Source organism: Choloepus didactylus, chromosome 13, assembly GCF_015220235.1.
Source record: "Choloepus didactylus isolate mChoDid1 chromosome 13, mChoDid1.pri, whole genome shotgun sequence".
Classification (NCBI taxonomy): domain Eukaryota; kingdom Metazoa; phylum Chordata; class Mammalia; order Pilosa; family Megalonychidae; genus Choloepus; species Choloepus didactylus.
The window spans coordinates 93,875,795-94,018,121 of NC_051319.1; the positions used below are offsets into that span (position 1 = coordinate 93,875,795).

The 142,327-nt window shown below is 46.3% G+C and overlaps 4 protein-coding genes and 1 long non-coding RNA gene across 9 annotated transcripts in view; 4 read left to right on the forward strand and 1 right to left on the reverse strand.

Moving 5' to 3' along the window:
* The first annotated feature begins 6,550 nt into the window (after positions 1 to 6,550).
* AFAP1L1 (actin filament associated protein 1 like 1) lies at positions 6,551 to 79,523 on the forward strand. The gene is made up of 19 exons (XM_037801531.1): positions 6,551 to 6,675; positions 32,426 to 32,554; positions 33,516 to 33,599; positions 34,301 to 34,398; positions 35,538 to 35,646; positions 38,836 to 38,934; positions 39,585 to 39,796; positions 41,515 to 41,694; positions 43,768 to 43,860; positions 45,043 to 45,136; positions 45,355 to 45,507; positions 46,626 to 46,837; positions 48,523 to 48,668; positions 49,288 to 49,360; positions 51,510 to 51,621; positions 60,179 to 60,343; positions 62,284 to 62,456; positions 64,429 to 64,557; positions 77,925 to 79,523. Exons 1-19 carry the CDS (start codon positions 6,660 to 6,662, stop codon positions 77,946 to 77,948), a joined length of 2,301 nt encoding a protein of 766 aa, XP_037657459.1. The 5' UTR covers positions 6,551 to 6,659; the 3' UTR covers positions 77,949 to 79,523.
* Positions 79,524 to 81,869: 2,346 nt separating this feature from the next.
* Positions 81,870 to 91,770, forward strand: GRPEL2 (GrpE like 2, mitochondrial). The gene is made up of 4 exons (XM_037801533.1): positions 81,870 to 82,142; positions 86,555 to 86,708; positions 88,212 to 88,293; positions 91,323 to 91,770. Exons 1-4 carry the CDS (start codon positions 82,066 to 82,068, stop codon positions 91,685 to 91,687), a joined length of 678 nt encoding a protein of 225 aa, XP_037657461.1. The 5' UTR covers positions 81,870 to 82,065; the 3' UTR covers positions 91,688 to 91,770.
* A 6,193-nt stretch (positions 91,771 to 97,963) lies between these two features.
* Positions 97,964 to 109,461, forward strand: PCYOX1L (prenylcysteine oxidase 1 like). Of its 3 annotated transcripts, XM_037802050.1 has the most exons (7): positions 98,075 to 98,143; positions 100,738 to 100,761; positions 101,746 to 101,952; positions 103,437 to 103,611; positions 105,354 to 105,565; positions 107,934 to 108,074; positions 108,555 to 109,461. In XM_037802050.1, exons 2-7 carry the CDS (start codon positions 100,755 to 100,757, stop codon positions 109,214 to 109,216), a joined length of 1,404 nt encoding a protein of 467 aa, XP_037657978.1. In that variant the 5' UTR covers positions 98,075 to 98,143; positions 100,738 to 100,754; the 3' UTR covers positions 109,217 to 109,461. The 3 variants fall into 3 exon arrangements, with proteins under 3 accessions (XP_037657977.1, XP_037657976.1, XP_037657978.1); XM_037802049.1 differs by lacking the exon at positions 100,738 to 100,761 and having other exon boundaries at positions 97,964 to 98,143; positions 107,934 to 108,068; XM_037802048.1 differs by lacking the exon at positions 100,738 to 100,761 and having other exon boundaries at positions 97,965 to 98,143.
* Positions 109,462 to 113,842: 4,381 nt separating this feature from the next.
* IL17B (interleukin 17B) lies at positions 113,843 to 119,087 on the reverse strand. The gene is made up of 3 exons (XM_037801809.1): positions 118,822 to 119,087; positions 116,207 to 116,496; positions 113,843 to 114,484 (listed from the first exon to the last, which is right to left on the reverse strand). The coding sequence occupies exons 1-3, from the start codon at positions 118,840 to 118,842 to the stop codon at positions 114,253 to 114,255; spliced, it is 543 nt and encodes a 180-aa protein (XP_037657737.1). The 5' UTR covers positions 118,843 to 119,087; the 3' UTR covers positions 113,843 to 114,252.
* Positions 119,088 to 136,902: 17,815 nt separating this feature from the next.
* LOC119508214 overlaps positions 136,903 to 142,327 on the forward strand; it is a 17,568-nt gene continuing 12,143 nt past the window's right edge. For all 3 annotated transcript variants that reach the window (XR_005211425.1, XR_005211426.1, XR_005211427.1), the window contains exon 1: positions 136,903 to 137,085. This is a non-coding gene — a long non-coding RNA (uncharacterized LOC119508214). The remainder of the gene's footprint in view (positions 137,086 to 142,327) is intronic.

The following is a 142,327-nucleotide window of genomic DNA, read 5'->3' on the forward strand; positions in this document are numbered from 1 at the left end:
TGGATCCAGGCTTGCTTTAAAGCCAGCTTCACCCCTTCACTTCCCAGTTACCATATGAGCAAATAAATTCCCTTTTTGGTTTAAGATGGCTCAGTTGTGATTCTGTCACTTAGCACCAAAGGAACTGTGACAAATACACTGGCTCACAGAGTGTGATTAATGTTGACAGTGGAGTCTCCCGTGCAGGCCTTTGCTGTCTGTGTAAGAGTGTGATTACAATTTAAATCATGCAGGCATTCGCCCCCAAGTGAGGTGCGATAGGAATCATTAGGGAAGCCAAGAGAAGATAATATGAAGGGGTAAAAATTTGCTTCAGCCAGTCACTGAAAAGGGCTTGTAGGGGCTGGGCCCAAGAGCCTGGTCGCTTCTGAAGCCCTCTTGTGGATAAAGAACTCATTGTCATACAGAAGTGTGACTGCCCGCAAACAGGGCCTTGCCCACCTGCGTCAGGAGAGATCCTCTGTCTGGCCCAAGCAATTTGTCCTTCTGCTAAAATAAAAGCCTACTTAATTTTTTAAAAAATATACATGACCATTCAAAATGCTAGTCCTTAACGCACTCTGTGGGTAATGAACTGGAAGCCCGCTGGTCATCCCATTAAGACTGCCTCACATTCCCCTGGGGAAAGAGGAACCTAGCCCAATGGACACATTTCCATGGTCCGATTTACAAAAACCTCCCTGCAGGGGGCAGCCTGGCTGTGCGGCCGTGATTTTAGTACCCCTTAACATTCCTTCTTCAGAGGAAACCCTTGTTGATTGCAGTAATGACTAACACTTGTAACTACGGGTAAGGCACTGTGCTAAGTGCTTTATACATATGATCTCGTTTAATCCTCTGGGTACTGCATTTATCTTCATTTTACAGATCAGGACATTGAGTCCTTGATAAGTAATTCATTCAGGGTCTCACAGCTGTATGTGGGAGGACAGGACTTGAACTCAGGGACGTCTGACCCCAGAGCCCATGCACTTGGCCACTGCATAACATTACCTCCCAAAATAGAGTGCCACCTGGCATTTGGGGAACTCTATGTGCCAGGCACAGCACCAAGCATTCAACATCATATATGGTCACACCTAAGCCTCACAACTACCATGTGAGGGAGGTAGTATTAGCTCCAATTTTCAGATGAGGAATCTGAGGTGCAGAGAGATTAAAATCATGCCCTTGGCTGCACAGTAGCAGGACTGGTCTTCTGGGGTCTACCTGGTCCCAAAGTCTTGCTCTTCATCAACATGTGACACAAACTGAAGAGAGTGACAGTCATGGGGGAAGAGCGTGGTTCAGGTGACAGCAGGTCTAGAGGCCTGGGCACCACTCCTAGCTCTGGCTCAAACGGGTGCTGCGACTTCAGGCAAGATTTCTTCCCCTCTCTTGATCTCAGTTTCCCCATCTGAACAAATGAAGGGACCAGACTGACTGATCCCTAAGGCTCCTCTCAGCTCTAAAATTCTTCCCAGGTTTTTGAAACCCACCTGGCATCAGCCTGCAGCCTCGAGATGAAGGTGGAGGCGTGTGTCAGGCCTTCCAGAAGGGAGTTGTCCCCGCTGGAGCGTAAGGGTGTGGGCATCTGCATCAGGCCCTGGGTGGAGGTGCCAGCAGAACAGACCCTCCAGAAGTCTTCCTGAGGCAATAATTTCCCCCAAGGCTTCACACAGTTGACCTGCAGGCCTGATTAAGCTCACAGAGATGTTTCAGTTGACTCTTGCAATGTTTTAAAACAATTGGAATTTAGTTGCCAACATTTGTAAATCAAGATATTTTGCAGTAAAATCCGGATTTCTCAGTTCTCCTGAAAAATCTGAAGATCTGGCCACAGCAGCCCTAATTCTCCATTTGTCACAACTGGCCTAAGCTGTTGGGCTACTGGCACCCAAGAATGCTCTACTGTGCCGCAGCCCCCACAGTTCCCATGGCCTGCATCACACACACCTTGCCCGCCTGGCCCTGTAGGAGCTTCAGTTTATGAGTCTCCTTTAAGGAGTCTAAGCTTAGTGCCCTCTTCCCAGGGAAGGACCAGGAGGGAGAGGCCAGGCTTCATGCAAAAGCTCCTTTTCCTCCAGACACAAGCGCACTGAGCTCTGCTGCCCCTGGAAGCTGAGCCCTTTGGCCTGAGCATAGGTAGGAGCCCAGCGCCTTGGAGCAGAAACCTGAAAGTGCTCAGGAAGGAGGGGTTTACTCCATCCGTGAAACTCTTTCTCTTTATCACCTCAGCCACCACTCAGATCTCTATCTGCTTCCCAGGGCCCAGGGAGGACCAGCAGGCAAGTGTGTCATTTCCCTGGATAGGGGCTATAATGGCGATATTGTGCTGAGGGGAACAAGAGAGGTTTTCATCCAGTGGCCAACATCAGGCAGAGACCCGAGCAAGGGGCTCCAAGGCTCACCCTCCATAAAGAAGCATGGGAGACGGAGCCCTGAGTGGAGGGAAATGCCCAGTGGGCTGGACCACTTGTCCACAGCCACCTGCAGTGGGACTGGGAGGCACAAAGGCAGTTCCCACAGAGCACCTCAGTGCAGTCACATTGCCCTCTGCAAATAAATAAGCAAATAAAACAACCTCCAGAGGGCAGTGGGATCCCCAGAGCACATGCATAAATAGAATCCAAAAAGAGCAAGCCTCAATAAGCCTTGAGTATTTATTAGCTGATTCACTCAATGAGTATTTATTGCCACTTATTAGTTGCCAGGCATTGTACTAGGCTCTGGAGAGACAGCAGGGAGTGAGTTGGTGGGCAAGGAGGGGTAAGGAGAGAAGGAAACAGCAAATTATACATTGAAGACCAAATGGAATAACTGAGTTCTTGAATGCAATGTCAGAGTCTGCTCAAGAACCCAGATCTGAACCCCCAACTTTTGCTTTTTGCTTTTCCTACTTTTCCCAGGCTCTTCTGAGATCCCTGCTTGTCCACTCTGAGGAATGGTGAGTTGGGGCTCAGTGAAAAGGGGGACCCCAAATGCCTTAATAAGGAATTTGGACTTTACTCTGAGTGCAAAGGGGGCCATCAAATACTTTTAAGGGGGAAGTGACATGGTCTGGCTGGGATCGTGGAATGATGGCCCCAGTGACCGTGGTGGAGGCAGATCCTGGAGGCAAGGTGACAAGTTAGGACGGCAGCATAAGATTTCCTCCCTGGGACAGAAAACCTTTCACCTCCAACTTTTTCTTTCTGTTCCCAGGGTATCACAATTCTACCAGATAAGAACGAGACTAAGGAGTTTCATTTGTTTTCACAAGACTGGAGCATGAGGGAGTCAAAAAACTTCTTCCTGGTATTGTTCACTGGGACCAAATTTGTTATCTTTTTACAGAACTGGAGCTCCCTACCCAGAAGGCTTTAGGCAACACCAGGCAAACCTAGAAAACTCAAAACTGATCATAAAAGCAAGAAGGAAAGGGAAGATGTGAGGCAGGTCCCAAAGATCCTTGCCAGGGAGTTGAATGGAACAGAGAAATGGAAAGGGGGGTAGAAAACCAGGCACCAACCACTTCCATTCCCATCTTCATCCCCATGCTTTCCACCAGACACTCCATATCCCAGCCAACCAAACGGTTTTGGAGATACATCCTGCAAGTAGCTATCTCTATGTCTTTGGAGACACGTCCTGCAATTATCTATCTCTATGTCTTTGCTCTCACTGTTTTCTCTGCCTGGAATGTTCTTTCCTTATTGTATATTCAAACTCACTTGCCTCCTCATGCAAAAAGTGCCCACAATCAGCAAGAAATTCTTGCTTTGTTTCTCATGAACTCCAAGAGCACTTTGTCATGGCTTGCCACAGCTGCTATGACAAATTCCACACAATGGGTTGGCTTAAAGAACAGGAATTTATTATCTCATGCTTTTGGAGGATAGACATCCAGCATCAAGATATTGGCAGGGCTTGATTTCTCCTGGAATCTGTAGTGTTCGGGCAATCATCTATCGCATAGTAATTTCTCTCTGATTTCCAGTCTTCTGGCTGCTTCGGAGTTAACTGACTTCTGGCTTCTACTGACTGACAGTGTCCAAATTTCCTTTGCTTATAAAGACTCCAGTCATATGGATTAAAGCTCACCATGATTCCATTTGGCCTCATCTAAATAGCATCTTCAAAGATCCTATTCATAAATGAGTCCACACATTAACCATCAATAACATCTTCAAAGATCCTATTTACAAATGGGTTCACATCTGTAAGAATGCAGTTTAAGACTTAAACATATCTTTTGTGGGGTACATGACTCAATCCCCAACACACTTTATTGCTCCTCTGATACTCTCACATAATGATTTACATTAAAATTATTTTGTGCATTTCTATATTCTCTACTAGATTGTAGATTCCTTGAGGCTGGGTATCATCCCTACTGAGCATTCATTCTCTCAGTAGGACCTTGCACAGAGTGAATAAATGTTGCCCTGGTACAGAAATCTGGAGGTGGTTTTTATGGTTTTCCTTCTTGAAGGAAAATAACAGAAATTATATATATACTGATTCCTTGACCAAGGCCCACAAATAGCTCTTGATGTGCTGCCTCCTCCTTTATCACATTCAGTTGCCCAGACAGCAACTAAGCTGCACTTAGTCAGCTTAGTCAACATTGCCACCTCATGGACATTGTGGGTAATTATCTAAAACAGAATCATTATGCCTTCCCAGCAACTTCTTTTTTCAGTCCTTCGGAGAACTGTGCTCGAAATGTGTTCTCCCCCTTTTTATATCTTATCCAAGCCACATCTCAGTTAATTCCACCCATAAATTATTCCATGGAGCCATATAAATTCTCCTTAGCCCTTTTGACTTTTCTGTTCCAATTCTGTGCATAAACCTCAAAATCCTTGAAAGTTTCTGAAAGTTCTCTTTAAAAAATCTATACAAGAGCCTTCATCTGCTTTTGCAATGGTGAATATTTTATAATTTTTTTTAATTATTTCAAATGAAATATTATGTTTTAAAAAGCATTTGTGGGCTAGCCTGGGAACATAACTGCAATTTATAGCCTTGTTTCAAACTGTTTCATGGTTCAAACAATGTACTTTTTACTTAATCCACTTGTAAATTGTTGATTGTCTGTTTTAGAATTCAAACTGACCTTTTCAAATTGGAAAAGTGGGCAGGAACAAAGAGGAACTAGGAAAATAATGGCTCACATTTTTATAGCTATTTATGGTTTATACAGTGGGTTTGTATCATCATTCATTTGGTCTCCTAACAGCCTTGGGAGGTCAGTATAAGGTTTCCCAAAAAACAGATGAGCAAGCAAGCCTCATAGACTGCAAGTTACATACTTAGAAAATCACAGAGCAAGATTTTAGGCTCAAAATCCCATTGTTTTTTCCAACACACATTTCCTCTGAATGCTCACATACAATATACACACTTAACAAAAGTACTGATGCAATTTTATGAAAACAGAGTTGATTTCTACTTGTCCATAAAAATAAATGAAAAAATATTCCCTGCTCAGGAAAGTGTGGGATACTCTTTCTCAGGCCCTCTGTGCCTTTGAACAAGGTGTTCCCAATGCCGGAATGTTCTAAGTAAAGGAGTGGCTAGTCAAAACTGAAAATCAGAAAAAAAAATGAAAACCAAAACTGAAAACCATCATGGGGGGAGGGAATTAGGGCTGGACTTCACTTTATGAAGGCCCTTAAACTTGGACATTTGAATTGTCTACAGATGAGTTAGATCTATTTTCAGAAATACACTAATAGAATGAAAGCTGTTGACATTCTTTATATATCTTTAAACTTAAATCCCATAACTGTACCACCCCACACATAGCAACATATTTCCTACATCTTGCTATTGCTTGGGGAAGAATGCACTTATATTAAACAGTACCCGCTAAAAGTGTTAATTTCCACACTTTTTACCACTCTGTTTTGACATTTCTTTGTGTTTTAATACATAGGGAACCTCAAATATTGGAAGGCTCCCAGGCCATTCCCCACCTGTTAGCAATTGTCTCTCTGTTTCCCCTTTTCCCATGTGGTTTTCTTCCTGAAGATCTTAGTTTATTATTATCATCATTATTTCACTCCTGGTTCACGCTGCATCACCGTAATGCCTGGTCCACTGTCTGGCACCAGAAGTTGCTCAGGAAAGGCCTGTCGAATGGAGAAGATAAACCCAAAGCCAGGAAATGGGTGGAAGTTGCAGGCAAGAGGGTTTTGATTCCATTAAAGAAAAACACGTTCTAACAGTCTCCACTCTCCGAAGATGGAGGGTGCTGGGGGTGAGGTAGTGAGCCCCACAACACTAGCAGAGTGCAAGCAAAACTGAACCCCGCTTTGGTCTCGGCTGGGGTGGGACGCGGGGGCATTGGAACCAAAGCGCGAGAAGGAGGAAGTGGATCCCCAGCGCCCAGCGAGAGGAGCGCAGAGGGGGTGCGGCAGGCAGGGAGTGGCGCGGGCGTGTGCGGGACCTGGGATACCGGCGGGTGGCCCAGGGGGTGAGGCGTGCGCCGGCTCTATTCCGGGAGCGGCGTGGAGGGGCCGGCGCGGACGGGGCGGGGGCGCCTGGCGAGCATCCTGTCTGGGGGAGGGGACACGCGGGCTGCGCTGGCCGCAGGACCGGGGCTGGAGAGCGCAGCGCGCCGGCCGCCGCCAGCCCCGCGGGAGCCCCCCGGCCCTGCGGCTCGGCGCGTCAGAGTGATCCCGGCCGGCGCCATGGACCGAGGCCGGGGTAAGAGGAGCCGCGGCGCCCGCACTGGTCGCTGCGCGGGCAGGGGAGGGAGAACCCAGCAATCTAGAGGCCCGGGAGGCGCAGGAGAGGGAGCGAGTGGGCGGTGGGGTAGGGGCCTGCGGAGCGGTCGGAGGCGTCGGGGGTCGTGAGGAGTGGAAGACTCGGTGCTTTATACAGGTGCCTCCTGCTGCCGGGGTGGTGGTGGTGGGGGGTATGTTGAACTCTCAAGTCCCGGGGTTGAGTCGCTCGTGGTGTGTAAAGTTAGTTTTTCTGCTCTCCGATTCCTAACTTCATAAGAATTTCCCACAGGATTCCTGAGGAGCTCGTCGCACCCCATTCCCCTCGGGGCGGGTAAAGTTAGGTTTACAGGTTACACTCTCGTATCCTGCGAAGCACCCACTGTGCACCTGGCCAGGTGGGAGTCTAAAGAGAGGCCAAAGGCCCCCGAGACTAAGTTTGCAGCTTCCCATAGAAGAGTCCACCGCTACAACAATTAGATCGCTGGACTTAACCCTCGGGGTCAGAGAAGGCCGTCAGGCACCGGGCAGCCATTGGGAGAAGTAGGGGTTGGGTGAAGGTGTGTGGTGATCTGAGTGCCAGCTGTGGTGGAGACAGAATGTGCGATCTTGGCCCTGTTTCTTGTTCTCTCTGGGCTAGAGGCAGAGCTAGAGAGGGTCTCCCAGGCCTCTGCCTGCTCCAACTCTTTTTCAAGGGATGAGTGTATTTGGAAAAAGTTTCACAGCAGTGGTGGAGACTTGGCGCCTGTGGAAATTGAGATTGACATGAGCAGATAGGGGGATGGGGCAACTTCAGTAAAGGTATAGACATTGCCATGGCCATGTGCCTGCCTGTAAAGAAGTAGCTGCAAAAGAGAAAAAGAAGTAGCCAGCGTGGACAGGGTTTTAACCCCATCACCACCACCACACGCATACCCCTCTGGCATCCAAAGAGATCACAGGTGTGAAGACACTTGGTAAACTGGCGCCTATGCCCACATCAAAAGCATTATTGTTGTTGTTGTTATCATAACTAATGGAAAATTCCTCCCCCTCCTCACAATACTCTTACACCTCTTCCTCCATCTACCTGTTGGCTGGGCTAAGGCCCCCAAGAGAGGAAATGAGTGACCAAGAGCATGGAAGCAATTACAGGGGCCCTGGGGACAGGGTTGGGTGCATGAGAAGGTGTCTGGACTAACCTCCCCTTCACTCCTACCACAAGCAAAGCCTGGCTTTAAGAGCTCCAGGGGCCATAGAGGACCCCTGGTTTTCAGTTCGAAACCCAGGAGGCAACCTAGCTGCCCACCTCGTCCCCAACACAAAATACTGCAAACACCTCCTTTAGGAGCTGAGAAGGGCAAACAGGGAATGGAGGGAGCTTCCATTCGGCCCTTCCAGGACCGAGTTTGTAATTTGTGCAGCTGTTCTCACCTGTTAACTGACTCCTGGGCAAGTTTGCTGAGTGTACACACTCACCCACTGGTGAGGAAAACCAGAAAGAAGAGGCACCTCTAGTGTTCCTCCCACATCATACATCTAAAGCAAAGAGCCTCACCCCCACCCTCCAGCTCCACCACAAATTCCCCCTGTCCGGGAGTCCAGGACAGAGGTTATACCTAGGCCTACCCAGAATTGTGAAAACAAGACCATGTCCTTCTTATGCAGACCAAGGGTGACAACAATTCACTTAGCTTTAAATGTTGAATACAATGCATCCACTTCAGAAGGCCAGCTCCAGAGAATTCCAGGAATCCGTTGGTGCTCAGAACACTCTAGGGCTTCTCCCCATTGCAGGCTTTCCTGGCCTGCTGTCCTTCTCCTTCATGGCTCTTGCTACACTGTCATTTCTCTATAGAGTTAGATATTACCCAACTCTGTTTAGTGTCTACCTCTGCTGCCCAAATGTAAGCTCCAGGAAAACAGAGGTTCTGCTATGATCACTCTGCTGACACGGTGCCTGGCACATGGTAGGAGCTCAGTAACAGTGGCTTAATTAGTTCATTAATAGTGTGAAACACACTTTATAGCGCACAGATTGATTTATAGCCATATTGGGAAAAAAAAAAAAAAAAGAATACTACTAAATCCTCGCATCAGAACCATTCTGTGTGATTTGCAAAGGCCTTCTCAAAATGAGCTAAGATGCTGTGTAGTCTCAGCACACGAAACCAGGGATCACAGTGGGCTCTCTACATAGAGCCTCAATTTCCTGCCATGATAAAGAATGGCAAATGCTTTATGAATTAAGGCAAACATGAATATATTATCCAACATCTGCTTTCATTTTTGAAGACAGGACATCTGTACTCATTTGTAAGATAAAGCACCAGACTTCAAAAATCATTCTAGAGACCCTTCTTGTGCCCCTGTCCCCAGGTGGCTATGCACTCTCTTCTGTTGTCAGGGAGAGGTTTAAGAAGCACAGGTCTCATTTGAACTCCATGCCAACCATGTGGGGTTTGCAATTTCTTCATGCCCAGGATACCAGAGAGGAAAACATGCTTCAGGAGAAATAACTTGCATCATCACACACTCACTGTCTGCCAAGCATCAGGCTCAGCTTTTTGCACAGTTTCTGTCATATCATGACGCCCAGGTACAGTCATTATTTCCCACCTCATAGAAGGCGGGCTCAGGAGGGTTAGGCCATCAACCCTAGCTTGCACAGTTACTATGTGAGAGGCAGAGCTGGGGCTTTGAACTTGGCTCTGTCTGTGGCAAAATCCTGGTGTTAAGCTTTCTGCTGAACTGCCTGTATGGTAGCAGGTGACCCACCCAAGCCAGGAGCACGCCTGAGCCCCCAAGTCTTCCTGCTCCAGGCCTGGGGCACCTCCATCACGCCAGGCCTGCATTGTTCAGATATTCACTAGTGATTACAGCATAAAACTCTGCATCAAAGTCAACTGACTTAGAATGGAAACCAGCCTGGAAAGTAGGATTTCTCTTCAACAGGATACATGTTTCCTCATTAGTAAAGCAGGGTTGATATGACACAGCCGTTGACATAGAAACCACTTATAATACAATTCCTTCAAGAAGGATTTCCCAATTAATGAATGTCATACAGAGCAAATCAGCCATTGGTGAAGGTAACAGGTAAACCCAATGACCACAGACACCAGCTTCTACCAAGACGAGTGAATTAACTCTCTATCCTCACATGAGGATAAAATATGGACAATGATAATATCTATTCTGGGAAGTTGTAAATATTAAATGAGATATGCATCAAAAATACTTCAGACAATGCCCAGCACATGAGATGCACTCAGTAAATGCTGACATTTGTAATAATTATAATCTTTTTATCATACTTAATATAATAAAACTGTTTTATAGAACTTCATTTGGCCCTTCCACAAGCTGGTGCAACTCTGATGACACATTTTGAGTCCTTAGTTTGTTTTAAGCGCCGAGCTAGACGACTTTTTGTCTGACTCAAGGACAGAGACCACGTCATAATTGTTGGATCAGAGAGCTCCCTCACGGTGCTTGTCCCTTGGAAATCCATCTCTGATCTTCACTAACTAGACCACTGTTGGACCGACGTCTCTGAGTGACTGATGAAGTACTAATACCTATGCTTGTCTGTCCACTTGCCTTTATTCATGCTTTATTCATGCTGACTGACTGTGGATTTGTCATCACAGTTTTGTTTTCGTGAGCTTTTCAGACTTCGTGAACCATCTTCTCCAAACTCTTTGGTGTGAATTTTCTCTGATTTTTTTAATATGCCTTCTTCATGTCCAAAGTTATATCTCATCTTCCTGACTTATAGGAAGTGATTGATGTCCCCAACATGCCTTTCCTTTCCACTTTACAACTAGTTCTTTTTAGTCAGAATTCAACCCAAGTGGGAGATCACTGCCAGGCAAGTCGAGAAATAACCTGATGTTCTTTTTTACATTGAATGATGCAGGAACCCATTCTGTTCATGTCTTGCCTCGTTGGACCAGCTTTGAGATCCATATAGGGAAGGCTGCATCTTCCTCACAGCTTCCAGTGGCCAGACAGCCTGTGGCTAACTCGAAGGATGAACTCAGAAGGCTCCTTTTCTCCTCCTCCAATGAATCCCTACCCAACTTCCATCCCAGGGCTGCAAATTCACATGTAGACATACCTCTTCCCTGACATCCAGCTCCATTCCTTCTATCTGTTACAGTCCTTTAGAAAGGAACGCGGATCCATTGCCTTATTCTGATCATCTATTGCATCCAGACATGCCCGAGGAGGTCATCTTTGTCAGCCTGGGAACTCAGTGGAGCTGAATAGTTCAGAAAAATGGACAAACCTGAGTTGGAATTTTTACTGCAACTTTCTAGCTCTGTGAACTTAGGCAAATTATTTAATTTCTCTGAACTTCAGTTTCCTCATTTGGAGTGTCATGAAAATTTAGCAAGGTTGTACATGTAGGCTGGTACCTAGGAAACATTCAGTAGATGGTTGACATTCTATTTATCAGATTTGTTCATTGTTTTTTTCAGTCACGCTCTGCAGTGGGTGTATGCAGTCATGTGGGACCCTGGACTCGATCTTACCCTCATCCCTGTAGAGGCTTTTGCTGGTCATGGGCATTGCTTCCATTTCTCTGTCCCACTCAACTTAAAATGGTGTTTAGCTTCTGCATTTTAATCAGGGTTTTTTCTGCCTCTCCCTCAAATATCAGTTTCATACCCCCCTTTTCACATGAGTGAGCATCCTGCCAAGTAAAAGTTCCTCCCTCCCCACCCTCTGCCAAGAGCCTATCATTACTCCATTCTGATCTTTGGTCCAGAAAAACAATCCTGTTTTTGGATGCCATCAGCTTCTCATACCTTTCTTACTCTTTAAAAAACTTGCAACTGAACAAAAAGGCAAAGCCATCTGTGACACACACACACACACACACACACAGACACACACACACAACCTGCTACTCCTAAGCGTTTTCCTCCTTCCTTTCCTGGCCAGACTTCTCAAATAGATGGTCAGGACTCCCAGCCTGCTTTTCCTCCCCCACACTTCCTTCACCCCTTGCAGCCTCACACCCAATTACACCCTTGCTAAAAGCCCACTCTTAAGGGTCACAGACATCTTCCATTTTGTCCAATCTCTTGCCATCTTCCAAGTCCCCTCTCTTAGTATTGTCTGTAGCTCTGCTGACCCTCCACTCTAAAGGTATTCTGTTTTGCAGAGATGGGAAAGACATGGATTTTGAAGTCATATAAATCTAGGTTAAGGAACCATCTCACCATCCCTCATCAAATCCTGTCCTGCCTCTCCCCCTCCCCATCCCTGCTCGTAGCCGCTGGGCTTCTCCTGCCCCAAGGCAAGTTGCCCAACTAAGTCTCATTCTCTCAGTCTGGAAAACAGGAAGAACGACACCCAAAACTGGGACACTGAAATGCAGTGATATTTTCCAAACACTTGGGACAGTCCCTGGCCGGTAGTAGGTGTTTACCAGTTGTTATTTCCCGTCTTCCCCCTTTGGCTCATTTGCTCTGTTTTCTTTGATGGCCCTTGCCTCCCACTCCCCTTATCTCATCACCACCACAGCCCTCCTTCTATGCTTACTCCTGTAGAAACCAAGCCTCTACCAGCCCCTCTGTGAGGGTGAAAAGCATCTGTCCTCAGCCAAGAATCAGGCTCCATTCCTGCATTACCTCCTGCCTGTGGTACATTTCCATTCAGAGAGCAACTCAACCTCTGAGTGACCCAATTCTGAACTCATCTTATTCCCACCAAATCAGATGACCCTTCCTGTTTCTCTTTTTCTGATAACAGCACAGCCACGTGAGGAGCTGTTGAAGGAAATGGGGGTGTTTGTGAACAAGACTATATTTGAAGGGGGGACATGGTGCCAATTCTCTTAGCTGTCCTGTAGAAGAGACAATAGAAAGACTCTCCAAAAGGCTATTCAATAGGTTAAACAGAGGCAGATTTAGACTCAAGCTAGGAAAAGTGTTCAAAAAACAAACAAACAAACAGAAAACTACCCAATGATATACTAAAAGTTGCCCAGGGACATAATGGAGTAGAACTTGAGTGGGTACAGATCAGGGAAGCCACAGAATAGCTCATGTATTGACCATTTTAGTATGTAGTTTAGGGACAATTGTCACCTCTTAATATTCAAGAGGTTTCAATAGGCTTGACCCTTTTACAAGCTTTAGAGAATAGGATATCTATACACTATAGGAGTGTCTACTTCAACCTAAAGCATTCCTCTTTTATTTACATTTATACTATATCAGCTTTTTCTGAGATGTGAATTATCTATACTTGAGGATAGAATTTGGGAAGAAGGGGACTGTGGCAGTTATGGACAGTTATTTTAAAATGTGCCCTGATCATGCCTGAGACCTTCAATGGTTCCACATTGCTCTTAGATACAAACTGCAATCCTGATCTGCCCAGTCTGCTCTCTGCTTACTTCACCAGCTCATTTTGGGCCCCTGTATACCTCTTCCTCCAGCCTTCCTAGAGCCTTGATCCTTCCATCCTCAAGTCCCTTGTACCTTGGCCTTGTTAACTCCTGCCCATCCTTACCTCCCTGCTCAATACCACTCCCTCAAGGCAACTTTTCCCAACCTCCCAGGCTAGCTCCCCTCTTATAGGTGCTCACAGCACCCTCTGCTTCTGATTGAATTAGCTGTAAATGTGATCTCTGTGAGGGTAGGGTCCTTCTTACCTTGTTCACTGCTCTATCCCCAACACATAGCACATAGTAGGTGCTCAGTAAATATCTGTTGAGAGAACAAAGAAATGAAAATAAGAATACACCATTCACAGAGTGGAGGTTGGAGTTGGCCACTTTCAGCTCCAGGATTCCCCATTTCATTAATTTAAGGACAGAAATTCAGACTTTGTCATTAGCTTTCCTTTGCCTTTTTCCCTTATAACCCCAAATCCTGTCAACTACTGTTGAAAAATGCATCTTGGAGGGCTGCTTCTCCTACTTCCTGTTGCCCCTTTTGGGAGCTTCCTATTTCTACCCACCACTACCCCTTCTCCAGCCTGCCTTAAGGGCACTCCTGTTCTGTCTAAGGCAGTGGTTCTCAAATCAAAGTGGGCTCAGATTTATCCCCTGTGGATACTCAGAATATACCTCGAGATCTGATCAGTGGGTCTGAAGTGAGATTTGGAATATGCATTTTTTCCAAAGTTCCCAGGTAATATACTGCTAATATACTGCTCTCATCATAATCTTTTCCCTGCTTTTATCATGACCTTTTCCCTACTCTGGCCCTGCCTCTCACACTTTTCAAGTAAGTTGCCACTGTTGGTGGAGGCTGAGGAGGAAAAAAACTAGGACTCTAGGGTCTGGGTGTGTTACCCAAATTGACCTTCTAAAAACTTGAAATGTCTCACTTTATCATCAAAAAAGCCATGTAATATATCTGTCCATAATATATCTGTCTGCTTTGATACAGAAATAATCTCACTCAAACCACTTCCTCCAAAAAAAGTGTGCTCAAAATGGACCTCCAGGGATGCACTGTGCTCATCTCGAGGCTCCTCCTTCCCCACCCTGCCCACCATGGACTCCCAGGGGATGTGAACTCCAGTATGAAAATCACAAACCTTCAATAAATGTCCCACATCACAGTGTCAGCATGGAAATGGATCTGGCATGGAAGCAGAACTCACACTTTCTAGCCCTGGTTCAGCCACTTGCTTCTGCAATATGAGCTTTTTAACTTTCAGAAGCACCTTCACACTCACCAGTAGTGTCCCCTTCAGCTTGGAGTCAGGGACGCTGAGCATCCATGAGGCACCCTCAGGTAATCACACCTGTTCTCACTTCAGCTGTTCATTTGGGTCACTATAGGCAAAAAGGAACCCATGTAATAGGGGTCATCAGATAGGGAATTGACTACTAAAGACTTTCCTCTGGGGCTGGGGACCCTTCCCGCCCTGGGTTTCTCATCTGAGGCTTTTCCCAGCTTTGGGCACAGCCCTGTGAAATGGACAACAGAGACATATGCCCCATTAGACAGATGCAAAAACTGAGGTTCAAAAAGATCTGCTCTCCCCCTCCCTGAGAGGCACCAGCTCAGCTTAACCTCCCTGTGAACACTTCCCTGCCCCATCCTCCCTCCACCTCCACCTGACTGTGGGTCCCCACCATCCTCCTCAGTCTTGGCTTTCAGAACATTGCACTGTCCTTAGTTAAATGCCTCCTCTGTGTAGAAATGAGTCCTGAGGTCTGGGACTCTGGAACATAGCAGATGCTTAGTAGAAGTAGTCAAACTCTACTTATACTGAGCGCTTACCATGAGTCAGGCAGTTTACATACATTGAGTCATTCAGTCCTCTTAGCAGTTATGGATTGGTACTATCAATATCCCCATTTTACTGATAGGAAACTGAGGCTTAGAAAATTCAATGCATTTACCCAGCCCCGTTTGCTTCCAAACCTAAGCTCTTTACTTTTGCTCTCTACTCCTTCTCCACTGAATGTTGGAGGGTCAGCCCCAGGCCAGTTATGTGAAGGAGTTGCTAGGTAAGCTGCAAGGACTGACTAGGTAGATTCCCAGGTGAGGACAGGTTGGGTGCTGAGAAGAAAGGGAGGGAAAAGAGAGCTGAGCAATTCCAGGGGCCACCCTCAATCAGTGAGCAGGTGGAGCCAGGCAGTGGTGTGAGGTTTTATTTCTTACCCTTCACATGTCTCCCACTGCAGCACTCAAGAGTTCTAGTGTTTAGAATCCCGAAGGTCTCATCCTCCTGGAATTAACAAAGAGGCAGCCTCCAGAAGGCCCAGGAGGGTCCAGGTGGGGATTGTCCTCCTTCTAAATTTCCACTCAGGGAATCCCAACCACACCCCAAGTTGGGGTCGAGGTGCAGAGCCAGGCAGGGCCTGAGCCTTCTCCCTGGCACAGCTGTCAGGCTTGGCAGGGGCAGAATGTGGCACTGCATAGCAGTCATTCCAGCTCTGGGGAATTTACCGACAGCAGGTCCCACAGGAGGCAAGCCCGGGGGCTTTTTATAGCCCTCTAAGAATCTAGAGGAAAACTGATCTCCTGAGAGACAGAAGTGGGGCACGTGTGTTTTCTAGGCACCATTCCCTCAACCATGTAGTCCCCAGATGTCCCCAATTCAAACTAAGGGCAAAAGTCACTATTTAGGGAGCAGTGTATGGTATGGAAGAAGTATTCTCACTGTCCGGGAGTTGGGAGATGAGGATCCCAACCCCATGCCTTGAATCACCTTCTTGGGCTTCCGTTATTTCACCTGTCAGGTCGAAATAGTATAGCACAGGAATTGACAAACCTCAGCCTGTGGATTTTTTATCCAGCCTACCACCTGTTTTTGTAAATAAAGTTTTAATGGGACACAGCTATGCCCATTCATTATGTTTTATAGATGACTGCTTTCTTACTACAAGGGCAGAATTAAGCAGTTGTAACCATATGGCCTCACAAAGCCTAAAATGCTTACTACTTGGTCCTTTAGAGAAAAAGTTTGCCAACCAATGGATAGGAAGGTTGGGAGTGTCTGCCTGGAGCACTGTGGTAAGAAGGATTCTGAAGTTGTGCCCAGACTGGGGAATGAAGCACTGTCCTTAAACCATATAAGAGTAGTTTGGGCAGACCCCAGACCCCAGGGCATCATTTACCAGTGCTTTTCAAGCTACTTTTAGCCTCAGAATCCTTTTCTCAAACAAAATCTTAAGCAATAAACTGCTCTAACTGAATCGGGAAGGGAAAGGCTGAGCTACACCCAAGGCAACCCCTTAGGAAGCTACACAGACCCCAGAGGCTTCAAGAGAAAAGAATTGGCAAATGCTTTATCTCATTCTATGCCCCTCATTTGACAAATGAGGAAACTGAGGCTCAAGGGGCAGCATCTTGCTTAAGTTGACATGACAGACTCCCAGTCAGTTCCATGGAACTAATAACGTGGTCACGAGGTATTGGCAGACCAAAGGCATATCCATACCTGCCGGGGAAAACCCCTGTCCTTGACTTTGCAGGGCCTTTGGGCTGCTGTAGTCAGTGGGTGGCTGTGACACTCCCTCGCTGACCAGCGGCCCACAGGGTCAGAGCTGGGACCCGGCCAGGACACACTGCTAATACCTGCCCATGCTACACAGTGGTTTAGTCAAGGCGTGGGAGCCTTTTTTTTCTATGAGCACCAGAGCCAAAAGAAGAAAATAAAAATTGAATTGAGACCATATTTTTGTAAAAACCATTGCTACTAAGATATTTTTTCAAATCAGGACATCTTATAAATGATAAATTAATTTACTCGTTTCTTTTTTTATTTTGAAAGCTGTTATTAAATAAATAATACAACATCTTCAAATCAGTGACATCTTAGAAGGCAGAAATTATGATAATTTATACTAAATCTTTCTTTTGAAGATGGAATCAGATTGATTCATTTGTAGAGCAAATATTTACTCTTCCTGCCGGTTCTTGTTGAAGCATTCGCTGAGAGCAGGTTCTGCTGATAGATTACCAAGGAGGATTATTTTAGCTCCACTTGAGTGGAGAAGAAAACTGATCTCCTGGGAGCGTGCAGGGAAGCCAGAGAGACAGATGGCTTTTCCTTGCATCCAGCCAGCAACCGGGCACAGCTCTGAGGGATTGCAGAGCAGAGAGAGCTCAGGGCCCTTATGCCCAGGAATCTCCTGTGGAAGAGAAAGTAAGACATGGTCTCCAGTGCCTGTAACATGAGGTCCTATCTGTTCAAAGGCTTTCCAGGCCAGGAAAATGGGGGAGTGGGAAGAAGAAAGGGTTGGGGGTGTGCTCAGGACCCAAAGCACGTCCCAGAAGAGAAGGGGGAGGGTAAAGGGAGCCTCCGTGTCCTTCTAAACAGTAGGTCCTTATCCTCCAGGTCCCTAACTGGATGTGTCCCAGGCCCTTAGAGGCTGTGTTACTTGTGATTTGTAACTAATAATAGAAGCAGGATAAGCAATAGCGGCATGCATAGGCTATGGTGTCAGATTGCCCAGGCTTGAATCCTGGCTCAACCCCTTCCACTTAACCCCCTGAATCTCAGTTTCTTTGGCTAAAAATGGAGATAACAATCGTAATCTACCTCTGCAGGATAATTGGATTAATGCAAGAAAGCACTCAGTAAGTAGGAAGCATTCAATTTAAGAAAAAAAAAAAAAAAAGTTGATGCTTACGATGCAGGTTCACAAATGATTGCCTTTCTTCATACGTTAGAGAGGAATCCAAGTTTTCTAACACTTTCCCTCTCCTATTTGCCTGCCCATGCTTGGGAGGGATGGAATTACAAGGGAATTGGGCATACGCCACAGAAGTGCATGCAGCATGTGGAGCTCTGGCATCATCTGTGTCACAAAAGGAAACTGGTGTTCAGGGCCCTGGGGAGCTATTAAAGACTTAGGATCAGGAGAGGGTTGTGACAAGTGCTGCAATTTGGGGAAAGAATTCAGGCCATCAGTGAGCTTATGTCAGAGTGGAAAGGGAGCGATTGGAAAGAGGTGACCAGTTGGAAGCTACAGCAAATATTTCAGGTAAGCAGTAGCTCACCTTGATGTCGAAGTAAACAACAGGGAAATGAAGAACTAGAAACTTTGTCCATCTTCAAATAGAGTTAATTTTACAGAAGTGCTAGTCTGGTGGGGCAGCACAGGAGACAGTTGTCTGGGGATCTTCAAGGCACAAGACATTCATTCCATGGCCTTCATTTTCTTGGATCCCCAAACCCCAGCCCTGGAAGCAGGAATCACACCAGGAGTCTCCCAACACCTGCCTGGGGATGGCTGGGCCTCCTGTGTAGTGGATTCCTGGGGGTCTGACCCAAAGCAAATCCAGGGTAGCACTGGGAGGCCTTTGCAGGCAAAGGGGGAGGAAGGGAGGGAGGGATGAGGCAGGACTTCCCACCTGGACGGGCAGTCAGGGTGGCCATCCTCATCCTGCCCCTTTGGGCTCCCACTGAGAATATCTGCTCTAACCCCTGGGTGATGCGCGAGTCCCCTGTGAACAACATTAATAATGACAACAAACCTTTACAACATGGCTTTTATGTGCCTGGCACAACGCCTAGCACGCTTTCTCCTCACCACCACCCTCCTAGATAAGTGCTCTTCTTATATCTCTTTCACAGATAGGGAAACTGAGGCTCACTGGGATGACATCACCTGCCTGGGATCGCTGGCTGGGGAGGGCAAAGCACAGGTTTGATTCTGGGTGTTTCTGACCCCAGTCGCCCGGTGTCCCAACCACCCACTGTACCGACTCGTCCCCAGCCTTCCTTCCTGGGCACAACTCCTCCTGGAAGGGACATCTCCCTCCCTTCTTAGTTCAGATGGCTGGAAAGGTCTTCTCCACAGTGAATAAAATGCTGTGTCCTCAGAGCTGCCACCCATTGGCCCAGGTCTGCCCTCCAGGGTGCCAGGGAATAAATCAACTCCACCATCACCACCACCCACACAAGTCCTTCCGTTCTTGGAGACGGTTGTCATAGGCAGGATCTATGGGTCGTCTGTGTTCCTTCCTCTGAATTCGGGGTCGTGGTTAAAGCCTCCCCGATGCACCTGCTCAGTACCCAGTACTGTGCCGGGCACCAGGCAACAGTGATGACATTGAGTCAGGCTTCATCCCTTCCCTCGTGGATTCACAGGTTCGTGGAGAAGGGCACTGAATAAATTATCTGCTCTGGAGGGTAGAACAGAGTGTCCTCATTGGTCCAGGAAGGCAGGACAGCGCTTCTAGGGTAAGTGGCATCTAAACCGAGATGCAAAAGATGAGTGGACAACATCTGGGAAGTGGGGGAGACTTTAGACAGCAAGAATAGTCAGCTTGGTGTGTGTCAAGAACTGTTCCGAGCACTTTATATGATACCTCACTGGGTCCTCACAATAACCTTATGAGGTGTAGGTATTATGCACATTTTGCAGATGAGAAAACCAAGGCAAAGAGAAGTTAAGAAACTCCTAAAGTCACAGAGGTAGTAGGAGATGGCAGTTGGAGGAGAACAGGTCGTGGAGAGGAAACACGATGAGCAAACAGTACTGGGGTGGGGTCGCAGATATTGATAATAGGCCAGAAATAGTAGATAATAATGATTTTTTTTAAAACTCCATTGTAAAAAGAACAAAGCTAAATACTGTGTTCCTACAGGTGCAGTCTGAGCATCTGTTGATGATTTTCTGGTTCCTTTTTTCACACTGAGGTGTCTGTGAGCTCACTGGCAACCTAAGCCTTCTGAAAGGGGCTGCTGTTAAGTCTCATCTCCCAAATCCTACATGTGTCCTGCTGTTTTAGGGGGAGGGGGAGTTGTAGCACATATACTATTAATCATAATTCACCTATTTACAAAACTTCAGTTTACAGAGTGTTCTTGCCGCTCTCTGATGTCACAGATGCTGCTGGACTTGAGTGTGAGTTAGGCAGGGCAGTTATCAACCATCACTCCACTTTAAAGTTGAGGAAATTGAGGCTCAGAGACATGAAGCCACTTGCCCAAGATCACACAGCCAGTCAGTGTGGAGCGGGGCCTTGAGCCCTGAGCCCGGGCTTCTGGCTCTGGCACCTGTGTTCTCTCCACTACCTCAACTCACAGGAGGCAGTGGCTGAGAGACCAGGAAGAGTCAAACCCTGGCACCCGTAGCCTCTAGCAAGTTCCCTAACCTCTCCAGGCTTCTGCTTCCTGTCAGAAAAACTGGGATGAGAAGAGTTCCTACTACACAGGGTTCCTGCAGAGATTCAATGAGGTAACAGACACAGTGTGTTAGACCCAGAGAATATCCCCTCAATGAAATGTAAACTACATTCAAAACAAATGAGCACAACAATAGGCAACAACATGAATGAATGAATCTTAGCAGTAAAATATTAAAGAAAAAAGTCACAAGATATTACCTATGGCATAATGCCCTTTTAATGAAGTTAAAAATGACTAAAAAATTTTAATGTATTTTCAGGAGTACATAGAGTTGCAATAAAACTAGATATAAGGAAAGGAAGGGCATGATAAACAGCATTCAGGATGAGGGTTAGGGGTGGGAAGGAAAGGCTGGAGGGTGGGATCATATAGTTAGACATAAGGATCCTGGTATTTGCTTTCAATAGTAGATTTGTGGTTGCTTACTATGTAATCAAAAACAACTGATTACATAAATAACTAAATAAAAGTGGGGCATGCATGAACCTACTATAAGGGAATTTCATGAAGCAAGGATAGGGTAATCCAGCTTTGACCTGAGGTCCTATTTTTACAAAAGAAAAAAGTGTTAGGCACATTACCTGATATAGAAAGCAAGTGTTCAATAAATGTTGGCTGTCATTCTTAGACACCTTTATTAGTATCTGCATATCCAAACATCTCGAGCCAGAGGTCTCAATTATCTGCCCAGGGCTATTCATGCAGTGTGTCTCTTAAACTCAGGCTTGTCAGAAGCAGAAGCCCCAGCCCCAGCCCCTCGAGCCCTCAGGCTTGTGTCTGCCCTCAGAAAGGGCTACTCCCTCCTGATCAATGAATGCCAGTGGGGAAGGGCCACGGGGAGCTCACTGCTGGTTCCAGCAAGTTTTGGGATCCCTGATAGGAGGAGAAGGCCAGAAGGTATTATAATGCACCAATTGAAAGATTAGGCTTTGAAGTTAGGTCTAGGTCAAATCTTAGTTCTATTGGCTGTGTGCCTTGAGACGAATGGCTGTTCCTCTCTGAGCCTCACTTGGTTCATGTGTAAAATGGGGTAAAAACAGTACCTACCTCACAGTGTCGTTATGAGGACTAAATGAGGTAATCCATGCAAAATGCTTAGTGCAACTTCTGCAACATTGCTTAAGAGCTCAAAAAATAACTAGCTGCTTTTGTCCTTGGGTATCTCCACCCCACTCCCCTGAGCTGCTTCTCTTTCCCCAAGCCTCTGGCAGAGGAGGGGCTGCAGACTGCCACGAACGGAAGCAGCTGCCATCTTGTGTGTGGGATTAGCATGTGTGTGTGTGACAGTTTTCCACTTCCTCCTGGAACCATTTCCTTTGTGAGCTAAACAGGGAGGAATCCGCAGACAAAGGAACAATTCTGGGAGAGCCCAGTCCCACAGCCAAAAGCTGTTTCCTCGGAAGTGGGTGATGGCCTGCCCCCACCCCCCTTCTGTGAGGCAGAGCAGGTGTTGGTGGTCTGCACATGCTCCAGAGCTGGGAATCAAGGTCCCCGGAAGCCAGGGAGAGGCACCTGGGCAGAGCTGCGTCCAGAACGCCATGTAAGGGGCAGGGCTCCCCTGAGCCTGTAACCCTGGCCTGACTCGGGAAGACAATCACCCAGAAACAACCCCATGCCCTGCTACCCCACCAGCCCAAACCCCCCCCCCACATCTTGCCTCCCTGTCTTCCTGAATGACAAGTCTCTGAATTTTGTGAATTTTATCATCCCTAGAAATATTCCCTGTGGTTTACAAACCTTTTCCCAGCCAATTCCCCATTTTCTCCTCACATAATTCTATAAATGGGTTTCACATAACCCTATAAATGGGTATTCTAAACCCCATCAAACAGAAGAGGAAAATGATGCCCAGAAGGGTTAAATAACTTACTCCAAATTGCATACTACTAAGTGGGAGGGGTCAGACCCCAAACCAAGTCTTCTGAAACCCAATCCCCAATTTTTCCCACTGTGCCTTACCAGTTCCCTTCCTCATGAATGTTTCTGTGTTTTTATCTTGTGGAGTCAAACTTGTACTATTCTCTTCAGCATAAAAGGATATTCAGTTTCCTGCAATAGCTGTAATTAAAGCACACAAAAGCCTTCCAAGGTGACCTCACTACCCCTTGCTCTCCCTCACACACTCGGGCTATATTTAACTCCTGGAAAGCAGAAAACATTAAGGCATTGGCTTTGCAGCTGGGTTTTCTTTACTGCTTCATTTTAATTCTTTTCCAGCCCGCATGCACCGTGGTCTTCCCCATACGCTCTGGGACCACAGGAAGTGTTTGTTTTAGCGATAAACAATGCCAGTGCAACCAGTGCTCTCCCCGCCAACGTTCTGCCCACTGTTTGGCCTTCACTGGTCTAAAGAGAGAAGTGCTTGTAAATTCAGAGGAAGGAAGTGAGATGTCCCATGACCCCAGTTGGGTAGATACGCAGAAACTCAGAAGAGACTGTGGGCAGGAAAAAGGAGAGATTCCTAAATCCGAAAAGCGAAGGGGCAATTCCACCACCCTTGTCTGCAGAGCTGGTGGCCTCTCTGCAGGAATTACCCCAGAGGTGGATGGGCACAAGCAGATGCACGGGCAGATGGAAGCAGCATGCTGACAGGGCGCTGGGGGAGGCATCACCAGGTAGCTTACCCAGTGTACCCCCCATTCTCCAAGCCTCGGTCCCCACACGTGGGAATCAGAGCCAGCCTACCTTATTGTAAGAATTAAACCATGTATGTAATACATCTAAAATTTTTTAAAGAGAGGATGGCTTATTGTAGTAATAGAAGAATAATATAAATAGCTGACATTTACTGAGTATTTTCTATGTGCCAGACACAGTTCTAAGCACTTTCACATGCATTCGCCCCTGACTCCCTCTGGGGGGGTAGATGTGCTCATATGTTATCGATGGTGTCCACAGGGCATAGGGTGCTTATGTAAGTATCCTAAAGGCACCCGGCTAGGAGAACAGGACTTGAACTCAAGTAATTAGGGTTGCTGAATATGTTGGTTATCATTATCAGTATTTCTCAATTTATATGTTATGATTAAAATCCACCAGTTACATAGTGTGTTATCACTAAATCAGTTGGCAGCCATCTTCACGAATGGAATGCAAGTTCAACAAAACAGGGTATGTTGGGAGCTTAGCCAAGAGAGAAGTTAGAATTCTGCTTCCTTTTGTTCCCAGGGCTTTTTGTTGCTTTCCACAACCCCCCACCAATCCTTTTTTTAAGCATCTTTTTATTATACCGTGCCTCTATGAAGACAGATATAGTTTAAAATCACATGAACTAGAACATGTGTTTCATCAACTCTTTTTTTAAAATGGGCTTTAATAATTCATTCATTCAACAAATATTTATTGAGCTCTTACACTGTGTCAGGCACTATCAGAGGCTGGTGCCATTCTTGCCCTCCTAGAGCTCTGGCTCAAGTGGGGGATACTAACATTAGTCAATGAAATATATAAGTAAATATAAAATTCTGCCATGAGAAGTGCTACAACTTGATGCTATGGTAGCATTAAATAGGGGGAATGCATGTGGTAGAGCAGACAGGAAAGTTTTCCCTAAAAAAGTCATGACTTAGTTGAGGCATGACTGATCGGGCTCTGGGAACAGCATGTGCAGAGGCCCTGGGTTAAGAGGCTAAGGGCAGTCTAAAGGGAAGTTACTCTAGAAGAGCCTGCAAGGTTTGAAGGCCACATCCAAATATTAGGTCACACCAACTAGTATACCAAGTGATTCGCCTCCACGCCACTATCTTGGGTCATAGGCCATTGATGTGCTACCTTGTTAAAACACAGTATCCAGAAAATCATCTCTAAAATCATGTTCAAAAATTTAAAAAGTAAAGCACTGGTTCATTCTCCAAAAGGAGAGCCTTTATGGAATGGAAATTAGTTTATTTTGCTGTTTGGAAATAAGAATGGGAATCTGAGTAAACCAAAAGAAAAAATTTAGGCCTTTTTATAAAACCACCTTCTGACAACTCATCCTATTCTTCATTTTTAAAATTGTGATGGTTGCATTTTCTCTTTTTGAAAACAAAAGATGAGTTGTATTTGTCCTCTCTGTAAAGAGACTGGTCAGTGAGGTGAGGAGAAAAGAAATTGCATTTCCTCCTACTGCTTTGCATTTAATGAAATTGTAACTTTGCAAGCTGTTTCCAATCATTTTTCCTAAATTCCAGAGTCTAAGCGGTACACAGAAATAATTGTGTCAAAGAACTCAGCATTGGGTCTGACCCAGCAGGTACCGGTACAAGGTTCCTTATTTCTGCGCATTGCTGAAGTTTAATCATTCGCTTCTCTTTTGACATGAAAATTAGACTCAGTTTCCTGCGAGATCTCTAAATGAATCCAACTTTCCCTACACTAGAGTCCTCAGTGCCTGTGATAAATGCCTTTTGCTTAAAGGTTTCACTCAAGCTGTTTCAGGGTATTGGACATGGGATAATGTCCTGGAAGCAAATGACAATGTATTTTGCCTGTGGCTTAATTTCTGCACTGTAATAACTTATTTTTATTTCATTTACATGACAAGGTTGGAGGAGCAGAGAAGAATTGATCTTTGTCTTATTTGGGTATTCACCAGAAACAACAAGCACTTAGCAGTCTATTTTGGATATATTTTAAACAGGTTCCTAATTTTGTTTGGCAGATTCTTTTGCATCCCAGAGAATAATTATACCTCATCTTGGGTGTCTGTGCCTATCTGTCCTGCTTAGTGAAAGACAGAAGCTGTATGAGCAGTGATTAGTCCATTTCTTCCTATCATCTTCCTCCTCTTCCTCCCCCTCCTCCTCCTCTTTCCCTCCTCCCCCTCCTCCCCCTCCTTCTTCTTCTTCTCCTTTTTCTCCTTCTCCTCCTTCTGCTTCTTCTTCTTCTTCATTGGAATTCACTGTACCTCCCTAAGAAACCAAACAAGATCAGTGAAATTTATTTGTGGTTCTAAATGTAAACTTTAGGCATAAAAAGATGGTCCTGATGCCTCCATCTGCCCTCACAAAGCAGGACCAGGAGCAAAGAAGGGCTTCTGAGAAGGGGGAGGAGGAATTCATAAAGGAGACCTTTCCTGATGGAGGACGGCAGGGACAGGATTCCTGGGTCCCATTACTGCCCCTCCACCTGGAAGACGTTGGCTCCCCGGAGTCAGGCTCAGGCTCCCCTCACCTTGCAAAGAGGGTCCTCGGGCTGGGAGCACCCTGAGCAAAGGGCTCTGCCACCTCTTCCTGTCGTAAACTCTCCAGGCTCAGTGTCAGGGCCAGAGCCTTGAATGGTCCACTGGTGGTACTTGCAGGGTCCCACGATGTCGTCTTGCTCCCAGATATGCCCTGTGCCTACCACCACAGCTAAAACTCTGCCAGAGGCCACGTCAATAAAAAGCAGCTGTCAAAGGCACTGAGCTCCATCATTTCGTCTTCACACTCAGCACACGAAGCAGCTATAGTTGTTCACCACCACCACCACTGTTTGCAGATGAGAAACTGGAAGCTCAGAAAAGTTAAGAAATTCTCTAGGGGTCCTCAGCTGGAAGATTGCTGGGAGGGAAGCCCAGATTGTCCCCAGCCTGTGCTCTCAGCCACTCCTCTTGACTCATCTTCTTTAGCATCAAGCTCTGTGTAAATTTGGTGTGAATTTAACACTGGATACTTTTTTTCTTTTTTTCCCCCCAAACTGGTTGTGTGGTCTTAAATCAGTCAAATAACCACTCTGAACCTCAGCTTCTACATCTTTAAAATGAGAGGGTAGACAACATCATCAAAATATCTTGTTCATTGGCTAAATGTTTGGTTGGCATCTACTATGTACTTATTGAGACACAGTCCCTTTCCCTGCAGAGCTTATTGCAACAGCTATAGCAAATCTGCCTCTAAATATTTTCTGATTCAGTACTTGGAGTCTGACTAGTTCTGGGAGTATCAGGAAAGGGCAACAACATGGAGTAATAATATGGCTATCATGTGGTGAGTGCTTGCCCCAGGCACAGCACCATGCTGCCTCATCCTCCCAGCCTGTGAGGATGGGGTCCTGTTATTCTCATTTTATGGATGAAACAACCAGGTCCCAGAGTTTTCTAAGGTGCCCATTGTCATACAGCTATAAGTGGCAGCACAAGAATTCCAATACACACAGATCTGACTCCAAAGTCCTAAGCACTGTCCTATATGCTAAGCAAGAATCCATGCTCCAGGCTGATCACTCCTCTGCTGGTTTCATAAGTTGTGTGGAATATTTTCACAAAGTGTGTCATGTAAGTCATTTCTCCAAAGGGCCTTGCCTCTTTTTAGTGGAAGATGGTATTTAGAATCCAAATTTGGGTGCTAAGTATACTTATTGCTACTGGGGATTCATTATTTCCAGTACCTCTCAGTGGATAGAACTAGGAAATATATGAATTGTTTACACATACACATCCATGTATATATATTTCTATTTTTAAAACAAATGAACTTGAGTTCACACCAATACCTCTGCAGTGGTTTGGAGTAATATACCCAAGAAAAACATGTTCTTAAACTTAATCCATTCCTTTGAGTGTGAACCCGTTGTGAGTAGGACCTTTTGATGAGGTTACTTAGTTAAGGTGTGACCCACCTCATTCAAGATAGGTCTGAATCCTATTACTAGAGTCCTTTATAAGCAGAATGAAATTCAGGTGAAGAGAAAGCCACAAGAAGCAAGAAGCTGAAATTCAATAGAAGCAGAAGACAACTGAGAGGGCAGGTGAGACTGCCATGTACATTTTCATGGGACAGAAGAGCCAAGGACCAAGGATTGCTGGCAGCCAGCCCTAGACTGCCAGTCTTTGGGAAGAAATCATCACCTTGATGACACCTTGATTTGGACTTTCTCATAGCCTCAAAACTCAGCTAATAAATTCCCATTGTTTAAGTCAGAAAAAAAAAAAAAAAAAAAAAAGAATCCATGCCCAGCCATTTACAATCTTCTGTAGGATCTTTTATTTCCACCTTGACTCTCAGTTATGTAAGGAGGCGATGTCTAACTCTAACTTTTTAAGGCATGTGAGAGGTTTTCCCCCATTCCTTACATTCATAGATATCCTCTGTAGTGTGTTTTCTGGTGGAGTATTTTTCAGAGGTTGAGCCGTATACTGCCTGCATCAGAATCACCTTTAATACTTCTTAAAATGCAGATTCCCAGATCCCAGTACACATCTACTGAATCAAACTCTGGATTCAGGAGGTTCAGGAATCTGTATTTCTAACAAATCCTCTTGGAGAGTCTTAGTCTTACTAAAATCCGTGGCTGCTGTCCTGGCGGTTTGTATGAGCCCTGGCAGAATCATTTGTCACATGCATCATACTCACATGACTCATCTCCAGATTAAATTATCTGATGGTTTAAATCCACATGGCTTGAATTGTCTAACATTAAGTAAAAACGAAGCTGACATCGATGGCACCTCTGTGTTCACTGCACTTGAAAGCTAGCTTCTCAGGATGAGTTCTGGATTATTTGGAAGCACTGAGTGCTGGCTGAAGGGTTTCCTGTATCCATGATGTATGTAAGATCTTCTCAGGGATGAGAGCAATGCTGTTAAGCCAGGGTTTGCTCTGAGTTGTTCATTCATCTTCATTGAGATCTTCACAATTGGGTCTCTGAGATACAGATGGGTCCAGTTGGAGAGAGACCCACTGAGCAGGTGAAGGGACCCTAGGTCAGGACCCCCCAGTGAAATCAGGACTTTCAGCGCAGGTGGAGGAGGACTTTGAGGGGAGCCCAGCACCCCACAGCTGCCTGCCTCCTCCCCACCCCAGCCTGACCTCCTGGATTCAAGCACAGGGGTTCAAGCCCCAGCCCTGGAGTCAGACAGGATTCAAGGCCTGGCTTTACTGCTTACTGGTTGGGTAACTTCCCTTTCCTGCTTTGTGGCACACCCCTTGGGTTTATGGGGATTAGAGGAGATGATACACATCATCTCAGAGCTCCAGCAATTCAGAGTGCTGCCACCTGGTTCGTGCTTCCTTTGCCAACTGAACTTTAAAATCGCTTTCTGAATCTCCCCCTGCCATCTGCTCTGCCGCTTCCTTCCAGAGTGCAGAAACCAGGACTGGGAGCCCCTTACTCTCCATCTGCCTCTCCCAGATTCGCTCAGTTCCCTCCTTCTCCTTTGGTCTGTTCAGGCTTTTATGAAAACATCTGTTAGGCGAAAACCACTTAGAAGTCAAGGTCCCATGTCAGGATCCCATCAATGACCAGGGAGGAAAAAAAGGGATGTTACAAAGCTTGAGTACTGAAGCTCATGTTTTTGATACAGGAAACTCACTCAGAACCTACTTGTTCTTACTTAAGAAACAACAGTAAGAAACCTTAAATTAGAAGCAGTATGGAGTTTGGAAACAAGAATGCTGATAGAAGCAGGAAGAAATCATTGGAACTCACAGGGGGAAAAAACACGAGAGAGAAGGGGGTGATGGAGGGAGTGAGAGCAAGAGAGAGAGAGAGAAAGAAGAGAAGGCAGAAAGGAAGGAAGGGAAGAGGGAAGACTTCAGAAATCTAAAAAGCTTAGCAAGCTGGGTGCATTCATTATAGAGCAGCAGTTATCAACGTGTGGTTGGGGGACCCCTGGAGGTTCCCGAGATGCTTTCAAGGAGTCCACAAGGTCAAAGCTACTTTTATATAATACTAAGATCTTACTTGCCTTTTTCACTCTCATTCTTTCACAGGTATACAGTGAGGTTTTCCAGAGGTGATGTGTGATGATGTGGTAACTCTGAAGGCAAATGGGATGTGTGCTTATATATTCTTGTGTTTAAAAATCTCTCCATTGTAATTGTTAATACAGTAAATATTGATAGATCTAACACATAAAACAAATTTCTTGAGGGGTCCCTCAATCATTTTTAGAAGTGTAAAGGGGTCCTGAGACCAAAATGTTGCAGAACCACTGGTATATGGATAAACAGCCTGTGTGCTGACGTCCCTTCATGGGAGTAGAGCAGTGCCATGGGTTTTCCTACATCTCGTGGCTGCAGACCACAAGAAAACTGCACCATGCCACCCTTCAGTGCCTCCTTGTAGCATTTACCATGGCTTCCCTTGTGAATAATCACGTGTGTTTGTGAGAGAGAAAGAAAAAAAAAAAAAAAAACCCTCCGGGACAGTATCTCATTCCTTTTCTAATCCCCCTGATGGCCAGCCTAGCATAGCATTAATGCTCAGTAAATACTTTGGACCTGAGCTAACTGCTATTCAGTGTCTCTCTTGAGGGTACCAGGAAGGTTCATCATTCCATTTGAATTTCCTTCAAAACATCTAAAATTTGTCCTAAATGGTTTTCAATGATCCCCTACTCCAAAGAGGGAAACGTAACCATCCATAACCTTCCTTGGTGTGGAACGGCAGCAGGCAGCAGGGCCTCCAGGCACCGTGCACTTGGGCCATGCTCTTGGAGTTGTGCAATTCGGTGGCCCTGGGGACCGCACACACCTGGCACCAAACCAGGCTCCACTTCTCTCAGGCTGTGTGACTGTCCCCGGCCTCCCAAGGCCTCAGCAGCAGGGCTTCCTCCCCGGGCTGTGAGGATGAATCGAGAAACTGCATGGAAAGCTCCTGCCTCACTGCCTGGGGGAGCCTGTGCCTGAGGTGGAAGCTGTCAGTGTCAGCCTGGAGCTTATTTTCAGTGAGTTTCGGGTGATGATGGAAGGACACAGAGACTACAACATCATCTTTTACCAAAAAAGAACATGTTAGATTTCTTTTAAAATGTATATGTAAGATTTCTATTAAAATAATGCCTGAGGGTGGTCCTCTGTTTATCCCACCCCTCATCAAACACGTATAGAGTCTCCGCACTCAGCAGGCCCAGACTAGATGCTAAGGAAGTCCACACTTTCTAGGGCCTCACAGCCTGCTGAGGGAGACAGACCACCACAGATCAACAAGGCCCTGGGTGGTGAGCACAACAATGTAATAATAGCTGACTTGTGAGCATTTACCATGTGCTAGGCAAGGCATTTTTCATGTAATCCTTTAAGGCAGGTACTGCTATTATCCCCACTTGACAGATGAGGAAACTGAGTCACAGAGAAGTTGTTCCTGTTTGCTAAAGCCACCGAAATGCAAAATACCAGATATGGATTGGCTTTTATAAAGGGGATTTATTAGGTTACAAATTTACAGTTCTAAGGCCATAAAAGTGTCCAAACTAAGGCATCAACAAGAGGATACCTTCACTGAGAAAGGCCACCGGTGTCCAGAACACCTCTGTTATCTGGGAAGGCATGTGGCTGGCGTCTGCTGGTCCTCTGCTCCTGGGTTGTGTTGCTTTCAGCTTCTGACTCCAGTGGCTTTCTCTTTAAGCATCTCTGGGTTCTCACTTGGCTTCTCCAGGGCAAAATCTGGGCTTCATCTCTTAGCAACTCCAAACATCTGGTTTCAACTGCTGTCTCCAAATTGTCTCTGGGAGTTTTCTCTCCAAGTGTCTCTGAACTCTCTTCAAAGTGTTTCTGCCTTTTATCCTCTCATAGAGGACACCAGTAAACTAATTAAGACCCACCTTGAATAGGTGGGGCCACATCTCCATGGAGACAACCCTATCAAAAGGCCCCACCCACAAAAGGTTTGCACACACCAGAGTGGATCAAAAGAACATAGTCTTTCCTGGGGTATACAACAGTCTCAAACCAGCACAGAAGTTAAGTAACTTGCAAAAGGTCCCACAGCTAATGAAAAATGGAGCCTGCATTTGAACCCATGTGGTCTGAGTCCAGGGCCATTTCTCTTATGCATGATGTTGTGACCCCTCTTACGTGCCCAGTCCCTGTAGGGACATGGCAGTCTCTCCAGTTCCTCAGTAGGAATAGCCCAGGGTGGGGAGTTGGGAGACAAGAGACTGGAGCCGAAGTCCTGGCTCTTCTACTTGCTCCTTCGAGCAAGTTGCTTAACATCTCCGAGCCTTAGTTTCCTTACCTGAACAGTGGGGTGACCATGGGACCTACCTCAAAACTTGTTGATGGAATGGAATAAAATACCACGAGGCAATACAGTGCTGTGGTTAACAGAATGGATTGAGAAAAACCAGATTCAGTCCAGGCTCTGCTAGCTGAGAGACTCTGGGAAACATTATCTAATCTCCCTAAGCCTTAGTTCTATCTTCCATAAAATGGAGATAATAAAATGCTTGATAAGAGATTTAAATAAGACAGTAAGTATAAAAGGGCTTAGCACCACTCATAATAATTGTTCAACAGCTTTTTTTATTATGCACAAGTGACCAGTGAATTGCAAAGCAGGACAATACTAGTACTGTAACGAAGCTGGTCTTGGGCTCCAAGGCAGAGCTCGTCCCAAGTTACTGTTCGGGAAGGGAGACCACAATGACATCATGGTCTTGGCACGCTCCATCCAGTCCTGAAGGACTCTGTGCTGGAGGATATTGCAGCTCAGTGTGGTCACAGACCAGAGGCTGGCAGCTTGTAAGACATACAGTATCTCAGGTCCCACCCCAGACCTCCTACATCAGAATCTGCATTTTGACACAATCCCCAGGTAATTCCTACATTCCCACACACACTCAAGTTTGAGACGCAGGGATGTAGCAAGCAAACGGAGTGGCAACAACAGTTTGGGGCCTGGGATGGGAAGGGTTAATGTTTAGTTTGGCTCCAGCCAAGGCACCGGAAACAGAAGGTTCCAGAGATTGAAGCATCTAAACTGATGGGACAGGAAGACTCCCTTCCTGCCTGTGTCCTGGATGGCCGGGGGTCCCGCCTGAGCCCTGCACTGAGCCCCAGGCTGCAGTGTGGAAGGACCCCTGGGCCTGCCATGCAAAGGGCAGGCTGGGACAAAGAAAGGGAGGCCCAAGCGCCTCTTCTCGGGGCTACCTGGGCTCAGAGTTGCCAGGGTGAATCCAGGGAAGTTCAGTGCTCAAGCCAAGGCCCCGTGAGGTCTGAGACAGAGTGGGGAGGCCTGGAGCAACGCCATGGGGTTCACCGAGCAGGGCCCTCCCAGGGGAAGCTAGCTCACAGCACTGGGACAGCTGTGCAAGGGCCTCTGAGGTCTCCCTCTTGTGCCTAGTCCCACCCCCTAGGCCTTGCTGCCCTGTCCTCTGGCGGGTGGGACAGGCGCCAGGACTCCCATACTCAGAGCCATGACAGTGCTCCTTCGACCTTCTTCCCTAGTGCTGGAGCAGCTGCTCCCAGAGCTCACGGGGCTGCTCAGCCTCCTGGACCACGAGTACCTCAGTGACACCACCCTGGAGAAGAAGATGGCCGTGGCCTCCATCCTGCAGAGCCTGCAGCCCCTCCCAGGTCAGCCACCAGCACTCTGCCCAGGACATGGGGCAGCAGGGCCTCCCTAGACCCTCCTCGGGAACCTTCAGTAATTCCCGGGGGCCTGCCTGCAGGAGGAAGTCTAGGCCACATGGCATGGCAGCCACCACATTGCATGGCCTTGCCCCACCTACCTCACCCACCCAGACCCTTCTTCCCGCCCCCAACCCCACAGCCCTGAACAGGACTTGCGTGCACCTCCATTTGTAACTCTACACATTACCTGCACACTACACACATACCACATGTACTTATATACACCCAACACAGGACATACAACACACTCCCACACACCTCACATGCCTAGCAAATACACACAGTGACATGTACACCATACACACACGCTCATACTCACCACACACCACATCGGCTCACATAACACACATCACACACCCTCACACATCCCACACGAATTCCTCACGCCTTCTCTGCCCTTCACTGCCCACTCAGCAGCAAGCCCTCTTAGTTCACTTCACCATCTCTAAACCCCAAATGGGTCATGTACATGAATTCGCTCAGTAAACGCTAAAGAGCTGCCATGTGCCCTGCAGTGTTCGAGGGTCTGTGAGGTGATGGGAAGTCTTCACTGCAGGGCTGTCTGAGCCTCACTCTTCCCAGCAATGAAACGGGGTCAGTGTCACCAGCCACACTCACAGGGCAGTTGGAAGGATGAGAGGGGCAGCACTATCCCTAGGATGCCAGTTTTATTCCCTGGGCATCCTTTTATTTGAAGACATAGGAAAACTTCTAATTGAAAACTTCTAAAGTGAGAGAGAAGTTTGAACACCATTCAAATCACTGAGAATATGAACACACTTTGCAAACTGAGTGCCGTGTCCCTTATGGGCCAGGAGCCCGAGTGGGGCGGGGAGGCCGAGCCCCCCTGAGCTGACAGCAGTGGCCCGCTGCCTCACTGCTGCTGTGTTCTCCTTCCTCACAGCACAGGAAGTCTCCTACCTGTACGTGAACACAGCCAACCTCCACTCCGGACCCAGCTTCGTGGAGTCTCTCTTTGAAGAATTTGGTGAGTGACTCTTTTAGATTTCCCAGCTGCTAAAACAAATATCGTACAGTGGGTTGCCTTGAACATCGGGAATGTATTGGCTCATGGTTTAGAGGCTAGGAGAGCCACCCTCTCCCTACCTCAGAAATGAATCAAATCTCCCCAACATTTGAGGGAAGGGAGGGATGAACGTGGAGGTCATGTAAGAGTGTTGTCTCAGCCACCCTCCCATCCTTGGAGCCCTGGGTTGAGCCACGCAGGGGCTCAGCAGAAAACAAGAGGTGTGATGGGCTAGCAGTGGTGGCCGGGGATGTGGGAGCAGGCATGCCAGGAGTGTGCAGTGTGTTTGCAGTGCTTGCCCTATCCTGAGAGAAGACAGGGATCCGACACAGGGAGAAAGCCGTGGAGCAGCGTGAGAGTTTTAGGGACTGACAGATTTAGGAATGACAGTGGACCTTTATAACATCACCCTTGAAAATTTGCAGAGCAACGTAACAAATATTAGTCCATTTGATCCTCTCAATTACCCTGGGAGATAGGCAAGGCAGGGATTGTTGCAGCCAGTTGACAGAGGGGGGAAGAGTCTTAGAGCAGTCATCAAGGAGGTGGGGGGTGGCCCGACCTCACAGGCAGGCCTTCAGACCCCAAATCCAGCCCCCTTCCTGCTCTGCCATGCTCCTACTCGACTTTCTCTGCCTAATTAATGGCCTGACCCTTTGTAGACTGTGACCTGAGTGACCTTCGAGACATGCCGGAGGACGATGGGGAGCCCAGCAAAGCAGCCAGCCCTGAGCCAGCCAAGAGCCCACCTCTGAGAAATGTGAGTCTTGGCCTGGGTTCCCACAACCTCGGGCTCTATCCCTGTGGAGAGGGGGAAAGAAGGTCTCCACTCTATCCTGGGAAACCCCTTTCCCTCTTCTGAATGGGGGTTCAGAAGCAGAAAGAGCACCATGTGAACATTTCAGTGGTCCAGGATGTGAACTTTGCCAGGGCTGAGCAGGGATAATGTGGTCAACTGACCTGTTTCCTCAGGCCCAAAGGACGTCAGCACCCCAGCCTCTGACTGCACTAGTACAGGTGGGGCAGTGGAAAGCTCTGCACCAGGAGTTAGGTGACCTCTGCTCTCCCCTTAACTCTGCTGTGTGTCCTTGGGCAAATGGCTTTGCCTCTCTGGGCCTGAGGTTTTCATCTATAAAATGAAGGAGTAACCCAGATCTAGATTTCCCAAACTTAGTGCCAGGCAATTAGGCCAAGGAGCCCATAATCCCAACAAGCACTGTCTGTAGCCTGAATAGTTCACTATCATCACCACCATCACCAAGGGTACCAATTACTTGGTGCTTTACATACTCACAGCAACTGAATGAAGTTTGCACTATTGTCCCCATTTTACACATAAGGAAACTGAGGCTCAGAGGGGAATTGACATGCCCAATGTCCCACAACTATTAAGTGACAGAACTTATCTGAAAAGCTTGGGTTGCCCTGGCTCCAAAGCCTAAGCTCTTCAGCCATTAGGCAATACTGCCATATGGCCTCACTAATCATATGTCCCACCTACTGTCCTACGGTTCCTCAAATGTATTTAGTTGTTGTGATTAATAGAAAGCACGTGTGCATAAAAGTTTTGCAGAATTCCTAGTAGCTTTTGACAGCTCTGCCTGTGCCCAATAAAAAGTATCACTACTGCTGTGTGGCAGTCCGCAAAACCAAAACCAAAAACTTTAGACATTACAGAGAAGCCCTGGTGCTTGAAAAAAATGGGGTAAGAAGTACAGGGCGAAGTAAACTCTCCAGTTTTCCCAGCTCTGCCATTCTGTGACGCCAGTAGAAGCTAGGGCTTCACTTTCAGACTGCGTTCTGCTTTTAGCAGCTGCTGCCTCCCCCCTCCCCTCTCGCCCTGCTTCCCTCGGCTCTGCTGGCTGCCTGGGTCTCACCCATCTCCCTGTTCCTCTTCAGGACGCTGACCTGCCTCCACCCCTCCCCAACAAACCTCCACCCGAGGACTACTATGAGGAGGCCCTGCCCCTGGGACCCGGCAAGTCCCCGGAGTACATCAGCTCCCACAGTGAGTTCTGGTCCCCTTGGGGGCTTGTGCGGAGGGGAAGGAGGCTCTTTTCCTGAAAAGCCCGTTATCAGCTCTCCTGGGTTCCCTGGGGCTAGAGCTCCCCGCTGGCACCTGCCCAGCCAGGCCACTGCAGCCCAAGGAGGAGCTGTCCTGAGCCCCTGGCCTCTGCAGTGGTGGCCTGGATGCGCTGGTGGGTGTGGCCCTGGGAGGTCCGTGGGACCTTGGACAACCCAATTCCTTCTCTGGGCCCCTATTCCCCCACCCTTAAAATACAAAAGAGGTGCCAGGATATAGGTACACAGACAACCCCTGCAACACTGTTCCTGAAACTCAAACTGTTACTGAGTGCCTAGTTAAAAAAGTGCCTGGTTAAATAATATATGGTTCAGCAGAATCACACTCACAGGTAGATTAAGTTATATAAAGTCAGTGTGTAAGATAAAAAGCACATGGTCTAAATCAGAGGTCTTCAGAATGCGGGCACACCAGACGTTTCATAAAATGATATAGGCATAAATATTAGAAGCCTTATTTATATTTAGCTTTAACACATCTTTTAGAAATTTTATGTTTATGAATATCTTACAATATTTATATTCTAATAGCATACTTGTAAATAATTTATTGATACAAATATAACTTATATATAAATATGTATATATTCTATGTCTGCATTTTTACTGATGGGTGAGCACAATAAATTAGTTTAGGGGGCACTGGTATAAATTACCTTTGAAAACCTCTTAAATCAGCCATGAAGTACAGTCCTTGATTTTGACTCATTTTCATCGGTTTCCTCCAGCATTGCACAGGTGGCTGCTCCTTTGAGCATCAGATGAAGTCTCTGGCTTGCAGTTAGGGACCTAACATTACAGACAAGAGATATTTTTGGGTGACCAAGCATATGTGTATAAGATAATGTCTGTGTGATGCTGTCATTCAGCAGCACAGTGGGATATTCCCCAACCACCAAAAAATAAATAAAATAGGTCTATCTATGCCAATCAGAATTTAATTCCAGTATACATTCATTGAAAAAAATATGCACAGAATAATGCATACAGCATGATTCCATAGGCTGTTGTTTTTTTAAAGTAGGGTATACTCAAACTCACACACATTCATTTTAACAATTTTTCTGGGATATACAAGAAATTATTAACAGGATTTTCCTGTGGGGAATGAATGTAAATCTGGGTGAAGGGGATGTATTTTCTCTTTCATATCCTTCTGTACTGCTTAAACTGTTTACCATGGGCATATATTCTGTTTATGATTAATAAACTAGTTAAAACAAAGTAAAATGATGGGGTTGGGCTAGGTGATCCGAGGCGCCCTTCAGCCTTGATAGTCGTGGATTCTGTGTGGTTGCATGCAGCTGTTTGGATGTGCAACAAGCATGTTCACTCTATTTTGTCCATTCGAGGACAGGAAAGGAAGGAGGGGATGAAGTGCTGCTGGGCCCCAAATCCTAGTGCAAGCCGCTCATTTGAATGAGGCTCCCCCACCTGCCACAGAGCCCCCCATTCCCCACCCCATCTCTCCAGATGGGGCAGGAGGGAAGGGAGGGCTTCAGGAAGGGCCCAGGACCTTTTCCAGGGAGAGCATCAGGCCTGACAGGGAGTGTCCAACCCTGCTGGGGGTGGGAGTGCTTTGCTCCTGGAGACCCCTCCCTTGTTCCCCGTTCCATCTCCTCCTCCCCTCCCCACACCTCTGGCCTCAACACCCACAGCCCACCTTGCAGGGAATGTCACCAGCATCTAAGGCCTCAGAGTGCTGCCGGGAAAGGCAGGCTCCGAGCCTCACTTGAGGGGTAAAACCGGGTGTCCCAGTGGCTAGGACTTTAAGTGCTGCCATCCTCAGGAAACAGATGGGCAGGAGGGGCCTGGAGCCCAGAGCAGCACTCGGAAGAACAGGGCGGAGGGAGAGTGTGCTAGTCGGGAGGAGGGAAGGCTTCCCGGAGGAGGGGATGTGCACCGTATTGGAAGCTGGCCACTCAGGTCTCATCTGGGCTGTGTCACTAGCAAACTCTGTGAGGCCTCAGTTTCCTCATCTAACAAAATGGGGCTGACACCTACCGCCCAGAATTGTCGGAACCTAAGGAGACAGTACTAATAACAATGGCTGCCATTTGTCAGGCACGTCTGTGTACCAAGCACTGTGCTGAGAGCTTATACATATCAGGTCACTTAATCCGAGGTGAAGAATCTGAAAAGCAGAAAAACTGAGGTCACTCAGTAAACGGTGGAGATGGGATTTGAACTCAAAGTGGGGTCCAGGGACCATCTGCACCAGAATAACCTTTTTTGTTGTTTTGTTTTGTTTAATTCCAATTCCTTGGAGTTCAATATATTTTCTATTTTTATGTATGTTTAGAAATTCCCTGTTAAATGGTTCAGTATTTTTTTTTTAATGCAGATTCCTCAGCCCAACCCATACCAGTGAATTAGGATCTCTGGGGATGCAGCCCAGAGCTCTGCATTCTTAATCGACCCCCAGGTGGTATCGAGGCACCATAAAGCTCAAGATGTCCCACCAATGCCTATCCTATACTACCTCCCAACCGGAAATGGGAATGTATTGTGAAAATTCATTGTAGCTAGAGGTCTGCATTCACTTTTATGTGCATTGTTTTATCTCCTTGAGACCAATTCTTCCTTTGTGAAAGTGAGCAGAAGGGCTGGGGTAGAAGATGAGACAAAGACAGAGCAGGTGGGAGGGAAGGAGGAGGGTCTGAGCCCAGGCAGCTGACACACCACTCTCCACAGCATAGGGATCAGAGCCATGACAAAGACCAACACCACTATCTCTAGGGTCACTGAGGAGGGGCTGACCACTCTCAGCCTGGGAAGGTCAGAAGGATGGGTCTTGAAGGATCTGGGTCTTGAAGGATGAGTAGGAGTTCTCTGGTAGCAGATAAGAGGGTACAGGTAATAGCATGAACACAGGCCTGGGGGTTTGACAGAGCCCAATAGGGCTATTCCTGGTGATAGGAGCACAGAGGGCATCTGTGGAGCTAGAGCAGATGAGTTGCAGAGAGAGGAGGCCCTCACCCTGAGCAGGGAGCCGCACTCTGTGCTCCCCCTCTCTCTTCCCTGAGGAGAAATGTGGTTCCAGGATCCTCCCAGCCCTGGTCCTGGGAGTCTGCTGCATTTCTCCCAAGTGTGGTCTCTTTCTACCAACCCACAGATGGCTGCAGCCTAGCCCCCTCGATTGTGGACGCCTACTACGAGGATGCAGACAGCAGCTACCCCGCGATGAAGATGAACGGGGAGCTGAAGAGCTCCTGTAAGTACCAAGCATTGGAACAGGTTCTGTCCTCACAAAGAGCAGGCCCCGACCCTTGGGATGCACGTGCCACCACCCCTTACCCAAGCCAGGGGCACCACAGAGGACCAAAAGCTCTTGCTCTGGATGATCCCAGCGTTCAGTGTAAAGAGCACTGGATTGAGAGCCAGAAGCCCCAGATCCAGCCCTTCCCTGTCCCTTAATAACTGATCTTAGGTGAGTCATTTATTCTCTTTGAGCCTTCTCATCTCCTTGAGTTTCCTCTTCTATGAAATGGATATTGGCCAGGTTGCTGTGAGACAATGGATGTGAAGATAATGGGTGATAATTGCAATGTCAATAGCAGATATTCCTTGAGCAGTTCTTGGGTGCCAGGCCCTGCTAAACACTCCACATGCAGTGATCCTCCCAGTAGCCTGATGATGTCAGCACAATAATTTCTTATGACTGTTTTACTGATGAGGAAACTGAAGCTCCGGGAGGTGAAGTCCCCACGATCACAGAGCAAGTGGTAAATCTGTAAAGCACAGCCAGGGTTTACACCTCCAACCCCTTCTTCCTGGCCCCAGAGCAGAGGTGCCTGCAGGTGGCTGGAAGGTGCTTCCCTGGGCTTGTTGCAAGCGGCCTGTTCTTTCCTGTGTCTCCTCCAGACAATGACTCTGATGCAATGAGCAGCTCCTACGAGTCCTACGATGAGGAGGAGGAGGAAGGGAAGGGGCAGCAGCCCACGCACCAGTGGCCCTCGGAGGAGGCCTCCATGCACCTGGTGAAAGACTGCAGGATATGTGCCTTCCTGCTGCGCAAAAAGCGCTTCGGGCAGTGGGCCAAGCAGCTGACCGTCATCAAAGAGGACCAGCTCCTGGTGAGTGGGGAGCGGATGTGGACCTGGCAGCTTCACGCGACTTGCACACGTGTGTGTCTGCTCACGGGCGTACACAGCTGCGTGGGTATATCTGCACCTGCTTTCTGCGCAGGGGCTCAAAGCTCACTGCCTCAGAGGCCTGGGCACGCTCACGTGAGCAAAATGTCAAAGCAGACTTGAAGACCTGATGGAGGCTTTACCAAGTTTTGGTTTGCCAAAGAAGTTTTTTTTTAATCATTTTAAAACAGTTTTTATTGTTTTTCATTAGGCAAGTAAATGTTTATTTATAAAACTAGGAGAAAACAAAATGAAAGATATTAAAAATCATGCTAGCCTCATAATAAGAATTGAGAAGTGAGAAATATTACTGATAACTTCCCAATCCATAACCCCACTGACCAAGAGATAACAACTGTTAAATTTTAATGTATGTATTTCAACTCTTATTTCCATGCATCTTTTATAAAAAAAAAAAAAAAAACTGAGCCTGTACAGCAATTGTTATTATATAACGTGCTTTTGTAAAGAAGTTTTTTGTTTAATCCACCTTCCCTTATCACAATCATTTCATAAAAGAAAATGCACCTTTAATTCTAAAACAGGAGGATGGATATAATTTCAGAAAAAAAAAATCCTTCCCCAAATAAACTGTTGACAAGCCTTGCTTTTTTCATATATGAAACATGACGTTTTCTCAACCTAGAGCAGTGAAAAAGCTCATCGCAGGCCAGTACCCAGTCCAAAGATGACAGTTCACTTCTTTCTACTTCTGGTGCCTTCCGTTTCTTGACTTGTTGCCATGGCTAGCCTCTCCAGCACGATGTAGAATACAAGTGGTGAGAGCAGGCATCCATGTCTCAGCCAGATTTCAGAGGGAAAGTTTCAGTAATTCCCCACTGAGGCTGATGTTTACTGTGGGCCGTTTGTAGAACCTTTATTATCACATTGAGAATGAAACCCTCTATTCAATTGGTGTTGAATTTTATACGATACTTTTTCTGCATCTGTTGAAATGACATGATTTTTCTCCTTTCTTCTGTTAATATGGTGAATTATGTGGTTGATTTTATAATGTTAAACCACCCTTGCATTCTTGGAATAACCCTACTTGGTCATGATGTGGTATGCTTTTATATGTCTGGGCTTTATTTGCTAACATGTTGGGTAGAAGTTTCTGCATCTATGTTATAAGACAGATTGGCCTATAATTTTCCTTTTTTGCAATGCCACTGTCAGGTTTTGGTGTCAAAATCATGCTGGCCTCATAGTAAGAATTGGGAAGTGAGAAATATTCCTAATAACTTCCCAAGCCTAATCTTCCATCTCTGCCAGAATTCTGTCTCCCACATTCCTGCCATGTAGTCCTTTAACCGCAGGGAGCTCACTTCCTCCCAAACCAGCTAGTTTCTTCTCTGGTTCTTGAGGCACGAATGGTCTTCTTAGTAGGTGCTAAAATCTGCCTCTTCCTGAATAGGTGGTTATGCCCTCTGGGGCCCTGAAGACCTAAAGATGGCCCAAAGATGCTCGCCTTCCAGGCTTCCCTTCTCTGGGGTTAGCAGCGCAGCCCTTCAGCTTTTCCTCACACAGTGCCTAGGGCTGGGCTGGCTGGAGTGGGCAGACTTCCCCACCAGCCTCTGAATGAGGGTGTCTCCCTCCTCCGCCTTCCCTGGCCGCCCCCCACGCAGGAGATCCTGACCCCTTCATTCTCTCCCGCCCAGTGTTACAAAAGCTCCAAGGACCGACAGCCGTATCTGAGGCTGGCCCTGGACGTCTGCACCGTCATCTATGTGCCCAAGGACAGCAGGCACAAGAGGCACGAGCTGCGCTTCTCCCAGGGAGGCGCCGAGGCCCTGGTGCTGGCGCTGCAGAGCCGGGAGCAGGCCGAGGAGTGGCTGAAGGTACGCCGCTGCTGCCCCCTCTTGCCCTCTCTCGCTTGCTCTCTTCCCCAGGCCCAGCCCTCAATGGGGCTGCCTCCTGTCCCCGGAAGGACCAGGTCTTGCTCAAAGGAGAGAGCTCCGTGCCTGAGCGCAAGTGCCCTGCACACGGGAAAGGACCTTGGGTATCTCCAAGAAGCAGACCTCATGCTGGACGTTTATGTTCCTTGTAGTGACCTGGATCCCCTAACATCCCTACTGTGGCCTGCCCAGCCAGCACTTGCACACCTTCTGGAATGGGGATCTTGCTATCAACTAAGGAAGCTGATTCTAATATGAGATAGGCTAATCTATTTTTTTTTTAGAGACCAAATTACCAACATTTATTGTTTGAATTAAGATGCTGATATTTACAAAACATCTGACACTCAAAACTAATCCTTTAAAAAAAAGAAAAAAAAGGAAAAATCCTCCTCTGCTGTAGGTAAAATGTTCATCCTTATAACTTGCACCTTAATTGTTCTTTGCAGCTACACAGAACAATTAAGAGTCCTTGGGTGTTGAGCACTGATTTTGTGCCATGCACTGTGCTAAGAGCTTTACACACATGACCTCATTTACTCTTTGCTATGGAACTATTTTTCCCATTTTACAGATGAGGAAACCAAGGCATAGGGAACTTACAAGACTTGCCCCATGTCATACAACAGAGCATTTGGAGTCAGGATTGGAAGCCAGCAAACAAGTCTACTCCAAAAGCCAGGGACTGTACTGCCAACCTGCTGCAGAACCCTGAAGGCCAGGTGGCGTAGTGATGACAAGGGAGTACTCTGGTGGCACACTCGGCTTCAAGTCCTAGGCCTAAGAGGTCTTACAGGCTGTGTTATCTTCTGCAAATGACGTAGCCTCTCTGTGCCTCATTTCCCTCATCTGCAAAATGGCTCTTGTAAGCAGGATAGGGAGAATGTCCCATGGTGCCTGACAGGCAGTAAGTGTTCAGTAATTGTCAGTGATGACTGTAATGACAGCGGGGACCCTCCCCCCAATCCCTTTCCTGTGATCTTCCTGCTGCAACAATGAAACCACACGCCTCCTTCCCTCCCCTTCCTCCCTTCCTTCCTGTGATAACCCGCTTTCCCATCGGAGTGTTTAGTGTTTCTCATTACTGCCTTTGTCTCAGGAGGGGAAGGAAGGGAGAGAACCTGCCTGCTGGGAGAGCCTCTGCCCTCAGAGGGGGCTGGGGTGGAGGCCTCCTCTCCCCGAGCCCTGTCCAGGGGTTAAGAGACCTGTCTTGACATTCCAATCCTGGGAGACGATTCGCTCAGAGGTTAAAAGTAGGCAACCACAGGGCCTGCATATGGTTGCTGGCTCTGCTACCACCCAGCAGGTGGCTTCACCCCTCTGAGCCTCACCATCCTTATCTGTAAATTGGGGGTGACAGCTTAACAAGGCTGCTGTGGGGACAATATGGGAGAATCCATTTAAAGCCAGCTAGTCGGTGAGTAGTAAATGGTAGCTGTTGTTATCTCATGATCTGGATGCTTATTGCTGGGTGAGTGATTTACTGCCTTTACGTCTCAGTTCGCACATCGCTGAGATGGAGGTAATGACCCTGGGCTGCCGTACTTGGTTCAAGTCCAACACGGTCACAGAAGTGAGACCCTCACCCTTGCACAGGGCTTTGTGGTTCACATCACCCTTCACACCCATGACCTCACTGGTCCTCAGACAATGCAAGGTGGGCAGCAGAGGACCAGTATCGTTCCCATGTTACAGATGTGGAAACCGAGGCCCAGAGCAGGGAAGTGGTTTTCCCCGAGTCCACACAACTAATCAGCAGAGGACCCAAGTCTAGAAACCAAACCCCTTGATTCCCAGGCCTGAGTCTTTTCAATCCAATGGACAGATACAGGAGAAAACCTTTTCAAAGCATGACCTGTCCTGCACATGTGGCAGGTGGCCGTGTCAACCCTTCTCTTCTCCCCAGTGACCTCGACCCCTCCTGCCGGGTGACCCTGACCACACGGACCCCGTTCTTCCTCCTTCCCTCCACAACATCGCTGCCCACCTGCTCACAGCTGCGTGTCCTCTCCACAGGTCATCCGAGAGGTGAGCAAGCCTGTTGGAGCAGCCGAGGGGGTGGAGGTCCCCAGATCCCCAGTCCTCCTGTGCAAGCTGGACCTGGATAAGGTACGTCTCTCTCCCTAGGTTTCCTCTGGGTCAGCCACTGGGAACTCGGCACAGGCTCTGTCCCTGAGGAACTTGCCGTCTGGTGGTGAAGTCAGACACCCACCGGTGACTGTCCTATAACCTGCAAGTAGAGTAGGCACTCTACAAAATCAATGAATGCATGAATGAGTGAATGCCCAAGTCCAAGATGCAGCAGAAGCCAGAGGAGGGAGTGACTTACCTTACCAGGCCAGGAGGAGGTCATGTTTGAACTGAGCCATGAAAAATAAATTGAACTCTGTCCATCAGAAAAAAAGCAAGCTTGCTGGGAACATGAAGTGTAATCATTTAGTCAGATATGTACTAGTGCCTACACTATCAGGTGCTGTGGGTAATAAAGGACATTACAGACTCAGGGGAAGCTAAAGACCCACATAGGTGAGTCCTTCATAATACAATAAAGACGTGCACTTACAGAAGCTGAGGCACAGAGAGGTTAGGGGATTTACCCAAAGGCATGTAACTAGTAATAGACAGAGCCAGGATGCGACCATCTGGCTCCTCATCACTTTGCCATCCCACCCCTCAAGTGAACATCCTGAGCCCCGGACACAAAAAGAATTTAGTGCACCCCAGGCACTATGCCGGACACTGGGAGGCAATTCCAAGCAGAAGCAGACAGTCCCTGCCCTCACGGCATGTACACTCATGGGGACCCGAGTTTGCATTAAATGATCACACAGATATACAAATGCCGAGCTGGGTAGGTACTGGGAGGGAACACTCATGTCTCATGGGTCAGGAAAGGCTCTCCCGGGGGAGTGGCATTTCAGATGAGCTAGCAAGATAGAGGAAGGAAAAGGCATTCCAAGCACAGGGAAAAGCAGGAGGAAGTACAGAATTGAAGGAGTCCAGGGTGGCTCGGTGCAGAGAGAAGGGGGAACTTGTCAGTTCTGTGGGAGGGGTGCTAGATGGCATTAGCAAGTGGACAGGCGCTCCCACTGGCTGGAGGGCTGGGGGTGAGGGATGGGTGAGGAAGATGGGCACCAGTGCTGAACCTTAAAAAATGGACAGGATTTCCCTGGGGCAGAGGTAGGCCATGGGAAAGAAAGAGCAGAAGCAAATTGGGGGTAAACTGAGCTTATGAAGGGGTACTTCTGAGCATGCCCTCATATGCAGGGTTGTCTGTGTGTCCCTCTCCAGAGGCTGTCCCAAGAGAAGCAGACCTCAGACTCCGACAGCCCAGGCATGGGTGACAGCTGTTCCACCCTTGGCCGCCGGGAGGCCTGTGAACATGGTAGGAACCTCTAGGGGCTCAGGCCAGACAGGGCTGGAGCTGGGAGGGACCTTGCCCATGGGCACACAGAGCAGGTCCTGACCCCTCTGGACACGGGTAAGGTGACCTGGCCTGTCCATACCTGGAGCTGCAGGCCAGGCCCCATGTGGGGAGGCCCAGGTGGGTGGGAGGGTGCTTGGGGCTCCCTCCCCACTCCTGACCCATCTCCATGGCAACAGGTAAAGGAAAGAAGAGCAGCCTGGCAGAGCTGAAGGGCTCGGTGAGCAAGGCTGCTGGCCGCAAGATCACTCGCATCATCGGTTTCTCCAAGAAGAAGCCACTGGCCAATGACCTGCAGACACCCTCCGCCGAGGAGGAGGTTCCCTGCTGCGGTGGGTACAGGGCACGGGGAGGAGGGGAATTCCAGGAGACCTCCAGGCCTCATCTTCCTCACTCCCAAGGCCACTGGAGAGAATCCCAGCCTACCCAGTAGCTAAACCCACTCCATCAGCTGTCCATGCGCCCTGATGCTTCTCTTCCATGAGCCCTGACATTCAGCAGAAAGAAAAGCCAGCTGTCCCCATATTTCTCTGCCCCCTGTGAACCTAAGTTCAAATCACCACCCATCTCTGGGCCTTAGTTTCCTCCACTCTAACAAGAGGAGAGTGTCCTGTTTCCCAGCATCTAACCTGCCAGCTGTGTGTCAAGTTACAACCTAGTCTTGTAAGGAAATTTCTTGGACCAAAAATTTAAGTACTTTTCCATTATAAATGTATTTCACGTGAGTTAAAAGTGATTTAGAAAGGTAAACATCTTTGTTTTTGTAAATACAGTGATCCATATACTGGAATCCACTAGAAAATCATGTATTTTAGATGTGCAGTGATAGTCTGCCAACCCCAAAAAAATATTATAAAAGCACATGGCCAAAAAGAAATACTTTGTAAGTAGTGAATATTGCTTCAGAGCATGGTATGGAAAAAAATTAATATCGATCTAAAATATTAAGAGAGAATCTAAACCCTCCAGTCATCAGCTATGTAGCCTGGGCCTTGGCTCTTATAATTCTTTAACTTTGTGGGATGTTTTTCCTCCCACATGCCGCCACTAGGTGTCAGCGTCATCCATTATCTTCCACCTTTCAGTAATTTTGCTGGAGGCTGGGGGAGGAAAGGAGAACTGCGCCTTTCATACAGCAAATATAATAATGCCTGCCCTTTCCATCAAACTTGCTAAGGCCCAAAGGCTATGCAGCAATGGACAAAGGCGATTATCAGTCCCAGTTCACAGACAGGAAACTGAATGTGGAGAGAGAAGAGGATGCCTGGGGTCACATGGCGGACAAGAGTGATAAGGGACCCAGAAAGTTCTCTTTCCAGCTGGAGCACGAGGGTTATCCTAGGCGCCTTGTCCCCAGAGCATAGACCCATGCACCCCGACTTGCATCCCCCCACCTTAGGTTTCCCCAGGGCCGGGACATCGGGGTCACCCCGCTGGTCTCCCCTCCCAGGCTATCTGAACGTGCTGGTGAACCAGGGCTGGAAGGAACGCTGGTGCCGCCTGAAGTGCAACACTCTGTATTTCCACAAGGACCGCACGGACCTGCGGACCCACGTCAATGCCATTGCCCTCCACGGGTGTGAGGTGGCCCCGGGCTTTGGGCCCAGACACCCATTTGCCTTCAGGATCCTGCGCAACCGGCAGGAGGTCGCCATCTTGGAGGTGAGAGTTGAGACTCCAGGTGGAACCTGATGGCAGGAAGCAAAGAGGGGCTCCGACCGTGGTGTGTGTGTGTGTGTGTGTGTGTGTGTGTGTGTGTGTGTGTGTGTTTTGGGGTGGAGGTGAGGGGTTGTCTTGCTTGTGACACTACGTGGACTGAGGAGGAAAGCAAGCAAGCTCAACAGTTGTCACATGACACAATAGGTTTGCCGGATAAAACAGAGCCCAGTTAAATTTGAATTTCAGACAATGAAAAAAATTTTAATAGATGTATATCTGATGCAATATTTGGGATATAAGTATACTAAAAATTATTCATTGTTTATCTGAAATTCAGATTTAACAGAACATTCTGTATTTTTATTTGCTAAATCTGGCCACCCTAGACCCAAGGTTTGTTCACTCTATCTCACCTTAGACTCTCCAATCTGAAAGGGATCTAGTCTAATCTAATCCCCTATCTGATTCTGGAATCCCCTCTAAAACTTCCCAGCATTGGTCATCCACCTCAGATTAACCTCTGCCTTTCAAGGGAGACTGCCCACCCCATCGCGCAACTCAAATTTTTAGAGAAATTTCCCCCATATTGATTTGAAATCTTTAAGCTCCATCAAGGCAGTAACATGCCTGTTTCTGCACACTATTGTTTTTCTAAAACCCAGCATGGTGTCTGGCATATACTCAGTGCTCAATAAATATTTGTTCAACAAACAGCCGAAAGAAAATGTGATTTCCTTTTCATTCATTCATTCATTCATTGTCATTCCTACCCATTGGCACTAACTCTCCTTTCTGAGGTCGTACAGAATACACTGACTCTCTCTTCTACATGTCAATCCATCAGCTATTTGGAATTTAGAATGTTAACACTGGAGAAAACTTAAATAACCACCCCCTCGTATTACAGATAAGGAGACTGAGGCCAGGAGTAGTACAAAGAGCTTTGTCCAAATCTCACAGAGAGTCGGTGGCAGCCCTGAAACAAAACCCAGGCCTCTTGGTCTTGATCTCTTTGCCCAATACCCACTACTTCCTTCAGTTTTTCAATTCCAAGAAATATTGCCTCTGTTACTCACTTAAATTTTTAGTAGTTTGAGGTGGGTCTCTTATTTTCCTTAACTTTGCTAGCTTTCTAGCAAAAAGTGTGCTTCCTTTATTCAAGTTCAGCCTTTGTGTGCTAAGTTGATTTTATAATAATGCTCTTTAAATGAGATTTAACATTAGTATGTGTTTAGCTGAACAACTTTTTGGATATTGCCCTATACAAGCACTATAAATATTTGGTAATTATAAAACAATAAAAAAAAATAGGTATTGAATTAATAAGAGAAATAAGGTGAATTTTTTAAAAATTCAAGGAACCCAAATGTTGTTTTCACATCTAAATGGTTGGGGAGTCTCTGAGGGTGGAGAGTGAGGGCATGTGTCTTAGAGAGGTGGTCAGGGAGGGCCTCTCTGAGGAGGTGTCATTGAGCAGAGACCTGAAGAGAATGGCGGAGGGAGCCACATCCATTCCTGGATGCACATTCTAGTCTTATTTCTCCGTGTTCTCATCCTATTCCTCTTTGATCCCTAGGTATTGGGTACATCGTAGGTACATAAGAGTATTTGTGGTTTGGGCTGAAGTGAGCAGGTAACCAGAGGCCCTGTCAGTGCTGAAGTGACTCCCCTTGTGCCTCCTCTCCCAGGCAAGCTGCTCAGAGGACATGGGCCGCTGGCTGGGACTGCTGCTGGTGGAGATGGGCTCCAGAGTCACCCCTGAGGCCCTGCACTATGACTACGTGGATGTGGAGACCTTAACCAGCATCGTCAGTGCTGGCCGCAACTCCTTCCTGTAAGAGTCTACACCCCGCAGGACCTCTACCTGAGGTCTGAGTCCAGCCTTGGGCACTGGCAGGAAGGAGGGGAGTTGCTGAAGAAGACTCTGCTTCCTTGGGAAGCCAGAATGTATCTTCCTCTTCCAGCAAGGAGGAGTGAGCCAGGTAGAGGAGGTAGAGCATTGTGGATGGAATGAGCAAGAGTGGAGAGTAGTGGCCTTGCCTCTGCCCTTGAGGCACAGGTACCCCAAGTTCTCACACCCTTGAGCATCTGGGCAGGCATGTGGTTGGTACATGGAGTCCAGCATTAGAAGAGCTGGATCCGAATCCCAGCTTTAACGCTACCAGCTGTGGCAGCTTGGGCTGGTTGCTTGCCATCTTGGATCCTCTGTTTTCTTACAGAATGGTGGTGATGAGTTATCTGCCTCCCAGGTGGTTGTGAGAACCATTTGAGTCCCTGCCTCTAAGGCCCTTCACATAGTACATGGCACAGGTCTGCTGGCCACGGTTGCTACTACTAATATTCCTACCTCCATTACGAGTTTCTGCCAAAATCAAATGAAGGAGTGGACAGGAAGACACTCTAAGCTGCGAGGTGTCATCATCATCAACATCATTGTACCTTTTATTTTCTAGATATGCACGTTCCTGCCAGAATCAGTGGCCTGAGCCCCGGGTCTATGATGATGTTCCTTATGAAAAGATGCAGGTACAGTCCCTTGGAGCTGCCCAGGAATGTGGCAAAGGGCATTTGTTCCGGTTTGCTAATGCTGTCATTATGCAAAATACCAGAAATGGACTGGCTTTTATAAAGGGGGTTTATTTGGTTGCAAATTTACTGTCCAAAGGCCATGAAAATGTCCAAATTAAGGCATCAACACGAGTGTTCCTTCACTGAAGAAGGGCCGTTGGTGTCGGGAAAACCTGGCTGGCATCTGCTGATCCTGAGTTGTGTTCCAGCTCCTCTCTCAGCTCCTGTGCTGTCTTGGTTCTTTCTCCCAAGACTTTTCTCTCTAAGCACCTGGGGGTCCTGTCTTAGCATATCCCGGGGCAAACTCTGGGCTTCATCTCTCAGCTAAACATCCTTCTGTCTGCATCTCCAAGCATGTCTAAGCATCAGCAAGCGTCTGGGCCTGTGTGGCTCTTTTTAAAGGACTCCAGTAAACTAATCAAGACCCACGCTGAATAGGTGGGGCCAAACCTCCTTGGAAATAATCTAATCAAAATTATCACCTACACTATCTCCATGGAAACAACCTAATCCAAACATCCCACAAGATTGGATTAAATATCCTGGTTTTTCTTGGGAGACATAATATATCCAAACCAGCGCAGCACTTATTAGCTCTCCCTTCTCCTCTCCCTCTCTGCTCCTTTTTTCCGTTGCCTCAGAGAGATTACTTTCATTTAACCAGCAAGTAGAAGGGGCAGGGGGGGGAGCTTCTTATCACAGATCATGGCTCAGGATCCAGGAATCCCTGGCACAGGAGGAAGGAGCCCCAGATTAGGAGGAAGAAAGGGCTCTGTAAGTTGCAAAGCATTACAGAAATGTGAGGCCTCAACCCCAGTTTGATCAAGGTGCTTGGGCCCTCCATTTCCATTTACTGCTCTGTGAACTGAGGCTGCTGTTTCAGTGATGGCTTGGGGCATGCCACTGGGTGACCACCCTTCACCTGGTGACATCCACAGTCTGAGCTTCAGCTCCCAGGATAGAGTCTCTGTCTTACTCACTAAACCAAGGAGATGGCGGCTTGTTGATTTACAGTGAGGCCTCTGTGGTCATTACACAGCATGGAATACTCCTGGCAGCACGCCCTGCGCCTTCTACCCCTGTCACAATTGGAGAAGTCACATTCTGATCAGACACTGATGGGTGGTGGGTCAGGCCTCAGAACCAGGGGAGGGAATCAAGCTGCCAGGGAAACCCGATGTGTCTGTGGGCTGGGACTCAGGCGCTAGACAGTTCTGGAGAACACTCAGCTCTCACATCTAGGGCTCAGCTTTTCTAGACACTTCTTGGCCATCTTTCTTCTGTTTACATGATCTTTCTTCAGACTCAGATAAACCAATGGATGCAGTTTAAGATTTTTCTTAGTTGCAGAATTTAGTAGCAAAACAGCTTAGTGCTTAGGGACATGGACTTGGGAGTCAAATCCAGGGCTGCATCTGAGTTACCTTGGGCTTCAGCTCTCTGGACCTCACTTCCTGACTGCAAATGTACATGAAAAAAAAACTCTTACAGGACTTCTGCAGAACTAAAGGAAATGCCTTATGTAAAGAACTTAGCACAGTGAGTGGCACATTGGAAGTTCTCACAAAGAGGAGTAAATAGTTGTTATCAATATCATTGTTATATTACATTATTATATTCCATGGTTTCCTAAGCTTTGACTGGAATTTGAGCATTCTTAATACCCTTGATATGCCAATATCTACTAAGTTACATCACTTCTACCAGTGGGTAATCTCAACCATAACTTTTTTTATTTTTTAAAGGGAAAACACTATATTAGTAATTCAGAAAATTTTAAGGGTATTTCCAAATAAAGCAAGGACAGTAAACCTATGATAAACCAAGTATGGGCATTCAGTTTTGAGACTTCCTGATTTTCTTTTCGGCAGGTGCTCCAGTTTAGGGTTGCCTTCTGCTGCCCCCACAGGAAGGTGTGAACATCAAATGACATATTGCTAGTGAAAGTGGTTTATAAACTGTTGAGAGCCCAGGTTTAAAGATATGAGGCCAAGATCTCACAGGCTCTGTAGCACTCATCTACCCAGCAAGAAGCATTACACATCCTCTGCACTGATGAGTCTGAGGCTCCCTGTACTTAACCTTCTTTCTCCATCTCCTGCCCCAGGATGGGGAGCCCGAGCATCCCCCAGGGGCCCAGGTGAAGCGCCACGCCTCCTCCTGCAGTGAGATGTCCCACCGAGTGGACCCGCAGGTCAAAGTCAAGCGCCATGCCTCCAGTGAGTTCTGTGTGGGTCTTCTCTGCTGTGAGGGAGGAAGGGGAGAAAACATCAATAGCAAGGGTCTAAAAGCTAGATTCCTCCAGGGGTCAGGCAGATCAATACCTGAGTGAAGTGAGGTGTAGGAAAATACCCTCCCACAAGAAAAATAACAGCACAAGTGCAGTGATAAAGGGCAGCTAGCATGTGGCCTCAGAGGCAAAATGATAGGGAGTAGGGAGAACAAGGGAGGCTGGAATGCTCAGGCCCCAGTTCGAGGGTTGGCCGCCACTCAGCTATAGCCGATGGTGGCCAGCCAGCAGAGAAAGCCCACTGGTGCAGATTTGCCAATTATTCAAAAGAGGACAGAAATCTAGATTTCATGTGAAATCTACTTATTTTTTAACATTAGCAAGTAGTTAAAAAATTTTTTAACACCAGGTAAGGCCAAAAATATATGCAATCTCTTTTTTTCACAAATTTCTGTATCTGTGAATTTTCCCACTCGCTAAAATTTATTTGTAACCTCTAAATGAATCCTCACAGTGCTTTCACAGTCATTTGCGGCATGCACAAAGCAGTGAAAAATTTGAATCACCCAGCACACACAACTGAGGTCAAACAGAACAACGCTCTGCGTTCTTGTTTCAGCTCTCACACTGTAAACTAGTATCCTTTTGGCAGGATACTTAGCGCTGTGTTTTCCACATTTTTGTGCTTTTTGTTGGTGATTTTGCTGTTTAAAATGGCCCCCAAGTGTAGTGCTGAAGTGCTGTCTAGTGTTCCTAAGAAAAGAAAACTGTCATGTGCCTGAGGGAGAAAATACATGTGTTAGATAAGCCTCATTCAGGCATGATTTGTAGTGCTATAGGCTGTGAGTTCCATGTTAAGGAATCAACAATAGATACATTAAATAAGGTGGCTTTAAACAAAAGAACACATAAAACGAACTTATGTGTTGATTGCTTAATGAAAATTTTGTGACCAGAGGTTGCAGGAACCCAACCCTGTACTTCCCTAGGAGCAGGGGTTCAGTATTCACTAATTCAGTGTTCCTGGTGACTTTATACTACATAACTACTGTGGATAATGAAAATTTACTGTACTTAAAGTTTATCTACAAGCTGTATCCGTTTCAAAGGCTAAGAGTCTATGGTTACTGGTTGAGAGTAATAAGAAGAGAACTGAACCCCTCCAAATGTCTCCAAGGCAGTGGCCATGACAGGCATGGCTCCCTTCTGTGTCCCAGCCCTGGCTTTGCCTGGCATCACATGGGTGCAGGTGAATTTCCTGATTGCCACACTGCACAATGATGACTTAAGTGTGCCAGTAAGCCTGTCCAGAAACTCTATTGTAAGTTTTTCTGATTTACAACACAAATCTCTGCTCCTGTGTGATTTATCTTTATAAGCAAGCCAGCTTCCAGGAGGACAGCATGCTCCAAAAGTCTTTCCTACATTACTTCACATTTCTTCTGCCTGTACCTGAACAAAGTCAACTTCTTGTCTTAATTTTGTGAAGATTTATTTTCGAAAATACTTTTCTATCTTATAGCTCCATTTCAGAAGTACAGATAATCTATTCTGGGAGTCAGAAGACCTGATTTCCATTCTTTACTTGATCACTAACTTACTGTGTAACTTTGTAAAAGTCCCTTCACCTCTCTGGATCTAAGTTTCTCCTTTGAACAATTAGAGGCTTGTTGTTTAACATTCCTCACCCCCTATTCGCATATGCACTGGAAATATAGGACCTTTTGGAATGGCCATTTTAAAATGATATAAGCATGTAAGATTACCAAAATCACACACACACACAAAAAGACAACCATAAACGTACACTCTCTTCAAAACAAACTAGGGAAACCCAGTTTATAAACGAGATAAAAGTGGAACTGCTCTGGCTAGAGTGGGGAGACCCACTTGGTTCCCCCTTCCTCCATACTGCGGGCTCCTTGAAGGGCAGTTGAAAACCACAGTGTGGAACTATTGATCTAGTCCAACAATGTTGTTTTTCAGATGAAGAAACTAAAGGACATCAAAGTCCATAATCACTGTATTAGTTATCTATTGATACATAGCAAATTACTGCAGAATTTAACAGCTCATAACAATAAGCATTTATGATGTCACACAGTTTCTGTAGGTCAGGAATCCAGGAGTGGCTTAGTTAGACACTTCTGACTCAGACTCTCTTGAGGTGTTGCAGTCAAGATGTCAGCCAGTGCCACTGTCATCTGAAAGCCTGATGGGCTGGAGGCTCCACTTCCAAGGCAGCCTACTCACTTCCTGCCAAATATGTGCTGGTTATTGGAAGGATGCCTCAGTTCCTTGCCATGTGGACCCCTCCATGAGGCTGTCTGTCCTTCTTGGCATGACAGCTGGCTTTCCCCAGAGTGAGAGATCCAAGAGGGTGCATCAAGACAGAAACTGCAGTGTCTTGTGGAAGTCACGCTCTTGTCATTTCTGCAATATCCTAGTGGTTATCAGGTTATCCCTATTTAGTGTGGGAGCAGACTACAAAAGGGCATGAATACCAGGAAGCAAGAATCATGAAGACCGAGGGGATTGCTGGGAGGAATGGTGGTGTGAGGAGCTTCGTGGACTTACTCTCCAATGAAACAACCAGAACTTGTAGAAATTATTGAAACAAATAATCATTTGAAATCTCTGGAAATTGTTCTAAAGGTGTATAGCAAATAAAGAAACATTTATTCTAGGAAACTTACTAAATCTCATAATAGCAAGAGTCTGGCATTTGAGCCATGACTGCTCCCTCCCTCCACCCCTCCCCCCAGCTCAGTGTGACAGATTCTCCACTCCAGGCAAGTGTGGCCAAGAAGACAGGGCTCCCTTTCTCCCCAGCTCCAGACAAGGACTGTGGTCTTCCCCTGGGAGAAGCAGGCTGCCAGCATTTTTCATCAAACCCAGCTCCATGTTGCAGAAGCTAAATTCCCAGTGAGTGGGGCCCAGAGGATAGGAACTCCCTTCCTCAACCCAGATCCAACCTGTAGGGCAGAGGCTTCCCCCACAAGTGTGGCAGGCCAAGAATACTTGGGCCCCAATCACTCATAGGGCAAAGGTTCTATGCTGGGAAAGGTAAGCCAAGAAGTCCAGAAGTTACTGCCCCCAACCAGCACTCTGCTCATAAAATGGAGATGTCACTCCATTAGAATCAGGTCACTGTTCCTGTCCGCAGATGCAGAAAAGTGGCTCAGAGATTTTGCTCACAGGGGAGGCAAGCTACAAGAACAGAGAAATACAGAGCTTTCCCCAAAGGAACTGGCCCCAGTTGGAATAGAGTGTGAGGAAGTTCAAGCCAAACAGTGCTCTCAAAAACAATGAAGATTTAGTGGTAAACAAGTAAGAGGAGGCTGATAGCTCCATGAGAAACCTTAGGCCAGCTACTTTATCAGAGAGAATCAGGGAAAGAGACAGCTCGGAAGAGCCATCCTGGGATTAGAAGAAACCTCAAGGAGAAGCCTCGAAAACTAACCTGAAAAAGGACAGAATTTAATTGGATGAGAATGTGGAGCAATTTATACCCAGGGCATTATTGAAAACAACAGAACCATCAGCCAACAATTATTAGAGCCTCATAGCCAGGTGTGATACCAACAGAGGCAGATAACTTAACAGAGAAAACAGGGAGAGAATCAAAGTTAACACTGGAAAAAAAAAATCATCATCTCAGGGTAACCGTGCACATATGGCCAAGGCTGCAATCTCTGAAGAGGAACTTCAGGAGCTTCACACTGTGGGGAAATAGATTTCACTAAAATAATCCATACAGGTCACTAAACAAACAAATGAGCATGTAGCAACCCCAGGGGAGGACCACTATCCAGAGATGCTTTAATATATTATCTAAAAGGTCCAGTTTTCCACAACAAAAAATTATTAGACATGCAAAGAAACAGGAAAAATGTGACCCGTACAGAAGAAAAAGAGCAGGCAGCAGAAACTACAAACTGCCTGTAAGAAGGCCCATATGTGGAATTTAACAAAGACTTCAAAGCAGCCACTATAAATATATTCAAAAGGAAACCATATTTAAAGATACAGAGAACAGTAAGATGAAAATGTCTCATCAATGGAGAATGTCAATATATAGACAGAAATTATTTCTTTTAAAAGAACCAAATGGAAATCATGGAGTAAAGTACAGTAACTGAAATTAAAAATTCACTGAAGGGGCTGAACAGTAAATTTGAACTGGCAGAAGAAAGAATCAGTGAACTCGAAGATTGATCAATAGAGTTATGCAATCCAAAGAACAGGGAAAAAAAGAATTTTTAAAAAATGAACTTTAGAGAAACGTGGGACAGCATTAAGCTCACTAACATATATGTAATGGCAGTAATGGAAAGAGAAGTGAGAGAGAAAGAAGCAGAACAAGTATTCAAAGAAATAATGCCTGAAAACTTTCCCAAATGTTATTGAATAGCATTAATCTACATATCTAAGAAGCTCAATGAACTCCAAGGGGGATAAACAGAAAGAGATCCACAAACACATCTGTGAAGCCAAAGACAAAGAGAAAATCTTGAAAGCAGCCAGGGAAAAATGACTCATCACTTATAAGGAAACCCTGGTAAGATTAATGGCTGACTTCTCATTAGAAACAGTGGAGACCAGAAGGCAGTGGAATAACATATTCAGAACACCGATAACCTGAAAAAACTGTCAACCAAGACAGCAAATGACCCCAAATCCACATGAAAAAATAAAGAGCACTAGTAAAGGCAATTATGTAATTATAAAACACAGTATAAAAAAAGTATTTTTCTTCTTCTCTTACTGATTTTAAAAAGCAGTTGTATAAAACTATATATGTATATTTGTATTTTGTTGGGCATATAATGTATAGAATTAGCTATGGCCGATTCTTGTTATTCATGGTAGTTCTCGTCTATAAAGTCGCCATTTTCAGTGAATACTGAACTGCTCCTAGGGGAAGTACAGGGTGTTGGGTTCCTGTGAGCCTCAGATCACAACATTTTCATCAGCCAATCAATACATAACTTTGTTTAATGTGTGTTTCTGTTTAAACCCACCTTATTCAATATATATTGTTGATTCATTAACATTGGACTCACAACAGAACTACAGCCCATGCGTGAATGAAACTTATCTAATACATGTATTTTCTCCATAAGGCACATCATAGCCTTCTTTTGCTTAGAAGCAGACAATACTTCAGCACTTTGCTTAGGGACCATTTTAAACATCGAAGTCACCAACTAAAAGCACAAAAACGAGAAAAATGTGGCACTAAATATAGTGGGAAAAGGACACTTGTTTACAGTGTGTGAGCCGAAACAAGAAGGCAGAGTGTCACCTTGTTTGAACCTCAGCTGGGAATATGCACGTTGGGTGACTCAGTTGTTTTGCAGCTCTGCACATGTCTGCAAATAACCACAAAAGCACTACAAGTATTGATTTCGAGGTTTCAAATACATTTTAGCAAGTAGGCCAAATTTGCAAATATGGAAACTGAATAATTAGGATTGACTGTATATTTGACAATAATAGCACAAAGGTTATGTGGATAAGGAAATGACACCAGATGATAACTTGAATCCAAAAGAATAAAAGGAGAGAACCAGAAATGGCAAATAAGTAGGTTAAATAACAAATGCATACTTACAGTTTATTTATATATATTTATAAATATTATATATTTATATATACTTGTTCTTTCTTATCTCAGCCTCTTTAATAGACATGAAATTATATAAAGTAACAATAATAACAATGTATTGAATTTGTAACAAATATAGATATAATATGTATAATATTAATAGCACAAAAAGAGGGAAGAGAGCTATACAGAAGTAACAGTTGTCTCATTGGAATTAAGTTAGTATACATCTAAAATAGATTCTGAAAAGTTAAGATGTATATGGTAAGCCCTAGAGCAACCACTAAGAAAATAACTCAGAAATTACGGTGGGAAAATCAGTAAAGGAATTAAAGTATTCCATTTGAAAATATTTACTTAATCCAAAAGAAAGCAGTAAAGGAGGGACAGAGAAATAAATAAGAACAACAAGCCTGTGAGACATAGAAAACAAACTAGGAATACAAGGGAACTCCCTCGCGATGAAGGGCATCTATCTACAAAAAAAACCCACAGGTAACATCATACTTAATGGTGGGAAACTGAATGTTTTCCCTCCCCCTAAAATCACCGAATTTTTATTCAGCAATAAAAAGAAATGAAGTACCGATATATGCTACAACATGGACAAACCTTGAAAACATTATACTAAGTGAAAGCAGCCAGTCACAAAAGACCACATATTGTATGATTCCATTTGTATGAAATGTTCAGAATAGGCAAACCTGTAGAGACAGAAAGTAGATCAGTGGTTGTCTTGGGCTGCAGGGAGTTTGGGAAAAGTAGGAAGTGACTGCTAAATGGTACAGGGTTTCTTTTTGAGGTGATGAACATATCCTAAAATTGATTGTGGTGATGATTTCACAAATCTTAATTTACCAAAAAAAAATCATTGAATTGTATATTTTAAATGGGTGAATTTATGGTACATAAATAAAGATGCTCCATTTAAAAAAAAAAGACTCACGGGGCCATGTTGGATGCCAGTACCACAGTCACAGAGAGCCAGTGGCAGCTGTGTCCTGACTCTTAGTTCTGGAGTCTTAACATCACAGCCCTCGCAGTCCTTTTCTAGTCCTGTCACTTTAGGAAGTTGGATCCAGACCTGGGGGTGAGGCTTTCCCTCCTTTCCTATTACTTCTTCCCCATGGCCTTCTCAACTTGGACACTAAATGCTCCTGGATGACTCACCCTGGAAGCTCACATGTTCTGGAAGGTCCTAGGGCAGTTCCGAAGCACATGTTTTATCACTAAGATGAGACCCACAGGATTATAGCTCCCTACAACTTAGACCAACGTGTTTGCCCATCTAGAGATCACCTAGTTTTCTTCTTCACCACCATTTGAGTGACTTAAGTATTGGGGTGGGGGTATGGGGTGTGATAAGTTGCTATCCGTGCTGCCCTGAGGCAAACCAGGGCAGTGTTCCCAAAGGTGAGTCCGCTTGCTGGGCTGCCCCTAAGGAGCTTTTCACTCATCTGTAATGAAATGAGAAAAATAAGCACAGTGCACTAAATTTTTCATTAAGTTAATCCATTAAATGTGAATGACCATTTTGTTCTGTATTTATGTCTTTCCTACCATAGGGGTGTTAAAATATTGTTCATTTTATAAAATAATGGAAATAATAGGTAGCAGTTAGGGTTTTTAAGGTCCTTTTCTGATACAATAAAACACTAATTTCTTATTGGTCTACCTTTTTTTTTTAATTAAGTCTATAAAATCTAAAAGTCTGGAAGCCTCTGGGATGCCATTATGTATCTGGGAAATTGGAGGATGTATGGGTCCAATATTTATGACCAGGTTTGCACTGCATGGTAGTTGTGGCAGTAACTGATTTTGCATGGGCTCACTGGGTAAGCAGTGCAACCCCTATAAAAACTAAAGAGACAAGAGTCCCAATTATCAGTGAACCCTGGGACACACTCCACACCCCACCAACTTACAAAGTACTATGTGGCTCTCTATAGCACCCACATACAAAAAAAGACAAAAACAAAACCCTTTCTGAGAAGTTGGTCTATGGCCTTGGCCCAGCTAGAGCAGTATTGCATGGCATGGACCCTAGTCAGGCAGACATGGGTTCAAACCTTGTCTCTAACACCATTAGCAATGGGAACTTATATCAGTGGTCTAACCTCTGATTGCCTCAGATTCCTTAAAAAAAAAAAAAAAAAAAAAAAAAAAAGAGACATAATGATCCTAAGCTGTTATGATGATTAAATGGGAATGTATGTAAATGGCTTAGCATGTAGTACCTCACATCTAGTAAACACTCAATAGATCTTTGCCATAATTATTTATTGTTATTGTCCACCATAATGTACAATACACTACTAGCTCCCTCCCTCTTCAACTCCCCAGTAATAAAATGAGCAATGCCTGACTTTAGCCCAAAGGACTGGATTCTCTATGAATCTGAATTATATATAACTATCTGTCTTATATATGACTGAGAATTGACTATAAAACATGCCTTTTTCAAGCCAAGGTGTATTAGGCATCACAAAATTTGTTTTATTGTATTATCATTATTAAGTAACATTTACTAAGCACTTACTATTTTGCCAGGTACTATATTAAGTAAGCCCTTTTCATCACCACAACCCTACCAGGTAAGTTTATCAATATCCACATTTATAAACATGAAAACTAAAGCCCAGGGGAAAAGGCACAAAAAACACCACCATTAGCTTTTTCCTGATGTCACACAACCACTAAAGGGCAGAAGAGAATGCAAACCCCAGCCTGTCTGATACCAAAGCCCTTGCTCCCAAGTCACTGTACTTTGCTGCCTCTCTTTTGTTCCTTATTTCCTTAGGGTATTCACACTGCTATAGATCTAAATATTCCCGTTTTATAGAGAGAGAAGATGGGACTGCCAGAGATGCTAACACCCAAGTACCCTTCCCAGAGGTCATGACTGAGGGCCTCTTTCTTCCCCACATCTCTGCAGGTGCCAATCAATACAAGTACGGCAAGAATCGAGCTGAGGAGGATGCCCGGAGGTACCTGATGGAAAAAGAGAAGATGGAGAAAGAGAAAGACACCATCCGGACAGAGCTGATGGCCCTGCGGCAGGAGAAGAGGGAGCTAAAGGAGGCCATCCGGAACAGCCCAGGTAACGACAGGGGTGTGGTCTGAGGGCTTATGCACAGCTCAGCCTGGGTGCAGTGAGGGGAAGTCTCTTGCATAGTCATCTAGTTTCTTACCGAGTTGACCAGAGCTTCTCCTCCTCTTCCTCCTCCTCCTCTTCATCATCATCATAATGCCTCCTGATTAAAGGAAGTGCCATCAATTTAATAGCTGCTGTTGGATAAGGGGATGAAAAAGGCATCACAATAATGTATAAATTTAATGTCGTCAGATGAAAAACAAATGTCTTAGAATCAGAGTGATAAAAAGTATCATTTTGAACCTCACAGTTGTTCATTCACAGGTATCTATTGAGCCCCGATTGGTCCAGGTACTGGGGAAGGATGGACTGCTGCCCTCTGTAGTCCCACACTTTCCCGTGATCCTCTTCTGAAATCCAGGGCCATGACCTTATCAGGCGCTGCCTGCTCTGGGCTCCTCCAGACCCCATTTTCTCTTGTTTCCTTTGAGTTCTCTCTTTAAATACAGTTCAGCATTCTTTCAGCATGGGATTTTTACGCCTGCTGGAGGGAACAGAAGTCTTCTCCTTATGGAATGTCCAAGATCATATACCCTGTGAGAATCTGATGGCTCCTATGACCTTTTCCTTAGGAAAAAAAAAAAAAAACACCGTAATTTACAACATTGCAAACTATCTCAGTAACATGTATGTTCCTAGGGCCCATCTGTAGAACTTCAGGTTTAAAGGATAAGACTTGTTCTGTGTGACCAAGAACCAGAATCAATGGGAGGAGGTATAGGAAGGCAGTTTGGTTTTGATATAAAGAATTTTCTAAGACTCATAACCAGGGTATAGAGCAGGCTGACCATCCCCCTTACCCTGCTCAATTTTTTCTTTTTTCTATAGCACTTATCACTTTGTAACATACCTGAATCATTTATTTATTATATTTATTATTTTTATTTATTGTTTGTGTCAAGCACACATACATATGCACATTAGATTATAAGCTCCATAAGGACAAGGGTCTTTTCCTGTTTTGTTCGCTAATGTATCCCAAGGGCCTAGAACAGTGCCTGGTACATATTAGGCAGCCAGTATTTATTGAGTGAATGAATGAATGTAAAGAATTCACCATTACTGGAAAACCCTCCAGTAGAGTCTCCCTCACGGCCAACAATGAGATTGACTCATTTTTTTAAACCCATCAAGACCTGACATGGCACTTGGCACAAGGAAAGTACTAATTCACATTTGTTGAATTAAATTGAATAAGCAGAAAAGTTCTAGTAGGAACCCGTGGTCTATGTAAAGCACTGTGTTTTGACTTCTAATTACAAGTAACAGAAACCAAAGTCAAGTTGGCTTAGAAATGAAAAAAAGAAAAATGTAACTGAAAAATCGAAAAAATCAGGTATAGCAAGATCAAGGGACTTAAATCATGTCACCGGGAAGCTTATTTCCCTAACTCTTGTTTCTACCTTCCTTTATGTCGGTTTCATTCTTTTCCCATGTGGTGACACAATGGCTGCACAGCCCTCACCCAATCCTCTCAGCCAACCAGCCGAGAAAGCTTCTCTTTCCAATGGCCGAACAAAAGCCTCAGGATTCTCTTTGATTCAACCAACTTTGATCCCTAAACCAATCACTGTGACCAGAAGATGAAATGTGATTATTGGCCTGGTCTAAGTTATATGTGCCAACTCCTTGAACTAGGTGTGGAGTCATTCCCACCCAAACTGGAATGGGAAGTGACAAGGTAGTTTCCCAACAGAAAATCAGGATGCTGTTTCCAGAAAATGGGGAAGTGGGTACTGTGCAGGTAAAAATGTACCACCCAGCATGGAGTCTGTCTCTTAACCAGGACTGGGGGACTGGAAAGGCCTTCCAGCCTGAGGGCCTGCCAGACTCCTGGGCTCTTTGGGCCAGGCTCATCTTCTTCTCCCTGGTGTCTATGGAAACAGGAGCAAAGTTAAAGCTTCTGGAGGAGGCCTTGTCTACCCTGGAAGCTCAGTGTCGGGCGAAAGAGGAACACCGGATCGACCTGGAGCTGCGGCTCGTGGCTGTGAAGGAGCGCTTGCAGCAGTCCCTGGCAGGGGGCCCAGCTCTGGGGCTTTCTGTGACCAGCAGGAGTGGGGTGAGTCTACCCCCTTCTAGCCCAGGGGAGCAGCTACTCCTTAAAACTCTCCCACTACAGCTCTTCTTCATGATAATTTTTGGAGGGTAGGAGTTATGTTCATTTACAGATGAGAAAACTGAGGTCCACAGAAGTGAGGGGACACGCCACAGGTGAAACAGCTAGGAGACAGACTCCTGGAGCAAGTGCTCTTGATCCTCTGGCCTCTGTTCTCTCCACAAGCAATAACACTATTTGACTTTTTATCCTGAAGGTGATCTCAGAACCAGCCTTGGGGTTATATAATAGCTATCATATGTTGAATAAGGAATAGCAAGTTTGTATTGACTGATAACCATATGCCAGCACACGATTTTAACCTGTATTAGCTCACAATCTTCACAGCAGTCCTGTGAGGTCGTACTATGTGTATCAACCCCGTTTGACAGACAAGGAGATGTTGAATGACAAGCTCAAGGTCACTCAACTAAGTGGGAGACAGGATTCCAGATTCAGAAAGTTTTGACTCCAGACCCTGCTTTTAGCCACCATGGCTCATGTCCTCTTGTGGGATCCTCTCTGTACCAGGCCTTTGCATCCTTCACTCTAACCCACAGGTTAACCCTGCGAGGTAGAAACTCTCAGCTTGAATGGGAATTCCTCAAAGACTTCCCTGACCTCAGACTGAAATCGGGTTTCTCAACCTTGGCACTTTGGGGCATTTTGGGCCAGAAAATCAACACATAGTCGGATATTTAGCAGCATCTGTAGCCTCTCCCTTTTAGATACCAGTAGCAACCCACACCCCAGTTATGACAACCAAGAATGTCACTAGACATTACTAGGTGTCCCCTGGAGGGGCAGATCACCCCCAGTTGACATCACTGGCCTAAATTACCACCAGCTGTGTTATTCTTCCTCCTAGCATTTAATGCAGTTTCTCTAATACATATGTAATTGTGTCCTTATTATCTAATGTCTGTCTCCCCGACTGGGTTATATTTTTATGAAGAATTGGAATCTATTTTACCATTACATCCCTAGCCCTTTAAAGAATCTGAAAAATAGTAGGCATGCAATAAATATTTGTCAAATGAATAATGTTATTCCTGCTTTCAGACAAGGAAGTGAAACAGAGATGAAATAACTGGTCTGACGAGTATCAGTTGTCATTGGGAGCTATATTATTATCGTTGTCCAACGTCACCCTGCCAGGTCAAACCACACCCGATGAGTCTCAAGCTGATACTGTTTCTTATGCCCTGACACTTCCACTCCACGGGGCATTTCCTACTTCAATTTACAGATGAGAACATAAGGGCCAGGGACAAAAAAACTTTGCCAGCCACAGGGGGTTGGTGGAGGAACTGGGATGAGAGGTTCTGTCACCCCACCTCAGATTCCTTCACCAGGAGCCCCAATATTCCCATTCCAGAGCACCCTTCTCTCCCCTTTTGATCCTTTTGACACCGTTTAGAGCCAGAACATATTCTTCTCTAAATTCCCCACAGTCTCAGCTATTAAGATTCATACTTAAGGAACTACATCTGATAAGGTACTAAGCAATTGTCTGGAAAATTTAAGGGGTGAAGGCAAGTTAGAAAATGAGAAAGAATACAGCACAGAGGTTAAGAATGAGAGAGCTGTGGGGTTTGAATCCTAGCTCTCTCAATTACCACCCATGTGGCCTTAAGCACGAGTTGACTTCTCTAGGCCTCAGTTTCTCATCTGTAAAAAGGATGACTGATAATATTACCTACTTCATAGACTTGACAACTTTTAAATGAGCTATTCCATGCAGTGCCTCAGTGAGGACTGAGTAATTTCAGTTGTCATTAACTTTAGTCCAAGACCATGAAGTATCTTTGTCCCCTCACCCTGTGTTGTGCCTTTGATTTTAAAAACGTCCTCTTCCGTTCGAGGGCTGATTGGATATAGATAGCCAACACTATACATAGATGTCACCTATGTAACTATTTCTTGCCATTAACAGGAAACAGCAAATAAACCCCAGAACAATGCCTCAGAGCAACCTCTCCCTGTCAACTGCGTTTCTGAGCTGAGGAAGAGGAGCCCATCCATCGTAACCTCCAGCCAAGGAAGGGTGCTACAGAAAGCCAAGGTACAGCAATAGCTCAGCTGATTAAAATGCAGAGATCTGGTGTCTTCCTTTATATGGAACCTCACCAAGAACCAAAAACACAGCTATTGAGAAAGGCATAGAATTGCCAAAACATCCATGCATTCAAACTCGTGAACTTTGCTCAGAGGGGAAGACCCTCAAACCTCATTTAGAACCTGTTTACTCTTTTGTTTTTTAATTGTGGCAATATGTATATAACATTCACCTTTCCATTGTAACCATTTTGAAGTGTTCAATTCAGTGGCATTAATTACTTTCCATTACTAAGTTTTTCATCACCCAGAACAGGAACTCTTAATACTTTAAGCATCTCCCTCTGTTTACTCTTTATTAACACATAGTTCTAACAACTGATTTCTGAGCCTACAATATATTTTCTGCCCGAAAAGGCCCCATTTCATAGGTGAGGAAACTAAAGCTCAGGGGTGAAGGGACTTGCCCAAATTTATGCAGGATGGCGTTCAGAGAGCTGACAGGCAAACCAACTCCTCCATCCTAAGCCCAGAGCTCATTCATCATACTGATCCACATTCCCTTCTCTGAAATTCTTGGGGCCTACTTTTTGGATTTTAGAAAGGTAATATGGTACATACACTGTATGTGATGAAACACCCCAGCAAGTTCTCAGGCGGTACCCTGTTAGCAAACACATTAATATTTCTACAGCAAGACATATGAAATACTCATACCACATGGAATAAAGATTATAAACAGCTTCACACCAGTTCAGATCAGGTTTGTGCAAAACTTAGGAGGCACAGTTTTGTTTTCAGAATTTTCTGAATTTCAGAACTGTAGATTAGAGAGTATGGACCCCTTTACCCTTTAGTCTGATTTACCTTAGTCCTAACCGAGTCCATTTCATTCATATCTCTAATTTAAGTCTGATCTCTTTTTTTAGACTCTTTAACATTTGCTGTTTAAAATGCAATTTTCAAGCAGGTAAAGTTTTACTTATATACATACACAAACATGTTTAAGAGTGTTCATATATACTATATTTTTATTTTTTTACATACCATTAGTTTCATAACATGAACCGCATAATCATGATAATTCCTTGACTTTCACTCCCCAAACTACTCATGTACAGTCATATTGAGAAGTCCCAATTATAGCTTTATTTAAACTTTTGAGTATAACATAGTAAATTTCTCTTTCAAATCTTAGTGTTATTTCGTCTTATTTTAAACTTTCATTTCTGAAGTCACACCTTAATCATTGTTTTAAGTAATTCTAGATACCTGAGGCAATTAAATTAAGTTCTCTTTAACCAAAAGAAAAACAACGTGACAAAGTTTACTTTTTTTTTTAATCTTCATTTTATTGAGATATATTCACATACCATGCAGTCATACAAAACAAATCGTACATTCGATTGTTCACAGTACCATTACATAGTTGTACATTCATCACCTAAATCAATCCCTGACACCTTCATTAGCACACACACAAAAATAGTAAGAATAATAATTAAAGTGAAAAAGAGCAATTGAAGTAAAAAAGAACACTGGGTACCTTTGTCTGTTTGTTTGTTTGTTTCCTTCCCCTATTTTTCTACTCATCCATCCATAAACTAGACAAAGTGGAGTGTGGTCCTTATGGCTTTCCCAATCCCATTGTCACCCCTCATAAGCTACATTTTTATACAACTGTCTTCGAGATTCATGGGTTCTGGGTTGTAGTTTGATAGTTTCAGGTATCCACCACCAGCTACCCCAATTCTTTAGAACCTAAAAAGGGTTGTCTAAATTGTGCGTAAGAGTGCCCACCAGAGTGACCTCTCGGCTCCTTTTGGAATCTCTCTGCTACTGAAGCTTATTTCATTTCCTTTCACATCCCCCTTTTGGTCAAGAAGATGTTCTCCATCCCACGATGCTGGGTCTACATTCCTCCCCGGGAGTCATATTCCAATGTTGCCAGGGAGATTCACTCCCCTGGGTGTCTGATCCCACGTAGGGGGGAGGGCAGTGATTTCACCTTTCAAGTTGGCTTAGCTAGAGAGAAAGGGCCACATCTGAGCAACAAAGAGGCATTCGGGAGGAGGCTCTTAGGCACAACGATAGGGAGGCCTAGCCTCTCCTTTGCAGCAACCGTCTTCCCAAAGGTAAAACCTACGGTAGAGAGCTCAACCCATCAAACCACCAGTTCCCTATGTCTGTGGTCATGTTAGCAACCATTGAGGTGGGGTAGGCCAATACCCCTGCATTCTCCACAGGCTCCTCAAGGGGGCACTACATATTTTTTTCCTTTTTTTTTTTTTTTACCCTTTTTTCCTTTTTAAATCAACTGTATGGAAAAAAAAATTAAAAAAAAAAAAACAAAAAAGAAAAACATACAATAAAAGAACATTTCAAAGAGACCATAACAAGGGGGTAAGAAAAAGACAACTAACCTAAGATAACTGCTTTACTTCCAACCTGTTCCTGCTTTACCCCAAGAAAGTTACATAATATAGCAACATTTCTGTGAACTTGTTCCTACTATATCCATCAGAAATTAACAGACCATAGTAATTCCTGGGCATCCCCAGAACGTTAAATAGCATATCTGTTCTTCTTGGATTACTGTTCCCCCTTCCTTAATTGCTCTCTATTGCTAGTTCCCCTACATTCTACATTATAAACCATTCGTTTTACATTTTTCAAAGGTCACATTAGTGGTAGCATATAATATTTCTCTTTTTGTGCTTGGCTTATTTCGCTCAGCATTATGTCTTCAAGGTTCATCCATGTTGTCATATGTTTCACCAGATCGTTCCTTCTTACTGCCGCGTAGTATTCCATCGTGTGTATATACCACATTTTATTTATCCACTCATCTGTTGAAGGACATTTGGGTTGTTTCCATCTCTTGGCAATTGTGAATAATGCTGCTATGAACATTGGCGTGCAGATATCTGTTCGTGTCACTGCTTTCCGATCTTCTGGGTATATACCGAGAAGTGCAATCACTGGATTGAATGGTAACTCTATTTCTAGTTTTCTAAGGAACTGCCAGACTGACTTCCAGAGTGGCTGAACCATTATACAGTCCCACCAATAATGAATAAGAGTTCCAATTTCTCCACATCCCCTCCAGCATTTGTAGCTTCCTGTTTGTTTAATGGCAGCCATTCTAATCGGTGTGAGATGGTATCTCATTGTGGTCTTAATTTGCATCTCTCTAATAGCTAGTGAAGCTGAACATTTTTTCATGTGTTTCTTGGCCATTTGTATTTCCTCTTCAGAGAACTGTCTTTTCATATCTTTTGCCCATTTTATAATTGGGCTGTCTGTACTATTGTCATTGAGTTGTAGGATTTCTTTATATATGCAAGATATCAGTCTTTTGTCAGATACATGGTTTCCAAAAATTTTTTCCCATTGAGTTGCCTGCCTCTTTACCTTTTTGAGAAATTCCTTTGAGGTGCAGAAACTTCTAAGCTTGAGGAGTTCCCATTTATCTATTTTCTGTTTCGTTGCTTGTGCTTTGGGTGTAAAGTCTAGGAAGTGGCTGCCTAATACAAGGTCTTGAAGATGTTTTCCTACATTATCTTCTAGGAGTTTTCTGGTACTTTCTTTTATATTGAGATCTTTGGTCCATTTTGAGTTAATTTTTGTGTAGGGTGTGAGGTAGGGGTCCTCTTTCATTCTTTTGGATATGGATATCCAACTCTCCCAGCCCCATTTGTTGAATAGACCATTATGACTCAGTTCAGTGACTTTGGGGGCCTTATCAAAGATCAGTCGGCCATAGATCTGAGGGTCTATCTCTGAATTCTCAATTCGATTCCATTGATCTATATGTCTATCTTTGTGCCAGTACCATGCTGTTTTGACAACTGTGGCTTTATAATAAGCTTCAAAGTCAGGATTGTAAGTCCTCCCACTTCGTTTTTCTTTTTTAGAGTGTCTTTAGCAATTCGAGGCATCTTCCCTTTCCAAATAAATTTGATAACTAGCTTTTCCAAGTCTGCAAAGTAGGTTGTTGGAATTTTGATTGGGATTGCATTGAATCTGTAGATGAGTTTGGGTAGAATTGACATCTAAATGACATTTAGCCTTCCTATCCATGAACATGGAATATTTTTCCATCTTTTAAGGTCCTCTTCTATTTCTTTTAGTAGAGTTATGTAGTTTTCTTTGTATAGGTCTTTTACATCTTTGGTTAAGTTTATTCCTAGGTACTTGATTTTTTTGGTTGCTATTGAAAATGGTATCTTTTTCTTGAGTGTCTCTTCAGTTTGTTCATTTCTAGCATATACAAACATTACTGACTTATGTGGATTCACCTTGTATCCCGCTACTTTGCTAAATTTGTTTATTAGCTCTAGTAGCTGTATCGTCGATTTCTCAGGGTTTTCTAGATATAAGATCATATCATCTGCAAACAATGACAGTTTTACTTCTTCTTTTCCAATTTGGATGCCTTTTATTTCTTTGTCTTGCCGGATTGCCCTGGCTAGCACTTCCAGCACAATGTTGAATAACAGTGGTGACAGCGGGCATCCTTGTCTTGTTCCTGATCTTAGAGGGAAGGCTTTCAGTCTCTCACCATTGAGTACTATGCTGGCTGTGGGTTTTTCATATATGCTCTTTATCATATTGAGGAAGTTTCCTTCAATTCCTACCTTTTGAAGTGTTTTTATCAAAAAGGGATGTTGGATTTTGTCAAATGCTTTTTCAGCATCTATTGAGATGATCATTTGATTTTTCCCTTTTGAATTTTTAATGTGTTGTAATACATTGATTGTTTTTCTTATGTTGAACCATCCTTGCATGCCTGGAATGAACCCCACTTGGTCATGGTGTATGATTTTTTTAATGTGTCTTTGGATTCGATTTGCAAGTATTTTGTTGAGGATTTTTGCATCTATATTCATTAGGGAGATTGGCCGGTAGTTTTCCTTTTTTGTAGCATCTTTGCCTGGTTTTGGTATTAGATTGATGTTAGCTTCATAGAATGAGTTAGGTAGTGTTCCATTTTCTTCAATGTTTTGAAAGAGTTTGAGTAAGATTGGTGTCAGTTCTTTCTGGAAAGTTTGGTAGAATTCCCCTGTGAAGCCATCTGGCCCTGGGCATTTATTTGTGGGAAGATTTTTGATGACTGATTGGATCTCTTTGCTTGTGATGTGTTGGTTGAGGTCTTCTGTTTCTTCTCTGGTCAGTCTAGGTTGTTCATATGTTTCCAGGAAATTGTCCATTTCCTCTACATTATCCAGTTTGTTGCCATACAGTTGTTCATAGTATCCTCTTATAATTTTTTTAATTTCTTCAGGATCTGCAGTTATGTCACCTTTTTCATTCATTATTTTGTTTATATGGGTCTTCTCTCTTTTTGATTTTGTCAGTCTAGCTAGGGGCTTGTCAATCTTGTTGATCTTCTCGAGGAACCAACTTTTGGTGATATTTATCCTCTCTGTTGTTTTTTTGTTCTCTATGTCATTTATTTCTGCTTTAATCCTTGTTATTTCTTTTCTTCTACTTGGTTTAGGATTGGTTTGCTGTTCATTTTCTAGCTTCTGCAGCTGATCCATTAGTTCTTTGATTTTGGCTCTTTCTTCCTTTTTAATATATGCGTTTAGTGCTATAAATTTCCCCCTTAGCACTGCTTTTGCTGCATCCCATAGGTTTTGGTATGTTGTGTTCTCATTTTCATTCGTCTCTATATATTTAGCAATTTCTCTTGCTATTTCTTCTTTAACCCAGTGATTGTTTAGGAGTGTGTTGTTTAACCTCCAGGTATTTGTGAATTTTCTAAGTCTCTGATGGTTATTGACTTCTAATTGTATTCCATTGTGGTCAGAGAATGTGCTTTGAATAATTTCAATCTTTTTAAATTTATTGAGGCTTGTTTTATGTCCCAGCATATGATCTATTCTGGAGAAAGTTCCGTGAGCACTAGAAAAGTATGTGTATCCTGGTGATTTGGGATGTAATGTTCTGTATATGTCTGTTAAATCTAATTCATTTATCAGATTGTTTAGGTTTTCAATTTCCTTATTGGTCCTCTGTCTGGTTGATCTATCTATAGGAGAGAGTGATGTGTTGAAGTCTCCCACAATTATTGTGGAAACATCAATTGCTTCCTTTAGTTTTGCCACTGTTTCTCTCATGTATTTTGTGGCACCTTGATTGGGTGCATAGACATTTTTTTTTTTTTTTTTTACTGTCCTTCTTTTTCTCTTTTAACTGTTTTACTTTTTTTTTTAATCTTCATTTTATTGAGATATATTCATATTCCACGCAGTCATACAAAACAAATCGTACTTTCGATTGTTCACAGTACCATTACATAGTTGTACATTCATCACCCAAATCAATCCCTGACACCTTCATTAGCACACACACAGGAATAACAAGAATAATAATTAGAGTGAAAAAGAGCAATTGAAGTAAAAAAGAACACTGGGTACCTTTGTCTGTTTGTTTCCTTCCCCTATTTTTCTACTCATCCATCCATAAACTAGACGAAGTGGAGTGTGGTCCTTATGGCTTTCCCAATCCCATTGTCACCCCTCATAAGCTACATTTTTATACAACTGTCTTCGAGATTCATGGGTTCTGGGTTGTAGTTTGATAGTTTCAGGTATCCACCACCAGCTACCCCAATTCTTTAGAACCTAAAAAGGGTTGTCTAAAGTGTGCGTAAGAGTGCCCACCAGAGTGACCTCTCGGCTCCTTTTGGAATCTCTCTGCCACTGAAGCTTATTTCATTTCCTTTCACATCCCCCTTTTGGTCAAGAAGATGTTCTCTGTCCCACGATGCCGGGTCTACATTCCTCCCCGGGAGTCATATTCCACGTTGCCAGGGAGATTCACTCCCCTGGGTGTCTGATCCCACGTAGGGGGGAGGGCAGTGATTTCACCTTTCAAGTTGGCTTAGCTAGAGAGACAGGGCCACATCTGAGCAACAAAGAGGCATTCGGGAGGAGGCTCTTAGGCACAACCATAGGGAGGCCTAGCCTCTCCTTGGGTGCATAGACATTTACAATTGTTATTTCTTCTTGTTGAATTACCCCTTTTATTAGTGTGTAGTGGCCTTCTTTGTCTCTCAAAACATCCCTGCATTGAAAGTCTATTTTATCTGAGATTAATATTGCTACACCTGCTTTCTTTTGGCTGTAGCTTGCATGAAATATTTTTTTCCATCCTTTTACTTTCAATTTCTTTGTGTCCCTGTGTCTAAGATGAGTCTCTTGTATGCAACATATTGATGGTTCATTTTTTTTTGATCCATTCTGCAAATCTATATCTTTTAATTGGGGAGTTTAATCCATTTACATTCAACGTTATAACTGTGAAGGCATTTCTTGAATCAGCCATCTTATCCTTTGGTTTATGTTTGTCATATATATTTTTCCCCTCTCTCTATTAATATCCTTTATTGTACCCATACCGAATCTCTTTAGGACTGAACCTTTCTCCAAGTCTCTCTGTCCTTTCTTTGTTTCTCTGTTTGTAGGGCTCCCTTCAGTATCTCCAGTAGGGAAGGTCTCTTGTTAGCAAATTCTCTCAGCATTTGTTTGTCTGTGAAAAATTTAAGTTCTCCCTCAAATTTGAAGGAGAGCTTTGCTGGATAAAGTATTCTTGGTTGGAAATTTTTCTCACTCAGAATTTTAAATATATCATGCCACTGCCTTCTTGCCTCCATGGTGGCTGCTGAGTAGTCACTGCTTAGTCTTATGCTGTTTCCTTTGTATGTAGTGAATTGCTTTTCTCTTGCTGCTTTCAGAACTGCTCCTTCTCTTCCGTGTTTGACAGTGTGATCAGAATATGTCTCGGAGTGGGTTTATTTGAATTTATTCTATTTGGAGTTCACTGAGCATTTATGATTTGTGTATTTATGTTGTTCAGAAGATTTGGGAAGTTTTCCCCAACAATTTCTTTGAATACTCTTCCTAGACCTTTACCCTTTTCTTCCCCTTCTGGAACACCAATGAGTCTTATATTAGGACATTTTATATTATCTATCATATCCCTGAGGTCCGTTTCGATTTTTTCAATTTTTTTCCCCATTCTTTCTTTTATGCTTTCATTTTCCATTCTGTCATCTTCCAGATCACTGATTCGTTGTTCACCTTCCTCTAGTCTTGTGCTATGAGTGTCCAGAATCTTTTTAATTTGGTCAACAGTGTCTTTAATTTCCATAAGATCATCTATTTTTTTTATTTAGTCTTGCAATGTCTTCTTTATGCTCTTCTAGGGTCTTCTTGATATCCTTTGTATTCTGTACTATGGTCTCATTGTTTATCTTTAGTTCTTTGAGTAGCTGCTCTAGGTGCTGTGTCTCTTCTGATCTTTTGATTTGGGTGCTTGGGCTTGGGTTATCCATATCGTCTGGTTTTTTCATATGCTTTATAATTTTCTGTTGTTTTTGGCCTCTTGGCATTTGCTGAACTTGATAGGGTTCTTTTAGGATGTGTAGACCAATTGAAGTCCTTATCTCTAATTTATCAGGTCTACAGCTTCGTGAAGTACACTTTAACTAACCAGCAGGTGGTGTCCACGAGCCACCTGTTCTCCACAAGCCAGTTCTCCCCTGCTTTGCCTTTGTGGTGAGTGGGGGAGTGAGTCTTGTGGGGTCCAATTGGTGTACCAAGCTTGCATGTGTAGTTGGTGTTGCCCACCCTGTATATGGGGCGTGTTACTGGGCAGTCAGGGAGTGGGGGTGGCTCTAACAATCAAATCTCCCTGGTGATCCTGGAGTTTTAAAGCTGCTGCAATAGTCTAATCCTTCAGTTCAGTCCTGCCACAGTTTGTCTCTGCCACTGACCCACAAGTCCTTGGTATTGGCGTATGGCTCCTGAGACTTGCAAGTGGGTCCCTCTTCCAGGTCGTGCACCCCCTGGTCCTCTGTTGAGGGATGACTTGCTATGTCACAGGTGAGTGCCGTCCCCCCAGGGCGGTTCTGGGCTGCTGGGCTGTGTAGGGAGGCTCCCAGTCTGCTGAAATGATGGCTGAATGGGGCTTTGTTAATTCACACTGCTCCACCTTCCCAACTCTGGGACAATCAGCTGAGGTTGCAGGGAAGGCTAATGTCCACGCCCAGTTTTGTGGAGTGTGCCTGTTATTTGAAGCACTTCTGTCACACTGGGTTGTGTGGGGCAGCTCTGGGCTATGGGGCTGGCGATGGGCAGGAGTGTTTCCTGTCCACCAGGATGATGGCTGTGAGCGGACACCCCCCTTTTCTTGGGAAGTTGTGGTGTTTAGTGAAATTTCTCAGCCACTGGATTATTGCCTTTTGTCTCAGAGCTCTCTTAGTTCTGCTCTTGTCTTGACCTGCCCAAATTGCAAGTCTTTGAAGCTTTCTGTATTGGGCTTCTTAGAGTAATTGTTTTAGAAAAAGAAAAAAGGATTAAAGAAAAAAAAAAAAGGGGGCCCTCCTCACAGATCTAATGGGTTATTGAAATGCTAAGAGACAAAGCAATTAGGGCCATTAAGGAAAGGTCCACAGGGCAGAGAGATCAGCTTTTCTTCGGGATTTGCATATGAGCCTCAGGGCCTGAGCTCTGCCCTTCCCTTTCTATGTTCACCAGAACTCCAAAAATCCTCCGCTTTTATTTTGGAGTTTTTCGTGCTGTTTTTTTCTATGTCTGTCTCCTCTCTGCTGTGCTGGCTGCTCTCAGATTCTCTGGTGTCTGGTCTCAGTCTATCTGTGGTTGGAGTTTGGATCAGTAGAATGAGTTTCCGATAAGGGCTGCCACTGCAGTTCTCCCTTCTCCTTCCCGGAGCTGACAGCCCCTCCTCCCACGGGACTGAGCCTAGCAGGGAGGGGCGCGGGCCCCCTGGCCGCAAAAACTTACAGATTTCGCTGATCTCAGCAGTTCCACATTTTCATGAGTGTTGTATGAAGTATGCCCAAAGTCAGATTGCTCTGTGGTGTCCAGTCCACGCAGTTCCTGGCTTTCTACCTACTTTCCTGTGGTTGCATTGTTAACAGCTCAGCTGACAACTGTCTTCCTTTGGATTTTCACTCAACAACCAGACAGGCAGTAGGTGAGCAAAGCTGGTATTCTCGGGCGGGTGCTACCAGCGCACTCCCCCGCCCCACTCAAGACGAAGGGCGGCCAGGGTTCACACGGCCCGGGTGGCAGCCACCGAGCCTCTGGGAAGCCCTCTGCCCCCAGACCAGGCCAGCGACCAGTTCCCGCCAGCCGAGACGCGGCCTGCGGGAACGATGGACTCTCAAGAGCTTAATTACAAGAGCATGAGCAACGGACTCACTTAGGTAGCCGTCGCCATCTTACTTGCGTCACTGCCGCATCGACAAAGTTTACTTTTAAACACTGAGTTCTGTTGATACCTTGTTATGGTGTATATTTTTATTAAATATTTATTTTGACTACTGAGCTTTCATAAAAAATTTTAGGTTGTTTTATTTCCATCAATAATGAACAACAAATTGTTTTTGTATTTTCCTAAATGTGATATATTATGTTTAACCAAATTTGCATCACTTTTGACCTGCTGTCCAACTATAAAAAATAATTAGCCTAATATAGGACTAATAAATTAGTTGGTTTGGGGAAATTTTAAAAATAAATAAATAAATAAATAAATAAGAGAGTGTGGACCCAAAACACAAATGCCTGGTATAACAGAGATGCTCGGTAATCCTTTGCTGAAGTTGATGTTGAGACCTGTCTGGCAGCAGCACAGAGTGTCTGAAGAATTGGTGGGAGTGAGACTGGAGACAGTTTGATAACATCAGGCTAAGAAATAAGGAGACCAATGAGTTTTCAAAGAACAATCTCTTTTTTTAAAATAAAACATAAAATTCACCTTTATTAGTTTAAAATAAAGGGAGAACATCCTCTTTGAAATGGTGGACAATTTCATTTATTTATTCTAGAAATATATATTGAACACCTGCTAAATGCCAGGCACTTTGCTAAACACTTTCAGTATGTTCTATCACTTAATCTTTGCAACAATGGAGTGAAGAGGGCATTATAAGCCCATTTCACAGAGAGGATACTGAAGTTCAATTGGTGGAATAGAGCAGTGAACAAGCCAGGCAAAGTCCTGGATCTCAGGGAGCTTCCATCCTAGTGAGGGCAGACAGATAATACATAAGCACTATTACATAAGCAACTAATGCATAAAGATAATTTCAGAAAATGATACATATATACTACAAAGAAGAGATAATAAAAAAGATATTAAGAAACCCTGAGCACAGGGTTGGGGCAATAGACAGACAGCTCAGAGAAGGCCTTTCTAAGAAGAGACCTGAATGGTGAGAAAGACAAGCCATGAGAAAATCTAAGGCAAAAGCATTCCAGGAAGTGTAAAGGCTCTCAGAAGTGCCTGATGGACAGAATGGAAGCCGGAGTGGCTAGAGCATAGTGAGTGGAAGAGTGAATGGAACGAGTTGGGGCATAGTGACTGGGAGAGAGATGAAACAAGCTGGAGGGTGAAGAGGTAGGCAGGGCCTGATCATTTATTTCATGGCATGAAATTGCATGTTAGAATGCATTTAAAGGACAGCTATTTATTACCTTCATGTCAACACTGCTTAAGGAATGCTTGCCAATCTGTCTAGGATCACACCAGCCTGAACTGGATTAAAATTCAGGCTCTTTGTAGGACTCTATATCTAGGCTGAGCTGAATCCTCAGGTTGGGTTTGTTGACTTTCAGAGCCAAAGAATGAAAAGCCTTTATTCTTTTCACAGTCAGTCAGTCAGTTGTTCAATAAATTTTCTTGAATATCTACTGTGTGCCAAGTCTTGTTCTAGGTTCTGGTTACATTGCAAGGAACAAAACAGTGCTGTCCTCATTGGAGCTTATCTTCTAATTGGGAAGACAAGACTATAAATTAACACATACATATAGAATATAATATCAGATGGCAATAAGAACTTTGAGAAAAATAAAGCAAGGTAAAGGGAGAGAGGGTGATGGAGTGGGTAGAGAGTGGAGGCACTGTTTTCATTAGTGATAGGAAAGAACTTTCTGAGGAGGTGACTCGTAAGCAGAGACCTGAATGGAATGGGAGGGTGTGAGTCTTGTGGGCATCTGAGAGAAGGATGATCCAGGCAGGGAGAAGAGCAGGGACAAATCCACGAGGTAGGAAAGAACTTGGTGTGTTCAAAGAACACCAAGAAGATCTAAGTGATTCCAGTAGAGAAAGCAAATGGGTGAGCATTAGAAGATGAGATCAGACAAGTAAACAGCCAGAGGCCATGCCATCTATACCAGACTTCAGCAAATGTTTTCTTTAAGGGACCAGATGGTAAATATTTTAACCTTTGTGGGCCATGTGTTCTCTTTCACAAATGTTCAACTCTGCCATCATAGCTTGAAAACAGCCATGGATAATATGTAAACGAATAATGAACAAGTCCCAGTAAAACTTTATTCATGGACACTGAAATTTGAATTTCATATCATTTTCACATGTCGTGAAATATTGTTCTTCTTTTGATTTTTTCCAAACATTTAAAAATGTAAAAACACTTCTTAGCTGACGAGCCATACAACAATAGGTGGTAAGCCAGATTTGGCCCGCGGGCCATAGTTTGCCCGTCTTTGACCTAAGGGCCATTGGAGGAACTTTGGATATGGCTGTAACATAATGGAAGGTAACTGGGAAGTTTTGAGGAAGGGGTTGTTGAATATGAATTATATTTTCAAAAGACCATTCTGGCTATGTTGAGAATGGATGAAGGGACAAGAGAGACCAGTTAGAAAGCTACTATAGTAAACTAGATGAGAAATGATTTGCTGATGAAGATGTGGACAATAAAGTAAAGAAAGGAATCAAGAATGACCCTTAGGCCATTGTTCTGAACAACTGCAGTTGGATGAAGACTAGGATAGGAGCAAGTTGGGAGTGTAGGATCCTCCAACCAAGAATTTTCCAACTATCATGTTCTACCCTGGTTCACACCATCAACTCCAAGGATGGCTGGAAACCTCCTGCATTGTTTATTGTTAAAAAGATATTTACCATTGGCCACACTTCAGTATCCCTCTCAGTTAAACTTCTAGGCAGCCCCCAGGTGACTGCCCACGTCCTTCTTTACCAACCTGCTTTGACTTCTCTCTCAAGATCCTGTGGAATAGTATTGGAGTCAGATGCAGTCCCCACTGCCCTTCCCTCTTGGGGCCTCAGTATCCTTATCTGAGAAAGACAAACTGTGTGATCCCTAAGGCCGCTTTGAGATGAGGCCCAGAGTAGAAGAGTGACTTACCCAAGGTCACAAAAAGAGATAGTGGGAAAAGGACCTACAGCTCTCTAACCTGGCCAATGGAGAACTTTATAGAATTAAGTGCAGTAAAAACATTTTTTCAAGTTTTTACAAGTCATACTACAATATTCAGCGAAACCAATCTGTCTTGTCTTTCTGTATTTCAGGAATGGGAAATGAAGAAGACCTAGAAAGAGGATGAAAATTTCATCTCCAAGGAAATATCAACTTGTTCATCTAAGGCAGAAATGCTTTTCTCACATGGAGACACCAGGAAAAGACTGGAAGTAGCCCTCCATTCTCTGGGGAACCCCAAAGACCAACCTTTATTGTCTACATGATTTGGGGGGATATATGGGGTGGGAAGAAGAAAGGAAGAGGGAAATGGAGGACATCTTTATTACTTATGAAAATGGGACTGGGGGAGGCAGAATTGTGCATAATCGCAAAAGTTTTGTTAGATGTCTTTGCCTTCCCTTCTAAAGGAAAAATGAAAGCACATGTGAGTAAGCCATTCCACCCATACTCAGCATCCCATTCCCCATCCTTAGGCAAAGGAAAGCAATGCTAAAGCATCTGTGGTGCAGTGTAAAAAGATAAGACGATTATCGGATCACACTTTCTCCAATTAGATTCATGTTGGGCATTAATGACAACTTCTGGGCAAGACAAATAGGCTTAAAATTCAATCGAATTTTCCCTGCCTGTTTAAAGTGGAACAAAAGCTATAAAGAACATCCAAATTCTACAATCATTCCTCAGCAGAGTGAAGCTATTGGAATCTTCCAAATTTGAGTGATTTCAAATCGGAAATCTGAGTGTGCAGCAGGCTAGGAGAGGTTGAGCAGCTGACATATTTTAAGCTTTCAGTGACACTGACAGGAGCATGAATTGCTAATGTCCACAGGTGGGGTCATTGGCTGTCAGGCAAGCCCTTTGACCTATTTTTATATGATGTTCAGCCTCCTGGGGCTATGGGTAGAAATCCATGTGACTCTTTAGGTCTTTATCCTGATGGAGTCTTCATCTTGCACTCAGAGGCCCACTAGTCTGCCCTTCCATATCTGCTATAAAGTAAAATTATCAGGGGAAACCAAGAGGACAGTGGCTCATTTCTGCCACATGGATGTTGAGCCCTTTATAAATACTTGATACTCTTAAAGGGGCAGCAAGGATCTCAAGTCCTGGGCAGTCTCATGTACTGTGCCACTCACTACTGTCTTAATACTGTACGCACTTTATGAGTCTTTAACTCATTTCCCTCCAATAAAGATAAAATCATTTAACTAAAAGCAGAGGTTAAACACTCAAGGGGAGAGAAGGGAAATCCCAGAACAGCCTCTGGACGCTTTGCTAGAGGTTTTACATATTTTACCCCACCCATACATTACTACCCTCTGAGGTAGTTGGAAAATAAGGTGGGGAAGATATCCTGGCCAAAGCCACCCAACTGGTCAGTGGCAGAGCCTGGATCCAGACAGGGTTGGGTTTGAACCCTACCTCTGTCACTAACCACAGCTGGGTGACCTTGGGAAAGTCATGTGGCCTCTGATTCTGGCTTTCCTTATTTGTGAAGACAATTAACAATTGTACCTTTCTCCCAAGACTGCTGGGGGGATTCAGTGAAATATGTAAGAAGCATAATAGCCATTTGATACTGGCTATTCTCATTGGCTAGACAAGAATTGTCTGACTTAGATGCCTTTGTTCTCTCCACTAAAGACGTGACTTTCACATGCTAATTACAGCCATCAAGAGCTAAATGATAATCAGTCCATAACCTACTGATTCATCCAGATTCCACCTGATATCTTCAGTGACAAAGAGTCCATATACTCTGGATTGTTAATGTTACTTTTTAATATGTGGATCCTGGAATGGCACCCAACAATCCAACTATGTCCTCAGTGTGTGTCACATTCTTTCTCATGCAGTTGTCTAGATTTAAGTGTCTTTTCCCACCAATAGATCTTGGACCCCTTGAGAGGAGGGGCCCTAGGTACTTAATAATTAACGTTTATTGAGCACTCACCATGTGTCAAAGCACCATGCTACCAGAGCCAGCTTCATGGGCATGTAGCCTGTGCAGTCACCCAGAGCCCCCTGTGCTTGGTTAATGCTCTGCTGTTGTCCTCTTAATAATTTCTGATCAAGGGACTCTGCATTTTCATTTTGTACTGGGCCCTGTAAATTATATAGCCGGTACTTGTGCTAACAGTCCCTTTCTAGGCATTATCCCTTTATTCTTCACTAAAACCCTGTGAGTTAAGTTCTATGATTAGCCCAGTTTTCCCAGTCCAGGAAAGAGAAGCCCAGAGCAGTTAGGTAACTTGCCTAAGCTTGCACAGTTGGAAAGTGGTGGAGCCAGTACTTAAATACAAGAGTTGAACTCTAGAGGCTTTACTCTTAATTCCAAAGCTCTATTCCATCCCTGTATTCCCCTCCCCTTACCACTACAACATTAAGAAGCACACTAGCACTTAAAAAATAGGATGAATGAATGGATGCACATATCCATCGGTTACAGTTGGTTAAGTTGGGCAGTTAAGGCAAATGTAAGCAAAATGGCTAGAGTGTGGATGCCTGTTCTTGCTTGTTGAAATGTTCTTGCTTATTTGATTGTTTTTTCAAAGTACAGGCTCACAAGTCTGAGGAGGACTTGAAGCCACACCCTTTCCAACACTGCTAAGTGTTTGGACTGTCAGAACTCGAGTGTCATTGGGTCCTCAGTGGGGTACCTAGAGCAGGTTCACCAAACTCTCTGAGCCTCAATTTCCTCATATGTAAAAGGAGATCATAATCCCTCTTAAATCATAATGGCTTTTCTGATAGGGCCAAAAGGAAGCAAGGTGTTAGTTACAAGACAAGCTAGGCCTTAGATGGACTATAAAGATGCAAGACTGCAGTTCTGTCCTCATAGAACTCACAGACAAGCAGAATAGAGATCCTGACCAAAACAGTTACAGTACAAGAAAGCCATGCTATGGTGACGAGTCAGAAAGCCAAGGACATACTTTCTATTCTTTAAACGAAAAAAAACATTTTCCAACCTTAAGCCTGCAACTGCAAGTTCCCGGAACCTAATCACCAGGCCAATTCCACATCCTCAATCTAAAATTCATCCACTTCTTCCCATCTCCACTGACACCATCCTACTTCATGAATTCATTCAATAGATACTGAGCACCCACTATGTGCTCATGAAATGTGTACTAGATGTCAGAAATCACAGCCATGAACAAGACAGACACTCTCATGAAGCTCACACTCTGGTTGGGGGGAACAAACAGAAAACAAAATAGTAAGACAAAACAAAGAAGATGCTGGACATAGTTACTTTAGATAGGGTGGTTACAAAGGTTTCTCTGTCAGGTGACCCTCAGACAAAATATAGGACTCTTTTTTCTGGGTTATTGCAACAACTGTCTCCTGCTTTTCTGACACCCTGCAATCTCTTCACAGCAGCCAAAGTGACCTTTGAACAACTAGATGGTTTGTCACTGGTCCCGATGCAATTAGAATAAGGTTTAGTTCACTCATTCAACAAAAAATTTGAACATCTACCACATTAGGGCACTGTTCATCGGGAATAAAGAGACAAAAAATTTCTGACTTAATGGAATTTACATTCTAATGAGAAAAAACAAGATACTACACATCATAAAAAATATAAAGTAGAAAAATAAGAGCATTAAAGAAAAAAGTAGACTGATGAGGTGGGGGGGGGCGTAGTTTTCGGCTACAATTTTTTAAACCCCTCTCGTGGTTTCCCCCGCCGCCTTCCCCTGTACTTCAGTCCCCTAGACTACTCTCCCTCTTTACTGGGCCTTTGCAGATGCTGTTTCTCTCTGCCTGAACCATTTTTGTCCTCTTTTCACCTACTCATTCTTCAGCTCTCAGCTCAAATTTCACTTTCTTTCAGAAAACTCACCAGACCCGGCCATGTTTGTATTCTCGGCTTTCACAGCACCATACCCCACACCTGTAATCACCAGTCATATTTTTATTTTTATAGCGTGGTTGCATTTATTTATTGTTTACAACTTCATATAGACTCCAAGAACTACAGCCGTAACCCGCTTTGCTCGTGATTGCACCTCCCACGCCAAGCACAAAGCCCTGGCCCTTTTAACAAAACTCCAGTCTACGCGCCGCGAAGGCGGCAAGAGGAAGTCTCGCAACTCAACCGGAAGCCCGAGAAGGGAAAGGCCCGCGAGGGCTGTCGAGAGGCGTGGTTTTTCAAGCAGGCGCGTCCCCTCCCTTGGCGCCAGTGCGCGTGCGCTGCCTCCGTCAGCCAAGGTCGGGAACATGGCTGCGCGGGCTTTGTGGGCGGTCCGGCGGCGGGTGCAGAGTCTGTTGGCCTCGACTGCTCAGTCCTGTAGCAGGTAAGCGAGGCAGGCCAGGGGATCAGAGACGTGTGGACGTTGCGGGTCGGACAAGCTGACGAGGCGTTTCTGGGCTGGAGGACGAGGGTTGTCTTAGCACAGGCGAAAGAATCCATCAAGACTCTCGGCCGCTGCGACCGGGTGCTCACGGTCCCATTTTACGGAGGGGGAAACTGAGGCGGACAGTCATGCCTCGGTCCCAGGCCGAGGAAGATGGGAAGATCTGAGGTCATGTCCCCCAGAGGTGAGAAGTCTTTTCAGCCTCGAGCATCGATTGAATTGGGTGGGGATGTTTCTCTGTCCCGGCCCCTTCTCCTCCTCTGTGGTGTCTGCGGGTAAATTTGTATTCTTTTCCTCAACGCCGTGTGTGTCTCGGTAGGTCCCTTCCCCTTATCCGGACATCACTTTATCTGTCGGTGAAAGGAGGGCAATGGGACTTGGTCTCTCGAAATGGTCCTTCCACCTGCTTTCGGGAGTCTGTGAAGTTCTTCCACTTGCTGCCTTTATCATCAGCAGCAATAGCTTTTATTGGTCGCCTACCAATCCGATTGCAGAACTAGAAGTAGTTTTTATTATCCGCCGTTGAATGATTGAGGAAACAGGTTTAGAAAATTGAATAACTTTTCCAAACTTAAACACTCAGAAAGTGGTGGAAACCGGGCTGGAAACTAGTCAGGGCTCTAGAATCGATGCTTTTGATTAATGAGCAACGTTAATTATTCTCAGGTGCTATTTCTTCCCGGAGAAAGAGAATGAAAGTGGCAGTGTAGAAGACGGAATAGTACCTAGGAAATGTAAATTAAGCTCCGGGGGTGGGGGAAATCCTTAACACCTGGGTGAGAAATTGAATTCCTGATCTAGGGCTGTTATGTTTTTGTTTTTTTCACAATAAAGTGGGTGTGGGTTTTTTGGTTGGTTGTGTTTTTTTTTCTTCCAAACAAATGGTAATTTTATTCTTAATAGATAATTCAAAATGATTTATTTTGCATGTATTTTATGGGAAACATTATTTGTAAATATGTAATAAGGTCATACTATATATTTATACAGGTTGGGATGTCATCAGGCTCTCAAAAGTTTCTGAAAATTCGTGGCAGTTGATTAGTGAGAAATAGGTGACAAAAGAAAAAAGCCTCTATTTTGTGGGAGAAATGAGATCACATTTGAAGTGGAAAGATTCCCTGTTGACAGAGCAAAACTGTATTCAGAAAAAGAAAATAGTGTTTCTGTGTTCTGTCAGCTCCATGAACTGGATAAAGAATAATGGTTTCTGAAAATTTATGCTTGATTAAAGAACAAAACGCCAAAGATACAGAGAGCCAGAAGAAACAGTAATGTGACACTTGTAAAACTAGTTCTCCCAACCACCAACTTATATTTTTATGGACCATATCTTATATATAGGATGTTGGAAGTAGTTTTCTAGAGAATTCAGAAGTTTTCTGAGGCCATATCTGTATATATGCTCTCTACCCAGTGAAAAAAGTGAAACAATCTTCTTGCCAGAAATGGTGACCATTGTTTTTACCTTAGGTAAAACATATATGTAAAAAATGTTTATTTTAGGTCAAAAACATAAAGGTATTTCAGTGTTGGTGATGGGATTGGTTGGGTTTTTTTGTTTGTTTGGATTTTTTTTTTTTTTTTTTAGTTTTTTTATGTAGAATATAACACATATACATGGAAGTGGTAACTTTCCAAGTGCAATTTAACAAACAAATAATTAGCAAATTTCAAAGAATATTTGAAGTTATAAGTTCCAGAACCATAGTTTCAGTTATTTCCTTATTGTGAAATATATATACAAAAAGGTGATAACTTTCAAATTACAATTTAACAAGTAGCTATAGAAAAAATTTCAAAGAATGCTATGGGTTACAGTTCCACCATTTCAATTCTTCTAGCTATTCTAGTAACCTAGCAACTAAGAAAAAGAAAATTATTTAGAGATTCAGTATTCATAATCCTCTGCCAAATTCCATCTTATCCGTTGGCTAAGTTTATTCACTTTCCCAATATTCAGGGATGTCTAGGCAGTGACCACCCTAACTTGTTCATGTTGAAAAGGGGTGTCGACTTTATGAGAAAAGGAGACACATCTAGTTAATGTTCTTGAAGAGGCTGTTGCCTCTGGGTTTGGGGACTTGGCTAGCATCGGAGTTCTCTGAAGGATTTAAGTTTCTGAAGAATAACTTAGTGAGTGAAACTGTAGATTCTTGGGTAGGGATCTGGGTGTTAACTAAGGTTTTCAGGACTACTGTTGACTTTGGCTTATCATACTGTGGTCATTTGGCATACCTAGCTGCAGCTTGCTTAGGAGTAACCTCCAGAACAGCCTCTTGACTATTTGAATTCTCTTAGCCACTGAAACCTTATTTTGTTCCCTTTCATTTCCCCCTTTTTGGTCAAAAAGGCATTCTCAGTCCCTTGATGCCAGGATCAGGCTCATTCCTGGAATCCATGTCACCAAGAAGACTCATTCATCCGGGGGGGTCCTGTCCCACATTGGGGGGAGGGTGATGAATTTATTTACAGAGTTAGGCTTAAAGAGAAAAAGTCCACATTAGAGCAACAAAAGAGATTCTCTGTAGGTGACTCCTAGGCATAATTACAGAAAGGCGTAGCCTCCCCTTTATAACCATAAGTTTTGCCCAAGTAAGCCTCAAGATCAAGGGCTTGACTTACGAAGTAGGGAGTTCCTAAGTTCACATAGCATGTGTTATGTCCACAATAATCCATCTGTATCTCACATTATCATCACTTAGTTGTACAATCCTCATCACTCTCCATTTTTAAACAATTCTCATGACCCAAAACATTTTAAGTTAGACTTTTTTTTCCTAAGTTTCCTGGAAGATTTCATAAAGGTCGAGGTGTTTGGGGTCATGAGAATTGGTTGGTTTTTTTTTTGGTTTTTTTTTTTCTGTAGTTCTGTTGAAATATATTCACAGACCATAAAATCATCCAAAGTGTACAACAGTTGTTCATAGTTTCATCGTATAGTTGTACATTCAACACAATTTTTGAACATTTTCATTACTCCAAAAAATAAAAATGAAAATAAGAATAAAAATAAAATAAAAGAGAGAACACTCAAAGCATCCCATGATGCTTTTGGAAGCTGGTGATTCAGAGAAGTGACCAGAAGAAAGATGGTTTCTTCTGATAAAATATCCTGCTTAGGCATACACTGCAGTTCTGTAGCCCAAGGAATTGAAGGGATGGGCCACATCTCCCATCTCTTTCGGCATCTGGCCATTTTCACTTTAAACTGCCCCGAGACTATTTTGATCTGCTTTCAATTTAATAAATGTTTGTTTGTTTTTTGTTTGGGGTTTAGGGAGCCGGAGGTATTTCACCCTGTGTAATTTGCCCCAGATCTATGATGGATCATATTTTCTGAACAATATGTAATCCAACACCAGTTCATAGTATTTAAATTCAGGACCTGCTGGAAAATCTGGGAGATAAAAATTCATCACCTTACCCACACCTTTTATACTGGCTGTTCCCTCTGCCCAAAATGTTCTTCCCTTTCTTAAAGCAAACTCCTCCTTTACCCCATTTAAAAAGCCTTTGCTCAGATGTTGCCTCAATGACCACTCTCCAATATATGCCAATCCATGCAAACTGTTTGTTTTATAGAGCTTTTGTACTCACAGATTGTTTTGCTTGATTATTTTGCTTTGAATCAAATTATGAGGATTCAGGAAGTATAATGGAAACTCCTTAAACTAGAGAGTAGAACTGCTACAGTCCAGAATCTGCCTTAAACTAGCGCCTACAAGTATTTAATCAACTTGATTTTGTATATAGGTGAGTTTCCAAATCATAGTATCTTTCTCAACATAGATTCTCTTCCCTAAAAGCTTTATAGTTTGCAGTCAAAAAGGCTTAGAATTCTAGGCCTACTTCCAATTTGCTTACATCCCTTCCCTGGGATTCATCTTCGCCATCTGTAGAATGAAAGGCTAACTCAGAACTGTGTGGCTTTGTGTTGGAATTCCCACTTGGTGTCCTCTTTGCTGATTTTTGTGTACCTACTTTTGGCTATTTCTACTGCCTGGTGCTCAGTATCCTAGCGCAATAGGATACTAGCTCTGTAATCATAAGCAGGTCATTTAGTCTCTCTGAGCCTCAGTTTCTCATCTGTAAAATGATGATAGCAGTATCTATTTCAGATGTTGGGAGATGAAAGGTATGATTCAGGTAAAACCCTAGTAAGAGTGTCTGGCACTTACTAAGCCGCTTCACAAGTGTTCATATTGTTATTGCCTCTTAAAGTGACTGAAAGCATTCTCTAGTGACTAAATCTGGGCAACTATTCTAATCTCTAAATCATATTGTGTACCTTTGGCTTTTTATGAAGCATTTTCTCATTATGTGCCACCTCTTCCCCACACACACTTCAGGGAATGGCTGTGTCCTTTTAGTACTGCCACCCAGAGGACTGCTGGTGATGACTGCAGCTCTGAGGACCCTCCTGATGAGCTTGGGCCATCTCTGGCTGAACGAGCTTTAAGACTAAAAGCTATTAAACTGGAGAAGGAAGTCCAGGATTTAACAGTGAGTAGTAGATTTTATATTATCTGTCCTTCACATCCTTTTTTTTGGCTTAAATATCCAAGTAAAGTTTTTTATGTTTTTAAACTAAGTTTAAAATTAAGTTTCTCCAGACAAAGGTACCCAGTGTTCTTTTTTACTTCAATTGCTCTTTTTCACTCTAATTATTATTCTTGTTATTTTTGTGTGTCTGCTAATGAAGGTGTCAGGGATTGATTTAGGTGATGAATGTACAACTATGTAATGGCACTGTAAACAATCGAAAGTACAATTTGTTTTGTATGACTGCGTGGTATGTGAATATATCTCAATAAAATGATGATTAAAAAAAAAAATTAAGTTTCTCTAATTGGTTTGTTTTGCCTTAAACTGTTTTTTTATTAGAGTAGTTGTAGGTTTACAGAAAAATCATGCACACGAACAAATAATTGTTTTCCTATTATTAACATTTCGCATGAGTGTGATATTTTTGTTAAAATTGATGAAACAGTGTTATTATAATTATTAACTCTAGTCCATAGTTTGCATTAGGGTCCACTCTGTGTGATACAATTCTTTGGGGAAGGGCTTGGTTGCTGTTTTTTGCTTTTTTCTGGCTTAAACATTTTATTTTGAAATAATTTCAAACTTACAGGACAGTTGCAAAAATAGTACAGTACCCTTACAGAGAACTCCACTGTAATTGGCTCTTTACCCCCTCACCTTACCTCTATTTTCTTGCTAGGTATACTAAGCAAAATAATGTAGTAGTTTAAAAAAAAAAAAAAATCGCTGAGTATAGCCAGTATATATATATATATAGCCAGAATATAGCTTTTTTTCAATTCTCTGTTGTGTTACAGCTGATTCTTTGGCAGCTTCAGTGGAGGTACAATGTCTGGCATGTAGTTGAAAGTAAATATTTGTTGAATGAATGAGGTGATTGATCAGTATATTGTACTCTACTGATCAGACCACATTTAGCATAGTGTGCCCACTCCTGGATTGACAGGCACACTTTGAGAAAGACAGAGTAATTCCAAAGCAGGATCACCCAGCATGGTAATGAAATTAGAAAGTATGTCTTAGAGCAATTGAAGGAAATAGAGATTGTAAACATGAAATAGAAAAAGACTAATACGGGCTAAAATTACTGCCTTCGAATAGCTGGTACACTTTTAAAACTTTAACTGTCAGCTGTCCTGGAATTCATCTCAGTGAAACAAAGTTGGACTATGGCAGCATTGGCTGACTGTGAAAAAGAAAGCTAGTTCCCAAGAGAATAGTTCCCTATTGCTAAGTGTTGAAACTAGCCAACTAAGTGGCTACCTAGTAGGGATGTTGAAAAATATAGGTTCCTACTTTGGCTGGGTATTTGGGATAGCTGAAACCCAATTCTTGGGTGTTTTGTTTTGTTAATAAAGATGTGTTACAAGATTGAAATTTGTAAAGTGAGCAAAAACATTATTTTCTACCAATAAAAAGCATTTGTTTTCTCATCATTGTGTCTTTGCTTTTGATGTTCAGGTGAGATGCCAGAGAGCTGTGGCTGATTCTGAAAACATAAGGAGGCGAACCCAAAGATGTGTCGAAGACGCCAAGATATTTGGTACGTGAGAGATTTATTCACAGTGAAATAAAAATGCCTTTTAAGTTAAGGACATTTATTAACAGTTCTTCAAATGGAGCATAGTAAGATTTCATCTGGGTCCTTCTCGGGTCCCTACTCTACCATTCTACAATTCCCATAGGCTTTAACTGTGCTGCTTACCAGGAATAGTGTCAAGTGAACCATTTGCTAAAATACTATTTTTATTTTGACCAAACTTGACACAGTCATATTTTCTAAGCATTTACAGTTACTACAGTTGACATTCTAGTGCTTATATAAAGAATTCTGATTTGACTCATTAATGAACAAGAGAATCATTAAGATGTTCAGAGGAAAATCCAGAGAGCAGATACATAGGCAGTTCAGGAATACTGAAATTAATTTGCTTAATAGAAGCAAAATTGGTCTATATCCATAGGGCAATTAATAACCATATCTCCACCAGACAATTTTCACTACTTTCAGCAAGAATCATTTGCATTACCATCTGTATTCTACAACTTACCCAGAGGCTCAGATTCCATAGAATCAAAGAACTCTAAGTCTGTGCTAGACTACATCTGTTTTTCCATTGAAAGTAATCTTTTTGGTTCATTTGGAAGTCTCACAAATTTTTCCCTACATACATCACATGTTGTTCCAAAGGTGTTCATGAAAGTGTTGATAGAGTTGGGTAACATGGATTCAAAGATAAAGTACAAATCTGTAATGGCTTGCTGCATTCACAATTTAATTTTATCTAGCTCAATTCTCTCCTTTTGCAAGTGAGCTGATAGTTACTTGATGACAGATGTAGACCTGGATGCATTGTCCCTTGGCCCCTAATCTATTCTTTCCCTTATAGCACATTATTTCTTGTTCTCTGGATTTTATCTATTTGCACATGGAATTTGCTTCATTCCTGCCTATCCAGTCACACTGTTTTGTAGCTCATGCTTTTCACTCAGTGCTGTAGAGCTCATGTTTTAGAGTTTCATTTGTCACCTAAGTAGTGACTCTCAACTTGTATTCCTGATCTTTTATTTCCAGCTCTCTATAGCAGGGGTCTGCAAACTATAGCCTACAGGCCAAGTCTGCTGCCTGTTTTTGTACTGCCCATAAGCTGAGAGTAGTTTTTATATTTTTTTAATGGTTAGGGAAAAAAATCAAAAGAATAATATTTCCTGACACATGAAAATTATATAAAATTTAAATTTCATTATCCATGAATAAAGTTTTAACTTTTGTCAAAAAATTTGTGGAAAAGTATTTTCTCTTTTGTTATATGATTACCTACATAAGATCCTTAACTTTGCCTCTTTGCCCACAAAAGTAAAATATTTACTATATAGCCCTTAACAGAAAAAGTTAAGGAATCTCTTAGCAAACAGATTCCCAATTATGACAGGGAAAGACTTTCTGTTTTGTTGTCTGCTGAGGCAAGCTCTCCAAGGGAAGCAGTAGGTAAAAAGCGTAGGTGGGCTTATCAGCCTTGAGTTAGGAACCAGATCTACATCCATTTTCTCAAGACTCCTAGAAACAAATACATTAACTAAATGCAAAAGAATCTGATAGATAATCCAAAGAGCAAATTATGTCTGGCAAGATATGGAAACCTGAATCATTTGCTTAGGTTATTTCCTCCTGGTATCCAGGAATGCTCAGAAAATTGAAGATTGCTTGGTGAGCATGCAATTCGAACAAAAGTGGGATTTTTTCAGGGATATAGCCAGGTATATAGCATGATGACTCTATCCTCCTTCCAGGAATAGTTTTGTCCCAGTAATCCACTTTCTCTTAAATAGGTCACAGTGACCCTTATCCCCCAAGAATTTATGCAGACATCAACCATCTATTAAAGTAACATGATAATTGAAATCAGAGACAGAACCCTTGATGCAGACAAGAGAACCTAAGGCTTCTTACTTCATGCAACCTTTCTGACTTGACTAAAGGCCAGGGCTGTTTGTACTATGGTTGTGTACGTTTCAGTCCAGAAGCTTAGAGCTGTCAAAAACTGATTATTAGAGTGTTGTCTTCCTTTGATTAGACATTGGTTAGGCATTAGAATGCCTCTGATGTTCCTGGTTGATCTTTATCATTCTTTATTCTTGGGTGGTATTCTTATCTTATCAGCATACTTTTCAGGCCTTTGGCTACTCTCTTTGATTCTCTTTAATAGGCATTTTTTTATGGTTGCCATCCCTAATGGGGTAGGGAAATTATCTTGCGGAACTTTGATCCCCCGTATACTGATCTGCCCTCATCTCTAACTTTCCTCAGCTTGCTTCAAAAATGTCTTCCCTCTTCAGCTGTCTTGCTATATAAGCAGCACCAGTTTTCTCAGTTTCCAGACAGGTAGAATCATATGACTCTTCCCTTTACTTTATGCCCTGTATACAGTCAGACCCCAAGCCTGATTCCCTGGAAATGTCTCCTGATTTCACTCTTCTCTCTATTGCTGCCTCTCCTCCACCAGACCAGGCCCTATCTCATGCCTAAATTACTTCCTTTGCTTTCTTTTTTCTTTGGCTTTCTTTCCTTCCTAGCCTATGTGTCATACCCTAAAACTCCAAATACATTGTGAGTGCTGTTAGACTAACTTGAATCATGTTCCACTTCTTTTGCTCAAGGAGCTTTAATGGGATCTCTGTCATCCAGAAGTTGAAAGCTGAATTCCGTCTTCTCTGGCAGAGTCTTTTCCTCCCATTCAGGCAGTAAGACTGGGAAATCTCTTCTGGATCATCACTTTCATAGTTTGTCTGCAGGTGATCATCTTCTTACCTCTAAGTACAGTTAAGGTGGCTGTGTTTCAGCACAGGTCCCTGTTCCTGGATTAAAGCCAGATCAACAAAGTCCTTCACCCCTCACCACCTCTGCTGGAGCTCTGGGTTGTGCCATCAGACATCTCTGCATTGATGGCACTCCTTATAGTCATTTCTGTAAGAAACATCAAGTCTCAGAATTGGGAGTAATGGAATCTCACAGCAACTGGTTTATTTTTGTCTTGTAGCAGTTCAAACAATAAGTGTCTGTTTTCTCTATAGGAATCCAGAGTTTCTGTAAAGACTTGGTGGAGGTGGCAGACATTTTGGAGAAGACTACAGAGTACATTTCTGGAGAAAAAGAGCCTGGGGACCAGAAGCTCACTCTGGAGAAGGTCTTCCAAGGGTTGTCACTTTTGGAAGCAAAGCTGAAAAGCGTGTTTGCCAAGCATGGCCTGGAGAAGATGACACCCATTGGTGACAAATATGACCCTCATGAGCATGAACTCATCTGTCATGTGCCAGCTGGTATTGGGGTACAGCCTGGCACTGTGGCATTAGTAAGGCAAGATGGCTACAAACTTCATGGCCGCACCATTAGACTTGCCCAGGTAGAAGTGGCTGTGGAGTCTCAGAGAAGACTGTGAATGAGCCATCAGGAACTGAATGTTCTCCCAGAGTGCAGTCACACGTGTGTTTCCTTTATTTATTAAACGAGGTTTGTATTGTACATGAGCTATTTCATGTGATATGTTTTGGGTTTAGTCATATTGGCTTTATTTCTAAGCTATTCTGTTGATTTAATGTGACCTATTGGGTCTCATCAGAATTCTTGCCATTGGGCATTTGAACAATGTGACAAGTGTTCCTTTGGCCTTTATCAAAGTATGTTTAACAAAATTATTTTTAAATTGGTACTCTGAGGACTTCAATCCAATATCTTTTTAAAAGGTGGAAATAAGTATACGTTTATGTATTTTCAACTAATTCTTCCAGTTTAGTTGGATAAAAGATGTGAGAGTGAGTGGGGAGAGTTAAATAGTGTGAGTAAATATTGATAGTTTCTAGGAGCTTGTATTTTGTGGAAATTTAAGGAGATGGTGGGGATTGGTTCAACATTTGGATACTTAGATGGTAAAGCTTTACAGTAGTATACATTTAGATCATATGGATTATTTTCCTTTTACCCTTCTTTCCTCCTTGTAGTCCTGCTAGGCAGTCTTCATTATCCCACTTATTGTCACTTATTGTTCCATACCCACTTCTTTCCCATTTGCATGGGCTGAAGATCTACATAAGATTTTGGAACGCAGGGAGTCTCAAGAAATCGGAAATACCCAAGCACTTTTCAAGCAAGGCTGGCCTAGAAACTTTGTGCTTTCCTTGTTCTGAGTCATCTTTAAATTATTTTCTCCGTCCCAAGGTACATAATCACTTAAAGGAAACTGAGGCAGCACTAACAGCAGATGACCCAAATCAGTCCATATAAGTACTCTACCTATAGTTTCTCTTAACATCAAGCTTGAAATCTGCCCCTTTGTCAAATTTGCCTTTTCATCTTTCTCTTAGATTATGGAGGAGCGTAATCAGGACAAAAATGGTAGGTTTCTACACTTTCTCCTGATTCAATTTAGTTACACTGAGATTTGTTTTCCCCTAATTCATACTACAAAGCACTACCTCTCACAGCCACAAGCTTAATTTCCTAGATTTTTGTCTGTCTTGTATCACATTTGTGTAAACATCTAGCTCCTCTTTAAGTATTAATCTCTTAGAGTACAGGGCCTATATATTATTTATTTTTGATTCCTTCAGTTTTGCTTAGAGTTGGTGTTAAACAAGTTATTAAAGAAATGATTCATCTGTAAGACTTTAGAAAGTTAATTATCGATATTTTAATGAGTTAGAACAGTCTTTAATGATCATCTCATCCTCAGTGAAGACTTGAATAAAGAACAATTAAATATTAACTTCAGTCATTTAAGCTTTGAGAGTTCTTTAATGAACAGGCAGATAACCTGTACAGCAGACAGGTGTTGCTAGATATCCAGATTGCATAGGTTTATGTTTAAACTAGTTACCTATTTTAGTTCCCTTCTGGAACTCAATGACTCCATTCAGTGGGGTAGTAAAGGTTACCTCTTAGACATAAATGATTCTAGAACACTATACAGACACTTAATACTGATTGATTTAAAGTCACCCCCCCCCCCCCGCCATGGGCCCTGCCATCACCAGCAAATACATATCCTTTAAAAAAACATAAGTAAATACATGCTTTTAAAATGTAAGCAAAGGATTTGGTAAAATTTTAAAACCCACAATTTCTTGGCATTCCACTGAGTACATACTGTAAATTTAGTGAGCAAATTTCACAATACAAATTTGTCTTTTCCTTCCTTCATTCCTATGAGATTGGCAGATGGTAACAAGAAAATGAGCTAATCATGCATGTTTGTTCTTGGATTACTAGCTGTCATTATCATTGGATTGAGATTAATCAAAACTTTAAGGGTAGAGTGTTCTGATTATGTAAAGCATTTTCTAATATTCCTTTCCACCTCGTTTTTGCAAGTGAAGTAGATTGTGAATTTAGATTCTTTTATTTATTATTCAGTAGTTTTACAGACTTAAAAGTGTAAATTTAGAAGATAGAGCTATAACAGTACGAATCTCAAGACGTTGATGTGTTTCAGGGAGGAAAGAGCTTGGACTTGGTAAACATAGACTTGAATCCAAATCTGAGCCCAGTCACCTCTGTGTGGGCATCAATCATTTCACTCTTCTGAGCCTGTTTCCTTGTATGTAAAATGGTTATAGTCTCTCACAATAGTGGTGTGAGAAGTAAATGAAATGTGTAATTGCCTACCACAGCAGGCTTTCAAATCTTTTTTTATGGTGTGCTTTATTTTATACATTGTTTTTCCTATGTTTTTATAGCTTCCTAAAGTCTAGCGATACGGGAAGACTGGTTAGTGAAGTTTAACTACAAAAAACTTAGCTAAGCAATTACAGTGACTTATTTTCCTTCCTTCCTTTGTGTGTGTGTGTGTGTGTGTTTTAACCATAACACAAAAATCCATATTTTCAGACTGAAGGAGCAAGAAAATTGTATCAATTATCTTTATTATTTTCACCTTAATGGTAAAGGGACGAGGCATTATTGCATGCGGATGATAAGTAAGGAAGCTTTGGCTTGCTTGAAGAGGGGATCTTGTGTTTTAGTACTTGGATTCTACAGACCTTTTATTGATATTTCCTCAGTGCCATGAAGGAATTGGTCAGTTTGGCATGAGTTTTTTGATACTTTCTTTCCTGGCAAATGATTTAAACGAAGAAAGGTTCTTAAACATTAAAACAAAATCAGGAAAACTAAAATGTAATGTTCAGAAACAACTTTAATAAAACCTGAATTGAAATAACTGTGATTCAAGTGTTTAGATTTAGAGTGCATTGCCTGTCTAATTCTTAATTTACATTGGGATGTTCTGGTTCCTTCATTGACTCAACAGCCTGGTCACATGGATGCAGTATAGGCTTTCCACACTCTGCCTCAGTGTTAAGGTTTGTCTATTTTTCTACCTCCTTGACTGGCCTCTTTCTGATGCCTTTGCATTTCTTAGATCTGGATGACTCCTTCCTTCCTCTCTAGCACTGCCTACTTTCTATATTTGTATCTTCCTCTGGTTGTCTTGTCTGGTGTGACTATTGCATTTGTACTGCTGGACTCCTGACCATTCTGTCATCCGGATTGTTGGTTCTAACCTTCATCTCCCTCTTGTTCTCCCCAACGGCCAAGTGCCTGGCCTTGTGTTTACCTCTGCTTCTCAGCTGGCTTCCCCATTCTCAGCCTTCTCGCTGAATGGCCCTCTTTGGAGCCACCCTTAACTACAGTTTGCCTTTGCATTTTCATGATTCGTCCAGTCTTATCTGCACACTCTTGTTCCATAACATTGTTTCCCATATTCCCATTGCTAGTTAGTTATTATATTCATACTCCTATCTGTCCAGTCCACACTCACATTCACTGTGGCAATATTAAAACATAGCCCCAAAATTCCTTGATGCATCTCATATTGACAGGTAGGGTCTGTGTCTGCTCTTCTTGAATCTAGACTTTGTGATTGCTCAAACAGTAGAATGCAGTGGAAGTGACACTACCTGTTTCTGGGACCAAACCTTAAATTGGCAGCTCCGCTTTCTGTCTTGGGAAGCTCACTCTTGAAATTCAGCCACCATGCCAAGAGGAAGCTGAAGCAGCCTGTGAAGAGGAACTGAGGGCCCTGGCCCATAACCCTGGTGGAGCTTTAGTTTACAGCACCATCTTCCCAGCCATCTGAGTGAGCCATCTTGAAAATGGGCCCCTCCAGCCCCCAGTGGAGTAGCCCCAATTGATACCACATGGAGCAGAGATGATAAGCTGATTCCACCAAGCCCTGCCAAAGGGCATATTTGGGGGCATTTACTTTTCCACTTACCAGCTTTCTTGAACATGTCCTACAACTGGTGTCTCACATATTCCATTGTCAGTGGGCTGCTAGGTTTGGAAGAACATCCTAACAAGAAAATAGACCTCTAGATTCAACAGTTACCAAGACCCTTACAATTACAAGCAAAGTAGAATCAATCAATTTTTTTTTAATTCAGTTTTATTGAGAATATATTCACATACCATACAATCATCCATGGTATACAATCAACTTCACAGTACGATCATATAGTTACGCATCCATCACCACGATCTATTTCTGAACATTTTCCTTACATCAGAAAGAATCAGAATAAGAATAAAAAATAAAAGTAAAAAAAGAACACCCAAACCATACCCCCATCCCACCCTATTTGTCATTTAGTTTTTATCCCCATTTTTCTACTCATCCATCCATACACTAGATAAAGGGAGTGTGATCCACAAGGTTTTAACAATCACACTCTCAATCCTTGTAATCTACATTATTATATAATAGTCTTCAGGAGTCCAGACTACTGGGTTGGAGTTTGGTAGTTTCAGGTATTTACTTCTAGCTATTCCAATACATTAAAACCAAAGAGGTGTTATCTATATAGTGCATAAGAATGTCCACCAGAGTGACCTCTCGACTCCATTTGAAATCTCTCAGCCACTGAAACTATTTCGTCTCATTTTGCATCCCCCTTTTGGTCAAGAAGATATTCTCAATCCCACGATGCCGAGTCCAGATTCATCCCCAGGAGTCATATCCTGCGTTGCCAGGGAGATTTACACCCCTGGGAGTCGGGTCCCATGTAGGGGGGAGGGCAGTGAGTTCACCTGCCAAGGTGGCTCAGAGAGAGAGAGGGCCACATATGAGCAACAAAGAGGTACTCAGGGGGAGACTCTGAGGCACAATTACATGCAAGTTTAGCCTCTCCTTTGCAATAATGAGCTTCATAAGGGCAAGTCCCACGATTGAGGGCTCAGCACATCAAACCGCCAGTCCCAATGTTTGTGACAACATCAACACCAGTCCAGGTGAGGAAGTCCAGTACTTCTGCACCTTCCCCCAACTCTGGGGCGGGGGGGGGGGGGGGGCGGTAAATATATTTTTTATTCTCTGCCCAAATTACTTTGGGATGTGTCACTATTTCATTCTAACCTACACTAACCTACCGTATCTCACTTCCTATTCAAAGTTCCATGTAATTGTGGTGTTTGAACAAACCAACTGTAGAGTTACACTGTTTAGGAAATATAGATCCTGCACCAAATAGACATCTCTTCCCTTGGTCTCACATGGAAGTTGAAGTTTTAAAACACAGTCAGTTTAGACTTTACCCTTTGGCCTGGTTTGCCCTAGTCTTAACCAGATCTGCTTCATTCATATCACTAATGAATCAATCGATTTTAAAGTAAGTGTGATTTCCCCTACAAGAATCAGATTAAGTACATAAGGATTTGTACAATGTGCTTAATGGTAGCTTGTTTAAAAGTTTATCAATGGGTAAATATCTTGAGTCTTTCGAAGTTTTGCATTCTGCCACAAACCTTGCCAAAGGGTAAAAACAAAAATCATGAGAAATGCATATTTGTCCACCTGTCACTAGTAATAATCCAGTTTGGCCCTGTTAGGACTGAGTAGCTGATTTAGAACCCCAAACTATAAACTCCTTAACTATTCTCTGAATCCCATCAGTTTCTTCTCTTACCCATAGTCTGAGTGAATAAACAGGGATCTTCCTTAACTCTGAAACTCATCCCCAACTTTGTTTTCTGCCAGGGAAAAACAGGAAAGCTGTCCTGCACAGCCAGCATGGTAAGGTGGCCACACTGAACTGCTCTTGTTTTCTTAGAGGATGGAAATGGGAGCTTATCCCTTTCCTACTCTGAGAAAAGTGGATAAAAACCCTTCCCTTTTGACTTTTAACAAGCAGAAGGTGGAGGTATAAACTATATATGGAAACTGCAAACAAATCACAGCAGTCTCAAAAGGATCTGTTTCAGCAAATGAATAGGACAGCGTCTAGCCACCCTGGCCGCTTGCTTAATCAGCAGTTTCTAGCACTTCGGAGTCACTGCAAAGCCGCTTCACATCCCTTATATCACGTGACCATCACAACCACCTAACAAGGTAGAGCAGGGATTGTTTTACAGAAGAAGAAATTGAGTGAGGCAGAGAAGGCACATTACAGAGCAGGTAACTCTCAGAGGTTGAACTTGAACTGAGGTCTCCAGAGCTTCATCTCCTTTCCATCAATCTCGCCGCAGTTGTGTCCTGGTTCTGAAGCTGAAGAGCCGAAGAACGCACACCTGCGCCGGAGCTGGGATGAGCCAGCCAATGAGGAGCCCGCATCCAAGAGGCGGGACAGGAGAGCTGCCAATGATAAAGCCCGCCTGGAGAGAGCTGTAGCTAATGAGGGCTTCGTGTTGGAGAGGGACGGTTGCTCGTCCAATGAGAGACTGCGACCGGCGAGGTTGAAAGACTGGACGGCCACTGGAAGCTGAGCGCCAAGCCACGAGCGCTCGTGTCGGGGCGTGCTGCCCAGGTTGCCTCCCGCCATGGCCTGTGCCGCCTCGCTCTTCGCTGCGTTGGCCGCGCTCCTTGCTGCCCTTGCTGCAGGCGGAGACGCCCCGCCTGGCAAAATCGGTGCGGGAAGGACCGGATGGGGTGCTGAGCGGGGACTGGGTGGGGGAAGGGAAGGGCTGCTGGGCGAGGGAGGGGTGCTCGAGAGAGGAGCTAGGTGGAGAAGAGGGGAGGGGCTGGGGCTGGGGCTGGGCGGGTAAGGGGACCGCGGTAGGGAGGTGCTGATGGGAGGGTGGCATGGGGATGTGAAGAGGACTGCCAGGAACGGAAAAGAGGCTTGAGGCAGGACTGGCCTCTGATCTCACGAAGGGCCAGGGTCATTGATTGAGCATCTGGTGGGGATCTGATTCTTTGCTAGGTTCCCAGATGACAGAGGACAGGGTCTGGGCGATGTCATTCACAAAGGTTTATTGATGGCTATCTGTGTGGCCAGGTATAGTGTTCTGTAGTTCCTGCCTGCAGGGGAGACAGCACAATACGGGGAAGTTAGGGCACAGCTGACAAAGGCGGTTAACACAGAGAAAGGTCACTTCCCTCCCTCCCTCCCTCCCACACATCTCCACCCCCTGTCCAGGGCTGAAGAGTTGGGTGGGTGTGGGGGGCTGAAACCTGGGGACAACTAGGAGACAAGTCCTAGCAGAGGCAGAGCCTATTAACAAATGTTACTGTATTTGCTTTATCACATGTCCATCACACGCCCTTCTACCCATCTTCTATTTTGATCCATTTCAAAGTCAATTGCGAACATCAGGATACCACTAAATACTTCATGGTACATATCATTGACTTGAGTTACATAGTGTTTACTGGTTTTTGTTTTCCTTTTAACAACTATCATTTTAACTCTTGATAACTCCTAAAGATTTTAAAGTCCATCTCATAAAACTCCCATCGTCAGAGATGCTGGGCTTCCTCTGGTCTGGGGGTACAGAGCCCCTACTCCACTAGGCTGCCCTCCACGTACCCCAATTGGCAGGAGTGCCTTGGATGTCCCACAAAAGCCCCACAGACTTGTTGGGGACCTTGCAGTGTACTCAGGTTTCTTGGCTTATGGACTCTCAGCCCAGGCCATAAAGGATTAAAACAGACAAGTAGGGCAGAAATCAGTTTGGGACTGAGAGTTCAGGTTTTTCAGAGGAAACAGAATGCTGAGAGTTAGAGTGGCCAGAGAAGGCCTCTGTGGAGGTAGACTTTGAGCCAGGCTTTGAAGAATAAGGAAGAGTTAGTAATGGCCTGTCCCTCCCTTGGGAACAAGTAGCAGGGCAAGACACTTCCCATTGACCTTTGGGGAAGGGGTATGGCCTCCCAGCAGAATTGTCACTGGCAATGCAGAGCTTGTTGCCTGCCTTACTCTAGCTGATCCTGCCTACTCACCCCAAAAGTCATCCAGGGCATGACACTTGCAAAGGCCAAGCTGCCCTTTAGCTTTCCTGATTGTCCTCACTCCTGATGGCAGCCACTGTCCGCCCTTGGTGGTTTGGACTCTACCCACAACAAGAATGAGTAGTGTCCTGTTAGATGGCTTCAGGCCTCGGGCTTCTGCTGGATCAAATCTAAACACCTAAGTGTGGCACCTGGACCCTTTTACTCACCCATAATTCCACACACTCCCCCTGAAGAGACTGTGATTCCTCACTTGCAAAAACCATATTGTCCTCCAGGGTCCAGGCCTAATGTTACTTCCTCTGTGAAGCCCTTTGTCCCCATGCCCCCATGAGCAGAATTCATTGCTTCCTCCTCAGGATTCTCTGGAACCCTGCTGTTGTAATTCTCATAGCTAACGGGGTGAGTCTCTCTGCCCACTCCCTGCCTGGGCTCCTGGGGGGCAGAAGACCTACTTGATTCATCTTTGTGCACAGCATATTGTATTGTAGGCCAGTTACTGGGCGTTGAATGAGGTGATGTCTTCCCCATAGCCCTCTGGCGGCTTCAAGGTCCTGTGATAGCAGTTTTGTTTTTTTGGTTTTTTTTGGGGGGGCGGGATTAATTCGGGACTGCATTTGCAAATGGGGGGTGGGATCACACTGGTGTGTGTATATGAACAAATTTAAGGGCATTCTTAGAAGTGGTTTACTCTTGGTTATAAATACTGAGAACAAAGAAGTGGTTTACTCTTTCAACATGCAATAAGTACAAAAAAAAAAAAGCTCTACTTTCTGCTGGGTTCTGGTGCTACAGTAGTGAATGACAGCCAGACCCTGCTCTCAGTCCTTGGAGGGATATGTTTGATAGAGCATTTGAGTGTAGCGTGACGGGTTAGGCTGGGGTAAGGAGAGTGCTATGGGAATGCACAGGTGGGACACCAGCTCCTCTTTGGTGGGTTCAGGCAGGCCAGGCTACAAATGACATAAGGGCTATAGAAGGCAGCCAGGGAAAGGGTGTCAGAGAAAGCCTTCCGGATAACCAGAGGAGCTCATGCAAAGGCCCAAGGGTAAGAGAGAATCAGGACCAGGGCTCCACAGCAAAAGGAGTGGAGGCAGAGGAGAGGTGGGGCCTTGGGAGGGAAGGGCAGGGAGTGGAGTAACTACCGGAGGCCAGACAACAAGAACCTCATGTGGTCTGAGGTTTGCCTGACACTTCTTGATGAGGAGCTGATGGTCTCTAGGTTCCAGTAAGGACAAATCACACCCGATTTACCTCATCTTCTTTTTGGATAGGATTGCTAGACTGATCGATGAGAGGTAAGCTGTGTCTCAGATACATGGTGGGCAAGAACTGTGGGGAGGGTGGTAGTCCAGTTCAATAGCTTCATGGCTTATGTTACGTAACATTGCTACTTACTGATTAGTATCTGCCTGGACAGTGGTTCCTAGTATCACCTCAGAGCTCTGTACAGTGAAACATTTTAGTCAGTGTTTTGGATGAGAATACTGTTGGCATAAGAACCAAGTTTGCAAGTAACAGAAAGGTTGGAGGCGTATTAAAGACAGTGGATAATAGGACCCAAAGAGACCTCAACTGGCAGAAACAGCAGAACGAGAGTCCAAACTGGAATAGGGTGTCCGTAAGTAGTGAGCCACCCGTCACAGGATGGATTCCAGCCTTGGCAAATACATATGTAGAAATCATTTAAGTGTCAGGTGGTAGTAGACCAGGGTTTGGCAAACTTTTTGTGTAAAGGCCCACACAGTCTCTCCTGTCTGTTCCACTCTGCCTCACCCAAAGCAGCCATAGGCAATAAGTAAAAGAAAGGGTGTGGCTGTGTTTCAATAAAACTTTGTTTATAAAGACAGGTATCTGGTTGGACTTAGCCCACAAGCTATAGTTTGAGGACCCCTGGATTAAGGAGCGCTTTCCAAACACTGATCCCCCAAACAATACTGGTGGGTGACAGATTCCACCAATTCATAGTGGAATAAGAGAATAGGAGCAATGTAATGAGTTTTTATGAAACTAAATTTATAGTTTTTAAATGATCATCCTGGGTTTTGAGATTCTTTCCTGCTCTTTTGCTGCTAAAGGGTCTTTAACCACAGTTGTGGGGGTGACCCTTTGTTAATAGCTTTACTAAAAACTCAGGCTGTCAGTTTCCTTGTTGAAATGTTAGGAGCCTGTGGAACACAAATGTCTGTGCACTACCAGCCCAGGAGGCCACTCAGGTGTGACCTGCAGTCTCTCACTCTCATGCTTTCTCTCTCCTTCCCCACCTTTCGGCCTTCCGACAGCGGTGGTGGGGGCCGGAATCGGGGGCTCTGCTGTGGCCCATTTCCTCCAGCAGCACTTTGGGCCCCGGGTACAGATTGATGTGTACGAGAAGGGGACCGTGGGCGGCCGCCTGGCCACCATCTCCGTCAACAAGCAGCACTACGAGAGCGGGGCCGCCTCCTTCCACTCCCTGAGCCTGCACATGCAGGACTTCGTGAAGCTGCTGGGTGAGTGCACAGTCCTGGGGCTCCAGCTCGGGCCCCCTGGGGCTGGCAGCAGCCGTCAGTCCATTCCCAGACTGTCCAGATGGTCAAGGCTGGAAGGTCATCTAGTCTAATCTCACTTTCCAGATGGAGGAGCTGAGACCAGAGAGGGGAAGGAACTTGCCTGAGGTTACGCAGTGAGTTAGTCACAGAGCCGGGATTAGAACTCAGGTTTGATTACCAGGCCAGTTTCTTTCCCTTTCAATGTGCTGCCTCTTAAATCGTAATCCTAATGGCTCCCATGCGCTGCCAAGGACCTAGCCCCCTTCCAAGTGGTATATAGTCATTACCTCTAATCCTCCCTACCAGCCTGCAAGATGGGTATTGTCATCTCCTCCTCAGACAACTGTGGCTCAGACGTTTTATAGACCTTGACCAAGTCCATGCAGCCAGTCAGTGAGAGAGCTGGGATTGGAGCCAACAGCATCCATCAAAACCACAAAGACATATGCCATTTGACCCAGAAATTCCACTTCTCAGAAATGATCCTACAGATGTTTTTGCAGATGTGCAAAGTGTCATACCTACCAGGCTGTTCATTACAACATTGTTTATAATAGCTAAAGACTGAAAATATCCTACTTGCTCATCTACTGGGAACTGGGGTTAGATAAATTGTGATGCATCTACACAGTAGAAAGTTCAACAGCCAGAATGAGGAAGCCCTTTATGTGCAGGTATGGAACAGTCTCCAAGATATGGTATATTGTTAAGGTACAGAGCAGGGTATACAGGTTGCAGGGGTGGAGAGAGAAATAAGAGAAATAAATTATAGATATATATGGATTTACAAATATTCACACAAAATATCTCTGGAAGGTTGTTTAAGGAATGTACTTATTGGTTGCCTCTGGGTAGGGGCTCTTAGGGGCTCAAGGGCAGGAAGAGGGAAAGAAACAATAAAAGGTCATATAACCTCTGAGCCACAGTTTCTCCATCTTTAATTGGGGTTAATAACACCTGTTCTTCCTCTGCACAAGCAGCTAAAGATGAAGGGCGAGGGCATAAGTCCCAGTGCTCTGCATGTTGTAGAGTGCTTGATGGTTGCAAGGAGCTGTGATGATTTCCATTTAGTCTTGGTGCCCAGAGTTATCTCAGAGCAAACCCTGTCCGTTGGCAGCCCTTGGACATTCTGGGATGACACCTGGATTTCCCCTACTCATGGCTGAATGGATCACTGTTGAAGAAAACAATGTAAAATGATACATTATTTTAATTTTCCTTTCTTTAATGACCAGCAAGGCCAAATGTTTTCCCAGTACAAGTGTTTACTATTTATAAACAAGCAAGGCAAATGAGTAAACCATAAACCATACTGTTTGCATTTCCTTTAATGAAACCAGTACATTTGCGTCCTTCAGAAAAGCCCTGAATTTACACTTAAGACACTGCCAGGCCTTCTGGGGGCCCTCTTAGGGGACCTGAGGGCTTCCTCCTTGTCTCCTCAGGGCTGAGGCACCGGCGCGAGGTGGTGGGCAGGAGCGCCATCTTTGGCGGGGAGCACTTCGTGCTGGAGGAGACCGACTGGTACCTGCTGAACCTCTTCCGTCTCTGGTGGCACTACGGCATCAGCTTCCTGAGACTGCAGATGTGGGTGGAGGAGGTCATGGAGAAGTTCATGAGGTGGGACCACCCGGAGCTGCAGGGAAGGCATTCCTGAGCAGGGGGAGGAAAAGAGGTTGGGAAGGAGCCAGCATAGCTGTAAATTGTCAAAAGAGAAAAAAAAACCACTGGGTGTGAGGAGCCCAGCACAGTTCAATCCACGTTCAAAGCGGGCCCCTCGCGTGAGGAATACACGCATTTGATGCAGGGGTTGGCTTTCTTGCATGTCACTCTAGCATTCTCTTTCCTCCTGCTAAACTAATAAAAGCATGGGTTGCATGTCAGTTGCCTACAGGGGCTTTAGTAAGTGAAGCAGCCAAGTGGAAGAGAACAGGGGGCAGTGGGGAGAGGGGCAACCTGAAGAGCAAGGCCCCACTCGAAAGGGGACATCCAGCACCTGTGCCCATGGGGAAATACCACCCTCATATGGCCAGATCTTCCAGCTTTTCAGAAGAAGCCAGAAATCTAGATTTATATTTGAAATCTTCACATTTTACGATGTGTGCAACCAATTCATCTTATAAGCCAAATGAAACACATCTGGAAGCCTACAGTCTACAAACTCTGCTATACCCCCAGGCTTTCCATCTAGAACAAATACCTTTCTTCAGTACTTCTCTCCTTCTCGGGTCCCAGCCCCTCCCCATCACCTCCAGATACAGAGGACAGGGGGTCTGTTCTCACTCTGTCCCTGCCTCACCACCCTCTCGCTCAGCAGGCTGCTCATTCCACCTCTTTCCCTGAGCCCCTCCAGGAGCTCCTCCCTGCCTCCTAGCCCCAGCTGCAGGAGCTGCGCTTCAGGCCCCTTATTTCCTTTCCTTCAGTGCCAAACTCTCCTCCTCTCCTGCTATCTGGTACTTCTATACTTTCTTCCTACTTCTATAACTGCACTTTTTATAGCTTTTCTTCCTTATAGTCTCCAGATGTCCCCCAAAGGTCATGTCCTTGACCTCTTTTTCTTCTTTCTTATAGTTTTCTCCCATGTCAATTTTACCCAAACCTACTCTAAGTTCTCCATTTGTGGGAGATGATTTCTACCTGTCAAGCCACAGTTTCCCCTTAAGTTCCAGACCCACATTTCTCACTGCTTCCTGGACATCTCCATCTGGGTGTCCCATTGCTCACACAGAGTCAACATGTTTACAAAGCAGCTCCAGAATAGGCAACATTGCAAAAGCCAGCCAGTCCAGAAGTCCATCAGCAGATGGCCCCAGGGCAAATGCCAGTCCCTGAGATTGAGTGAACAAGATGTGAGCTTGAGGAGAGAGATGAAGCCCTGTCAAATTAGGCCAGAGGGGAGGACAGGCTGGGCTAGCAGAGAAGGTGACAGTATTGGCTGAAGCTGCTGCCATCAGGTCCCATGTTGTCTTAGAGGCCAGGACAGAGCTGAAGCTGTTGGAAAAGGGGACACAACAGCACGGGTGGGCCATGGCCTACTGCCTGCTGGTTCCAGCTGGGTGAGAGAAGGGCTATGACCTCAGGCAGGGGTGGGCTAAGAGAGGAGAAGCTATTGTCCTTCATCAGAACCAGCAGTCCCAGTAGGACTCTGAATACTTGCCCTTCCCTCTGCACTGTCCCTTTAGGTGAGGCGGGCCCACCACAGACAAGAGAACCAGGCAAGGGGACCGTAACCAGCCTCCCATCATCCCTGCTCATGGGGAGGAGGTGGCAGGTCTCCGGGGGGCTCCCAGGAGCAGTGACCCCATAGTGCATGGTTGGCTGAAAGGCCTTTATGCAAAGGCTCCACTCTCTGTGTTTCCCAGGATCTATAAGTACCAGGCCCATGGCTATGCCTTCTCAGGCGTGGAGGAGCTGCTCTCCTCCCTGGGGGAGTCCACCTTCGTCAACATGACCCAGCGATCTGTGGCCGAGTCCCTGCTCCAGGTGGGCGTCACACAGCGCTTCATCGACGATGTTGTCTCTGCCGTCCTGCGGGCCAGCTACGGCCAGTCGGCAGCCATGCCCGCCTTTGCTGGTGAGCCTCCAGCCCTCGGCCTGCCCTTACCCTGCCACGCTGTCCAGAATGAGCCGGGTTCCCAGTAATATCCTCATGCTTATCCAGCCCTTTACAGTCCAATAGCACTTTGTTGCCCCAACCTCGTTTGATTCTGGCATCAGTCCTCTGAGGTAGGCAGGAGGTGGTGTTCCCCCTGCTGCAAAGACAGTAAAAGTCAGGCTCAGTTCACAGGTCCAGTGCATTTCTACCACTCCTGATTGTCTCATCATCTCTGATGTGTGTGTCAGTGTTGGGATTTACGTGATACTTTGCTGTCCACTCTTTGGTTCCAAAAACCACCTCTCTGAGGCCTCTGGGTTCCTGGGGATTCATCCACTGGAGCACCTCATCTTCCCAGCTCATTACTGGGGCCAGTGGGTATTTGCACAATCCCCCATCCTCCAGGGCAGGCCACACAGAGGGGTCACAGCTAAATCTGCCTGGGGGAGTTGGGGCATGTCTTCCCCAAGAGGTGGCAACTACTCTGGGCTTTGAGAGATGCAGTAGGATTTTGCCAGGCCAAGGAACTGCATGGACACCTGTTGGTGTCTGCTCCCAGCCTCCTTGGCTGGTTCCTTCTCTTCTCCCAGCCTCTTAATATTGGAAGACCCAGATTCAGGCCTTGGTCCTCTTCTCTTCTCAACTACTCATGCTTCCTTGGTGATCTCACCCAGTCCCAAGGCTTTAAATTCCATCTATATAAGGACTCCCCAGTACATATCTCCAGCCCCTCACTCTCTCCAGAACTGCAGCCTCATGTGTCAGCTGCCATCCCTGTGTCTCCATAGGAAAGTCTAATGGGCATCTCCAACTCAGGCCAGACATGAGCCCTGACCTGCCCCCCTCAAGCCTGCTCCTTCCAGAGTCTTCCCCAGCTCGGCTGGTAACTCTTTTTAGTTGCTCCAGCTAAAACTTTAACTCATTTCTTTCTCTCGTACCCTACACATGTAAGAGTCAAGAAATTCTGTCTGCTTTACCTTCAACATCCATCAGGAATCCAGCTGCTTCTCACCACTGCTACCACTGTGGTCTGAGCCACCACTGTCCCTCACTTGGCGTTCTGGTGTCCCGCCAAGTCTCCCTGCCTCCCCCATCCCCTACCCCGCTCCCCACCATCACACTGCCCCCTACAGGCCATTCTCAACACAGCTGCCAATGATCCTTGTTAAACAAAAGCCAATCATGTCCTGCTTGCGTGTAGAACTTTAGAATGGCTCCCATGTTCATGCAAATAAAGCCCAAAGTCCCTCCCATGGCCTGCACGACTTAGCGCCCCATCAGCTCTCCTCCTTGCCCACAGCAGTCCAGCCTCTTGGGCTTGCTCCCACCCTAGGGTTTTGTACCTGCCCTTCCCTCTGCCAGGAATGCCCCTCCCCAGGCATAGTCCCAGCAAGTTCCCACTCCTCCCTCATGTCTGATCACATGTTGCCTTTCCAGTGACGCTACCCTGACCACCAGGTTTTAAGTTACACCCTCCCCTTCTTCCTGCCCCCAACAGTCCCCACCCTCCTGCCCTGCTCCCTTTTTTCCCATAACAGGCATCATCTTCTAGCAAACTATTTTATCTCCTCCCACTGGAACATAAGCTTCACAAGGGCAGGAATCGCTGTCCCTTTTGTTCACTGATGTATCCCAAACACTGAGACCAGTGCTAGGACCATAGTAGGACTGAAAAGATGAATGAAAAGGTTTGTATTAACAAGCACCTCCCACCTGCCAGGATGTTATTTCTCTGGCCCTTGGCCCAGCTGGCTCCTTCCCAGCCTTCAGGTTCTGCCTCAGTGTCTCTCAGCGGGGCTTTTCTGCTCACTCTTGCAGTGTCTTTTGTGTATCTTTCATAGCATTTTTAAATAGCATCTTTATTGAGGTATAATTCACATACTGTATAAGTCACCCATTTAAAGTGTACAGTCAAATGGCTTTTAGTATATTAACAGAGTTGTACAACCATCACCACAATCAACTTTAGATTGTTTTCATCACCCCAAAAAGAAACCTGATACCCTTTTGCCACCACCACCCCCACTCTCCACTCCCTAGCCCTCTAGCCCTAGGCAACCATCAATCTACTTTCTGTTTCTATGGATTTGCCTCCTCTGAACATTTCCTATAAATGGAATCATACAATATGGGGCCTTTTGTGGCTGGCTTCTTTCCTTTAGCATAATGTTTTCACCTCATAACGTTTTGAATTTTGCTGTATTTATTTGTTGATTTGTTGACCCTCTGCCTGTGGTTGGGAGGAGTCTTGCCTTGGGAGGAAGGCCCAGGGAGGATGGTGCTGGACTCTCCAACCCACTGCCCCGTGATTCTGAAAACCCACTGACCACCTTCCCGCTTGGCCCAGGAGCCATGTCGCTAGCTGGGGCCCAAGGCAGCCTGTGGTCTGTGGAGGGAGGCAACAAGCTGGTTTGTTCCGGGTTGCTGAAGCTCACCAAGGCCAGCGTGATCCACGCCACAGTGACCTCCGTGACCCTGCACGGTACGGGTGAGTGGATGGAGGAGGAGGTGTCGCCCCTCCACTCCTAGACAGTCGACACTTCTACTTCCTCTGTACCTAAACCCTGGTTTGTGATCTGTTGGGGAGTATTTAAAAAAAAGAGGGGGAAGCCCCAGCACCACGGAATGACACCAGAGGGCACTGTTGTCCCAATTTAAATGTCAGAGCCAGAAAGCGAAGACTTGCATTAATCCAGCCCTGTTCATGTTACCATTAAGAACTTTGAGCAACAGCCTTGGCCACACTCCCCTAGGGAGTCAGCGACAGAACCAGAGCAAGAACTTGGGTCTCCCAACTCCCAGTCCGGTGCTGCCTTCTGCAGCGGCACCAGCATGGAAAGCCTGGGACCCACCATCTAGCAGCTCAGCTGCACCCTTTCCTCCAGGGTCTTGTTGTACCCCAGATAGGAAATCAGCAGGTAGAAGCCAAGACTTAAGTTGGCCTTTGTGGTCTCTTCTCTCCTTCCAGAAGGAAAAGCCCTTTACCAGGTGGGATATGAGAATGAGGTGGGCAGCGGCTCCGACTTCTATGACATAGTGGTCATCGCCACCCCCCTGCAGCTGGACAACAGCAGCAGCAACATCACCTTCAAAGGCTTCAACCCACCCATTGATGATGTCCAGGGCTCCTTCCAGACCACCGTCGTCTCCCTGGTCCACGGCTACCTCAACTCTTCCTACTTTGGTTTCCCCGACCCTAAACTTTTCCCCTTCGCCAACATCCTTACCACAGATTTCCCCAGCTTCTTCTGTGCTCTGGACAACATCTGTCCTGTCAACATCTCGGCCAACTTACGGCGGAAGCAGCCTCAGGAGGCTGCCATTTGGCGAGTCCAATCCCCCAAGCCCCTCTTGCGGACCCAGCTGAAGACCTTGTTCCGTTCCTATTACTCAGTCCAGACGGCCGAGTGGCAGGCCCACCCTCTGTTCGGCTCCCGCACCACCCTCCCGCGGTTTGCACTGCACGACCAGCTCTTCTACCTCAATGCCTTGGAGTGGGCAGCCAGCTCTGTAGAGGTGATGGCCATCGCTGCCAAGAACGTGGCCCTGCTGGCTTACAACCGCTGGTTCCAGGACCTAGACAAGATTGACCAAAAGGATTTGATGCACAAGGTAAAGACTGAACTGTGAGGGCTCCAGGGAGAGCCCAGGAATATCTGTCCTCCACTGAAGGTGACTCATACCCCACAGTAGTCCAGGACTGTCAGGAGCTACACTCGCCCACCCAGACTCTCTTTCTGACCCCCCACGTGTCCTGCACCTTCTCCCTCCTGTGTAGGGCCAGGTGGCCTGCTGTCTGCTTGTTTCTCTTAAGGAAGCGCACAGTGTTTTCTTCTTTTTTTAAAAGGAAGAATAAAGAAGGGGAGAGAATTCAAGTCAATGTAGACATTTTATTTATTTAAAAAAGAAAAAAGCTGTCTTATCAAGTTGCTTCTCATTTGGTTTTCTGACTAGGAGATGGGGATGAATATGGGAGGGAATGTAAAGCAGAGGCCTCTGAATATAATTTCTTTACCATCTTTCACTTGCCTACTCCCAAAATGAATTGGAGGAACCTACCATGAAACATTTACAAATAAAGTAGAAGGGAAAATTAGAAAACGTGAAGAAATGAGATCTGTTTACTGTGGGCTTGCCAGATGTGAACCAGCTAGTTAAGAATTTACTCTCCGTCTAAGCCTCTCAACAATGCTGCATATGGGGGAGAGGGCAGCGGTGGGGCCCAAGGAAGAGCTGGTTGCCCCAGTGGAGGCTTCAGGAGAGTCCTGGCGTCCCATGGAGAGAGGGAAACACACAAAGCCACAGGAAGGGGGAAGCTTTTCCTTGGCAGGAAATCCTAGAAAACTGGCCATGCTGTTCCTTATGCACGGCTTGAGGGGAATACAATGCATCTGTCTTGCCAGAAAAAAAGTTCCCGGAAGGTGGAGGGCAGTTAGAGCCCAACATTCACCCCAGCAGACAAAAGGAAGAAAAGGTGTTGGTGGAGTTCTTCGGTCTAACCTGTTGCTTTCCCCTCTGACCATAGTTTGAAAGGGGAGGAGAATTAGGCCTGGCTCGCCCTTGTTTTTTCAACAAACCTGTAAAGATCACTTTTAACAAGGAAGTAGAAGGTCTTTTCATTCCTTTGGGGTCCCGTTTCTTTCTGTAAATAGAGAGAAGGGAGGAACTGAGCCGGGGGCACCCGGCAGCTTGCCTCCAAGTGTGGCCTGTGGACCACCCATCACATCAGAATCTTCTAGAGAGGGGTGGGGGACAACCTTGATAAAGATGCAGATTCCCAAGTGTCACCCAGACCTTACTAAATCAGGCCTGGGGGAAGGGTCCGGGTTTTAGGTGGAAACATCGTCAAATGACCCTGATGCTGTGGCTTTCCTAACACAGAACAGGCCCCTGAGGTCATCCAGCTGACCTCCCTCGCTTTAGAGAGAGGGGGGTAAAAGCCCAAAATGAGGAAATAACTGGTCTCCTGGTGAGTTCATAGAATAGAGCTCAAGTCTGCGGCGCCTTAAAATTAGTTAAGCACGGAGCAAAATACCTTTCAAATAGGTAGAGGCCCAAATGGGTTCTCAGAGCATTTTATGCCGGGGTGATGGTAGTGGTGATGAAAGAGATGGTAGCTTTAAAGTGCAAGTACCATGCACTTTGTTATTGTAGAAATTACGAAGCTGACACATCCGTTAGAATGCTTTGGTTGAACTAGTAGAAAACCGAAATCAAACTGGCTTAAGCAATAAGAGGTCTTTACTGGTTGTCACGACTTAAAAGTCCAGGCACAGGATTAGCATCGAGCACTGTGCAATCTCCAACTTCATTATTTCCCTCATGGTCAGAGATGGCTGCCTAGAGTTCCCGGGGTCAGAGGGTCTTCTCCCATAGCCACTGATCCTTAGTCCTGGGCTCTGGGCCACTTGGCCACTGCTGAACTGATTCCTGTGGCCTAGTGAATGCCACATGACAATTGGCTTAGGCCTCAGAAACTGGACCGATCACGTGACGGGGGGGGGGTGAGATCAAGCTCATTGGCTCAGAAGAGTCAGATCCCACCCCTGGAACAGAGGGAGTCTCATCCAAATTATAGGGTTGGAGGGCTAGAAAGGGTGTTGGAGAGAAAGCCACAATGTCAACCACACACAGGACAGGAATATCCCTTTCTACTCCTCCCAAGTCCTGTGAAATCAAAATGCGTAACGGATTCTTTTGACAGTCTGTGTGTGGAATGAGGATGGCATGAGCTCTGATGATGTAATTGATGATAATGTGGTGTTGGGCCAGGGAACAAAGGACAATATAAAACTTGCCCTTGATAACCACTCCACCCTTGAGTCCCTATGGAGGATGTGCATACAGAAGATGCAAACCAGGGCAGTTACCCTTGATCCTCAGTCCTCAGTCAAGGTTTTGGCTCCATGCCCCAGCGTGGCTGCAGAGGACCTGGCTTCGTCCTTCAGATACCACCTTTACCTACCTGGGCAGGCCCCAACAGCTCAGAACGAAAGCCAGCCAAAATGCCCACGCTGCCTGCTTCCCAAACCCAAACCTGAGAGTTGGTTCTCACCACCCACCTGCCTCAAGGAAAGTCCAGAGATTCCTGAGAGCCCCAGGAGGGAGCATGGGAATAAGCTGGAAGCTTTTGTCCCAGAGCCTAGGGCAGTCCACCCCAGCCTTCCTAGACTAGGGCAGAAGCCCCCAAAGCCACACAACCTCCTGGAAGAAAAGAGAATCTTTGCAAAGACAGAGAGAGCCCTATAAATCTACCAAACAAGACAGAAAAGAGTACACTCATCCTCCATAGTCCTGATTGCAATATCAGACCTTTCAAACCCTCACAGGGACTCGACCCCTTGAGTAGGAATCCAAGCAAAATTGCAGCCTCCTTTCAAGGGAGGGGGACTGTCAGGGAGAGGGGGAATAGAGTGGAGGAAGATGGGGTGTGGTGGGAAGAGGGAGAGATGCTTTGCTCCTGACCCACCTATGAGGAAGCAATTGAGGGAGTTAGGGACCGATCTCCCGCTCCTCCTAAGGCTTCATTCATTCATTCACCAGGCACTGCGCCCCTGCTTTGTGCTGGGCCCTGTGCTAGTGCTGGGACTCAGCACTGAATGAGATAGGTGAGGCTCCTACTCTCACAGAGTAGGGACTTTCTCACTAGATGGTGGAAAACATGAAACACAGTTAAACTCCAGGGCAAAGAAAGGCTCCCGGGCATGGCCTAGACCCAGCTCCCCACAGGTCCTGAGCTCCCTGTGGCCATCTTCAAACCAGCCCAGGCTCACGAGGCCAACTTCTAACTTGGAAAAAGAGGCAAAACTGGAAAAGACCCTGGAGATCCCAAAATCCCTTCTGCTTATCCCGCAGATGAGGAAACTGAAGCCCACAAAAATGAAAAGTTGTCATCCATATAAAACTAGTTGGCATTTACTGAGCAGCTACTGTGGGTCTGATGCTCTGGTAAGAATAGGACAATCCCTTCCCACCAGGATGAGGAGTTTCCCATCTAATCCCTGAACCCAGGGCACCTGGGATCTCCCAGGACTAGCGGCAACCCTCCTACAGCTCAATTCTTCCCATGCCCCCACCCCACAAAAAGGCCCCCATGTGGGGCTGGAGTCTCAAGACATGGTGAGCAGATTGTGTGGGCCTTGGAGAGGAGAGGTGGCTGCTAAAGGGCTCGGTGTGGGCTGGCACATGAAGCCTATTTTCCATGTGTCTGGAACCAGGCTGAAGCCTCCTGGGGTAATTTTAACCAGTATCCATCTAGAACAATACCAAAAAAGGTAAGTTACTTACCACCCAGACAGGCACGTACCTAACCGGTTGGCCTTTCATGAATTAGACCTTTAGAACATTCAGAGCTAAAGCTGCTCTAAGCACTGAAGTTAGAGCAGCCCAGTGAAGGATTCTGGGCTCTTGGTCCTCTGTTCAAAATTAATAAAGGGTTAGCTATTCTTACCCTCAGAAAATAGCCTGAGCCCCTCAGCTGTCTAGGGGGAGGGAAGGTATTTATAGACCCCAGAACAGCTGATTTAGGATTTGCTGCAGTGGCTTGGAGGGTCAAAGAAGATTGAAATGCAAAGAGCTAAGGAGTGGGGGTTTAGCATTTGGGGGTCAGGAGCCAACATGGGCTTTAGGAAAAGTCAGTTCTCATTGCCTTTTTGGATAAGCAAACTGACTTGATATAAGCTAGTGATCGGTTCTCGAAGCATGGTCCTGAACTGGGAGCATCAGCCTCTCCTGGGAATTTACTGAAAATGCAAATTCTCTGTTCCCACCCCAAACCTACTGAAGTAGAAACTCTGGGGGGTTGGGCCCAGCAAAGTGTTTTAATAAGCCCTCCAGATGATTTTGTTGGTCGCTAAGTTTCTCAAACCACTGATACCAGCATATCATCTAACCGAGTCCCTGTGGGTGAGGCTGGAGGAAAGAATGATTCGCATCAATTGATGCTTCTCAACTCTTGAGAGTCTGTTCAGAGCCAGGGATCCTCGGCCCAGAAAAATACATATTCTCTTGAAAATTTCAGGGACTGGTTGGTCCACATTAAAAACCCCTGCTCTTTGACAACCCAGAGGCTCTTCTCTGGGTCTGTGTCAGATCTGCAGAGAACCTCAAAGTTGAAAGGGACCTTCTAGCTCATTTACTCCAACCGGAGCAGGAATCTCCTCCCCAGATCTTCGAAAGACTGAGCGTCACTTGACACTTCCAGAGATAGGGTTGCTTCAAGAGCTCTTTGCAGTGATTCTTGATTTAATTGGATAGGTAGGTCTTGTTAAGTCCTGTATTGGTTTATACTAAGCAAGCTACAATAGCATGGGTGAAAAAAAGGCTTGTAACCCCTAATTAAATGATGTCCCAAATGGTAGAAATGAAGGTAGTGTTTTGTTTTGTTTTTTAAACAGCATATGTCAGTGTTGGAGAACTCTGAGAGCTAGAAAATCTTCCTTTATACTCATCTGAAATCTACCTCCCTGGAACCTCCTACCCCTACCCTGGTTTTAACTTTGGAGCCACAAGGAGCAAACCCAAAGTCTTGCTTTACAGAAGACAGTATTTACTTTTCATTGGCCTTGATTGGGGCAGGGAGGGTAGGCTCCAGCTGCCCACCGGGCTCTGCCCCTGCTCGGCCTTGGCCCTGGGCCTGGATGTGCACCAGGCTGCCCCAGGCATGTTCAGAAGATGCAGGTGCAGCCCACGGCAATGGTCTCCATGACGGCGCGCTGGCGGCAGGGCCCGGCACGTGGTGGCAGAGGGCAGAGGCGGCGGCGCACGGGCACCTGGCTGAAGACAGGCACGCTCACCAGGCTGCGGTCCTCCTGCATGGTGAAGGGGTTCACGCAGCCCAGGCACAGGCACCGTGCCTCCGGCAGGTCGGCAGGGATGCGGCTGGGGTCATGGTTGATGCTGCAAGGAGGCAGGAGGGAATGCAGGGCCAAAGGTGGTGAGGAAAGAGCAAATCCAGAGGTCACTCCCCACTCCCCATTCCACGCCCACTGCTCAAGTCCCTTCCCCCTCTCCTAACTGGGATTTTGTTTCCCACAGCAAGACTGTGCTGGGCTGGAGAGAGGGCAGTAATCAACCCCATATTCCAGGTAAGAAAAGTGGAGAGGTGGAAGGTAAGTAACATGCCCCCAAGCTTATCCAGGTCCCAAACTATGGCCCTACTAGTATGTACCCAGCTTCCTCCTTCCTCCATCCCAGTACTAGATTGTGCTGTGGGGATCACAAGAGCTAAGGCCTGCTCTGCTCACTCCCTTATTTGCATTCTTGGGAAACTTTATCCATGGGAAAGAATAAGTGATGTCACTGATGCCTAATTCCCATAGGAAGAGGAGTCAGGAGACCCGGGCTCATTTCTGACTTAGTCTCCACTCATTGGACCCCCCACCGTGTGAGCGAGTCTATCCTAGGCATTAGGTATTCATTGATGAGCAAAACAGGCATGCTCCCTCCTGTGCTCTCTCGTAGAGTATAAGGAATTGCTTTGGGAACTTTCCTTCTCTGTACCTCGGTTTCCTCATCTGCTAAACATGTGTTTGTGTGGAGGGCGGAGCTAGACCTGTGGCCCTCCGATGACAGCAGGGCCTGAAGCTGGTTAGAAAGGCAGACTCTTGTCCCCACCCTCGTCCTCTCCTGAGTCAGAATCTACATTTTTACAGGATCCCCAGGTGATTCACAGGCACAGTAAATTGGGAGAAGCCCGACTCTAGAGGATCTTTCCGGGCCCTTCCACTGGTCACATTCTAGAGCCACTAGCCACATGTGCCTGTTTAAGTTTCATTCATCAGAATAAGTTCCTCAGTCACACCAGCCACATTTCAAATGCTCATGAGAGCTACATGAGAGCAGGGACTGCCGTGCTGGACGTTCAGTCATTGCAGAGAGTTCTATTGAACACTGTGTTCTAGAGTCTCAGGGTGTAATTTGGACTGGGTTTGTGAGTGAGCACACTTTGGGGTCAGTCCATTCCTTCATTCTTCATTCAGCACATATACCTTTGGCCCTTCTGGGTGCCAGCACTGTGCTTGGAAGTAGAGCTGCAAGCAGGGTAGGACACCTCTCCTGTCATCTAGGGACAGCAGTCTTGAGTCCCCAGCCTGGCTTGCATCTGAATCACCTGGAGGTGTACAACATACTGCATTCCAGGCCTCACCCCAGAGACTTTGATTGGGTGGGACATGGGGACATGTATTTCAAAGCTCCTGAGGTGATTCTGATGTAAGCATTAGGAAGGTCCTAGGCCAGCATGAGAGATGTGAATACAACACATGAAAGTACTCTAATGGGGAAGTGTGTACCAAGCACCCTAGAAGCTACAGCAAACAACATTCAGCGTAGGCCTTGCAAACACTTCAGCTGTGACTTGGAGAATAGTAACAGCAGTGCTCTGCATGGACCTCCCATTTAACAATGAGCCTATGAAGTGTGCACTACCATCACTTCCATTTACAGGGGAGGAAATGGAGGTCAGAGAAGTTAAGTGACTTACCCAAAGACACACAGCTGGGAAGAGGCAGAGCTAGGATTCAAACCCAGACACTTGGACTTAACCATTACAATGACTGGGACTGTGGGCAAGGTGTTTGCTCTCAAATAGCTTGCCCACTGCTGCCCAGCCTGGCCTACCTGTAGCCCCAGGGTGACAGGCTCCTCTTGTTGGACAGCCACAGCTGCAGGTTGACCTCACACTTCCTCCTGGCTGGTTCGGAACTGTTCCTCAGCTGGGCCACCATCTCCCCAAGGTTCCTCTCATACTCCTCCATGCGGGCGTATGGCTTTGCCCGTGACACCAGGTCCAGTGGCACCTGGTGAGGCCCAGGCGCCAGGGTCCCAGGCCATCCTTGTCCCTTCCTCTTGCCTTTGGGGTTCCTGGGCTGGCCCAGCCCCAGGAAGATGGAAATGGTAAGAAGGAAAAGCTGGGGAGGGGGAGGAACACTAGAGGTCAAAGGTAGAAGAGCCTGTCTCTCTCTGGACCAAGACTCAGGGCCCAGGGAGTGAAAGCAAAGAGGAGAGGCCTCTGCAGGCCACCCTCCCCGGCCACACCCTTAGGCCTGGCCTGCTCCCATCGGGCGCAGCACATGATATGGACACTTGCTCTGCCCCGGGTTCTGTGCCTGGCCCTGGGGGTGTGGCAATGACAGCTTCCACTCCCTCCATCACATCCATATCATCCCTGAGTCTATCTATTGCCCTTCCTGCAAATCTCCCCATCCATGCACTTCTCTGTTTGCACCACATCCCTGGACAGCTCAACAGCCTCCTAGTAAGTCTCCCCAAATCCCCTCTGGCTCCTTCCAATCAATTCTCCACACCATGGCCAACTGTTCAGAAATTTAAAATATATATATATATTATTTTAAAAAAGGAAAAATGCAAATCTGATAATGTCATCCTTCTGCTTAACACCCTTCAACAGCTTCCTGTTGCTCTTGGGTAACAAAAACATCCCCACCCACCTCCCAGGCCATGTGGCCTGACCCGGGCTGAGCTCTCCCTCCTTCTTCTCTCCCTCTGGGCTTCAACCTCTGGACTTCTTTCGATGCTGACCATCACCATGCTCTTTGCTTCTGCACGGCCTTTGCACAGGCCTCTCCTGCATTGTGCCGCCTCCTGTCCCCCCGAATGCCTTCCATCCTCAGGCCCCAGCTCAGATGCCTCTTCCTTAGGGAGGCCCTTGTGGACCTTTTGGGCTCTCAGGATCCCCATGTCTCTCTTACATGACTGCAGTCTTACAGTTTGTGTGTGTGATTATTCTCTATGCCCACCCCCTCTCAGCCACAGAATCAGTTTCCAAACACAGTTACCCCATGCCAGGCACACAGGAATTCAGTAAACACTTGCTGAGTGAATGGATGACTGTCACCATATCTGTCCTCCTGTAGCTTACAGTCTGGGGTGGAAAACTGGCAAGGCACTAAACAAGAAAGCAAACACCTAACTCTCGCTAGTGCCCAGGGCAGGGTGGACCATGCGCGATGCAGTTAGAGAATCATAGGAACCCCTGCTTAGCCTGGTGGCAGTGAGTGGCCCAGGAAAGCCTTTCTGAGGAAGGGACATGTCAGGTGAGGTCTGGAGGGTAAGAAGGAGGCAGACATGGGTGGCAAGAATTTGAGAGCCTTACAGGCAGGGGGAAGAGGTTTAAGTTGGTGAAGAGCTTTGCTGGAAGGAAGCAAGTGTGGCTGAAATACAGTGAGTGGGGGATAGTGGCATGAGATGAAATTGGAGGATAGGCAGGTCACTGGACCAAGGATGCCATCTCCAGGCCACCTGCCCCCCAGCTGCCCCTCCCTTCCTCCACACCCCAGCCCTCTGCCTGCTCCATCCCTGGCCCACTCCTCACCCACTGAGGTCCACTCTCACCTGCTGCCATCCTTTTTCTCCTTTCCAGACCCTGGAGTGTCTGTGAAGCCTCTGGTTCACCTGGGAGAGGACTCAGGGGGCTCGGACAAACACGGACTCTTCAGGAAGCCCAGGAGAGAAGGGCCAGGACCGGACTTGGGTGGAGGCCAGAGCTGGCCAGGATGCAGGGACCCCTCCGCCAGCTAAATCTCCTCACTAAGTCTAGCCAAGCTCCGGCCCTGCTGGGTATTCCCCCTCCATGGCCCAGCCCGCCTGTGTCTGATTTGTCCAGGTTCCCCAGCCAGCCTTGGCCCTAGGAAACAAGTTCCAGCATCGCCCTTCTGGGTGAGCCATTTCCTGGCACAAAATCAGGGACAGAGATTCAAGTCACTGAATTCTTCCTTTGTGGTCCTAGATTCTGGTGCAGAAAAAAAAATGCCTGTCTAACAATAGGCTTTCTCATCTGAGCTTCTCACATACCATTCTTAAGCTCTGCCTGTCCACTCAGAGAAACCCAGAAGAGAGAAGTCAAAGCCCCTCTCCCTCATCTGCAGATGAGAAACGGAAGGACTTGTCCACGGTCATGCTCAGGTCTCGGGACCCAGTCTCTGGAAAAACCCCGATGGCTGAGTTGGCCAGGATAGCCCCAGAAGCCGCCGGTCCAGGAGACAGGACTTCAGTGTGCGGGGCTGAGCCCAGCTCGGGAGCCTGTGCTCCTGGCCGTGGCCACAAGCTCTGAGACCCGTCTCTGTTTCTTTCTAGTCCTGGGGGAGAGACAGGGGGAAAACTCGCTTCTGCAGAGTCCAAGCCAAACAGGGCCAGCCATTTATCAATACGTTAGAAATCACGAACCATGCGGGCCCTCCAGAGGGGTGGGTGTGGGGTGGGGGAGCGCCACGTACCAGGTTGTGCGGCCAGTCCATCCCGCTCGGCCAGGCCGTTGGCCCGCAGCTGCCGCCCACCTGGAACCCCAGATGCTGCCGCCGAGAGAATGGCAGCAACAGGATGGCGTGAAGCAATTATAGCTCGACAGGGGGCTGCCGGGGGCGTGGGTGGGTGGTGGGCTCGTCATCGCCTGGGAGTCTTTGGCCCCCAGCTGGCCAGGCCTGACGCAGCGGCAGGCGGCGAAGGGCGTGGGGTAGGCCAGGAGCCGGGCCGAGGTGCCCGGGGGCTGTTGACCGAGGGACAATGCCCTGTGTGTCTGGCGGGGCTCTGGCGGGTGGCGTCTCCGCCTGTGGCCTGCGGCCGGCCGCCCAGCCAGCACCCACAAGGCCAGCTAAGACAATCAGCGTCGTTTGCTGTGGGGATGGCCGGGGTGAGGGCAGAGGAGGGACATAGTCAGTTGGTCAGGAGAGCAAATGTTCTCTGAGCAAGCTGGTCAGCAGCAGGACACAAGACCCATCTCCAGGGAAACAGCCTCAGGCCCTCCAGCCTCAGCCACAGTCCCATCCCCTTCATTCACAGGCAGGGAAACTGAGGCCCAGGCAAGGAAGGGATATGCCCAGGATGACACAGAGAGCTACAGAAGACAGAGCTGGGATTTGTACCTGATTCCTGTCCAGGGCTCTCTCCACCACCCCTTGCTGTTTTCCTTTGGGATATTTTCTGCCCAATCGCAGCCTGCTGCAAACAGGTTTCTGAATCTGTGTGTCTCCCACAGGCCAACTTACTGGTCTATGAGAACTTCACGGCCCATTTTTCTGAACTCCTCAGGTTTGGAAGGGCCCCACTCCTGGGGCCTTCCCCTGTATGGCTGCTTGTGACCATTCTCTCAGCCTCAGTTTCCTTCTCTATAAAATGGGACTCATGCCCAGGAGTAGACAGTGGCCTGGCCCATTTCTCCCTGAAATCTTTCCAAGCCTCAGTTCCCACATCTCTAGAATGGGAATAATCAGAGCATCCACCTCTTGGGACTATTATGAGGAGTAAAGGAAGTAACTAACACATGTTAAACAGCTGGCACGTTGCCTGACACATAGTAAATGCTCAATAAACAGCTGTTCTATGCCAGAATGGTCCTCAGGCTCAGCCCACCCTCCCAGAAGAACTTCACGGTCTTTGCGTGAGCTCCGGTGACCTCTGGATCCACAGGTCCTATGCTGAACTGACCGGCCTCTCTGGACAAGGCCTCTCACCTCAGAGGGAATGGACAGCCCAGAGAGCGAGCAAATCCACCCAGGGTGGAGGAGATGGGGTGGAAGGGAGTGCGGGCGAGGACTGAAGAGGGATGACTGAGCACACATCCAGGACCACGCAGCCTCGCTGAGGGCCTCTCTTGGCCATTTACAGGAATCAGCTGAGGGGAAGATCTCGGGGCGAGAGGCGCTCCTGAATGCCACAAGATTAATCTGTCCGGGGCAGGTTTCCACAGCATAACTGAGACGCTGGCTGGGGCGCACACTCATCGGGATACCACCATATTTGGTCAAATCCTAGACAGGGCTTGATTCTACCATTCGACGCTCCAGAGGGAGGGGGACTCTGAAAATACCTCCTCGGACAACAAGGGCCCCCACCCCCACTGCCACTGTTTTTGAACAAATGAAACAGCCAGCATGAGGGGGTACGGGATGGGGCACTCAGTTTTACTTGGCACAGGCTTTGGCTAACCCCTCTGCTTCTGGCAGTGGACCTGACAGATGTGCAGTTGGGGTGTACCCTCCACATCTGCAGAAAGGTGGGAAAATTCAAAGATGGGTACCTGGGTGCAGGGAGATTTCTCTGCCTTTCAGGACCCCTGGAATCACCATACTCTCCTCGCCTGCCGGCAATACAAACCTCCTGCTTCTGTCTCCCAAAGACAAGACTTACCAGCCTCCCCAACACCCAGCATCAGTGCTTGCTAATATAGATGGCAGAGTCCCTGCCCAGGAGATTCTGACTTAGCAAGCCCAAGAATCTGCTTTTTAACAAGAATCCCAGTCTGAGAACTCACACAATATCCAGCCCAGCCTCCCCCGTCCCCCTTTTACCACAAGGAGACAAAGGCCCAGGAGGGAGGGGGCTTTAGCCAGGCTCACATGGCATGTTAGTGCCAGAACTGGCACCAGAACTCTGTCTCCTAGTGCTAAATTCGCTGCTTTCCCCACAAGCTTTATGCAAACAGCTCTGGGCCAGGCTGGGCCTTTCTGCTAGGAGGGGACCCAGAAGATGGGCCAATCCTTCTGGAGGTCCCAGACTCCCCACATTGGGAAAGAGGAGCCGAGAGGTTTCCAGGCAGATGCTGTGAGGAGTCAGGCATGGGCCAGGCGCCCACCACCTGGGCCATCTCAGTCTCAGCTTCAAGAAACCACTGAGGGGTCATCCACACTCAGGGATGTCCTGAGTGTGACCCCAGGCAGGCCAAGGGGCCCAGCCCCAGGGATCAGCACCAGGCCTGAGAGAGGGGCACAGGAACTTGGGCTTCAGGGGCTCCTGCCCTCCATGAGTGAGGCTGGGGGCCTTGGATCTCTCTGCACAGGAAGCCTTTGGTACACGTGGATGAGCTAGAAAGTGAGGGGCAGCGGGTGGTCGTGCTAGGGGCTGCCAGGAGCAGTGCTGCACTCAGCACCAGGTGGCGCCACCAGAAAGCCAGACATCCCTACAGAGGGCAGCAAACCTGGACCAAAAGTGCCCGCCAGCCATCCATTTTCCCAGGAATGTGCCCCGGGGCTGAAAATGAGGGCACAAAGGAACAGCATGGCTGGCCAGACAGCAGGGGCAGGGGTGAGGGTGGCTTCTGTCTGCTGAGCGCTTGGCTCCACTTTGAGCACCTACTCTGTGCTAGGCCCTAGGCATTTGGACACCATAATTGTCGGAAAGTGGCAATTAGTAATAGTAACAGCTGCCACATGGTATGTACTTACTGAGTCCTGTGCACCGTACTCAGTCCTTCAAGTGCACTGGCTCATTAAATCTTCCCAACAGCTCTGTGGTGAGGTTCTAATGTTATCCCTAATTTACGATTGGGGAAACTGAGGTTCAAGAGCTTAGTCACTTGCCCAAAGTCACAGAGGACTTTGACTCCAAGGTTGTCTGACTCCTACACATGCTGTTCCCTGCAGGGGGGGCTTAAGAAAGGGGCGCTGCAGCCAGGAGAGGAGAATGGTCCCTGAGGAGGGTCCATTGCCCTCACTGTCTCAAACAACACAGGCCTGCAGGCCTGGGGGCTCAACAAGCCCAAGCCAAAACTATAGTCCTTGGTGGGACTCTGAAGCCTGAATGGAGCTGTCACTTTGGGCATGTTTTGGTGGCCGTCAGTGCGTGGCATCTTGCCATGCAGGGCTATAGAGAGCTCCCAGGCCGAGGCCAGGGCACCCGGCAGCATTCCGGGCACGTGGTAAGCAGTCACTAAGTATTTGGTGCATTGGCTGAAACCAGCTATAATAAGGAGGGATAAAACCAGGACAGAAAAATGGGAGCCCAGAGCAATGGGTGCCTAGAGGAAGGAGTACAGCCCAGCAGATAAAGGTTCAGACTCAAGAAGTTGACAGACCTGAGTTTCAATCCTGCCCCTGCCAGGTCACAGCTTTGTGTCCTTGATAAAGTTCCTTGACTTCTCTGAGCCTTAATTTCTTCTGCACAGTGGAGATAATAACCTGGCTCTCAATGAATTGTGGTAAGGATCAAATGAGATAATGCATGTTACAGCACGTAGCACAGGCCCTGGAAAATACTAAAGGCCTAATATTAATGGTAACTGCAACCAGTAAAATAAGTTTTGAGTTGGGGGTTTCAATGATGCTTCCGGGGTATTCCTAGGTAGGAAGGCCATTGTGAGGTGGGGACAAGGCTAGAATCAGCAAAAGAATGCTCAGCCTGGAGCCTCAGCTGGGCAAGGAGGACCTGAGGGATTTGGTTTAGAGACTTGCCCAAGTGGGCCCGGTAAGGTGGGGGGAGGCAGGAGGAAGCCCTGAGGTGCCTTTGCTGCAAGATGGAGGGAGCTGTGGCCAAGAAGGCACATCCCCCACAGGAGGGCCTGGCCCTCCTCCATGAAGCCTGTGCCCACTCTCCCCTGTCCCCCCGCCTCCTTCCCCCTGCCCCGGGCTGGGTAGGAGTCCCTCTCTCAGGCCCATATTTGCACAAATGCCTGCCTCACTCTTCACTCCAGAGCCCCAGCCAAGAGGCGCTATTTTAAGCTCCCTGGACGGGAACATCGTTGGTGGGAACAGACCCAGCCAGCAAGCTCCCAGTTCTCAAAAAAGGGAAAGGCCTGGGTGAATGGGCGGCCCCTGGGACGTGCAGAGGGGCCGCCACATCAACATGACCCTTTGCCAGGCGCCAGGGTCTCCTCCCCCATGGGGGACAGTCAGGCAAATGCGAGTTGGAGCAGGGCTCCAAGGGGCTGCCTTGTGCGCTTGGGATTGGGTGGGCCAGGCACCCAGCTTTGCAAACACCAAGTTTTATGTTTCTGACTTGCAGACTGACGCCACACTGTACCTGGTCTCCTGTTAGTGCTCGCCACCCATAGGACATCAGCACTAGGGTTAACTTGACCAGTCCCCACTAGTGTAAGAACCCCCTCTAAAACATCTTTGCTGGATTCCTTCAGTATCCAGAGATCTTTTCCTTTTGAGGCAGCCCATTCCATTCTTTAAAGCTCTAGTTGTTAAAAACAAGAATTATGCTCTTTTATTATGCTAAAATCCCCCTCCTTTGTACTGTGGGAGACTGCAGACTTCAGAAAATGGTGATTGGACACTTGCTCTGCCTCCTTATGTGGCTGCGTCTACATTCTCTAACTTCGATGAGCCTCAGTTTCCTCATAGAGTGTTAAAATGAATTAATTGTAAAAAACATGATTTAACTGTTACATAAATACTGTTAATATTTGGCAAGCTTGGGCTGTTTTTATTGTAATTTGGTTTGGTTTTGTGTGTGCATGTGTTTGTCGTATGGTGTTTTTGTGGGTATATGTGCTATTTTTGCTTTTTGATTTCTGAAGAGCCAACACAGACTGACATTCAAAGACACTGGCTTTGAACCCGAGTGACCTGAATCCCAGCCGGCCCAGAGCAGCTGGGTCACCTCGGGCAAGTGGCCTAACCTCCCTGAGCCTACACATCCTCCTGAGCGGGGAGGATCTAATGGGATAATGCATGTAAAGCGCCTGGAACAGGGTAGGAGCTCAAATGTTCCTGCTATTATTTTATTGTACCCATTGTTCTTAGTTCTGCACAATCTGGTGGCACAGAACAATGCTAGTCAGCTCAATTCTAGAACTTTCCAACTGTCAGAGAGTCCCAGTAATAGAATCAACTGCTCTGATAAAGAGCAAGTTCCCCATCAGCAGAGGCCAGAAGACTAGTTGGGGGTGCTATGAGGGAGATTCAGAGAGAGGAAGGAGCAAGTTCTTGTTGAGCTGTAATAGCCTCCTTCCAGCCTGAGAAGTCCACTCTTATCTTCAAGGCTCGGGCCCCGACGTGGGGCTGTCCTACCTGCCTCGATTTGCCCAGATTTGGGGCAGGAAGGAGCCCCAGGGAGCCTGTGGAGAATGTGGGATAAACAGCCCCTCCCCAGGACAGATGGAGGCTCAGGCCCTCTGCCCACCGGCATATCCTCTGCTCGGTCCCAGGGGATGTTTATACTCTGGTCACAGTTTACAGGACGTCTGGATTTACAAGATCTAGAATCCCAACTCCCCCTACACCCCCCAAATCCATCAGCATCTCCTTTTGTTGGGTGGGTCTGCATCTATCTCGGGGTGGGTTGAGTCCCCATCGTCCAACAGACGCAGGAGAAGCGTACAGCTTGAGAAATGTCCTCTTCAGAACCCCAGCCCCCCCACCCCATGGAAGAAGTAGCCTGGTCTGTGGAGGGTGTGAGAAGAAAAACATTGGTATCTCTCAGCCGTTTCTGGGAGACGAGTCCTGGGAGCTAGTGGGGGGTGGAAAAGAGGGGTCATCCTTCCTCTGCAGCTTGGGTTCAAAGGCTTGCTCTCCTGAACATTAAGCTGATGGCACTTATCAAAGTCTGCCTTAGATACTGGCTTCTGTTATCGGTTCAGATGGTGCCACTTTTATTGTGGTTGCTTTGGTGTGTGTCTGTGTGAGGGTGAATTGGGGGATGGTGTTTCATATGTGTGTGTTTGTTCTTTATCACTTTGAAGAGCCATCAGGTGGGAACTTCCTGTGGACAGCAAAGCTTTCTCATTGAACAAACATGCCCCTCAGCACCTGGCCCAGGATCCTGGGGCCACTGTGACTGGGGTGGGACTGAGAGCTGGTCACTGTCCACCACTCAGGGAGCAAGCAGCAGCTCTGAAGACAAAGTAAACTCCCCTAGTGTGGCCTTTGGCCCATTAGACCCCCTCACCTTTCAGCAAGAAGCCTTGAAAGCCATGGTCAAGGCTCTGTCCCCATCCCCCCTTCCTCCAGAAAACAGCCTCAAAAAATCAGAGGCTTTTAGGTCTAGAGAGAAAATCCTAATCCCAGTCACCCTGCAGCAGTGATTCTCTGAGGTCAGATCCTGTTGGGAGATGACCTCAAAATCTGCCCCAGGTGATGGTTTAAGGCCCTTGCTTGCCTAGGATGCTCTGTGAGATCCTGTGAGTGTGACTTTCAGGGTATGAGAATTTGGGCAATGAAAAACCCGTGAGACTTCTCGAGAAGGATTCATTCACTTTACTTAAGACGTGCCTTCTCTGTACAGGCACTGTTATAGGCCCTGAGCACACAGCAGCGAACAACTTGGGAAAAAAAAGTCCCTGATCTTATATTCTAATAGAGGGTGGTGGATATAGCAATGTCAATATTTTAAGACCAGCCTGTGGTTCAGGGACCTTGCTGGGCCTTTCTGCTCTCAGTCACCTGCACCTCCTGCATCTGTGAGAACCACCTGCTCTCCTGGGAAGCCCCATGACCTCAGCCCTGGGGGGCATTGGAGGAAGAAGGTACAGTGTCTCCAGAATGTGAAATCTTGCCAAATTTCCATTGAAAGGTCAGTTCTCATAAATATTGTATTTTCAGGGAAAGAGGAAGAAATGGCTAGCATGGAATCTGATATTTCCAAAGCCTATTTCCCAGGAAAGAAGCCTCAACAATCGTTGTAATATTTGTAGGTAACTTTAAGATTTCTGGCCCTGGGAGACAACAGTGGTCCAGCCGGAGAACCCAGGCAGATGCTGCCAATATTTGCCTGGTAGTAAGAAAGAGACCCCTTGCTTGTGTGTGTGGCACTTTACAGTTTGCAAAGCACTTTTACATTTATGACTTTATTTACTCCTTGCATCAACCTGGTGTGAATATAAATCCCTGTTTTGCAAAAGAGAAAACTGAGTCCTAGGGAAGGGAAATAACTTGCCCATGGCCATGCAGTGAGGAAAGGAGGGGCAGAGCTTGGAATGAAAGACTGGTGCCTGATGCCACCACCCCACCTGGGGGAATGTTAACGAGCATTGGAACTGGGCAGGGGTTGAAGGCGGGCACCCCTATCAGGAAGTATACACAGAGCCTCAAAAGGCCATGCAAATTATTTCTGACATGGCCCGGCTATGCTCTCACAACAAATCTACTTTGGAGGGAAATGTATCTGGTGGGAGGACTCATTGCCAGGGGACAGGTTTTCTAAGTCAGCTCTGGAGAGAATTCAGGTCAGGATGACCCCCGACTCTATCTCCCTCGGTAGTGTACTCTTGGAAAATCTAGGGTTGTTTGGCTCCAGTCTGGCTAACACATAGCTATGTTCATCACTTTTTTTCTTCCATATTGGGACTCCCTTGCATTCTATCCCATTATGTCAACCCTAGGCATTGCCAAATCATGTACACATATTACTTTTTAGGCCATTTCATAGAATATCAAGCTCAATGGAACATTAAGTGTCATTTTGCTAGCTTCTCCTCCATGTTACTCCTACAAAATGCTCCTCAGTCTCTTATTAGTCTCTACATGTTTTAAATGTCTGCCTCCCTGCTCCTTCCACCTACTGACCGCTGATCAGCTCTTTGAGACCATATAGAACAAAGCTGCTCCCTCTGCCCATGACAAACAGTATCAGTCAGGACAGGCCACGTTGTGCTGCAGCAACAAACAACCCCCACGTCTTGGAAGGTTAGCCTGGCAGAGGTATATTTCTCACCTAGACTACATGTCCTGCATAGATTAGGAGGATGTTCTCTGCTCATCAGAATTACCTGGGGTCACAGTCCGATGGGAACTTCATCACGACTCTTCCTTCCACAAAGTACCAAAACAGGAGGGTTTACAGGCAGCAGATTTGCAAAGGTTAAGAATAGCTTCTGGAATCTGTGCTCCCACCATATATATTACATTTGGGCAAATTCTTTCCTCTCTTTAAATGTCAGTTTCTCATCTTTAAAATATGGGTAATGAGAAAGCAGCTACCTTAGAGGGTCACTGTGAGGTTAACTGAGAGGATAGAGATTGGCTCATAGAAAGCACACAATAAATGTCAGCTATTATTATGTTCACATAATAGTGGCTACATTCTCCAGGCAGAACAACTCTGGTTCTTTCTATTCCTCAAATTGACCAGTTTGAATTCCTGCAAAGAGTTAAGGAGTTATCTTTTTTTTTTTCCACTAGTCATTTTCACATTATTTTTCATATATTTTATTTCATAAGAGAGGCCAGTCAGGGTTAAAGCTGAACAGAGAAAAGACCATTGGAGGGGTGCAAAGAAGGTCAAATTTGGAAAAGGGTCCTTGCTTGAGCTAAACCTCAGTGGTACAGAGTCCCAGAAATCACACTGCAGAATGTCAGAGTTGGAAGAGGCTGCTAGGACAAACAAGTCCCTTTATGTCCCCATGTCTACGGATGAGCAAACAGAAGTCTGGAGAGGGAAGTGGACAGATATGATGCCACACAACAATTCAGGGTCAGAACCAGCACCAGAATCGACTTCAATTCCCAATGCTGGGGCTTTCCACACAACACTTAAGGGGACAACATCCCCCACCATTGAGACACCTTAGAATTATAACTTGTCTTCATTTCACAGAATTGTACTCCAGTGGAGTTGTAAAGTAAAGAACCTCATAAACATTACCTTATTAAGGCTTCTTGGAAACCCAAGGTCACAGCTCCTCTGGGTCATGGGACATGCATTGAGCATCCAGTGAACAAACAAAGGGTAATGTTACATTTTTCATTTCGTTTAGGAAACCTGGTTTCTAATTATAGGATTTGTTTAACAGTCCTGGGTGGTTTGCGAAGGCTTGGAGTCAGCCTGTCATCTTGAGGGCCAGCTGAGGAGCGTCAAGCAAGGGGGATGGAAAGGGGCAGGGAAGCAGGGAAGGGTGGACGCCAAAGTCAATGAAAGCCAAGGTCTGGAAGGAGATATTAAGTACTTTTCCCCTAATCCCACCAACAAGGTTGACCTAACTGGAATCATCTCTAACTTTCCTCTTTTTCCATAACCCTTTCATACCTGGGTAGTGAATACAAATTTGCTCTACAGCAAGCAAGTGGAACAAATATCACATTTCTCTTAGTGTCCATGTCATATTAAATCTCCCTGCAACAGCAGTCATTTGTGACGACCCCTCCCAGGGATCACGTTCTCTCTCCATGGCCAGCACTATCGTTGTTAAGCTCATTATCTAAGGAGGCGAGGGATGGAGGCTCTGGAAGGAGAATGGGATCTTCATGAAGAAGAGCTCCCCGTCCTCACATGGCCAAAACTGGGGCACTGGAATCTTGCCCAGCCATTCCCAAGCCAAGACGCTTAAGGTCCAGCCCGTCCACCAGTCACATCCCCCTCCTCAGGCAGGGCTCCATCTGCAAGCTCAGCCCAGCCTCTGCCAATCAAGGAAACACCCCAAATCCTCTCCAGGGCCCAAGTCTACCAAATCTCCCAGCAGCCACATTCCCAGGTTAGCATATGGGACACACCCCGTGCGCTAAGTCTCTGAGACAACCCAGCTCTGTGTTTTCTTGAGGCTAGGTCAGTGGTTTCCAAAATGGGCTGCTGTTGGAGGCTTAGGAAAAATATTAGCAACTTGTATTTATTTTTACTTTCATCTTTTCTAAATTCTATTTTGTATTTGTTTTTACAGGAATATATTAATAAAACAGTACTTTACAGAATTTGTAAATGAGTATTTATTTTTTAATTATTTTAAAATAAATTTTATTCATTTAAATAAGCTACTGTTTACTGATAGGGGATTATGATCAAAAGGTTTGGGGACCCCCCGGACCAGGATTTGGAACGCAAAGCTTCTTAATTCTAGGTGGGGCAAGTGGATTCCCAGCCTCCAGGATTTGGAGTCCTGCTTGCTCTTCTGAATTGGGAAAGAAAAGAGCCTCTCATTCTTTCTTATTCACATTCTGAGCAACTGGAGGTTTAGACACGTCTATGCAGCTAATAGCAGTAAAGCAAACCCTGATCCTACTGGCTGCAAAGCTATGCCCACTGCAGTGGGACACATTGTCAATGTCTGTCTGTCCGATTGCCCCCGCCTCCAGCCCTAACTGGGTGCTTTTGTCCTGAGCAAGCGTGAGTAACATTTACTGAAACTGCCAGGGCCCTGTCATGTTGACACAGCATGGAGAGGCAGAGGGCAGTTCAGGGCCTCCACCCTGGTTAGGACTCTCCTGGTGCCCCTGGTGGCCCTCCCCTCTCTGGGACTCCATTGGCATGTGTGGCCTCGGGCCTGGCCCTTAAGGGAAAACATCACCTGCTGGAAACAGGGAGACCTCGTGGGGCAATGCTGGGGCACTGGGGCTAAGTTCCTCCAGGAGATGGGGCTTCCTCAAGCACAAATTTGGGGACCATTCCCTCCTGTTCTCCTGCCTTCGGAATCCTTGGGGGGATCCAGTGGGAACATCAGGACAGGATGGAGGGAAGGGGCCAGGGGTTGGGGGTGGATCCAGGTTTTCTCCTGCAGAAATCTGGAGCTGTGCTTCTGATAAACTGGCAACAAAGGAGATTGCCCCCACAATCACCACTACCACCAAACACCCAGACGTCACCTCCTTGGAGGCCAGAGTCACACCGCTCACTTGTATCCTCTCCCAAGACTGGGAAAGCAAGGGACGGAGATTCAGAGTTCTGACCTGTCAGGACTGGGAAGGGCAGGGAAAGAACCACCTGGTCTTAGAGGCACTGAGTCTGTCACAGCAGATGTCACCCAGGTGACAGCTTCCTCCATGTCCAAAGTCTCCTTCTTTTAACATCCAGACAAAATGACTTCAGCTCCCAACCCACACACTCAGGCAAGTCCAGGGAATTCTTTTCTATCTCAAGCTTTTTCAAGCACCAGTCCTGGGATGCAAGGCCGTGGGTACAGCAGGCCTCTCACTGAGTCATCGCTGGAGGCAGTGCAACTGGGGAAGAGGAGACTGCTCCATCACAGGACCCTGGGGCTTTCTCCTTGGCCTTGACTATCCCCAGGCTCCAGACTCCTTCAGGACACCAGGCCTCCTGTCCATCAGGACTTCCTCCTTTCTCCCCACGTCCCGCCTCTTCCCCAAGTTCTCATCCCCCTTCCCTCTCCCTCCTGGGCTGCCTGAACAAACACCAGATTCCTGTTATTTGGGCCTTTCCTACCTTGCTGGTGGGAGTGGAGATTCATTACAAGGACTGGACCAATACATGTCAATGTCACAAATGTGGAAGGTCTTTGACCCAACAGCTGCACTTCTGGGGCCCCGGGAGCTTCCACCCTGCCACCAAATGTGGAAATGATGGGGTACCAGGACAGGCTTTTAGCACTGTTAATAGCAGCAAAGGATTGGACACAGCCTCAGTGCCCATCCCCATGGGGCTGGTTGTGCAAATGGTGGCACAAGCCTACAGTGGAGCACCATCCAACCACTAATGGAAAAAAGCAGGGCTCCAGATAAAGATACCCTACAACAGCTGAGGCATATTACTAAGCAAAAGAAGCAAGGAACAGAACAGTGTGAATAGTTTGCTCCCAAATATAAACAAAACGAAACGTGGGGGCAGTGTATATGCAGGTGAAAATGCTTGTATTTGCAGAGACAGCTCTGGAAGAATGCACCAGAAATTGGTAACAGGGACTTCCTCTGGGAAGGAGAACTGGGAGGTTGGGGTGGGGCTGGGAGGGCACTTACTCTTCACAGAACACCATTTTGTAACTTTTTCGTGGTGACAAGGTGCAGGTAGTATCTATTCAAACAGTAGGTCTATTTTTAAATGGCTCCTTCCCATTTCCTCTCTTTCTCTCTTCTCTGGACTGGTCCCTGGGAGCCTCACCTTTACCCAGTCAGTGAGATTGCCTAGAGGTGACTCAACTCCACAGGCTGAAGCAGCCACGGCCAGTTTGTGTGTGTGAGTGTGTGTGTGTGTGTGTGTGATATTTTTCACCTTCCTGTCCTAGTAACAAGCTGCTCAACCCCTTTACTGTAAAAATGGAAAAACCGAGATCCAGCCTGGAGAAATAAATACTTTACCAATGTCGTTTGCTGACAATATTCAGTGACTTAAGCTCAGAGCAGTTCTGAGTCCAGTTTGGCTCATCCTGTTCCCTTTGCTTCCCTGCCATTTTCACTCTTCCAAATGCTTCAGGGTCCGAGTCCAGTCCACTGCTTCCGGGAAGCGTCCCAGCTCTCTCTGTTGCGCATGCCCCATGCGCATGCCCCATGCGTCCCTGCGGCATGGTGCAAATTAGCACTCGGCTCTCCACCACCCTGCCTCCCCCACTGGATGGTGGGAGCTCCCTGAGAGCAGGCACTTGATCTTCCTCATCTCTGGGGCTCCAGGCCTACTCCAGAGAAAAACCCAGAATAGGAGTTTAATGTTTAATACCTGAATAAATAAATGAATAGATGCATGAATGCATTAATTCCTCCCTCTTCTGAAATCCTCTTGTGCTTCACCCAGAACTTTCTTATATCTCTTAGCATTGACTTCCTTATGGTAGCATTATTTCTGGGCATATGTGTAATGGATATCTTTCTTTCTCCCTCCTCCTCCTCCTCCTCATCTTTCTCCCTCTTTTACTCTCTTCCTCCCTCTCTGCCTCTCCTCCTCTCTCTTTCTTTCTTTCCCCAAATCTATTCTCAGACAGGGACAGATTCCAGGGCAACACTTTTAGATTCCCTGGACCCAGACATGCCTAAACCTGAATCTATCTATGGGCTTTTCAGTTGCAGGTGCCAGTGCATTCCCTTTTGTTTTGACACCAGTAAGAGTTGAGTTTCTATACCTCTCCAAAAAGAGTGCTGGAAAACACAGAGCATTAATTCTCCCCCTTATTTGTACCAGAAATGGTGTATTCCCCTTGCAACCACAGTGCTGCGCGTATAATAGATACTCGCACATATTCGTTTGAGAAAAGGGTGCAGCAGACACAGTCCCAGTCCTTAAGGAGCAGGCAGTGGAGGAGGGCAGACCCACCCCTACAGGGTCAAAGTACTCCAGGGTCCCGCCCGAGTGCTGCCAGGTGGGCAGACAGGAAGGACCCTGTCTACAGGTGGGGAACTTAGAGTCCCAGTCACACAGCAAGTCAGTGGCACAGCTGGGTTGAGAACTTGGCTTGCTAGTTCAGTTTCCTTCTAAATAATTTACTGTCACCAAAGGAGAATATTGAGTTTGGATTGCACAGGCACACAATACTCAGGAAACAAAAAAGGGAAAGTGGTGTGATGGCAAGAAATTAGCCATGACCATGGTTAAGGAAGGACAAGTATCTATTTTAAAAAACAAACAATCCCAGGATAGCAAGAAATTTAAGTGGAACAGCCTTGTGGAGAGAATTTACAAAGTTAGTTATCAGTGGGTGGGGCAAGGTTCTAGAGTGTGGTAATGGCTGTGAGAGCCACAGTGTTTGTTGAGTGAATCGTGGATGGTGGGACATTTTGTCCAGCAGGTTTTGATTGGCTGATTCTGTTGCCCTAAGAGTCTATGATAGGGTCAGGGATCCTGAGTTCTGAAGACAGTGCTGTTTCTAGTACCCCAGGCTCCTATGTTCGGTGGTGTGAATTTTTGCCAGCTGCAAAATGACCAGGCTTGGATAGCACATAGAGGGTGATGGATTTAGGCAAGAGATTTGGTGGATTAGCCCTGCATCTTTTCCGGCCTACTTCTAGAGTGTCTTCATTACTACGGAGGCTAGGAAGCTGAAAACAACACTTTCCAGACTTCCTGGGGTCCTAGATGAAGGCCATTTTCCTGCTGCTTCGTGTAGCTGCTGGAAGCGCCACCTGTGGGTTTTCCTGCAGAATGTTTCATCACCCATCACTGGCTTTGTTGGCATCCCAGGGCCCTTTAGTGCAAGCCTTTCCCATTTTCTATCAGCAATCACATGTCAGAGCGGGCATAGAGATTTGGGGGGGCTGTGCTGTTTTATTACCCCCTCCCCCTGTCCCCACCATTCTACCCTGGTGAGCAACACAAAGGGGTTTGTTACATCTTTCTCCCAGGACAATGGGACAAGCCACCCTCCTCTGCCGTTTCCAGAGATGCCACCCTCAGGCATTCCATGGTGACTTTCTGTCCTTGACTGGTCTGTGCAGTAGATTAGGGGAGAGAAAAACAAATTCACTCTCCAAGAGGGCACCTTGCTTCATTCACATTGACCCACACACAGACACATCATTTTACTTCAGTGGAATCACCACATTTCTTGTTCTGAATCATTTTCAATAATATGTCTGTGGACAGTTTTCCACAGCATGATGTTTTTGAGAAATGTGTTAAATCACAAGGCAAGTAATTATAAGCATTTCATCACAAATTGTCTCACCTCCCAGAATCAAACTCTTGATCAATGGATCAAAAGTTTTATGCTCATCGAAGGAAACATATGGAGCTTGATTTTTAATTCAGGGAGTCATGGCCCTTTCCGATTTGTAATTGTTTTCCAACTCTCCGCCTCTGAGCTCTGCCTTTTGAGTAGAACTGGTATAAAGTCAAGGCTAGAGTGTGGGAACAGGATGGGGATGAGAACCTGAAGAGTGAGATAAGTTCCCAGGATCTCAGGACTAGAAGGGACTTGTCAAGTCGTTGTCCAGTCTTTGCTTGCATTCCTCTTCTGACAGAGAACTCACTTCTTTACCCAGATGACTGATCTCATCCTTGTGTAGTTCCACTGACTTAAAAAGTCCTACATGAATCTAACATCCATCTTCCTCTATGTTCCAATTGTACCAATTCAACCTCTTCCTCAGGATGATCACCCATTAGAGATGTGCAGGCAGCTCTCCCAGGCCCCACGAGTCCTCCGCTCCCCAGGCCTCTCACCGTCCTGGATGGAGTTCCCCTCTCGATTGCACACACTCTCTGAGAACACAGAACTCACCCATTCACACTCTCATGCCCAGCTCCTTACAAGAACCTCCCTGCACCTCCCAAGAAGGCTTCCTAAGCCAGAGTCTCATTAACCTATTTCCTCTGGGAGTGGAGGGATTTCAAGGCTGCTTCTCCACCATCTGGAAAGAAAAGCCACTTCACATAGTGGTTCATAAATGTAACGTACTCATAATTCCCAAGAGATGGTATGGGCAGGAAGCAGAAACAGCTTCCAAAATGCCAGAGACAGATTTACGGAGACTGAGTCACGAACAGGAGCCATTTAGTTACCCTTTTGAGAGATTTGGTGCTGGAACTTTCTTCTGATGACCTAGACCTTCTGACGACCCGGGTCTCTTCAGTCCCCTATCCTGACCTTGGGTAATGGGCGCTGCTAACGGAACCCGTCGGCTCACAGGTGTAGGCGACTCCAGCGGCGACCAGGCATGGTTCTTGGGTATTGAAATGGTGGGTCTCTCCACAACTTGGCACTGGTAGTTTTTCTCTGTTTTTCTTTTCAGTCTTGATGAAAACTCTCTGATGTTTCTACTGTAGCAGAACTAACAGAGGCATAACTTCAGTTTCACAATCTCCAGAGTGGATGTCACATAATTTTGATGGTAATGTTTGACTTGCTTTATCTTTACCCTGGGATCTGTTGGTGGTCCTTTGGGTGTTACCAAGACGCTGGGGTGGGGTGTACAAGCCTTCCCCGACCCTTGTACCACAGTCTCTTACTTGCAACCTGGGGTTATGCTTATGACTGGAATCCATCATCTTGGTTCAGGAAGGAAGGGGATGACATTAATGGTGGGTCTGCTGTGTGTCAGGCCCATGACTCACCACTCGTAATCATATCCAACACCTGCCGAGCTGGCACTCGGCTGAACCCGCACTTCACCTTCACAGCAGCCCTGAGGGTGAGCACTGCTGTTCTCTCCATTTGATACAGGAGGGACATAAAGCCCACAGAGGTAAAGCCACTTCACCGAGACCCCAGCAGGGGAGAACAGCAGAGGCGGAGCCTGAGCCCAGTCTGACTTCAGAGCCCCTGCTAGAAACGTCTCCCAGGACTCCATGTGACACCCCATACAACCTTCAGGCATTATTATCCCCTCTTTTACCGAGGAGGAATGAGGCTCAGAACAGCAGTTAAATAACTTTGCCCAGACCTCACAGCTAGCTCAGTGGCAAAGGTAAAACAGGCATTCAGTTCTCCTCTCCTCAGAAGGAACGAGGCAGGGGGTGAAAACGGGATTCTTTTCCTCTCCCGTTAGACTGGGAGCCCTTTAAGGTCAGGGGCGGTGTCTGATTCAGCCTCCCCCCACAGCACACACCTGGGTGCCCAAGCCACCCCACACAGGGAGGCCTGAGGCCAGGTGTGCTTATCCCCACCCCCCACCCCAACTACTGGGGCTGTGGTGGGAGGCCGTGGATGAGTGGATGAGGCTGTGAATGGAGACAGTTGGTGTCCAGCCAGCCGGGCTGCAAAAGGGAAGCTGAGCAGGGAAGGGCGGAGGGGGTGGTAGCTCTCGGTGGGCCCCGGGCACAGCTGGCCCCTGGGAGAAGCTGCCCACAGCCTCAGGGCAGCCTCTGCTGCACTAGGGCCTGCTGCCTTGGTCAGGAGGCCTCAGCACACAGCTTTTCTATTCTCACCGGCACCCTGGATGTCCTGAGGACACAGTCCCTGCCCAGGGGAGCCACACTTTCGTGGCAGAGCTAAACAACAAGCAACGAAACCTGTAAATATGTAAAAGAAGCACAGAGTCTTGTGAAGGAAACAAACAGGGGAAGAGAACAACGTGGTAGCCAGGGGATGGGCTTCTAAGAGGGGACATTTGAGCTGAGACCAGGAGCAGGAGCAGGAGCAGGAGCAGGAGCAGCCATGGGGAGTTCTGGGTGGTGTGTGCTTTTGGCAGAGAGCACTGTAAGTGCAAAGGCCCTGAGGCATGAAAAACACTAAGGACTTTATAGGCCAATGTGGGCAAAGCGTCATGAGACAGCTAGAATAGCAAGAGATGGGCATTTCTTATACTAAGACTACAGGGAAATGAGAGCCCCCAGCAGGCTGTCCAGGGACCCCATATTTGAATCCCTGCCCCGTCGTGTGACCGGGGCTGGCTTTTCCCCCCTGATGCTCCAGGCCTTCTTTGCACAAAGATGGAGTTGGCTTCCCAGGGTCCCTTCTTCCTGGAGAGACATACTTCCCTATAGTCCCCACCCTTAATCATTTCCATCACATCCTGGACCCTGGGTGCCTGGACTGGTGTCTTCCCCCTTGGGGGTTCCCGGAAAGCCTTCGGACTCCCACTCCCATCCTGGGACACAGGGGACGGGAAGGGAGGAAGGAAATTCTCACATACAGCTTTCTCCCAAGAGTTTGCTCAAGTTCCCAGGCTGACAACTGGCAACCCTCAGAACTCCGCTCCCCACCCCCTTCCCCGACCTCCTCCCCCACTCCCTGCCTCCCTTTCTCCCCCTCCCCCCTGCTCAGGCTTAATGACTTCCACATGGGCCTGTGGTGGCTGGAGCCAAACCTCCCAGCATTGTCTGAAATCTCCAAATTTAGAAGAAATATGAAAATTGTCAACCACTCCTTCCTTAGGGGGTAAAAGCAACATTCGGCACCAGGGGCAGGTCAAGGCGAGGCGGTCACGTGGCAGGCACCCCGGCCAATGGGGGGCCCTGGGAGGCCTCTGCTCCCGCCTTGCCCCAACACGGGACTCGCCTCTTCAGCTCATATAAGGTAAAAGGCAGAGAGGCCTCTGTGTCCGGTTAGCCGTGGGCAAGGGGCTGAGGGGAGGGGGCCCAGTGCCAGCCGTTTAAAAAGGCCCCCGTGGCAGTGAGGGGTGCCAGAGGCCGGGTCAAGTTAGTTGAGAAACAGCAACACCCCCAGCCATCCCCCAAACGGGCTGGCCCCCATCTCCGACCACAAGGAGCCACACCTGGACCAGACTCCAGGAGAGGTAAGAGCCTGCAACAGACTTGGACTCTGCGAAAGGGGAGCTCTGTGGCATCCTCTCCAGGGGTGCTGCATCCTGGGTTCTGGTCCTTGCTCTCTTGCCAACCGGCTCTGTGCCTTTCACCTCTCTGGGTCTCGGTCTCCCATTTGCACAGGGGTTGGACCCGGCGATGGCCAAGTTTCCATCCATCCTTGACCTGCTCTGATTCTATGGTCCTCTTGGCTTCCAGGACTCCTTGTTACTGTGTTAAATTGGGGAGGGGGGAGCAGAGGGACTGGACAGAGTTAATGTCACACCAGCCCAGGCTTCACAGTCATGCCCAAGTCTGGACCCATTTCCTGGTTCTCTACAGACAGTGCTTCTACCTCGTTCTAAAAGGTCTTGATTTCACAGCTCCAAGAGCATGGGGCCCCAGGCAAGGAAAACTGCTTTGTAAATAATGGTTTCAAAGAACAAAGCTGGGGGAGAAGCAGGGTGAGCTCAGGCTGCGGAGCAGAGTTGGGAGGACTCCCGCAGGCAGGCAGAAAGCTGGGAAGGCTGCAGTGTCTGCTGCACGAGCTGCAGTGGGCAGGACACTAGCTGAGCAGGCACCCTCCCTCTGGGGGCTCTAGTTTGCCCCTCTGTAAAATGAGGCAGTTGCATGAAATGCTCTCCATGCACCCTGGCTCCTGAGCCCCATTTGAGCCTGAAGGTTCAGTGCTGGGAGGTTCCTTCGGAGGCCCCCCGGGAGCCTGCCGTTCATCAGGCTTAGAGGTGGAGGAGATACCTGAAGCCCATGGGAGCTTATGGAGTTTGAGGGAGACGGGCTGGAGGGTCCCTGACTGCAGCCTATCTGGGGGTAACTGTCAGCCCCCAGTGCTAAGGCCTTTGGGTGCCTGGCCCCCGCCAGGGTTCTGTTCTGGACAGCTGGTGGGTGGGAGGCTGGCCTCTGGGGGCTAGGGTCTTCGGAGGAAGGCTTCTGATGGGTGTCATAGGAGGTGGAGGCTTGGGGTCAGCCTCCTCTGAACACGCTCCAGACAGGTCCGGGGCCCAGAATGGAGCACAGTCCTACAGCACCTCCCCCTTCTGGACACTCCAGGCCTGAGGCTGTATGGTTAAAAAGGAGACCCTGGAATCCATTTGCCTGGGTCCAATTCTGGCTTGCTCACTTCCCAGGCCTCAGCTTCCTCCTCTGTAAAATGGGTGCAGTCTTGGTTCCGACCTCACCTGGTTGGCATGAGGAGTGCAGGACACCTGCAAGTAAAAGCAGGATAAACAAGGCTGGGCTTTCCTCGTGGCTGGAACCCCCATCCCTGTGGGAGCAAGATGACCTTAGCTATATTTGGAGAGAAGTGGGAAACAGACCTGTGCAGGGAGTGGCCAGAGATGCTGAAGAGAGAAGGACAAGGTCTGGGCAAAGGCAGGAGGATGAGAGCAGAGGTCACAGGTTTCAAATAGGGGTTAAGGGACACAGGAGAAGGTTAGCTTCAGATACATAAAGGGCCAGGTGAGAGCTCCTTTCCTGCATTGTAGGGCATTGTGCAATGGGTTTCCCAAGTATGACGTTTGAGCCATTGCAGACTCACCCACTGAAAGGGAATCGCTGAGTGCAGCCCAGGCACAGAGCAGCCTGAGACCCTCACAAACACGGCCAGGGCTCCTGAAGCCACAGAGGGACAGCACTGCTATAGGTCACGCAACAGCATAACAGCAGTGCTGGAGCAAAACCCAGCCCTCCCTCCCCAACCTGGGCTCCATAAGATGGTGCAACTCAGGAGCATGATATCACTGTCCTTTATAGACTGCTTACAATGTTCCAAGCCCTTTGCTAAGGACTTTACAAGAACTAATTTCTTTAACCCTCACAACAACCCTGTGAAGCAGGTACAATTATTATCCCCATTGAGCAGATGAAGAAACTGAGGCACGGAGAGATTAAGTAGCTTGTCCACACAGTTAGTGAATTGTTAAGCCTGGGCATTGTGTCCCGGCTGTCCTGGCTGCTCTCCCCTCCTGGGAATCTCCCGCTTCCTATCCTGTCACCCCGGAACCCTCTCTGTAGCCTCCAGTGTACCTTGGGAAAAGGGGCGGAATATGTATGGAAGGCTACCCGGGAGTTAAGCACTGGGATGAATCTCTTGCATTATCATTTATTCTTCCCAGAAAGCCCATGAGGCAGGAATCAGCTTCACTTTCATCACCTCCAATTTATAGAGAAGGAAACCACTGCAGGTGAGGAGTGACCCACGGTCATGCAACTAGAAACTGGCAGAGGGGGGTGTGAATCCTGCACCCCAGCAATGAGTAATCCCGCTTTCTAGAGGAGACTGAGGCTAAGCAGGTGACTGATCAGAACCTGAACCCATGTCCTCTCATTGCAAGACCACCGCTCTCTCAGCTCATGGCTGCTTCAGAAGGGGAAAGAGCTTATCCTTGGAGCTACACAACAGCTGTTTGGGTAAAGTCAACGGTTTCCCAATCTGGTCAGTTCCCGAGAAGAGCTGCCACGTGTAGCCCTGAGGAATAGGAGGTCCCGGGCCCCAGTGTTCCACTGACCCCACGTGGCTGTGTCTTGATTCCCCACGTGAGCCTAGAGGAGGCTGGATGCGATGGTCTCTGAGGTCCTCACGCAGGAATGGGCTGGTCTGGGGCTGGGTCCTGCCCCCTTCTGCAGTTTTTCAACTAAACGGTCACTAGGGCTCAGGGCTGCAGAGGCATGCAAAGAAGCATGATGATGGCTGTTTCTGATTGTTGTTGTTATGAACATGTTGTACGTGTCTCCTGGTGCATGGGAGCCAGAGCTTCTCTGGGGTTTATGGGTAGAGTGGGATTGCTGGGTCTCAGGGCACATGCCTGTCCCTTTCACAGGAGAGCTCTGAATTATTTTCCAAAGTGGTTGGTGAACTAAATTACATCCCCACCAGCAGGATATAAGCACTCCCCTGTCTATTAGCAAGAATCACTTTACATTATCAGGCTTCTTGAAGCTTATATGTTACACATTCTATTGTGTGTGCATCAAATGTGCCTAATAAAGGAAGTAAAGGTGGAAAACAGAAATAAACATGCACGCGGTTGTGCTGTTGGATGCCTTGCCCCTGATCATACGAGTGTCTCCAAATGTGCCCCATGCTTGCCAAGCTACAGAGCGCCCTAAATCTAGAACACAAGGAAGTCCCCGGGGTGGGGATGGGCACTGCCCACATGCCCTCCCCGGCCCAGAAGTGGCGCGGGACACATTCCAGTCCAAGGTCGCCCGTGGGGTATCTGCAGGAATTCGGGGGTAAGAACCCTGCTGGCTGCCGCCTCCTGACCGCCTGTCTAGACAGGCCCCAGAGGGACTCGCCACTCATTGCCAGAGCCAGACAGAGGCCAGCCCCCTCCCTGCTTGCAAAAGAGAGTGTTAGTGACAGCGCTTCAGAATCTGAAACGTTTCTCTGATTCAAATGGTACTTCCACGCGAAGCAAAATCACCCACTCTCGTGGCCCACGGAGACCATGTCATTGAGGCCCCTTTATGTTCAGATGTGGAAACTGAGGCTGGCTCCATAGCCAAGGGGCTTCCCAATGTGGGGAGGCATCCCAGGGCCCAGGTGATGAGGGGACCAGGTGGAGGTCAGAGTGCTGCTAGGGTAGGGTTAAGGTGCAGTCGGCTGGTGGTTAAAGGTGTCAAAAGGAGGCCAGATACCTGAGTTTGAATTCCAGATCCACCTCATGGCAACTGTTTGACACAGGGCACGTTACCTACAGGCTCTGTGACTCTGAGCTCAGTTGTGAAAAAGGTATAAGAGTACCTGTCTCATTGGGTTATAGAGTCGCTGTCTGAATTAAATGAGTTACAACTCTTGGCGCCCTTAAAACAGGGACTGGCACACAGGAAGTTCACAGTAAAAATAACTGCTACAATGTGATTATTAAAGTTAGCTTCTTTAGGACAGAAAGAGATGCTTCACTGAGCTCTAACTCTCCTTTGGACTTAGTGGGAAAAATCTGCCATTATTCCTTCAACAGTAACAGTGGCCACCTATTGGGTCTTCCCAAGTGCCAGGGCCTTTGACACGCACTCTCTGAGGTAAGTACCATAATCCCTCTGGGAACCCAGAGGCTCAGAGATGTCTGATAGTTTGCCCAAAGTCACACAGCATGTAAGTGGCCAAGCTGGAACTCGAACCCAGGTCTGGCCGACTCCAGAACCCATGTTCTCAGCCCCACTGAGCATGTTAGCATGAACTGGTTCTGGCTCTATTTGGGAATGGAGGTCATTGGAAGCCTGCGCCTACTTCTAGATTAGGCATTGGTAGGGTAGGGGCAGAGGCCCCCTCCCTATCCCCTCAGGGACCTTAGGCCCTTCAGTCCTGGGCTGCCCCTTAACCTGCCCAGCCCACCCAAGACTCGAGGAAGGGGCAGTCTGCTCAGCTAAGGCTAGAGGAAGCAACCCACCCCACCTCTTCCCCCGGATCCCATGCCAGCCACCAGTCTAGGCCCACTCCTTAAAGTCCCCTCTTCTGACACAAGTCATGCTCCAAGGGAGATGGAAAAGCCACTGAATACTAAAGCTCCAAACTGGGAAACACCTACAAGCTTGATAGGGACACTGCTCAGTCACTACTAGCTTCGGCCCCACACTTCCTTCTCCTCCCTCAGGGAGACAGGGTGGAGGGGAAGCACGCTGGGGCAGCTGCTGGCCTGCACGGTATCCACATGGCCATAACACCACACCCAGCAGGGCTGCCGGAACCTGCCTGCCCCCAGGTGCGTGGTCTAACAGTACCATCCAGTCTGAGGCCTTCTGCTGAGAAAACCTGAACACCAGGGGTGGAGGAGGGTGGAGGTGAAAACAGGCTAAGACCCTGGCCCCAGCTCTGCAAACAACACCCTGTGTGGGCCTGGGTGGGTGATACCGCCTCTTGGGGCCCTTCAGGCTGAGATGGCCCATGATTTGGGGCCGAAGCGGGACAGACAGCTCAGATGGTCCCGTGTGTGACAGTGGATGCCCACGCTCCTAGAAGATGGAGAACCTGTAGGAGGGGGTGACTAGATGAGCAGGGGCACACTTGGAAGACAGAGAAGAAAGGCACTCTGGGAGGGGAGCTCTGTGTACAAAGGGATAGAGGCAGGGCTGGAAAGACACTTTCAGGAGAACGGCAAAAAGCACATATAGCAGGAACCAAAGCTCAGTGAGGTTTGAGGCTGGCAACATGGGGAATGCCTGGACTGTGGAATGACTTTGACACCTAGAGGCCCAAGCCCCAGGTGTTGGGAAAAC

Excerpts from the sequence above, each read along its gene's own strand:
- IL17B (XM_037801809.1), bottom strand. The coding sequence starts at position 118,842 with ATGGACTGGCCGCACAACCTG. Across the intron at positions 116,497-118,821 it reads TGGACTGGCCGCACAACCTG|CTTTTCCTTCTTACCATTTC; the intron begins GTACGTGGCGCT and ends CCCCCTCCCCAG. Across the intron at positions 114,485-116,206 it reads CTGTCACCCTGGGGCTACAG|CATCAACCATGACCCCAGCC; the intron begins GTAGGCCAGGCT and ends GCCTCCTTGCAG.
- GRPEL2 (XM_037801533.1), top strand. The coding sequence starts at position 82,066 with ATGGCTGCGCGGGCTTTGTGGGCGGTCCGGCGGCGGGTGCAGAGTCTG. Across the intron at positions 86,709-88,211 it reads AGGAAGTCCAGGATTTAACA|GTGAGATGCCAGAGAGCTGT; the intron begins GTGAGTAGTAGA and ends TTTGATGTTCAG. Across the intron at positions 88,294-91,322 it reads CGAAGACGCCAAGATATTTG|GAATCCAGAGTTTCTGTAAA; the intron begins GTACGTGAGAGA and ends TTTTCTCTATAG.
- AFAP1L1 (XM_037801531.1), top strand. Across the intron at positions 33,600-34,300 it reads GTCTCTCTTTGAAGAATTTG|ACTGTGACCTGAGTGACCTT; the intron begins GTGAGTGACTCT and ends GACCCTTTGTAG. Across the intron at positions 43,861-45,042 it reads GCAAGCTGGACCTGGATAAG|AGGCTGTCCCAAGAGAAGCA; the intron begins GTACGTCTCTCT and ends GTCCCTCTCCAG.
- PCYOX1L (XM_037802048.1), top strand. The coding sequence starts at position 98,056 with ATGGCCTGTGCCGCCTCGCTCTTCGCTGCGTTGGCCGCGCTCCTTGCT. Across the intron at positions 103,612-105,353 it reads GTCATGGAGAAGTTCATGAG|GATCTATAAGTACCAGGCCC; the intron begins GTGGGACCACCC and ends TGTGTTTCCCAG. Across the intron at positions 108,075-108,554 it reads CGTGACCCTGCACGGTACGG|AAGGAAAAGCCCTTTACCAG; the intron begins GTGAGTGGATGG and ends CTCTCCTTCCAG.